The sequence below is a fragment of the Cupressus sempervirens genome, chromosome 3, assembly GCF_028749045.1.
Source record: "Cupressus sempervirens isolate cs-2001-9-10 chromosome 3, ASM2874904v1, whole genome shotgun sequence".
In the NCBI taxonomy this organism is placed as follows: Eukaryota; Viridiplantae; Streptophyta; class Pinopsida; order Cupressales; family Cupressaceae; genus Cupressus; species Cupressus sempervirens.
Genome location: NC_143120.1, coordinates 120,346,317 through 120,490,495, shown reverse-complemented (window position 1 = coordinate 120,490,495; position 144,179 = coordinate 120,346,317).

Genomic DNA, 144,179 nt, shown 5'->3' with positions numbered 1-144,179 from the left:
CATTTTATCAGTTTCTTATAGTCGTTCTTTGGAATCAGATATCTATATCTATTTTTTCCTACTTGGCTTCTGTTTTCTTTGACGTTATGTGTTCCTATATTGATCATGCATTAGTCAAAGAGGGGCAAATGTAATCACCTAAAAATGGTCAACTAGACTATTAGCTCCCTTCTCAGCATTTTGGCTAAATGAATTAAATCATTTACCTAGACCAAATTGCTAATAATAAATTACTTTGATTATAACCTATAGTTTGACTATGCTATCCTAAGTTCATTATTTGATTAAAATAACATGTTCCCTTTTAATTAAATAAAAGACCCCATTCTTCTAACCCACTTAAAGTGCACACATAAAGTCCTTTTTCTATTTTGTAATTAAAATAAAAGGCTTTGTGACTTTTGTCTTATATGACAAGTCAACTTATATTCTATTGGTTGACTTGTGTGTGCACATGGATCACTCCTCTTTTCAAATTCCACCATTGATCATCCACCATCTTCATCTTGATCTCTACCATCCGTATGACTTTAAAAGGGAGAGAGCTTTCCCCCTCAAAGTATCCATCTTTTTAGTACTGTTATGCTGCAGGTTTTCTAATAGGTTTCTTTAGAGCTTTGTGGAGAACTTTTCTTTCTTATCTACATTCTCTCATCCATGGAATTCTAGCTTAGCTTATCTTTCATTTTTACATGTAGCTTAAATCATATAGTCTAATAGTTGGTTTGTAACACTCTCATACATGCTTAGCATAGCTACACTTTGTATCTCATTCTAGCTTAATCTTCATTTGCATTACATCCTTGAAGAACTCCTTGGGACATTTTCATTCTTGCATCTTGTCTTTGGAACCTCCTATTGCATGGTTTACTAGCAAGAAGAGTATTTTGAAGGCTCAATTGAGAGCCCTTGAACTTGAAATACACTCTCTTGCACTCCGTGGATAGGGAGCTTTAAGCCAGCATCCAAGCATTCCAAACTCATGGAATCATTTGGATAGAAGGGCTTAGAGTGGGACACTTTCGAGTGTACACCTTGAAATACTTTCCCCTACATGAATTTCACTAATCAATTCTCTTTAATGTTTAGCCTTAATAATATTAAAAAAGTACCCCAAACCCTTATCCCCTTCATTAATCCAATTCATCCTTGCTCTAATTCTCTACCCTTGAATCTTTTACCTCTTGATACAACTCGATTGGTGTTTAAAATTAGCTAGTTGAATTTCCAATTCCTTATACTGCCCTTTACCTTGCTATTCTTTTTTTGCCCAAATCAATTTGCTCTGCCAATAGGATTCCTCTTTGTTCTTGTCCATGGCTAACTTTTTACCAATGACTTGAAGAAGATTTTTCCATGTATCCACCTTCAAGTTCCAAAGTTCAATAGGATCAATCAAAGGATTTCCCATTCTAAGAATCTTAGTTACCATAACAATGGCCTCAACATTATAAGGATCATCAAGGAGCACAGAGTTAAGCTTGAAATAGTTATGATTCCTCTTAGGGACTAGAATATTACCATTAACTTCTATCCTACAAAAAGTATGGATAGATGAATGATTAGAGAGAGAAGCTGGAACAACTTGAACCAGCTCATGGCTATCTTCCTATAAAAAGGAAATAGATGAACCATCTCCATAAACCCTATCGAATCTACAATACACCCTTTGCTTGCCTATTTGATTATTGCACCAAGTGAAACAAATGCCTTGGTACTTGCCATACATATCTTCCATAGGATCCACCAAATTGAATTTCCTTTTGAATTTAAACCAAAAATACATTTCATTTTCTTTCCAAGAATGGGATAAACCTCCCAATTTATCAACTCTGTGTTCCACCATGTTAAAGCCCCCCACAACTACCCATAGGATTTTAGGTAGATGAAAACAACACCACTCCCATAATTATGCTATTTCTATATAATTAGTTGAGGCATACTCATTACAAATACCAAAATCATCCTCTCCTTGTTTGATAATAACCCAAATTACCCTCTAACAAGCAGAACACCCATGACTTTCAATAAGGCTTTCCCATTTAGGGTGAATAAGAATAGCAACACTACCCTTTCCTCTCTCATGATTGGAGTGGAAACCTATAGACTTGTCCCAAGGGAAATTCAAAATTGAATATGCTTGAAACCCAACCACCTTAATTTCTTGCAAACAAATAAAATCCTTAACCTTCAACTTTTTACACCACCTTCTAACAAGGTATTTTCTATCTGACATCTCTAACCACCAAACATTCCAACTATGAATATGTAGCATCATAATAATTTAGGAGGGTTTTGGAGCTCTTATAAAGCTTATTAAAATAATCAAGAAGATTTCTCCTCCCTCTATTCTTGGAAGGACCAGAGCTTCTTTCTACAGTCTTCCTCTTCTTCCTCACAACCTTAGTAAACTGACCCTCCAAATTAGAAACTTCAAGAGCTAAAGATTTAGGTGAGGAGGAGGGAGCCAAAGTTAGAGAAAGAACCTCCTTATTCTCCTGATGAAGTTTAATTTCCCTCTCTTTAATGGTTATGAGGGCTAAATGTTGGGCATTCAAGGCTAGCTTAACACTATTATCTTTCTGGGGAATTTTAGACTAACCTCTTGACAGGGGGGAAGCTATGGACACATAAATAATATCCAACCACCAACCTTAGCTGGAACCACTTCAAATTCCTCTTCAAAAAGAGGGTTCAACAGTGATAAAAAATTGTTGCTCATAGGAATATCAATAGAATTATAAGTAAGTGGCTGGAGACTCAAATTAGCATCAAGGCCTACTGACTGAATATCACCTATATCCTTAGCTTGGTTAATAGTAACCATATCCTTTTTGGGGACTTCACTAGCATTATTTTTACTAGCGACTGGTATACTAGAGGACTCATTATTAATAACCACATTGAATTTCTCTTTATGAATATGCTGAAGAGCCAGGTAATCCTTTTTAGAATGCCCATTATGCCTATAGTGAAAGAAAGCATTTCAATTTCCTAACAGGGTAATCTCCCATCAAAATCTTTCTCCATCAAAATCTAAAAAAATATTATCAAGGAATTCCACTTCAGGAGCCAAAGCCAAAATAACCCTAGCATTAAGGTGTGGCAAGGGAACCTTAGATTACTCAACCTATAAAACAAAACCTAATGGTTTAAGAATTTGTGGAATGAATGGCCAGAATTCCACATCCAAGTTCTTAATTTCCACCCAATTTAGTGGAGCCCTAGCAACAACCTTTTCAAAATTTCCCTTTGGAGACCATGGGTAGACTCTAAACATTGACCTTCCAACATTTCAGAATTGTTTCTCCAAAACCCTTTCTTGCATGTTATGATTTTTCAAAAAAATAACAAAAAAACCCTTCTGAATCATTCTACAATATGTAACATAAATGCCAAGCTTCTTACCTCAGAATGATGCAATCCAACCGTTGAATATAATTTCCTAGTAGGAAAAGCCTCTTTATCTAGGAAAGCAAAGAAAATAGCAATACTTTTAAGCCTAGACCTTTCATTCAAAATAATAGACACCATGTTCTCATTGGTGGAAAGAGAAAGAACTTTAGGGCCGAGAGAAGGAGACTTACCATTCTCTCCTCCACTTCCACCAATGGAAATACTACTTCTGCCAAAGATTCCACTTCCATTGGCTACAACCCATCCTCCTTCTCCTCCTCCCTAGTTTGGTTCCACATTCTATCTATGAAAAACTCCCTTAAATACTACGTCTACCAAGCAAGTCAGAAAACTATCGGCCACCACTTGTTTATACGAAAATTTTCCTTCAGCCTTACCAACATTCCCATTTATAGGAATATTAATATCCTTCTTAGTTGTACCCTTAACAATTTCATCCTACAATGAACTGCCTTTCCCTCTGCTATGATTCAGCTCTCTAATGGCACGCACAAACTAGGCCAAGGAAAAATATCACAATACAAAGCAAGGATTCACATTGATGAAACAACAGGCCCAAAATAAAAAGGTCAAAAACAAATGCACCATATGAGGCCACCAACTTAATGGTACAAATGACATGAGGCACACCACATGACTAACTAACTCAAGAAAGATAGAAACCAAGGATGAAATCATCAATAATCATGGTGAATTGTAGAGCCATCATTCCACCAATTTTTGTCTCATCTTTCAATTAGACTTGGCAATGTATTAGGTTCATAATACACAAATCTTATGTAATCCTCAGGTTCTTTGTTTCTTTCTTGTTTACTCTTTTTTGCAAACTCATGAATTATTACATGTGCACTCTCTATGATTTTATGAGTTCATAAATTCAAACATTTATATGCTTTACTTCTGTAGAATATCCTAGGAAAATGCCTTCATCACCTTTGAGATCAAATTTGGCTTTCCTAGATTCCTTCAAGATATAACATTTTCTACCAAATACTTTCAAGTAACTTACATTAGGTTTGTAGCCATACCATAGTTCATAAGTTTTTTTATTTGAGTCTCTCTTCAACTGTAGTCTATTCAACATGTGCACTGCAGTACTCATTTCTTCTAATATTTGATTACAACACTCTTTTCTCATTAAAGTTCTTGCACAATCCATGATGGATCTATTCCTTCTTTTAGCTATACTATTTTGCTATGGTATACCAAGAGCTAATACTTGTCTCTTAATTCCTTTGTCAATGCTTAATTCATTGAACTAATTGGAAATGAATTCACCACCCCTATCTAATCTTAAACACTTCAGCTTCTTTCTAGTTTCTTTCTCTACTCTTTCCAGATACCATTAATTTTTTGAAATGCTTCATACTTTTCTTTTAGATACATTATAGTCATCATTCTATAATAATCATCAACAAAAAGAATAAAATACTTATCTCCACTGTAACTATCTATTCCAATAGGTCCACATAAGTTTGTATGAACTAACTCCAACACTTCTTTGGAATGATAGTCCTTGCTTTTGAAACTTGTCTTCCCATTTTTCTAATTTGACAATTTTTGCATAGGCCCATATTAGGTTTCCTTAGGCTAGGAATACCTCTTACTCTTTTCTTCTTTCTTATCTTGATTAGATTATCAAATTTCATATGACATAACCTTTTATGCCATAACCAACTTTCTTCTACTTGAGCAATAAAACATGGACTTCCACTAAGATCTATGTAGAATAGGTTACCTTTTGTTTGGTTTCCAAACCCAATCAGATTTTCTTTTCCATCTAGCAGCTTGGCATTCCCATTCATAAATTCTACCTTGAACCCAATTTTATTCAACTATGCCACACTTAGTAGATTATGCTTTAGTCCTTCAACCCAATAAGCATTTCCACAACTAGGTTCATTGGTTAGTGAGATACAACCTTTTCCTTTTATGCAACATGGTTCATTTTTTCCAAAAATCACACTTCTAGCATCATAATGTTCCATATCTTCAAACTTTGTTTTGTCACTAGTCATATGATGTGAGAAACCACTATCAATAATCCATGTATCATTTTTTCTAACATGAGAGGTAAGTCCCATTTTATCTCCTTCATCATTAGACTCATCTTTTACAATAATATAAACCATTTTATCTTCTTCACTATTATCTAAATCTTCAGCCATAAAACAAGATTTCTTAACTTTTCCCTTGTAGTCTTTGTAGTTTTTGAAATCCTTCTTGCCTTTGTATTTTCTATGCTTCTTTTCATCTTTGTCTTCTCTGTTTGGGCATCTTGCAACAATGTGTCCAACTTCTTCACAAGAGAAACATATTAAAGAAATTTTACCCTTGTATTTTCCTCTACTTTTGGAATATTTCCTTGCAAGTAAGACTTCAAAAACTTCAAGATCACTGTCAAAATTTTCTTCATCTTCTTCACTTTGTAATTGTTTGGCTTTTCATTTTCCACCTTTCTTCTTGAGTGATACCTTGGCTTCAAATGAATACTCAAGTTTTCTTGAACTAGGAGTATAATTATCATAGTTATCTAGTTCAAATGTATTCAATCTTCCAACTAGAGCATCCAAAGTTATGTTATTGTTTGGATCACAACGTATCTCTCAAATAATAAACACTCTGATTGCATAGATAGGAAGAAGGGTTCTAAGTACCTTTCTTACCACTGTCACAATTTCAATTGTTCCTCTAGAGGCTTTGATAACACTTTCACTAGCTTTGATTCTCTCAATAAATTTTGCAATGTTTCCATATTCTCTCATTTTTATCTGATTAAACTGACCTCTCAAGTTTTCTATCTTAGCTCTTTTCACATAATCATCACCTTCATAGATATCTTTTAGTTTGGTCCACATGTCATGAGAAATAGCATATCCTTTGACTTCATCAAATTTAGCATAGTTAAGGGTTGATGCAATGTCAATCATCATGATGTTATGATTTTTATTTTCACCAATTTTCTCCACAATAAATGTTCTAGTAGGAGCCTTTTAAGCATTTTCTAGATACTCCAAACTTGAATAATAGATGTTTGCTAGGTGCAACTTCATAAGTTCCTGCCATGCAAAAAAGTTATCTCTGTTCAGCTTGGGAATCTCTCTTCTGTAAGACATCCCGATCTTTAGCTTAGGTCCTTGAAACCTTCTCTACAAGCAGTAAGAATCTTTGATGCCAATTGTTGGAAATATAAGAGGAGTAATTGAGAGGGGAGGGGTGAATCAATTACTACAAAAATAAATCCTAGATCCCTTAGATGTCAATACAAATCAAAACATGAACTCTGATTAAACTATATTCTGTTGTTATGTGGAAGACACATAGCCACTTGGTTAACACTAGTAAATGTTGTAACTTGACAAAAACTAAGAACCAATTGTAACTTAGTAATAATTCAATATACTGATCTTAATGTGATCAACCTTAAATTTAACTTAGTTTCATACAAATAAAAAAAATAGCATGAACACAAGTGACACCAAGATTTAATGTGGAAACCCAATTTGGGAAAAACCACCAATTCAACTAGTTACTACTTTCACTCTTTTAAAGTGAGCCTTGTTAGGAGCCAACCCTATTAAAGGTTGCAAAATAAACTATTAGTTGTGACCCTTTTAGAGGATTTAATCACCCTATTAGGAGTGGCCTTGTTAGAGGTCTTTTAGACACTTTAGTCTAGAAATGCCACCTTGTTAGAGGATTTACAAATAGTTGTTAAGCCAACTTTGTTAAGAGATTTAGATCACTACTATAATGGTTATAGTGTAATAATGAGATGACCTAATTTTTAATGAAATTGAATTACTAATTATAGATCTCAATTTTGGCTTGAATACTTTATCCTTTTTGATTGAATGTATCTTTGCAGCTCAACAAGGATATTCTATTTATCCTTCTAATTCACTTCCTCTAAGCATCTTCTGATCTTCTATTCTTGCATACATTCAATTCATAAATTGACCTTATATTTATATCTTACACATTGTCAAGTAGGCTTGAATACAACTTAGATTACTTAATATTCATCTACTTAGTCAACTAGAACCAACACACAAATCAATTGAACTCAGTATGCCAAAATAAGAAAATCCTTTGTTAGCCGACCCTACTCAATATACACTAATGAAGATAGATTTTCCTATGTTAACCAAGTGAACTCAATTAACATTGCATATTCACAAAGTTCCTTTGGTAACCAAATGAGCTTGGTTAACACTAGTTCCATTCAATGTTTCCTTTATTAAGAGAGTGAGCTCAATTAACACTCAACTTCTATGATCTTCTCTTTATTGCCCAAGTGAACTCAGTAGACACTATCTTCTGAACTAGGAAAAATCCAAAATGCTTGGTAGACACTGGAAACTATCTTTATCACCTGAGTAAGTGTCACATACACTAACTTACAATGATATGAAATTTTATGTAACATCAAAGACAATACACAATTAACCACATGTTTTCAATAGATGCCTACAGGTACAAACAAGAAATGAGTGCAAGAAGATTACCTTGCAATGGTTACTATTAAAATTGTAATTCATATTGACATAAAGCTCAAGAATATAGGACATGAGTAAATGGTAGGATAATTGGAAGGAGATTCAATGGTTGCTACCACAAATGCAATTAGTATGGTAACAAGGCAATACATGTAAACCAAGATCAATAACAAATAAGAAGACTGAGTATTATCCAAAGGACAATGGAATTGGACTTATAAATTGTTATCAATGCCAAGGAAAGAGATATATAACTTCATAATGTAGATTAAGACTAATACACCTATGGAGATCACTAAAGATGTAATCTTATTTCTACTCACAATACAAATCCTTCACCTACAACTGCTAGTATCAGTGTAATGTTGAACGTAATCAAACTAGAAAAGGAAAAGAAATTATAGACAAAGAATAAGTAAGGAATGAAATTCAAACAATATGGGTAAGAAAAAGAGAGGAAACAACTAAAACTAAGGAACCCTTGTTCAATGACATAAGAACTTCATCTGTAAACTAACCAGGTAAGTGAATAGTTCGACACATAACTATGATTGTTTATTTATAAGGTCCCAAAAGAAAAATAAATAGTTATAGGTGTAGGTTAGTAATTGGTAAAAGGTAACATAAATTTTTTTTGAGCCATTGATAAAAAGACAATTAGTTATTGTTAGTTGGAACATAATACTTTGGGTACAATAACTGTTGAATATATATGTTATAAATAAAGGGAGCACTTCTCAAAGTTTTTGTATATGAGAAAAAGAAAGTGCACAAAAGAGAAAAATAACCAATTATCTTAGAAAATTAGGCAAGATTTCAATTAGAAAATTGAAAGTGAGCAATATGGATGACAGAAACATGTTGATTAAAATATATGATGAAGATGAGCTAGAGTATAGTGTATGTTTGCTGAAATTCAAAGACATAGCTAGAATAGGAGATTTATAAAAAATACTAGATGAAGTATTGTTAATAGAGGATGTCAGCATATATATTCAAAGAAAGAAAATTGAGTTTGGAAAATAGGAAATTGAACTAGCATACAAGGAACTATTCAAAATGAATGAACTGTAGAACAACTAGTTCAGATTGGCGTATATTGTTCATCTATCCATTAATCTTGACGGAGAATGGATAAAACCTTAGTTAGAAGAATGCATGGAGAATACCTATGATTGAAAAATAGAAATTTGAAAACTACAAAGGAAATAATAAGCATTGTTATAGGACTACCAAGAAAGAGTTGTAAGTAGGTGAAATAATTGGACCCCAAAATTTAGATTGATGGATTGATTAGGTATAGGAAAGACTAGAATATGTTTGATGCAAGAACAATCAGAGGTAAAAGGTGTAAGGTTTTCTTCTTTTTCAATTGTCTACAAGATATATTAGGTTGAGAAAATTTATAAGATGCCCAAAGAAGTCATACAAGTGGTTTACAGAACCATTTTTAAAGGCAAAAAGTTTGATCTGAGTCAAACATTGAGAGATCGACTGATGTTGAAACTATGAAAGATCAAGAAACAAGTATTAAGGTATGGACAATTATTGGTCTATTTATATTTTATATGTGCAAAATTATTTTCCCAAAATAGGAGATGTGAACTAGTTATTTGCTGAACCAATTGTACACCATATGAATAGATTTACTGGAATATTAGGGAGAAATTATAATAGCCTAATGTTGTTTCACTTTAAGAAAATACAAGAGTAAATGCACAAAATAAAATTGATTCCATCTCAAGTGGTGAATACTTACAAAAAGGATATATGTTTCTTAACAAGTATACATTCTTGTATAATGAAGGATGTAGAGCCTATAATGTTATGTCTAATACCATTTGGATATGAAGTGTTGAAAAGTGAGCTTGAATCAACAATTGAACAACTATTAGCAGAGGAAAAGGATGAAAGAGCTCAAATATTTGGAATGTATAAGGAAAACTACAAGAAATTTATCATGGAATAAAATAAGTCTAAAGGAGATGAAAGTAGCATGAAGAAGACCATAACTATGCCTAACGCATATGCAAAGATAAAGAAGCATAAATAGATTGCTTAACACAAGTAAAAGTGAAATAATTAATTGTGAGATAATTGATAAAGAAACCAAAAAGAACTATTGAAGAAATGAAGAAATATGGAAGCATTGGAAGCATATCAGACTACAAATTTACTAAATGGAGTGAAGAAGAAAAATTAGTTATAGAAGAAGCTATCATATATACTATGCATAAGTTTTCATATTTTCCAAGAAAACTAAATGACATAATTCCAACTAAGTTGTATGAAAAAATCCTAGTCAAATGGAACAATGTAGATCAATTGGAAAGAGAGAGTCAAGAAATAACTTTACATATGGAAAAACTAGATGTATTAGTTACATAGATAGACAAGTTATTGGATGCACATGAGGATATTTTTTCTATCAATTATAGGAAGGCCAAAATACTTGTTGGAATGATTGAAGATGTTGAAAATGATAATAAGAGGATGTCGAATATAATATTTCATATTAAAGATACTACTATAGAGGAAGCAATATCAATTGAAATTTTTTATGATCTGAATGAGAAATTGAGTGAACACATTGACCTTATACATGAAGAAAGCCCAATGGAATTGGGAAGTGAATATGAGATTATATCAAATACAAAATCAAAAGTAAAATCAGAAGAAGAAATTTGAGGAAATGAAGGATTAGGCAAAAGAAATAAAAGGAAGGAGAATCAAACATCTAAAGAGAAGAGTTCATAACAAAGAAATGAATCAATTATGTTGACCCTATGGAAAGAAATGTTGTCAATTACTAGCAAACCACACAAGTTATCCAAGAAACTTGGTTAATACTACAATCGAGCCTTCCATCAGCCATCAAGTTTTAGCGTGGCTAGAGAAGATCAAGGATATCTGTATGAATTTTCCTAAGGCAAGAATGAAATGCCATGATCTAGAAGCGTAAGAGATAGTAATAGAGAGATAAGATATGATCAAATGAGAATGGATTAATCAAATAATTGGATGAATACATCATAGAAGTGCCTTGTATATAAAGGTAACTGATATGTCTAAAAGTCATACAAGAGATAAGCATAACAACTAAGCACATGTCCACTAAGAGTGGATTATCATCCATTTGGCATGAATGTACATACAAAAATGAGAGGATACAAATGCAAAGGTGTATCTCATAAAGAGATGTAGTAGACAACATGTGCTCAATTGGAGTGCAAACTACTATGTTGTCTACATGGCAACTCATATGAATATGCAAACTCCTAGGTGTCTACATGACAAAAAATATGAATATGCATTAACCTAAGTAAACTTAGGTAAAGTGTAAATAGTAAACACTTATGTATGCCAACACCCCCCCAAGTGCAACTTAGGGAAATGTACTTAAGCTCACAAAAGATAGATAATAATGCAAGATGGGTCTTGAATACTAGGCCATGCTAAGTACCCATGTACAATATGCAAGTGCAAATGATATGCATTGCAATATATCATAAACCAGAGAAAGAGGGAAAACCACATGGAAAAACTTCCCCTCCAAAAAGAGAGATAAGTATAATAGAGAAGCATGAGAAGGAAAAAACCCCATAAGAGGAAAATGTCCCCCCACAAGAGAGAACAAGTAGAAGAAGAAGAAAGGAGAGAATGTAGTCCCCCCTCAATGTAGAATGCCCATCAGTGATAATTGCTCCAAAATGAATGTAGAAGCTGATCCATGACTACTAAATAATGTCCCTCCCCTTAGGAAGAAACAATGTCTTAGGTACATATGAGATGCTTCCCCAATGTGTAGAAAGAATCCTCAAGATGAATAGTATCTCTGAAAATTGCTCAATTGTCCCTGTGTTGATACTGACAGTCACCCCTTCCAACACTATTGAAAAGAAAAAGTTTGGATCTAGCAAGGATGGATGTAGAACATATCCCAAGGAACCAACCATCTCCTTGAATGCTAAAGAGACCTCCTGCAACTACTATACATAAGTACCCAAAATCATATCAACCTTGTAAGATTGATCATGTAGAGAATGGACAAGAGGGTTAGAGTGTTCCCTCACAATAACTAAAGAAGGATCTTCTTCATCAAAGAGAAGATGTATATCATCAATGATATCTCCCAAATATACTATGTATGACTCCAAAAACAAACCTAAAATGTCTGTCAAGTAGTCATGCCTTGATGCTAGAATCAGAAGATAAGGTGTACCCAACTGTACTAAATTACATGGACCTATCATTGTAGCAATGTATGCATGTGGAATTTTCTGATGTTGTGATCTCATTCTTCATCTGTCAAAAGGATCCCCCACAAGTGAGCCTATTGAATCACTATCACTATTGTCACTATTAGATTCCACAATGTATGAAGTATGGAGCTAGGTGAACTTTCCTCAAAGTGAACATTCCTCTCTATGAATATCTCATGAGTCTTAGGATCCATAGGTCTATATGACTTAACACTTTCTTCATATCCAATGAAAGTACAAGGCCTGGTTGGTGGTGCCTTGCATTCCCTTGAAGATATGCATGCCCATGCTAGACACCAAAAAACTCTGAAGTGTTTTATAACTGGTTTTCTTCCACACCATGCCTCAAAAGGAGTCATTCCATTAAGACATTATAAGGAGACCTATTAAGGATGTGATTGGCACTACTTATAGCTTCTACCTCAAGGGATGGATCAAGAGACTTAGCTTGAATCATACAACTTGCCATTGACTTAAGAGTTCTAATCCTCATTGCTGCAACACTTATCTTTTGTGGACTAAATGCTACAAGATTCAAAAGATGAATACTTTCAAGTTCACAAAAGTCTCTAATTATTGATTTCACATATCTACTTTCATTGTCCATACAAAGAACCTTGATGGCTTTACTTGATTGCTTCTCAACATGATCTTGAAGGCTAGAAACTTATCAAACACTTCATTCTTGTGATCAATAAAGTAGACCCATGTGTAGCATGAAAAGTCATCAATGAAAGTGAGGACATAGAGACCCTTTTTAACAAATGTCATTGAAAAAGGGCCTTCTAGAACCATGTGAACCAACTTAAGAACAACTGATTCTCTCCAAGACTTCCCTTTGTCAAACTTCTCTTCTAGATGCATATCCATTGAACAAGTTGAACATTCACCCTTAGAAAATTTGATTGTAGGTAGACCTTTGACCATATTTTTTGAGCTAATCTGATGAAGATAGTGGAAGGCAAGATGTCCATATCACTCATGCCATAATTTACTTTGTGATTGTGAATGTGTCAACAAGGCATGTGAACTAGACTTAGGCACAAAGTGGGAGAAAGAATAAAGCCTTGTGTCATGATTAACTTTACCCACTACAAACAATGAATCATCCTTAATATTTTGCACCATTATTGAATTAGGAAGGAACTCAACTTTATTTCTTCCTCCATAGTGAGTTATTTGGTAAATTGAAAGGAGATTAGTGCTAAGGTTAGGAAAATAAAGAACATCTTTGAACTCTCCATTTTCCATCTCAACTTGTCCTTTACCTTCAACTTTCACTTGTGTATCATTCCCTAAAATATGTGAGGTACCTTAGATTGCTCCAATGAAGAAAAGTGTCCTTTTCAAGAACCCATATGATGTGAGGTACCCATGTCAAGAACTCATTCCCCTGAAGAACTTGAACTTGCCATAAGTGCTTGCCCTTTTCCCTTTGAAGTGGATGGATTTGAATCCTTGGAAGCATTTGGAATATTGGTTTTTTTCTTCCTAAGTAAGTTTTTCAACTCATCGATTCTCTTAGTCTAATGATGCTCATCATGAATTAGTTTCTTGCAATATGTACAAAATTGTTTATCCTTCTTATCGTTGTTTCCCTTCTTGATGGAAGAATAATTGCCTTGTTGTGAGGAGGAAGATTGTTGTCATATTTCCATTTTAAGATATTATTTTAATAATAATTAGATAATACAATGTTATTAAATAAAAAATAATAATAAATTTATATTAAAACTAATATTAAAATATAATTCTAGAAAATAATAATTATTTAATCTATATTATTAATGAAATAATATTTAGTATGATATTTTAAATGATTAAAAAATAATAAAATTTCAATGAATAAATAAAGAAACTAAATTAAATACAAGAGACAATATTGTAGAAAGTATGTTAGCTTTTGAAATAGAATTTAATAATAAATAATAATAAGCATAAATAAGTAAGTAAATAAATAATATAACATAGAATTTAATATAAATTATCTAAATCTAATGAAAAGATAAGACATGCTTAACAAATAGACATGTCTCCTTAAAATTAAGATATAAAAAGGAGGAGAGATTATTTTAGAGAGGGAAAAAAAGGGAAGAGGAGAAGAGAGGAGTTCAAAAAGGAAAAATGGAAGAGGAAAGTAATATCATGAAGAAAATAAGGAAGTGACTTTTTGAAAAGGTATGAATGATATTGAAAGGATGTGAACCTTTGAAAGGGTCATAATTATGAATAGTTGCGACTCTTCAAAAATATTATGATTACAAAGTATTAGAATTTTTCCAAGGGATTTTAGTTATGAAGTGTTGTGACTTCTTAGAAGGATTTGTATTATGAAAGGGTGCATCTCTTGGAAAAGAAGGTAAGAAAGGTATATTTATGAAATATATTTGTTTAATTATGTTTATGAATTTATTTATAAACCATACTTGTGGATAATATTGTGTTAGCCCATGGGGTTAACACCATGAATATTAATGAGACTCGAAGCCTGAAGCATGTGAGATATTAAGATCTCCATTGTCTGCCATGGCCAAGAATCAATGTGAACTCAAAGCATGGAGCATGTGAGATATTAATATCTACATTGTCTTCCATGGTAAAGATTTGATATCAAAGCATGGAGCATGGAGATATTAATATCTCCATTATTTGCCATGACTGATAATCAATGTGCCAAAATATTTTGATGTTGTCAAACATATGCATATGTCATTGGCCTTGGATAGAGGATGCCTGTCCAAGAAGAATCTTAAGGGGTGCACTCTCGAGATGAAAGTGAGGTAGTTATGAGCTAAGAAGTCTGATCTGAAGACGTCCTTAAGATTGGGGTTAACTTAGAGGGTAGAATAGTATAGTTAGTTTTATTATTATTGTGATTCTAACATTTATTTTTCAGGTATTACTTGTTGCTAACTAACCCTATTAGTGGGGACATTATAGTGGTATGATAGCATGATCTTGCCATCCTGTATGGTTAAAGGAGATCTAGAAAAATAATTTATATGAAAAACTAATGCAGAAAGTTAATGACTATTAGGATACAAACATATCCATGATAGCAACCTAAGAATTTGGACTAAAAGAAATATATATATTTCAACTCAATAGAAAAAATTATCTAATTGCTTGAGGACAAGCAATTTGAGAAAGGGCGAACTTTCATATCCCCATTTTAAGATAGAATTTTAATAATAATTAGATAATACAATGTTATTAAATAAATAATGATAATAAAGTTATATTAAAACTAGTACTAAAATGTAATTCTAGAAAATAATAATTATTTAGTCTACATTATTAATAAAATAAAATTTAGTATGATATTTTAAATAATTAAAAAATAATAAAATTTTAATGAGTAAATAAAGAAACTAAATTAAATAAAAGAGAAAATATTGTAGAAAGCATGTTAACTTTCTAAATAGAATTTAATAATAAATAATAATAAACATAAACAAGTAAGTAAACAAATAATATAACATATAATTTAATATAAATTAACTAAATCTAATGAAAAGTCAAGAGATGCTTAACAAATAGACATGACTCCTTAAAATTAAGATATAAAAGGGATGATAGTTTATTTTAGAGAGGGAAAAAAAAGGAAGAGGAGAACATAGGAGTTCAAAAAGGAAAAGTGGACGAGGAAAGTAATATCATGAAGAGAATAAGGAAGTGACTTTTTGAAAATGTATGAATGATATTGAAAGGATGCGAACCTTTGAAAGGGTCATAATTATGAATAGTTGTGACTCTTCAAAAATATTATGATTATAAAGTATTGGGATTTTTCCAAAGGATTTTAGTTATAAAGTGTTGTGACTTTTGGAAAGGGTTATAACTATGAAGTATTGTGACTTTTCAAAGGATTTGTATTATGAAAGGTTGTGACTCTTGGAAAAGAAGAAATAAAATAGTATATCTTTTTTCCTTATAATTAGAAAATGAAGAGTTTTGGAAAGTAAATATAGAGTTCAGATAATGTAGAAGGAATAATTCATTGAAGGGCTGACTAAGGGTAGAGCCACATAGATCAAGAAAAGAAGAAGGTAAGAAAGGTATGTTTATAAATTATATTTATTTAGTTATATTTATGAATTTATTTATATTTATGAATATAAGTTAATTTATTATGTAGTACATATATTTCTTACAAAATTATTAAGAACCCATAGTGCTAGTATAAGGACATTGCTCACCTATATAAATGACTTTGTGGTAGTATAGAGTCAAGAGTCATCTTTATAAAAATGGCTAAGATGGAGATTGATAAAATCTTATAGTGCTAGTGCAAGAAGTGAGATCCTCATATAAATGACTATCTTGCCAGTGCAAGAGATGAGTAACCTTGTATAAATGGTTGGATGAGAATGAAATAATGGCCAAAACTATGGCAAGAATAATATATCTATAATTGTTAGTATTTAAACCTAACATTTATTTTGAAGGTATTAGTATTTTAAATCAATCGTAATAGTGGGGAAATTACAATTGTTGTGTCTCTGATTGTGATTTTGGCTTCCATTGCTTTTTCTTATTGTTGGTGAAACTTTTGCCACATTGATTTGTTTGGTTCTCATTACTAGCCACCAATGCCTTAGACTTTGATGACTTTAGATTTCCCATATCTATCAATTTGGATTGTTCCAACATCAACATTTCTACAAATGCATCAAATCAAAGCTTAGTGAAGGAACTTCCCATAGTCAACTTGTGAGTGTTCTAACTTGAAACAAAAGATGCATACTTTGAAGGTAGCCTCTTCAAGATGTGATGAATCAATCTATCATCCTTCATGGGATTACCACAATCCTTAAGTAGTGCTCTCAACTCATTGGCTTTGTTGACATAGTCTTGAATTGTGTTAAAATTCTTAGGATCCAAGAGAAGTATATCATCCTCAATTTGGAATCCTTTTCCTCATCCACCTTACCATACAACCCTTCAAGTTTGTCCTAGGCACCCTTGGTATCCTTAAAGTTGGAAATGTCAAAGAAGAGATCTCTATGAACACAAATCCTAATAATTCCCAAAGTATAGTTGTCTTTAAGTTTCAAATCAACTTGCACATCAAAATTAGTGGGTTTTACAATTGTACCATCAACATATAGATTTAAACCTTTTTCCATTAGTCTATTCCATATAATATCTTTCCATGTAGTATAAAAGTCGAGTTTCACATGAACCCATGATGCAAAAAATTAAAAGAGCACAAGAGAGAAAGAGAGAGACACAAGAACACAAGACACACATCCCCCCTTTTCACTCAATCAAAGAATCCCCACCCCAAAAAGGATGATTTGGCACTTTATATTTAGTGTGGGTACAATAACCACTTGCCAATTTTGGGCCAAAGTGGAACTTTGATTTTTGATATTTAAAACTGAAAATATGAAGCTATATATGACTCAACAAGATAAGATATAAGACCTCTCAAGGATCTAATTAATTACAAGTACCAAAATAGGCCAAAAATAATCAAATGTTGAAAGTACTATGTCCACTCAATATTACTCCAAACTGATACTAGATCTGGAAAGTAGATAAAAATTATGCACTTTAAAAAAAAAAAACACCTAAATATGTATCCATATGAGCCCGAACGAAGCCTTTGAAGTTGTAAAAATTGGAATTGGTAATTTTTAGAAAAATTCAAGAATAAATATCACAAACAACTTACACTAATATGTAGATCAACAATTTCTACCCCAAAAAAAAAAAAAAAATCACTCAAAAAAAGGAGTCCATATGAGGGAGATATCACTCTTTGAAAATCACCTCTGTAATTATTTTTCCTGAATTGTCACCGTCACACCTCCAAAAATCAAATGACTCTAGATTTCTTCTTAGATTTCCAATTTTGATGAAAGAAAAGTTGATTTGGGGGTTTTTTGACTTTCTAAATGTGATACCAACATCTGATTTGTACCAGCAAGCTCCAATCTTGACCTGCAAAAAAAATCTCTCCAATGGCTATGCAATGAAACTCCTATGGCTCTGATACCATGTAAGAATTTTCCTAAGGAAATAATAAAATTCCAAGACCTAGAAGCTAAAGAGATATCACAAGAGAAAAAAGATATGATCAAATGAGAATGGGTTAATTAGATAATTGGATGAATACATCATAGAAGTGCCTTGTATATAAAGGCAATTGATATGTCTAGGAGTCATTCAAGAGATAAGCATAACAACTAAGCACATATCCACCAAGAGTGGATTATCCTTCATTGTGCATGAACGTATGTACAACAATGAGGGGATAAGAATGCAAAGGTGTATCTCATAAAGAAATGTAGTAGAAAACATGTGCTCAATTGAAGTGAAAGCTATTGTGTTGTCTACATGACAACTCATATGAATATGCAAACTCCTAGGTGTCTACATGACAAAAAATATGAATATGCATTAACCTAAGTAAACTTAAGTAAAGTGTAAATAGTAAATACTTATTTACACCAAAAATATCCAATGCAAATTGAGCTTCACAATATAAGCTGAGTTATTTAATATTATCAACAAAAACCAAGTTCTTAATGTGAACCAAGTTCACAGTTCTTGCTGAGCTTCTTAGTATAAACCAAGCTATCAAGGTCAAGATTGTATGCTCCAAAACCACCTAAGTGATAAAGTGTTACCCAACAATCCAATGCTACCTGAGTACTAGAGTATCACCCAAGCTCACTCTATTGCCCAAGCATCGACATAACATCAAATTGCATGGTGTTCCCTGAGCATCAATATTTGGCCAACTTAAAGGTACATTTTGGTTATTATGAAAATATTTATGGTATGAGTTGACTTGGTAAGCAAGATAAAAAATAATATAAAGGACAAAGTAGATACTCATCCATCACAACTAGTTGATCATATTATTCAAAAGATCTATTTCAGCAAATAGAGTTGCAAAGAAAAGATTAACCTACTAAGTCATTCTAATAGGTGCATCAGTCAAATCCTCTAACTAGGTGGACCTAAAAATCCTTTATTGAATATCTTAACATATTACATACTTCAATGTATTGTAAAAATCCTTTTACAAGGTGGACCTAATTGTCCTTCATACTCCTAATAGAGTCGATCACTAGATGTAATCAATTGTAAGCTATAATAGGATAACTTTATTACTGTAGTACTGAAGCATTGTGGGTGTCATCCCCACCCCAGTTTTACCTTCTTCTTGGAGGGTTTCTAGTTTACCAAATATTGTGTCAAAGTGTAATTGTGTTAATTTGTTTATTGCTTTATGTCCATGCATAAAAGTAGATTAGATAATCTAATGTAGTAGAAGAAAAAGTATTCTAAGTGTGAAAAGTTTAAGTGGTTCCTGATTCTCCCCCTCTTAGTCACTTGCTTGTTATTAAATTTCCAACAATTGGTATCATAGCAAGGTTCTCCTATCATAGGCTTAACAACTTGAGAGTAAAGGTCTAAGGAAATGAAAGTGTACAAGTTAGATAAAGCTATTAAGAGTGAGATACCTGATCTACACATGGAAATGAAGAAAGTAAAGAAACTCAAAGAACTATTGGAACTATTTAGAATAACTGGGAGGGGGAGTGAATTAGTTATCCAAAGTCTAGATGTATAAATAAAACTTTTCATAGTTTAATGAACCCATAAAACATTCATACCCATGCATGCATCCATTAAGATTATGCAATCCTTAACACTTGTAGGTTACTATCAAATCAACTTGTAGAAATGTAAAGCATAGAACAAAATAGATTCATCAACACATTTGACAAAATGATTTATGTGGAAACCTAATTTGGGAAAAACCACCAATAACATGTTGCTCCTTTTCACTCTTCTAAAGTGATGTCCTGTGAAAGGCCAACCCTGTTAAAGGTTACAATACACACTGTTAAATGTGACCTAGTTAAGGGATTTCAATCACCCTATTAGAAGTGAGAATTGTTAGAGGACTTTAGGCCATTCACTTGGAATGCCACCTAGTTAAAGGATTTATAAATGATTGTTAGGTCAACCTTAATCCAAAGGATTTACCCTAGATTAATACAATTGTTAGAGAGTAATAATAAAGATTTGATTTGATACAACTTACAACTTCTCTTACAGGTTACAGATCTCTGTTCAATCCTCCATTTTTCTTGACCTTCATACTTTGCATTTATGACAACTTTTTTACCCTTCAAACATATATCTCCTTAAGCATTCTTGCTTAACATGCCATTGCAAACTCTTCTCTTGGGTCACTTCATGAAGCAAAACTCCTAATTTCTTCTCTTCCTCAAGTTCTCACACATAACCTCCTTTGCTTCATGACCAACCATTCCTATAAGTAGGAAATTAGGATATTTTCCCACTCATTTTCTATCTTCCAATTTAGGGTTTAGATGGATTAGGTAGGATACACTGTATCTATCTCGTATCTTGTCTCTTCTAGAAACTTCTCTTAGAATCCACTTGAATTTTCCTAAAAATGGTTCACATCAAATTTTGTGCCACTAGCTCATAATCCTTATCTTCCTCCTAGTTCACAAACTTCAAAAAAATAAACTTGTTAGCTTAGATTTGGCAAATCTTTGATCTTTAACATAATGCAATAGCTTGACATTACCATCCTTCTGATGCTTGACACACACTACATTGCTCAATAATAATTGTAAAATCACTCGGCATCAACTAAAGTTTAATAATACTCAACATCAACTAAACTTTACTCTGCATCAACTATCTTGCTCGACATCTACTCAAATTTTCTTTTACTTGGATCCAACTGACTTTCTGCTTGGCTTGCACTAACTTTTCTTGACACCTACTATCGACTTGGTCAAGCTTGGTAGACAAACTTTGTATAACTTGTTCTTCTAAACTTTCTAAGTGTAGCCAACATTTGTAACCTTAAGTAGATTATCAATGCATCATGTCATCATTGTCTTAACTAATCCTTGTACTTCATTACATAGTCATAAATCAACCTTTTCTCTAGGTGATTTTATTACATCTTGTTGATCAAATCCACCTCATCAATCAACTAAGTGATGATACTTAAATCTTATAAGCAATTGTCTTACTAATAAATAGCAGATTTTACAGTGACAAAAAAATGATTTTGAAAGATATAGTACTTTACAACAATCTCTCTCAACAATGATCTTTTCAATTAGATTTCAACAATCTCCCTCTTTGGCATTGACATAAAATCAAACTGATCAACTAAGTCAATCAAATGATGAACATCTTGTTCAATCAAATTGACTAAGTTAAAATAGTAAGACAATACCAAAAAGAAAAACTTGAATCAAAATTTCTCCCTCTATTAGAAACTTCCATCTTCTAATTAGGTTACAAAACTCTTTCTTATAACTCCCTCTGAGTTTCTTCCTATATCTCCCTCTCACTATTTAGATTAAGATTTATCCCTTTTTCTTTTGTACTAGATTGATCAATAGAGTATCTTCCTCTATGATTATACATTTTGGATCTCTGATTAATGACTCCCTCTTCATTTTGACTTGACTCTTAATATCTTTGTCTGATATACTTTCTCCTTTTCTAATCAAAAAATCTCTTTTTTTTTATGATGATAAATTTAATGTATTTTTTCCCTCTTTAACAACAATTCCAAAGACATATACTACAAAAATGTCATCTAAAAATATGCAGATATAAGCTTTTGTAGTTTCTTTAGTTTCTCTCTCTATCACCTTGCTTGTGACTGATTTGAAGTTTCATCTATGTGATTAATTTAGGAAAATCCTAAAGTAAGATTCTTTGCATCAATTTGTATTATATGAACATCAGCTTTTTTGATGTGGGGCACTTCTTTCTATTTCTTAGATAGCCTTTGATAAGGATATCACCCCTAGTTTCCTCTTTGATATTCATAAGCATCCTTAGGTAATGGTTTTGTGAAGATATCAAAAATTTTCTCCTTTGTGTTAACATATTCCATCTTCACCTCTTTATCTTGAACTAATTCTCTTAAGTAATGATACTTGATTGCAATGTGCTTAGTCTTTGTGTGCATCATTGGATTCTTTGATATATTGATAACACTTGTATTATCACAATAAAGTATCACTGGTTCTATGATTTCTTCCTTCATTCCTTTGAGTAGTTGTTTGATCCATACAATGTTTGTACAGTTTACAACAACAACAACATATTCAACTTCAATAGTAGATTATGAAGTACAACTCTATTTCTTGACCTCCAAATATGATATCATCAAAAAATATTTTAGATAACAAAATACCTTTTCCTTTCTTTGTATTCATGTATAGATTACTATTATCATTAGTCCTTTCAAATCCAACCTTCACAAGATAAGTATGAAGTATCTCATACTAGGCTCTTAGTGATTGTTTCAAACCATATAGAGCTCTGTGTAGTCTACATACCATGTTCTTATTGTTAGTATCAACAAAACCTTCTGGCTATTCTATATAAACTTCTTTCTCTAGTATGCCATTTAGAAATGCAGATTTAACATCTATCTAATAAACTTTGAAACCTTTGTATGTAGAATAAGCAAGCAGAGTTCTTACTCCTTCCATTCTTACAACATGGGAAAATGTTTCCCCATAGTCTATACCCTCCTCTTGTGCATATCCCTTACAAACTAACCTTACTTTTTTTTTTTTCTGACTTCACCATTCTCATCTAGCTTGTTTCTAAATACTCATTTGGTGCCAATCACATTCTTGTCTTCTGGTCTAGGAACTATACTCCATGTTTTATTCTTCTCTATTTGCTCAATCTCTTCTTTCATGGACTTATAATAGTCAATGTCTTCTAATGCATCTTTCACTATTTTAAGTTCCTTCATACTTAACAAGCATGATTCACTTCTCAATCTATTTCTTATCATTGGCCTAGCATCTTTATTTCCAATGATTTGATCAATAGGATGATGTCTTTTGACATATTTGGACAATCTTGGGTCAACTCTTATTTCTTCATTTGGTCTTCCAGACTTAGAATCATTGTGTATATCTTTGTCAGGTATCTTAGCATCTCCTTCATGTGTACTATCTTTAGAATCAAAATGTGTATCCACTTCATTCTATAACTCAACATATGAATGCATCTTGGTTCTTGAATGTAACTTGACACTCACAAGATGTGACTCGATAGTCACTAAAACTTGCTGTTGGTTTTCAACTTGATTTGCAACATATTCTTCAATAGGAATTCCTTCATAAAAGTATACAAATGATTTGTATTCTTTTGGTTCTTTCATAGGTTTAGTCTCATGTACTTCTGTATATTCATCAAAATTCACATTTGCACTTTCCACAATTTTGTTAGTGTTAGTATTGAAGCACTTGTAAGCTTTACTTCTTGTGGAGTAGCCAAGGAATATATCTTCTTCAATTTTTGCATCAAGCTTTCCATTCCTAACATCTTTAAGACTATAACATTTGGTTCCAAATACCTTAAAGTATTTTACATTGGTAGGATATCCATACCAAAGTTCAAAAGGTGTTGAATGAGTACCTTTCTTGATTTGCATGTGGTTCAAAGTATAGATAGTTGTACTTACAACTTCTCTCCAGTATTTCAATGAAACATTCTTCTCCATCATGAGTGTTCTAGCATAGTCCATTATAGACCTATTTATTCTTTTAGCTATTCCATTTTGTGAAGGGTTCCTAGGTGCAAATGTCTATCTTTTGATTCCTCTATCATTACAAAACATCTAAAATTCATTTGATGTGAATTCTCCTCCTTTGTCAGATCTCAAACATTTTATATTCTTACCTATACATTTCTCAACTCTTGCTAAGTACCACTGTAACATTTGAAAAGCATTAGATTTCTATTTCAAAAAAAACTCTTGCTAAGTACCACTTAAACATTTGAAAAGCATTAGATTTCTATTTCAGAAACATGATTGTCATCATCCTAGAATAATCATCAACAAATAGGATTATGTACTTATCTCCTCTGTTGCTTTGAACCTCAATTGGTCCACACAAGTTAGTATGAACAATATCTATTATCTCTTTAGAGGTATAATATTTACTCGTAAAGCTTTATTTTGTCATTTTTCCTAGCTGACATTGTTTTCACATTACATTTTCAGGTTTCTTCAACTTAGAAAAACCTCTTACTTTCTTCATGTTACTGATACTAACCAAGTTATCAAAATTAACATGATATAACCTTTCATGCCAAAGCCATACATAATCAAATCTTTCAACAAGACAAGTAGCATCCTCTATATCAAGATAGAATAGATTACTTCTAGTTTGATCACCTTTTCCAATCAATTCCCCATGTCTGTGATATATCTTAGTAATCTTATTTTCAAATTCAACCTTGCATCCCAAATTTTTTAATTGTGACACACTCAACAAGTTATAATTTAATCCTTCAACATAGTAGGCATTTTCACATGAAATCTTGTCTGTGAGCTTGATAGAACCTTTTCCTTGATAAAACATGGTGCATCATTACCAAATCTTACACTATTTACTTCATAAAAATTCAAAGAAATGAACTTACTTTTTCTTCTAGTCATGTGATGTGAGCATCCAATGTAAATGATCCATCTATAATTTTGGTTCACACACATCACAAGTGCAGTTGCCTCATCTGGATTAGATTCATCCTTCATTGCAACATACACCACTTCATCAGAATCATCCTTGATTTCCTCTTCAATAGTGTAGCATGACTTTTTGCCTTTATCTTTGTAATCTTTTCTATCATCTTCTCTTCTATTTTTGTACTTGTTTCCATCTCTATAGTTCTTCTTCTATGTACATTTTGCAACAATATGACCAACTTCATTGCAATTGAAATAAATGATGGGTAGCTTACCTTTGAACTTGCCTTTACCTCTATGAAATCTTCTTGCCTGTAGTGCTTCCAATTGTTCAACATCTTCCTCATCTGTATCACTATCACTAGACACATATTTTATCTTTCTCTTCTTCTTCTTCTTCTTCTTCTTCTAGTTCACTTCATCTGAGCCATTCAATAACAACTTAGCTTTGAAAGTAGATTCAAGACTCTTAGGTTTGTAATTATCAAAGTTAGATCGCTCAAAAGTAGTGAGTCTACCTACTAGACCTTCAAGGGTTAGATCATTTCCTAGAATATATCTTAGTTCTTGAATTGCATAAACTCTAATAGCATAAATAGGTAGTAGTGTTCTCAAGACTTTACTTCATCATCTATATGACTAGAAGCTCCTTTTATTGTACTAATAACTTCATTTATTCTAGCAACATATTGAGCAATATTCTCATCTTCTTCCATTCTCATATCATCAAACTTACCTCTAAGACTCTTAGATTTGGCTCTTTGGACATTTTTGTCTCTTCCGTAGATAGTGTGGAGAGCATCCCACATTTTCTCTGCAGTGTCATAACCTTTTATATCATCAAATTTGGCATAGGTTATAGCAGAGGCAATCTCCAAAATCACCTAATTGTGTTCTTTCTTCTTCTTCTTCATATCTTCAACAATGAGGTCTCCAACTGGATCAACATGTTCCATAGTAATGGTAGATTGTGCATGATCTCCAAGTCCTCCAAGGTGTAGCTTCATCAAAATTTTCCATGCAGGAAAGTTATCTACTAAGCTTGGGTACATCTCTTTTTGACATCTTGATCTTTGTGCTTCTAGTACCTTTAAACTAGTCCTCTTGGGCAAATGGCTCTAATACTAATTGTTGGAATTATTTAGAATAACTGGGGGGGGGTGTGGGGGTGGTGGAGGGTGAATCAGTTATCCAAGGTCTAGATGTATAAATAAAACTTTTCATAGTTTAGTGAACCCATAAAACATTTATACACATGCATGCATCCATTAAGATTATGTAATCCCTAAAACTTGTAGGCTACTGTCAAATCAACTTGCAAAACAATGAAAAAAAAAATGATTGAAACACATAGTATTCTTCAACAATCTCTCTCAACAATGATCTTTTCAATTAGATTTCAATAGGAACAACTCATTCACTCTCTAAAAGGAAGAAAAGAATTGGCTATATAGATGAATTAAAATCTATACATAGAAGAAACAATAGAATAGATATAAAAGGAAAGAATTTATGAAGAAGTAGATGCAGCCATAGAAGATATAATACCAAGCAATGCTACTCTACAAGAAGAAGTAAGAAAACTAAAAAGAGAATAGGAAAGTCACTTGGTCAGACTATGTGAAGTCATGGAAAAAAAAGAAACAAAGTAGTAAATGATAAAGAAATGGTAGATGAAGATAGAAGACTACTTGCTACAAGATTAGAAGAAAAAACCAATGAAGTCCAAAAACTATCTCAATATTAGTTAGACATGGTAGATCAACTAGATAATGCAAATCAAGGAATTACCAATTTGAGGGCATAATATGATAGACTCTAGAATGAACTAAGAGATGAAAAGAAACTAAATGAAAGAAGATTGAGGTAACAAGAAAGTGTGAATCAATTGTATGAGGAAACCCTAAATAGAGCCAATGGCACTACTATCTTAGGGTATACTAAATCACAACAAGGAGCACAAAAGAAAAAAAGGCCTACATGTAAAAACTATGGAAAGATAGGTCATACATCAAATGTTTGTTGGAGCTATACTATGCAACTCAAGTTCAAAGGTCATTGTTACAATTTAAACAAGTATGGTCACAAGGCTAATGAATGTAGAACCAACTAAAAGTTTGAAGGGAATTGTTTCACATGTCACAAGCATGATGAAAAATCTTCAGAGTGAAGATCAAATCAAAATAATCAACACAATGAAACCAAAAAAAGAGCATTTATTGGTTGGAATTACAACACATGGGGAAGATGTCATCATTGGGGAGAATATGGGCACATTGGAGTAAATTGTGTAAGAACTCACTTTAGGAAAATAAATGCTAATGTAAAATGTTATGTATGTAAGAAGATAGGTCATTTGGCAAGAAATCAAATGAATAAGGCCACATAAAATTCTAGTGAGGAAAACAAAGGGAAATCCAAAATTGAGGAGATCAAAACTTAGATGACTCATGAATGGGTAAGGAAATTAGAGGAAAAAAAAAGGAAAGACAATGAAGCTATTATCATACAATCTAATGAGTTGGGTGAAGCATCCATGTCCAACTAAGTAGTAAAGGAGATGACTAGAACTAAGCATTCAAGAAGATCTTCTATCGGTTCTAGATATGTAAGAAAGAGAAATCCAAATCAACATATTTAGATGCACTAGGTCAAGCAATGGAGATGTGTTTTAACTAAGTTAAAACTTATTTGTAACCAATCTATCTATTATACTTGAGTGAATATAAGTTAGAACCCAATTCTAATCGAGTTGGTTGATTATCAGTTCATGCTGAACTCATGACTTGAAGACATTGCCGAGCTATTCTACCTACCACTATATGATGCATTTAAGAGGATCAAAATTTTGAAAGTTTTCATAAAAGGCAAAATTGAGGGTTTATTTCTTACCTTGTATTCAAAATTTAGAGTGATTTTGAGCCCTTGAATGAGTAAGAGCAAACTTTTGAAGAGAAAAGTTACAGGAAAAGTTATCAGTTGTTGCAAATTCATCTCTCACCAAGAATTATGGAATCCAACTCCAATTCAAAGCAAAAGAAGGGATCCAAGATCTTGTTGAAGAACATAGTTTACAAAGAACCTACATTAAAAATCTACCCAACAATTGCAGAGCAGAAAGATCCATTAGGAGAAAACTTAGCTATCCCTCCCAAGGTACTATTAATCAACAATATCTATTCATTTTATTATTGCACAATTAGGGAACTAGGTTCATTTAATTTGAATGAGGCGTATAATGTACTATGCAAGAATGGAATGCTGAAGGCTAAGCATAAACATCTAGAGGTCAAGGGTTTGACACATGCTTTGCATATACCACATAATTTCCAAGTGAAGTGGATTAGATACATGCTCAATAGGGTTCATGACATGTACTTTTGGCTAGAGAAACTTGTGAAGATCATAAAGAAGTTGGTTTACTAAGTTATAGACTACCCAATGTTGGATAGACCCAAGAGAACTAAACCCCTACCTTGTGGTGATCTAACTAAGAAGGCCTTAGTAGAATGGGATGGTAGGGGAATAAAATTGAACAACATCACTTAAATGGAAATCAAATTTAGGATTCATGTATCTACAACTTGAGTAGTATAAATAGTGTTCCATGTGAGGTAGTCAATTCATTCAATTATAAAGTGGTCAAGAACAATCTATCCTTTGACCTTTTCAACTTGTAGCTAAGCCAACTAGGCAAAAAACATGGAGAGTATTTAAGCATCAAAGAAGAATGTGTTTAAGTTTGGCTCTCTCCTTTTTTGTTTATTTTTCTATGTGCAAAATTTATTTCCATCCAAGAGCAATGTGGTTTGGAGTAAGGATAGACCATTAATTTATCAGATTAATGAGTTCATAGATGAGTTGGGATAAATTTTTGATGGTATCATGGATGGATATTTTGAAAATTTCAAAGAAAATATGTAGAATAGGTATAGGATACCTCAAAAATTAGTTGAACAATATGCATAAGATATTTTTTTCCTAGTTGATTGTGATAATAGTTATATTCATGCAGTCATACCTAGGGTTACATGGGTAAAACCCTTGGGGTATGAGGTGAACATATATGATACCAGGGATATCATAGAGGCTCTTTTGAATTAGCTTGTTGACCCCAAAGCAACATATTTTGGAACATATGATAAAGCTAAGACCTAGATATCTCTAGAGATAGAGATCCCTCAAGTTTCAAAAAGAGGGAAGAAGAGGATGGAAACCATAAAGAAGAAATTTGAAAAGAAAGATGACCCTCTCATGCTCATCAAGGGAAAAGATGAAGATGAGGAAGAAGAAGAAGAGGAAGAATAACCTCCAAAGAAAAAGGGGAAGTGATAATAAGTGCACCAAAGGAAACTACACCTAAGAAGGTAGCTACTTGTGTTATCACTACAACATGAAAATCCAAAAGGAAACTGAAACTTTAGGATGATGATGATTGAGAGGAAAACACTCGTATCGTACAATTGAAGAAACCTCCACTAACCTTTGAGAAGAAATTAAAGATATTGAGGGAAGGAAGTGGTATGGAAGGATTCAATTACATAAAATATGAATCTAGAGGCAAAGAGGAACACTAAAAAATAGAAGATTCTATGGTGGAGAAAATGGTTAAGTTGAAATATGACCCTAATGAGATAAAGAGATAAACTCCTGATATATTATTAAAAGAAATTACATAGAGATGGACCAATGCTATGAAAATAGAGAGGGACATCAGAGAGAAAACCTTAAAGAGAATCATGCCTAACTTCTCAAATGAAGAAATCAAGGAGGCCATTGAAAAACATGAGAATAGGAAGACTCCAAGACTTAGGGCATCTCAAATTTTGTCAAATAATTTTAAAGAGGTTGGTTAGTCCACAAAAATGTTGTGGAAGACTATTTTTGAGGAAAATGGTAAAATAGTGAAAGATGAAGAGAAATATGTACAAACTATAGAAGAGCCTGATGTTAGAATATATAGTCCACTAATATAACTAAGGTGGGGGTGGGGGGGGTGGTTAAATCAATTATCTAACTATTATAACAATTATCAACCTTAAACAAACTTAACCATATGAGCAATATAAACTAAAAACACAACAAAATACTCATACACAATAACACCATATATGTTAACTAGGGAAACCCTTGATCAAAGAGAAAACCTTGGTGAGGAGGGTACCCACAAGATTATCTACTAATATAAATATTCCTTGTTAGAGGATAGACTCTATTAGGAGTCTATGAATACATTCAGTACATATTTGTCCCTATTAGGAGACTTTGAATCCATATTAGGAGATTCCAACCCTATTAGGAGTTGTCCCAACCCTGTTAAGAGTTGTGGAAGATAGTTGGACCCACTACCCAAACAACTTCAAGGGAAAGACCAATGAACCCACTGTCCTAATTATCTTTGTATTATTCTTTGTAGAATAATAGAAATGAAATGTACTTCCTTCCTCTTCCTCTATCCTGTCAACCAAACCTTTGTTCCTTTTGATCTTGTAACGAGCTCCTTTTGATCCTATAATGAGATCACAACACTCACATCTAATAATCTCTTGGATCACTTACTTGCATCCAGTAAGCACTTTTCTCCTTTTCACACTTCACACTTCAATATATTTCTAACACTTACAAACAAGGAAAACATCTTTCCTTTATATTATATCTTCATAATAATTCCTTGAGTTAGCCTTGAGACTTTCCCAATTAATTATAATAAGATAATTAATTAATTATAATTACAATAGCACTATCGGCTCATAGTCTATACAAAACTTCACACATGTAATACTAGGGCTTGCACACTCGCTAACATCATCAACACACTATACTCTATCACTTCCTAACTATGCATCTTCTTACTACATCTTAGATGTAATGTAGTAAAAAAACATTAGGAACTGCTTTCCCAATACTCTATCTCTGATCTTCTCTCTATAAATTAGGTACAACTTCCATATGTCTTTGACTTAGACTCTACACACTCAATCACTTTATGAGGACATTGTGTTGAACATGTCTATAATTGTGCATCACTAGACAATCAAACCATTATCAGTACCATTAAGATCTCTGTCTACTACTCATCTAGTTTTTATAAAAACCATGCTATGTTTACATCAATGTAAAACATAATCATGAATGTAACATGTCAATACTCTCCAATGCTTAGGATATTCCCCAAAGTAGTATCATCAATATTCATGCTAACAATATCCCCCTTTGGCATTGATATAAACATATATAAAAAACCATCTAAGTTCCAAGAATACAAAACAATGTTCTCCTACTACTACTAACTAGCATCAGTTGTCCACATGCTAAAAAAACTCTCAATATAATAGTTGCACAATAGGTGCATATTCATACTTCTTAGACATCAATTATTTACTTCACACTAAACAATTCATAATATATTAGGTGAAAATTCCTACTTCCTCATGAATCTTTCTAAATCTCTCTAAAGAGATATCCCTCCTTCATGCATATTCTCTCCCCATACTTAAGAGTTGTTCTATCCCCCATACCTTAGGAGATGTTTTTCATGCATACTCTCCCCCATTGAAATCAGTGTCAAAGGCCTCAATCTCAATGTTACAACATACCAATTGTTGAATACAATTCTTTAACCAACTTGAGTGTCCAAAGACACTATTCACAACCAAATACCAAGAGTCCTTAATAAATCTACTCATCATAGATACTCCCCCATACAAGAAGCATCAATATTTAGTCCAGGCTAACAATAGTGCTCTATACCATTGGACTAATGTACTCTCTACTTCATCTACTCAGAAGTAGGCAGGGGTATAACCCCAAGAATATCTTTCAAGTAATCAAATGTATCTTTGGGAAAAGGCTTCACAAATATATCTACAATATGATCTTTAGTACTCACATGCTCTAATATGATATCCTTTTCTACTACTTTCTCTCTTAGAACATGATACTTAATAGATATATGCTTAGTATTATAATGTAATATAGGATTCTTAGACATAATCATTGTACTTGTGTTATCACAGTAAATGATAATAGGTTCTTCAAACTCAATTCTAATATCCTTTAGCATTTGCTTCATCCACATAACTTCATTACAATTATTTGTTGTTGCAACATAGTCTGTCTTAACTGTACTACAAGAAATGCAAACTTACTTCTTGCTTATCCAATAAAATAGTATTCCTCCAAGAAAGGATGCTCCACCACTAGTGCTCTTTCTATCATCCATACTACCTACCTAATCTGCATCAGTATATGCACATAGAGTGAAATCACTTGATCTGTTATACCAAATTTCATAGTCAGACATTTCTTTCAAATATCTAAATATTCTCTTTACTACTGCAATATGATACTCCTTAGGATCAGCTTGAAATCTAGCTACAATCCTAACTGCATTTACTATATCTAGTTTGGTGTGAGTTAGATACTACAAACCTCCAATCATGGATCTGTACTTCTTTTATTCTACTGCAGGTGTCTCATCTTTGCTGGATAACTTGTTACCAATTATCATAGGTGTACCAATAGGTTTAAAACTTTCTAAACCAAACATTTTCAACAAGTCTTTCAAGTACTTATCTTGTGAAATGAAAATACCATCATTGTTTTGTACAATTTGCAATCCTAGGAAAAATTTCATTTCTCCTATCATGCTCATTTCAAACTCATTCTTCATATCTTCCAAAAACTTATCACTTGCTTCATCATTACCTCCAAAAATGTCATTGACAAGTATTACTATTATCAACAAAACATTTTCAACTTCTTTCAAATACAAGTTACTATCTATCGTACCTTTAGCAAATCCAAGCTTTGCCAAATAACTATCCAACCTTACATACTAGGTTTTGGGTGCTTGCTTCAATCCATATAGAGCTTTCTTTAGTTTTCATACCATGTATCTATCTTCTAATAAAGGAAAACCTTTAGGCTGCTTAATATATACCTCTTCTTCAAGTTCTCCATTTAAGAATGCTGATTTAACATCCATCTGATAAAAATTGAACTTATTATTTGCTCCATAAGCCCAAAACATCCTTACTACTTCCATTCTAGCTATAGATGCATATGTCTCCTCATCGTATATGCCTTCTTGTTATGAGTATCACTTGCACACAAGTTGAGCCTTTTTTTTCACAACTATGCCTTGCTCATTCATCTTATTTCTAAATACCCCTTTGGTTCTTATCACATTCTTGTCCTTAGGGCTAGGAACTAACTCCCATGTACCATTCTTCACAATCTAATCTAATTCTTCATTCATTGCTTGAATCCAATTGTAATCTTTACATGCTTCATCTGTGCTCTTTGGTTCAACTTGACATATCAAACATAACTCCTCATTTACTTTGTTTCATCCATATAACTTGATTATAGTTATTTTTTGTTGCAACATACTTTGCCTTAGCTATACTATGAGAAATAAAATCTCATTTCTTTGTCAACCAAGAAACCAATCTTCCTCAAAGAAATAATGCTCCACCACTAGTGCTCTTTTCTATCATCCATATTGCCTACCCAATCTGCATTAGCATATGTGCACAAAGTAAAATCAATTGATTTGTCATACCAAATTCCATATTTAGTACCCTCAAAATATCTGAATATCCTCTTTACTATTGCATAATGATACTCCTTAGGATCAAGTTGGAATCTTGCTACAATCCCAACTTAATTTTTTATATCTGGTCTAGTGTGAGTCAGATATTGTAATCCTCCAATCATAGATCTGTACTTTTTCTTCTCAATTGTAGGTGTTTCATCTTTACTAGATAACTTTTGACCAGTTATCATGGGTCTACCAAAAATTTTGCAACTTTCTAAACCAAATATTTTCAACATGTCTTTCAAATACTTGGTTTGTGAAAAAAATATCCCATCTCTTCTCTGCACAATCTACAATGCTAGCAAAAACTTCATTTCTCCTATTATGCTCATTTCAAATTCATTTTTCATTTCTTCAACAACTTTATCACTTTCTTTATCATTACCTCAAAATATTATGTCATCCAAAAATATTACAATGATGAACAAACCATCATCAACTTTCCTTAAATATAGATTACCATCTGTTGTACTTTTGATAAATCCAAGCTTAGACAAATACTTGTCCAACCTTGCATACTAGGTTCTAGGTGCTTGCTTCATACCATATAGTGCTTTCTTCAATCTACATACAAATTCTTTTTCTTCTATTAGAGGGAATCCATTAGGTTTCTCAATGTAGACTTCTTCATCAAGTTCTCCATTTAGAAAAGTTGGCTTGACACCCATCTGCTAAAAATTGAAATTCTTGCTTGTTGCATAAGCCAAGAACATCGTTACAGCTTCCATTCTTGCCACAAGCACATATGTCTTTTCATAATCTATGACTTCTTGCTATGAATAACCTTTATGAACAAGCCTGGCCTTGTTTCTTACAACTTCTCCTTGCTCATTCATCTTATTCCTAAGAACCCATTTAGTTCCTATCACATTCTTGTCTTTAGGTCTAGGAACTAATTCCCATGTTTCATTTTTCACAATCTAATCTAATTCTTCTTTCATTGCGTGTATCCAATGTTCATTCTTATATGCTTTATTTGTGCCCTTAGGTTCTACTTGAGAAATTAGACACAATTCCTCATTCACTCTATTCCTTGTCATCAAAACCTTATCCTTGGTCTCAATTATCTACTCTGGAGGGTGATTCTTTGTCATGTTTCTACTAGAATTAGAATTTGACATCTCAACTCTTATCTCTTCACTAGGTTTAGATATCTATTCTTCTCTATGCTCAATAGATACATCTTTCTACAAGTTTTTTTTAGTCTCAAAAAGAAATTCAACATTCTGTATAACAATCCCCAAATTATCCTCTTCTTTATTAGAATTATAATCTACTATCTTCTCTTTAGTACCAAACTTTTCATCAATCCTTACATTTTCACACTCAACCACTGTCTTAGTTCTATAGTTGAAACATCTATATGCTTTACTTTTCAATGAGTAACAAAGAAGCATGCCTTCATTGATTCTAGGATCAAACTTACCAACATCATCATCTCTCTTTATGTAACACTTACTTCCAAATATTCTAAAATACTTGACTGATGGTGAATGAGAAAACCATAACTCATAGGGTGTCTTGCTCATACCCTTTCTAATCTATACTCTAGCCAGAGTATATACTGTAGTGTTAACTTCTTCTCCCCAAAATGTCTTTGAGACATCATTCTCAAATAATGTCACTCTTGCTACTTCTATTACTGATTTGTTCCTTCTTCCAACAATCCCATTCTATTCAAGTGTTCTACGTGAAGATTACTATCTTTTGATTCCATTCTCTTCATAGAACATGATAAAATCTCTAGAGGTGAATTCTCCTCCTCTATCTAATCTAAACCATTTAATCTTGACACTAGATTCATTTTCAACTCTATTCTTAAATATCTTAAATTTCTCAAAAGCTTTAGACTTCACTTTAAGAAATGCTATGCACATCATCCTAGTGAAATCATCAACAAAAATCATAAACTACTTTTCACCATAGAATTCTCTTGTTCTTGTAGGACCACTCAGATCTGTGTGAACAATCTCTAATTTCTTTGCAGTCGAGAACTTCTTGCTAGGAAAAGATATTTTCCTTTGCTTAGCCAAAATTCATTCTTTGTAGATAACATTGGTAGGCTCAATAATTTTAGGCAGATCTCCCACTGCAAATGTACTGCTAACTTTCACAATATTATCAAAGTTTATATGATAGAACCTTCTATACCATAACCAACTATTGTCAACCTTTGCAACCAAACATGTTATTTCTGTTGGAAATATAGATGGAGTAACTGAGAGGGGGGGGGGGTGTGAATCAGTTACCACAAAAACAAATCCATAGATCCCTTAGATGTCTTATAAAACTAGTTACTGTTGTCACTCGGTAACTACACATAAAAATGTTATAACTTGGTAGATGTAGTGTATGTTATCTTTAATAGAACTTAAACATACATAGTTATCAACATACATGCATAAAAGAAATAACATGAACACAAGAGACACTAGATTTAATGTGGAAACCCAATATGAGAAAAACCACCAAGTAACTAGCTACTAATTTTCTCTCTTCTAAAGTGAGCCCTGTTAGGAGCCAACCCTATTAAAGGTTACAAAACACACTGTTAGGTGTGACCTTGTTAGAGGATTTAATCACCTTAGTAGGAGTGGCCTTGCTAAAGGACTTTAGAACAATTCAATAGAACTATCATCTTGTTAGAGGATTTAAAAATGGCTATTAAACCAACTCTATTAAGATATTTAGGAATCACTACTACAATGGTGAGAAAGTAATGATGACTTGACCTGAATGAGATGCAACTAAATTGCTGATATAGATCTCTTATTCTACTTCACTAGATCCTCTTTGATCAAATAAATCTTTCCTGCTCCTCAAGGATGTTTGACCATCCTTCAAAGTTTACTTGCACTTTCCTCTTCACACAATCAATACACTTGCATGCTCATTCATTACTCTTTTAGAATTCTCAACTTGACCTTTTATTTATACCTTACAAATTGTTAAGTCAGCTCATCTACAAGTTACAATTACCAATAATCATTATCTTTGTCAGCTACAATCATTACATAAAATAATTAAACTTTTATTTCCCAAAAAAATTAAAGTGTTAACACTATTCTAGAACTAATTTCCAGTGTTAACCAACTGAAGTTTGGTTAACATTGCAAACTCTACAAAATCCTTTGGAGACCAAGTGAACTTGGTAAACATTGACTTTCCTTTGCTAACCTTGTGAGCTCGGTTACCACTGAATTCTACCACAAGATCCTTCAATGCCTGAGTGAGCTCAGTAGACACAGTTTTCATAGAGTAATTTCCAAGAATGCTTGGTAGACTTTGAAATTTTCTTTGCTGACCAACTGAGCTTAGTAGACTCTATTTGCCAACTGATATGACATTTGAGTAACATCAAAAATAACACACAGTTGGACAATTGTATCCAGTAATCTCCCTCTTTGGCATTGATGGCAACACCATGTCTTAGCACAATGAAATTTGAAAGATAGAGCATTTCTCCCTCTTAGATTTTCTGCCACAAACTTCTCTAATGTAGTAATCTCCCTCTATGAGGAATTACATAGCTTCTTTCAAAACAACAAATTCTCCCTTAAACAAATTCAAATTTTAGAAAGATATGACAGTAAACTCTCCCTCTTTGAAAACATATGCCAAAGACAAGACATACCAAATGAGTAACAATTTACCTTAAGTACTAATTCATATGCAATGTTTTCATAGCTATGTTACATCAAATGATAGATCTTCAACTTGGTTCCTATTGATGCATCACTTAAAACTTTATTTTAGTGAGCTTTAGATAGAGGAATGACCCCTAACTTACCTCTTAGATACAAAAATGCATCCTTAGGTAATGGCTTGGTGAATATGTCAGAAATTTTCTCTTTTGTATGGACATATTCCAATTTTATCTTCTTATCCTACACCAATTTTATGACAAAGTGATACTTTATAGCAATGCGCTTAGTTTTGGAATGCATTACTGGATTTTTTGATATATTAATTGCACTTGTATTATCACAAAACATAACAACTGGTTCTATGATTTCAACCTTCATGACTTCCAACAACTATTTAAACCAAACAATATTGGAGTAGTTTACTACTACTACAACATTTTTTTTTACTTCTGTAGATTGGGATGTACAATTTTGCTTTTTACTTGTCGAAGAAACCAACCTCTATCAAAGAAAGAATGCTCCACCACTTGTACTCTTTTTCTCATCAATGTTTCCTACCCAATCAACATCAATAAACACTTTCAAGTCCAAATTTCCTCCAAATTTATACCACAATCCATAATCTTCAGTGCCTTTCAAGTATCTCAAGAACCTTTTGATTGCCATCATGTGATTTTCTTTGGGTTTTGCTGAAAATCTTGCCACTATACCAACTGCAAGAGCAATATCAAGCCTTGTATGAACCACATATTGCAATTTTCTAATCATTGATCTATATAAGGTCTAATCTACCTCTTTTGATTCACCATCCTAAGTAAGCTTTAGTCTAGTACACATGAGAGTTCCAACTAGTTTTGAATCTTCCATACCAAACTTATTGAGTTTCTCCTTGATGTATTTAGATTGAGTAATGTAGATACCATTCTTTCTCTACTGAATTTGAAGACCAACAAAAAATTTAATCTCACCAAACATAGACATCTCAAATTTCTTGTTCATTCGCTTTGAAAATTCTTTGCATAGATCATCATTCCTATAAACAATGTATCATCCACAAATATTTTGGTCAAAACAATCTTATTATCTAGTCTTTCCTTGATATACAAGCTATTGTTATCATCAGTTCTCTGAAAATCAATCTGAACAAGATAGTTATGCAATCTCTCATACCATGCTCTAGGGGCTTGTTTTAGACCATACAATACTTTTTGTAATTTGTAGACCATGTCCTTTCTATCTAGATCAATAAAACCTTCAGGTTGCTCAATGTAGACTTTTTCATCTAGAATACCATTGAGAAATGATGATTTGACATCCATCTAATATACCTTAAATCTTTTGTGTGCAACATATACAAGTAAGGTCCTGACAACTTCTAGTCTTGCAATAGGAGAAAAAGTCTCTCCATAGTCTATTCCTTCTTCTTGAGAGTATCCTTTACATACTAGTCTAGCTTTGTTTCTTGATACCTTACCATCTTTATTCAACTTATTCCTGAATACCCACTTAGTTCCAATCACATTTTTGTCTTTAGGCCTAGTACAAGAGTCCATGCTTTGTTCTTTACTATTTTCTCTATTTCCTCTATTTCTTCATTCATAGCCTCAATCCAAATTTCATTTTCCAATGCATCTTTGACATTTCTAGGTTCAAAATTAGTAAGTAAACAAGTACCTTTTAGCTTACTTCTTGTCATATTACCTTCAGATTTGTCTCCAATAATTTGATTTGGTGCATGATGTCTCCTAGCATACTTGTCCAATACAAGTTCCTTTCCTTTTAAATGAATTGCATTATGATCCTCTTGAACTTCAACTTCAGGTTTTGGCTACTCTAACTCAGTAGGAATTGGCTCGGTAGCATCTGAATGTGACTCAAGTTCTTGCAACTTGGTTTGAACTTCTTGAAACTTAGTGACTGATGAAGACTTGGGAGTAGAAGTTTCCTAAGTGACAGACATGTCTGGCACTATATTAGGTTTAATGAAAACAAATCTCATGTAATATTCTAGTTCCTTTTTACTTTCTTCTTCAGTCCTTTCTGAAAACTCATCAACTTTCACATGTGCATTTTCTATGATTTTGTGAGTAGACAAATTCAAACATCTATATGCCTTACTCTTGCAAGAATATCCCAAAAATATACCTTCATCACCCTTTACATCAAATTTTCCTTTTCTAGATTCTTTCAAGATGTAACATTTACTTCCAAATACTTTTAGGTAACTTACATTGGGTTTATAGCCATACCATAACTCATAGGGGGTTTTGAATGAGTCCTTCTTGAACTATACTCAGTTCAAGGTATGAACTACAATGCTGATAGCTTCCTTCCAGTATTTGATAGCAATGTTATTTTTAATCATTAGAGTTCTTGCACAATCCATGATAGATCTATTCCTCCTTTCATCTATTCCATTCTGCTCAGGAGTTCTAGGGGTTGATACCTATCTTTTGATTCTTTTTTCAATGCAAAAGTTATTGAGTTCATGCGAAATGAATTCACCACCTCTGTCTGATCTCAAACATTTCAATCTTTTCCCTATTTTCTTTTCTACTCTAGCCAAATACCATTTGAATTTCTCAAATGCTTTTGACTTTTCTCTCAAATACATGACAGTCATCATTCTAAAGTAGTCATCAACAAAAAGAATGAAGAACTTTTCTCCAATATAGCTCTCAATTCCAATAGTTCCAAACAAATCAATATGCACAATTTCTAAAAAAAATTCAGATTGATAGTTTTTACTTTTGAAGCTAGTCTTTCCCATCTTACCAATATAACAATTCTTGCATAGACCAACATTAGGTTTATTTATACTAGGAATGCCTCTTTCTTTCCTAAATTTTCTTATTTTCACCAGGTAATCAAAATTCACATGACACAACCTTCTGTGCCATAACCAACTTTCTTCAACTTGAGAAATAAAATATGAGCATTCACCAAGTTCAAAATAGAACAAGTTACCTTTTGTTTGTATGGCTGATCCAACTAGCTTTCCTTTGTCATCTAGCAATCTTGCCTTTCCATGCATGAATTCCATCTTGAATCCAATATTGATTAGTTGTGCCACACTCAACAGATTATGTTTTAATCCTTCAACCCAATAGGCATTACCACATACAAGCTCTTTGATAAGTGAGATTCTTCCTCTTCCTTTTATGCAACAAGGTTCATTATTACCAAAACTCACACTACCACCATCATAATCTTCAAATTGTTCAAACTTTGTTTTGTCACTAGTCATATGCTAAGAACAACTACTGTCTATGATCCATGTATCATTTATTCTTACATGAGAGATAAGTGTCATCTTATCTTCCTCATCATTATCAGATTCATCTTTCAAAACAATGTAAACAATTTCATCTTCACTATTACCAGAATCCTTAGAATCCTTAGCCTTGAAACATGTTTTCTTACCTTTTTCCTTGAATGATTTGAAGTCTTTCTTTCCATTAAACTTGTGACCTGTCTTCTCATCCTTGTTTTGCTTCTTTGGGCACCTTGTAGCAATATGACCAATTTCTTCACATGAAAAATAGATTAGAGAAACTTTATCTTTATATTTTCCTTGCAAGTAGAGCTTCAACCACCTTAATATCACTATTAGAACTCTCTTATGATTATTTTTCACTTTCTGACTAATAATCCTTTATCTTCTTTCCCTTTTCTTTGAGTGAAATCTTGGCTTCAAATGCTAATTAAATGTTCTTTGAAGCAAGAATATAGTTGTCATAGTTATCTAGCTCAAATGTAGTTAATCTTCCTAATATGGCCTCTAAATTTATCTTATGATTTGCTTCACATCTTCTTTCTTGAATTGTAGATACTCTAATTACATAAATGGGAAGCAATGTTCTAAGAACTTTACTTACAACTATTTCCTCTTTGATATCTCCTCTAGAAGCCTTGATTGCACTAATGCTTGCTTTGACTCTTTCAACATATTTGGCAATATTTTCATCCTCTCTCATCCTCATCTGATCAAATTGTCCTATTAGACTTTCTAATTTGGCTCTCCTTACATTGTCATCACCTCCATAGAAATATTTTAGCTTGTTCCACATAGAAAAGGTAGTTTTTTAGTCCTTGATATCATCAAATTCTTCATAGCTTAGGGCTGATGCAATGTCTATCATCATGGTGTTATGAATCTTCTTCTCAGCAATGTCATTGATAGATAATGTACCAAAAAGAGTTGTATATTCTTCATCATGATATTTCAATCCTGTATCTCCAATGGAATCTAGATGGAGTCTCATGAGACCTTGCCATGCTAAAAAGTTATCCTTGTTAAGCCTTGGAATTTTTCTCTTGTAAGACATCCCGATCTTTTGCTTAGTTGAAATCCTTCCTACAATCACCAAAAGCTCTTATACCAATTGTTGGAAATATAGATGGAATAACTAAGAGTGGAGGGGGGGGGGTTAATCAATTACCACAAAAACAAATCCATAGATCCCTTAGATGTCTTATAAAACTAGTTATTGCTATCAATCAGTAACCACATAGAAAAAATGTTGTAACTTGGTAGATGCAGTGTATGTTATCTTTAACAAAATTTAAACATTCATAGTTATTAACATCCATGCATAAAAGAAATAACATGAACTCAAGAGACACCATATTTAACATGGAAACTCAATATGGGAAAAAATACCAAGTAACTAGCTACTGATTTGCACTTTTCTGAAGTAAGCCCTGTTAGGAGCCAACCTTGTCAAAGGTTACAAAATACACTGTTAGGTGTGACCTTGTTAGAAGATTTAATCATCCTGTTAGGAGTGGCCTTGCTAGAGGAATTTACAATAATTCAATAAAACTGTCACCTTGTCAGAGGATTTACAAATGGCTGTTAAACCAACTCTGTTAAGAGATTTAGGAATCATTGCTACAATGGTGATAAAGTAACAATGACTTGACTTGAATGAGATGCAATTGAATTACTGATACAGATCTCTTATTCTGCTTCACTAGATCCTCTTTGAATGAATAAATCTTTGCTACTCCTCAAGGATATCTGACCATCCTTCAGAGTTTTCTCACATTTTCCTCTTCACACAATCAATACACTTGCATGCTCATTCATTACTCTTTTAGAAATCTCAACTTGACCTTTTGTTTATACCTTACAAATTGTTGAGTTAGCTCATCTACAAGTTACAATTAACCTCAGTCAGCTACAATCATTATATAAAATAATTAAACTTTTATTTTCCAAAATAATGAAATCCTTCATTGGCTAACCCTGCTCGGTAAACACTATTCTAGAACTGATTTCCAATGTTAACCAACTGAAACTTGGTTAACATTGCAAACTCTAAAAAATCCTTTGGAGACTGAGTGAACTCGATAAATATTGACTTTCCTTTGCTAACCTTGTGAGCTTGATTACCACTAACTTTTGCCACAAAATCCTTCAATGCCTAAGTGATCTTGATAGACACAATTTCCATAGAGTAATTTTTAGGAATGCTCAGTAGAGTCTAAAATTTTCTTTGCTAACCAACTGAGGTTGGTAGACTCTATCTACCAACTAATATGACATTTGAGTAACACCAATGACAACACACAATTAGACAATTGTATCCTACAATTTTAGTAATATTCAACTAAAATACATTACCTCTAGATCTAGTTCTAGTACTAATCAACTTACCATCTTTGTCTTTGACAATGCAAGTCATATCTGTGAACTAAAACATATATCCCTTGTCTACCAACTATCCAACACTTAACAAATTATGTTTCAAATCATCAAAAAAGTAAACATCATTAGTGTTAGTTTTACTGTAGTGCCTGCCCTAGTTCACATTTTGCTATTGTGGCCGAACTCTTTTAGGACAGTTTTATGATGATGATAATTAGTAGCATTATTTTGAGATTATCAGATATTGTTTTAGATTCAGTTTATTATATGATGAGATTATTTGGTATTCTATATTTCATGTATGGATGATGATTATTGCAGTGTTTGTAGTTATTAATGATGATTAGTTAGTTGATTTATTATCATATGTGTCTTCTTATGGATACTTACCCCATACTTGCATGTGTATGGTGTGCGTGTTTGTTTCCTTTTTGTATAGCATTTCTAATGTGGTTAAGGAAGGGAGTCATAGTCACCTGCTAGTTCGGATCTACACGATGCACCACTTCTTGCCATTACCTTTTTAGCTTAGTATATATTGTGCTTGTACATGTGTAGATTTTATGCATGTGGCAGGTACCAGGTATCGACTTCCTTGAATTGCCAGGATGAGCGTACCCTATCGCATTATCTCAATGGTAAGAGAGGGGAGATAAATTCTCAAGTCCAAATCCCAACCCTTTAAGCCATTTGTCCTAATTGAAACTTAGGACAAGTATCTGAGTTGAGTACCTTCTGAATGTATCAGATGATGTAATTCGTGATATTAACCCTTGGTTTGATTTTGTATGTGTTTTGCTAGGATGGGTTTTCGCATTTTATTTTATGAGTTTTTGGTGTATTTTTCTATTAATTAAGTCTAATTAAAAGATTTAATTAATGGTTTAATTTAATAGAAAATTAATATGATATTTTAATATTTATTTTATTTAATTAATTGTGAAATTAATTAAATAAAAGAATTAAATTTGAAGATAAAAGTTATAAGTTTAAATTTGGAACGTGATAATATTTATTTAATTTAATAATAATATATTTAGAGTTTATTTTTAAATAAATGCTAAATAATATTATTATTTAAGTTAGTAAATATTTTATAAATTAAGTTTCAAAAAAAATTTAAAAGTGGAAAAGATATTAAAATTATTAAAAGATTTTAGATTGCATGATGTGTGCATGTGATTAAAATATAAATATATTAAGATAGAACAAGTGGATTTATTAAAGTGAGTGCATGAGATATAAAAATTAATAAATTAATTGGAAAGAGTAAAGTGAATATTAAATTAATTAATGTGCATTATTTTAATTTTTTTTTACATAGGAGTATGCAAACTCTCGGGAGTTGTCATGTAGACCACACAAGAGTTTGCACTCTAATTATGCACATGTTGTCTACACTTAGGAGTTAGCACATTATTTGAGCACATGGTGTCTACAACATTCTAGAGACCTCATCATCTTTATCTTCTTATCATGGAAGTTATGTGCTTAGTTGTCATGCTTATCTCCTAGTTCTTTCTAGACACATCCTAGATGCATCTTAGAGGCCTTTATATAGAGGCTCTCCTAGTGTGTTTAGATAAGCTTACATGCATTTGAGAAGCTCATATGCTTCTACATGCTCATATGCTTCTACAAGCACTTCTAGTAATTTGGGTGTTTCGGTTGGTTTAATTCTTGGAGGAATGGTGAATGTTGAAGAAGGAAGGTATTTTTCTATGGACTTCTGAGGCATAGCAAATTAGCATCAGTATCCAGGTGCACTCGTGATTTTCACATATTCCATTTGTACTATTTCTCTTCCTGTCTTCATTGTGTCTGTTATATGTGTCTGAATATACTCCATGAATGAATCTTCAATCTTGAAATTGGAATCTAGATATGTATGTTAATTTTTATTTGGTTGCAAAGAAACATTAGGAAACCCTAGTTTTATTTATGAAGGAAATTCATCACAAACTGCCTTGTCACTGCCCCTTATGTAGACCCGAACTCAAAAATTCATAACTTTTTATCTAGATCAAATTTATTTGATCGCTCTAGGTAGAGTTGGCACAACTTGGCCCTCTCTAACATATTTCAAATTCGGCTCGATCCAACGGTTCATTAGGGAGATATGGCCCCTGTACTGGGGTTGTTTTATTCAATGACAATCATTCCTCCATTTTCCATAACCAGGAGTTCTTTGTGCTTAAACTTCACAAAAATAATCTATCAAAGCATGTAATGAATTAAAAACTAAACCAACATAGATCTAAGACATTTATAATCAAGATTTGGAAATTGATTCGGGTTTGGGTTCAAATAAAAGTAGAATCTTATTATTATGCATTAGTTTTGTATGATTTATTAATTAATCTAATTAAATTAAATTTAGTTAAGATTAGTTAATAGTAGAAGAAGTGTAATTAATTATTAGTCAATTTGAGTAAATGGATTTTTAAATGAGGAAAAATTAAAGGAAAAGAGATATTAATAAGTGGAAATAAATAATTGAATTTGATTTTACTTAAAATCAATGAGGATTATTTTAAATAAATGTTTGTCCTTGAAGTGTTTAAAGGAAATTGTAAACTAATTATTTGAAAGTTGATAAGTATTATTTTAATGTTTTGAATAATGTGAATGATTTTATCTAAAAGTCAATGGGAACTAGTTCAATGGTTTAAATAAGTAAATAATAATCTTCTGATTATTTTAGGAAATAATGGAGGGATAATTCTATGTTTTATTCAAAAAAATAAATGGGTTGAGTTGTAGATTAAATGAAGAATCTTATACACTTGAAATGTACTTGAAAATGAAAATCGAAACCTAATATTTGGCTTTACCATGTGATTGCAAAAGCAAACTAAAATATGTGTTTGTATCTTGTTCTTTATGCTATCCATGTTTGGGGTTTGGGTGGTCTTAGAGTGTTGACCAATTAGGATGTTTACCAGAGGCTTGGGAGTTATGCGAATGTGATGGCATGTTGATGTTATTTGATCTCGATCTTTCTAACCCAACCATGGTAATGTGATGGTATGCTCTATGAGATGTTTGTATTTACCAATTGTTATTTCTTTCCAATCTTCTTGTGTGAAGCTAAGATTTAAGTGTATGAGACACTTGACTTAACCATTTTTGAGTCATCAATCAGTTATACTTGGATTACTTTCCAGTCGCCTTGATCGGATTGAAGTGTTTATTTGATCTTGATGATGTCATGTTGTGACTTGACCATTTTGGATTCTTTAATCAATATTACTTTGAGAATACTTTTTGGTTGCTTGTTAAGAACCAATGACTATTGTGATTATCAGTGATACCTTCAATTGCCAATAGAGAACTATTGTATCAATGGATGCTTTTCAGCAGCTCATGGAGATTTGATGCTTTTATGGATTATCTTTTAGTATTTTTCTAGTCGCTTATATAGGACTATGGTAATTTTGTGATTTATGATTCCATGAGCTTAGGGTACGTTATCTACTTGTAGTGTTGAGAAGTGGCTTGCGATGGGGGTTGGGGCCCTAAGTGGCTGCCAGGGTAACGCATTGTAAGTTTTATTAATAAGTGATAACATTTACACTAAATGGGGATTAAATGAACCTAATAAGATAATTGTATGTTCTCACCAATGCCTCGAGTGCTAGTATAGACTAGGATGGGAGTAGAGAGAATTCTTGGTTGCAACCTTGCATTCCATAGTATGCCTCGTCAGTATGAGAGGATACTAGTAGCCACATAGGGATCACTAGGGGATCGGGGTCTATTGAGAGACTACTAGGGTAACTTTAGCGAGATTCGTGTGATGACACTTTCTCGTTTACATAGTAGGTTTCCTACATGTCATTGTTGTGCCTCTGGGAGCTACATGTCGGTCTGTGTGTTGGAACCTTTGAGTTAGCATACTTTTAAGATTCTTGGACTTAGAGATTTTTTGTGCTATATAATTTGATAGCCTATTTGGGACTTGAGATTATCTCCTCAGCATGGTGGGAGTGGGCCACTTAGGTTCCACACAATCGAGTGGTAGTGATTTTTCACTCTTACCATTTGAGATCTGTCTGAGACACCATGGCTGATGCATTCCTTTTTGGCATCTATCTTCATTCTGTTATTGGATTATGATAGTGGACATGTATCCTTATATTGATGATTAGCATATGATAGATGATATTATTTACTTATCTTATGCTTTATTTTGCATGTTAGATTTCTTTCTGCATATAATGTAGTATGTTTTAGGAGTGGCATTCCTACTATAATAATACTGATGATCTCTTTGGTGACTTGGGATGCTACGAGTGAAGGGATGAATAGGGCCCATGATGTTCTAATGATGCTATTGATGGTTGGGAGGAACCACACACTTAGATTAGTTGTGTTTTATGATGGATGGTTATCTTTTACGATGGTTGTTATATCTTTATTGATTAATGGATGTATCATGTATGTTATTTGTTTCATTTACTTTATTTCACTTGTATCATGGATTCGATGAGGATGATGTATCTTTATTTTTACATATGTATATTCTTTTAAGCCTTTCATACCTTGTGTCATGTACAACAGATGGTTGAGCATTTTGAATTTAATTGCCAAGAGGCATTCAGAACAAATGTGTATTATGGACATTGGACTTTCTATTTATTCTTTCATGTAGATGTGGTAGTTTTTAGACATATTATTATTTAGATTAAATGTGGCTCAACATCTTGGGATCCTTAAGGAATGTAACCTGTTATGTATGCTTACAGTTGATTGTACGTTATTGCTTCTGCTACTATGTGTTTGATATGAATGGTTCTTTCTTGTTTTAAAATAAATTGTTTGACAATCTTAGAGAAAATTTAGGTTAATTCTTTTGGATCCCTTGGCGGGATGTTACATTTACCATCAAGAGTAATAGATATAATCCCTACAATATGATAGGCTACATTGTTACCAACTCTAACAATACCCCCATCATGATTTCTGAACTTAACAAATTTGTTCATATCATCAATCATATGATGTGAACATCCACTATCAATTATCCAATCTAATTTCTTCTCAACTTGGGTAAATAGAGATCTTTCGTCTCTAATTTCTCTATCAAGATCATCTTCCTTGATAGACACAAATCTTAATTCATCACCACTTTCATTCTGATCTCTTTCATTAAATTCTTCATCCTCATTAGAATATAAACAATTTCTATCATTATCTCTTCTAGACTGAAATTTTCCTCTAAATTTTTTCTCTATTTTAGGAAATTTAGATGCATAATGACCATATTCATCACAAGACCAACATTTAAAATTTTTCTTACCATCTTTCTCTCTTCTTACTAGAAAGGCTATTCCTTCTCCAATCTTCTTAGCTTCTTTAGATCTACTACTATTGTAAAAGTCTCCTCTTGTGCTTACACTTCTTGATAGATTAGGTCGAATGTTTAAAGAACTGAAAGCTATCTCAACTCTAGCTGATTCTCCAAACTATCTCATTTCTACTTCTATAGATTCTAATCTTCCAAGCAATTTTTCCTGTGTGAAATCTTGTTGTAGGGCATAACTAGCCAAATCATCTAAGTGGTCTACTTGAATGGTGTTGTTAAACTTTTCAAGATCTTCCATTTAACCTCATCATCTTCTTTAGTTCCACCAAGAGACCAAAAACTTGCAACAATTTCTGATATTATTGCTACATAATTTCTTATAGATTCTTCTTCCATCATCTTAGCATCTTGAAATGTGTAAATCCAATTCTTTTTAAATGATCACCACCTTCAAAAGTAACTTCTACTGCTTTCCAAATTTCATGAGAAGTTTGAAATTTCTTTACCTAATTGTATTCATTCTTTGGAAGAGCTGACAATAGGACTTCTTTAGCTCTCATGTTGCACATGAACGTATCTCTTTCTTCCTCATTGCATTCCTCTAACTTTGATTCTTCAACAATTTCCTTCTTAGTTTTAGTTAAAAGCCAATATCCTAGACCCATGCATAATATATGCGTCTTCATCCTTTCCTTCCAGCTATCATAGTTGGCCCCATCAAATCTTGGACTATCCTTCCTAAACAAATTCACCATCAATCTCCTAAAACTATTAAACTATTAAGCCTTATCTTTAAGGACATGATGCTCTAATACTAATTGTTAGAATATATAGTCTACTAATATAACTGGGGGGGGTGGTGAATCAGTTATACAAGTATCATCACAATTATAAACCTTAAACAAACTTAAGCATGTGAGTAATATAAACTAAAACCACAACAAGATACTCATATATAATTAACACTAGATATGTTAACTAGTGAAACGCTTGATCAGAGGGAAAACCCCGATGGGGATGCTACCCATAAGATGATTTACTAATATAAATATTCTTTGTTAGAGGATAGACCATGTTAGGAGTCTATTACAACATTCAATACACATGAGTCCTTGTTAGGAGATTCCAACCCTGTTAGAAGTTGTGGAAGATAGCTAGACCCACTATCCAAGCAACTTCAAGGTTAAGATCAATGAACCCAATATTCAAATGATCTTTGTATTATTCTTTGTAGAATAATATAACTACAATGTATGTCCTTCCTTTGTCTTTGTCCTGTCAACTTGACTTCTTCTCCTCCAGATGTTGTAACCAGATCTCATATTGCCAATGATCCCTTGGATCACTTATATGCATTTAGTAAGCATTCTACTCCTTCTTATATTACGTATTAATACTTCACATCCCACTTGGTTCTCTCATCCAAGTTCTTTGCAAGTAAGGAAAAAAACTTTCCTTTATACCATATCTTCATAATAATTCCTTTAATTGGCCTAGAGGCTTTCCTAATTAATTAAAAATAAGATAATGAATTAATGCACAATTACAATAGCATCGTCAACTCACAATCTATACAAAACTTCATACATGTGAAACCACATATTACACACACACTAGCATCATCACATGACTATCTTCTATCACTATGTAACTATGCATCTCTTCATTACATCTTAGATGAAAGATAGCAATGGATCATTAGAACTCTATTTTCCAATGCTCTTTTTTTGTACTACTTCTAGTAAATCAAGTGTAACTTCTATACACCATTGAATCAAACTTAGTCCTCTTAACCACATTATTAGGACAACCTTAGGAACATGTCTTCCACTACACATCATCTAAAACTTCCTCAGCTTCAGTGCATCATAAGATCTCTGACTACTATTCTTCCAGTCTTTATAGAATTACTGCTATGTTGACACCAATGGAAAATGCAGTCATGAATGCAACATTTTAATACTCTTTAATTATTAGGATACTTTCCCAATGTAGTAACATCAAAATTCATGCTAACATTCTCCCCCTTTAACATTGATGGCAACATATATGAAAAATAGGTAAGTTCCAAGAATACTAAACACTACTCTATTGGTACTGCTATTGTTCTCATCTTATCAAATCCTCTTCATCAATCAAATCTAAAATCCTATGGAACAATGCTTTTTTTATCTTCTTTTTCTTTAGGATCGGCAACAATTGTTCACACTAAAAAAATCACAATACATCAGGTGCATATTCCTGCATCTTTACACGAATCTTTATAAATCTCCCTAAAGAGATATCTCTCCCTCATTGCTTAGGATTTCTTCTCATACATATTATCCCCCATGCCCTAGGATATTTTTTTCATGTGTATCTCTCCCCCATTGACATCAATGTCAAAGGTGTCAATCACAATCCCACTTTTTACATACCAATTCCTAATCAACTACTCAAGTCATCAACCAACTCAATTATCCAAAGACACTGTTCAATACCAAATACCAATTACCAATTACCAAGAATCCTTCATGACTCAGTACATACTAGATACTCCCCTATTTAGGAAGCATAGACATACAATCCGATCTAACTATAGTGCTCTGTAGCATTGGATTGATGCACTCCTTGCATCATCTACTATGAAGTAGGTAGGGGCATAACCCCCAACATACCTCTTAGGTACTCAAAGGTATGTTTAGGAAAAGGCTTCATAAATTTATTTGCAATTTGATCTTTAGTACTTACATACTCCAAACTTATTTCCTTTTCAATTGACTTTTCTCTAAAAACATGATACTTAATGGATATGTTCTTTGTCTTAGAATGCAATATTGGATTCTTAGACATACTTACTATACTTGTGTTATCATAGTAAATGATAATAGTCTTTGTAAACACATAAACCAAATATTCTAAAATACTTGACTAATGGTGAATGACCAAACCATAGTTCATACGATGTCTTGTCCATACCTTTTCTAATATGTACTTTGTTGAGAGTGTATACTGTTGTATTTACTACTTCTCTCCTAAATTTCTTAGAAATATCATTCTCAAACTATATTACTCGTGTTGCTTCTACTACTGACTTATTCCTTTTTTTAGCAATCCCATCCTATTCAAGTGTTCTAGGTAAAGATAGTTATTTTTTTTATTCCATTCTCTTCACAAAAAATTTTAAACTCTCTAGAGGTGAATTGTCCTCATCTATCAGATCTCAAACACTTTATCTTAACACCAGATTCATTCTCAACTCTATTCTTAAATATCTTAAACTTCTCAAAAGCTTCAGATTTCTCTTTAAGAAATGCTACACACATCATTTTAGTGAAATCATCAACACAAATCATAAAGTACCTTTCACCATAGAATCCTCTTGTTTTAGAAGGACCACTTAGATCTGTGTGAATGATCTCCAACTTTTCCATGGTAGTGAACTTCTTGCTAGAAAATAATACTTGAAGGATTTGAGCAATACACAATACAAATCCATAAAGCTTGATGAATACCTGCATGTAAAAACCTATCATAGAGAAGAAAAAGACAAGGGTTTTGCTTTGAAAATATGCAAATTGTATTCTTAGAAATGAAAAAGATGCATGATACTTACAAATGATCCATCCTTATAGAAGGAGATTGAAACTTGAAAAGAGTAACCTAAAAAGTAAATTCTATTTAATAATTACTAATTAATTATTAAATATGAATGTAAAAGGTGCATAAAGTGAAATCTTAAGAAGGGAGAAAAGCTAATTTAATTAATGAAATGAAATCAAACCTTTTCTCTAACACACCCCCTTAAGATGAGCAACAATGAAGCTACAAACAATGGAAGGAAACTACAATGCTGAAAAAAAACTTGGGTCTTGGCAACAAGGTCTGATGTGGTACCCAATCACAATCAAATCTCTATGAAATAAAGAAATAGAGAAAACCTAGTGGAGAAAACTTTGCTCCAAAAAGAGATAGAAAAATGATGCATAAATGAAACATCTTAAGAGAATCTCTCAAGACCATAAGTACAATGAATGCCTCCATGATAGAATCTCAAGACTCCATAGCCTCCCCAAAATGATAGAATTCATGTGTCAATGAACATACCAATATGGCTCCAATTCGAAGGAAACAAAGGCAATGGAAAAGGATGATAAAACCCATGTATGTACTGTGTAACTGGAAGTCCTAGTTGATGCTCAAAGGAGAAAGCATGAGAATCCTAAAATGGAATCTCTGATGGAGGTGGAATAAAAAGTGTACTATATCTATCATCTAAGAGGATATGAGTGTCCTCTAATATATCCTCAACAACTATAGTAGGTGGCTCAATGATTGGAGCTGCAATAGTAGACAATGCTAAAGAGTGATCCTATGCAAGAGATATAATCTAAACATGAGATAGAGGTGTAGAAGTCACACACATTGGTCTTAGGAACTATACATAAGTTCAAGCAACCTAACTTCACCTTAGTAGAGTCTCATGAAAAAAGAGAGTGCGTCTTTGATACTAGAGATGGTGGACCAAAATGTGAGAAGGAATATAGGTAGGAAGTATGATCAATAGTTGTTGTAACAATAATATTGCCTATCTCACTATGTTTGATGTACACTGAATCCTGTGCAAAATCAACTATCTTCCCTGTCCCACTATGTGTAATATGATAAATAGAGAGAAGTTTAGAGGAAAAAGATGGAACATAAAGTACATCATAAAATTTACCATCATCAATGTTAATATAACCTTTCCTACATATAGTTGTAATAGTGTTATTCCCCATGAAATGTGTGGAGTAAGAGAAGCCTCAAAAGAAGAGGAAAAATCATGAGAAGATGCCATATGGTGTGAAGCACCTAAATCTAGTAACCAACCAGAAGAATGAGGGAGAATAGTTGCACATAGTGCATGACCCTTTCACATATATTTACCATCTGACTAAAATAATGATGATGAAGAAGGTCTGTAAGAAGTAGAAGGAATCTGAAGGAGAGTTATCAAATTTGAAACCTATTTGGCATAGCCATCTAACTTCTCATAGCAATGTGCTTCATCATGATTAGGCATATTACAATAAGCTCACTTGGTCTTTCTAGCTTTGATTTACTCCCTTTAGGAGGAGGCAACCCTAATGAGCTATGGGTGCTAGAATCAATTTGAGACTTTGTAGAATGATATTTTTGAGTCTTCTCCTTCGTCCCTAAAGATGGCTAAGCTACCAATGCATGACTTTGTGAGCCTGTGAGAGAATCCAACTGAGAGAGCTTAGCTTGCTCTTGAGTCAATCAATAAAAAAAAACCTCAAAGGATGGCATGGTAAATCTATTACCCAAAGCATCTTTGGTGAAATAGAAAGTAGAAGAAAAAATCTGAAAGTTTCCATGAAGCTTTGAAAGAATTAGGTAGATACACTCAGTATCAATCTTCATTTTTCCACAACCCTACAATAAAGATCTCAGTTGCTTGAATTTCATCAAGAAGTCCTCAATGGAGGGAAAAGAATTTGGTATAAGTGAAGTAAATTATTCCTCAATCTAAAGTGCCATGAACACATTCACTGTACCAAGCAAGCCTTCAAGCTTGGTCCACATAGCTAGAGGAGTATTACACCCTTCTAGATGAAACTGTAGACTATATGAGACTTGTAAAGAAATCAATCCTATTGCCTCATCGATCTTGTTCCTATGTTGCATGACCTCAAAAGGCCTCTATAAAATTGGTTGCACTACATCTAAGCACAACCACAACCATTTTGACTGGAGAAGTTGTGTCATAAAGGTCTTCCATGTGTGATAATTATGAGGGCTTAGAAGTTCTAGACAAGAATTGGTCTTAGCCATTTTATTTAGAAGGTGCTGATTTTTTTTTGAATGTAGTTCTATTTTACATCAGTAAATAACATAAATAATATGACAAAACACCCCCCACAATGCAAAAACTAAACCCTAACTGCTAGAAAGATTGTGTAAATGAGTGAAGAGAAAAAAGCTTCAGATATTAATTAAAAAAACCTAGCACCAAATATTACTTAAATGAAAGAGAATCTATAAAATGCTTGAGAAGAGCTTTTTGATGCTTTTTTCAAAACAAAAAATGAAGCTATAATGAAGAAGTTATGCCCCCAAGAAGATAGAAGTCATCAACAAACTTCAAGCACCAAAATAGGTACCAAATGGGAAAACAATCCCAAAAAATACCTAATCCATCATCTCCATCTCAGAACCAACTTTCTGACACTTTTTTTGGATCGAAAATAGACCTTCGTATGCTCAAGATATCATGAAAAAATGATAGAGCCCCTAGAAATGCTTAAAAAATAATTTGTTTATTTAAAAAAAAAATTAAAAATATCACCAAAATCCCCAAGCAGAGTGGTGGTGGAGGGCCAGTGGGTGGAGGATAGTGGTTCCATTGGTAGGGGAGTCGTGATTGCACAAGGGCAGAGCAGTGATCAATGGTGGTGGGAGACACGTTTCTAATAATGATGGCTAGAGTGGAAGCAATGTGCTAGAAAATCCTTTCTGGGTTAAGAAAATTTGAATAGCACTAGAGAAAGTTAAATGGGACCAAAGTGGTGCTGTGAAATGGTAATAGTGCTATAAAAAATTTTGGGCAACTGTAAAATGACAGCAGTGCCCAAAAATGACATTGCAGTTGGTTTTTTAGATTATTTTACATTTTTTTAAAGATGCATTGTAATACATGTAGGAGGTTGTACAACCTTCTAGGCAATTTTTTTTCCTCTCAGATCAACATTGTCTAAAATGGATGAACTTTATATGAAAATGGGGGTTTTGACACCTTTTGAATCCAATTGTGAGGTTTGTTTGGCCTCAAAGTGCTCCAAAAATCAAAGACCCCCACATTTTCACAAAAAAAACTTGAAAAATACCAGATCTGATCTATCAAATCCTCATTCTCCTTTTTCTCCAAATACCAAACAAGCCACAATAGATCTGGCTCTAATACCATGAAGGATTTGAACACTATGCAATATAAATCCACAAGGCTTGACAAATACCTACATGTAAAAGCCTATCAAGAGAAGAAAAAGACAAGAGGAGGTAAGAGTTTTTCTCTGAAAATATACAAATTATATTCTCAAAAACAAAAAAGATATAAGATACTTAAAAAAATATTTATCCTTATAGAAGGAGATCGAAATCTAAAAAGGGTAACCTAAAAATTAAATTCTATTTAATAATTACTAATTAATTATTAAATATGAATGCAAAAGGTGCATAAATTGAAATCTTAAGAAGCAATAAAAGGTAATTTAATTAATGAAATTAAATTAACCTTTTTCTCTTACAATACTTTCTTTTGTTTTGCCAAAATACATTCTTTAGACACAATATTAGTAGGCTTTGTAATCTTAAGAAAGTCTCTAACTACAAATGTGCTACTAACCTTTACATTATTATCAATTTTTATGTGATAGAATATTCTATGCCACAACCATATTTCATCCACTTTAGCTACAAAATATGTCATTTCAGTAGGGTTCAACTAAAATACATTATCTCTAGATCTTGTGCCTATTCTAATCAACTTGCCATCTCTATCTTTGATGATGCAGTTCTTCTTAGTAAATTGTAACTGATAACCTTTTCCCACCAACTATCCAACACTCAACAAGTTATGTTTCAATCCATCGATAAAATAAACATCATCTGTGTTAGTTTAATCATCAAGAGTAATGGATGCAATTCTTGTTATATAATAGGCTTCATTGTTACCAACTCTAATAATACCTCCATCATCATTCTTGAACTTAACAAACTTATTCATATCACCAGTCATGTGATGTGAACAATCATTGTCTATTATCCAATTATATTTCTTTTCCACTTCGAAACTACAACTCTTTCTTCTCTAATTTCTCTATCAAGATAATCTTCCTTGATAGCGCAAATCCAAATTCATCATCACTTTCACCATGACCTTTCTCATCAGATTCTTCTTCATTTGCATACAGACAATCTCTATCTCTATCTCTTCTAGGCTTAAACTTCCCCTTATACTTTTTCTCTCTTTTGGGACTCTTAGATGTGTAATGACCAAATTTATCACAAGTCCAACATCTAAAGATTTTCTTACCACCTTTTTCTCTTCTCACAAGAAGGGCTATTCCTTCCTCAATCTTCTTGTCTTCATTAGATTTATTGCTACCAAAAAAATTTGCATGTGTACTTGTACTCCTTGTTAGATTAGGTTGAATCTTCAAGGCATTGAAAGCTATTTTGCCTCTAGCTAGATCTCTAGACTATCTCAGATCTACTTTTGTAGGTTCTAATCTTCCAAGAAACATTTCCTTTGTGAAATCCTTAGTGTAGGGCATTACTAGCTGAATCATCTGAGCTACTTGCTTGAATGGTGGTGTCAAACTTTTCAAGATCTTCCATATTACTTCATCTTCTTCCTTGGTTCCACCATGAGACCAAATTCCTACAACAATTTCTAATATTCTACCAATATAGCTTCTTATAAATTCATCTTCCATCATCTTAGCATCTTGAGACACACATATCCACTTCTACAATCTCATTCTCTTTGCATGTGTATCTCCTTCAAAATTAGATTCTAGTGCTTTCCAAATTTCATAAGATGTTTCAAGTCAATTTACTTGACTATATTCATTCTCTAGAAGAGATGATAGTAGAGATTCTCCTACTCTCATGTTACACATGAATAAATCTCTCTCAGCCTCACTACATCCTTCAAGCTTTTCTTCTTCAACAATTTTCTTCTTACTCTTTGTCAAGATCCAATATCTCAGACCTATGCATAAAAAATGAGTCTTCATCTTCTCCTTCCAAATTTCATAGCTAGCCCCATCAAATCTAGTACTATTCTTTCTAAAAATATTTTCCATCAATCTCCCAAACCTGTTAAGCTTATCCTTCAAGGACCTAATGCTCTAATACTAATTATTAGAATATAGTCCACTAATATAACTAAGAGGGGGGTGAATCAGTTATCCAACTATTATCACAATTATCAACCTTAAAAAAACTTAACCATATGATAAATATTAACTAAAACAACAACAAGATACTCATACATAGAAACAACATATATGTTAATTAGGGAAATCCTTGATCAGAGGGAAAATCCCAATGGGGATGGTACCCACAAGATGATGTACTAATATAAATATTCCTTGTTAGAGGATAAACTTTATTAGGATTCTATGAATACATTTAATACACATGAGTCACTGTTAGGAGACTTTGAATCCCTATTAGGAGATTCCAATCCTGTTAGGAGTTGTGCCAACCCTGTTAGGAGTTGTGTCAACCTTGTTAGGGGTTGTGGAAAACAACTAGACCCATTGCCCAAACAAATTCAAGGGCAAGACAAATGAACCCACTATCCAAATGATCTATGTATTATTACTTGCAAAATAATAGAAATGAAATGCACTTCCTTCCTCTTCCTCTATCTTGTCAACCAGACCGACCTCTTCTACTTTTGATCTTGTAACTAGATCACAACACTCACATCCAATAATCACTTGGATCACTTACTCACATTCAGTAAGAACTCTACTCCTTTTCACACTTCACACTTTAATAGATTTCTCACACTTACAAATAAGGAAAATACCTTTCCTTTTTACCATATCTTCATAATAATTCCTTGAGTTAGCCTTGAGGTTTTCTCAATTAATTATAATAAGATAATTAATTAATTATAACTACAATAGCAATGTCGGCTCACAATCTATATAAAAATTCACATGTGTATTACTAGGGCCTACACACTTGCTAACAACATCAACAAATTATCCTCCATCATTTCCTAACTACACATCTTCTTACTGCATCTCAGATGTAATGTAGCAAACAAACATCAGGAACTACTTTCCTAATACTCTATCTCTGAACTACTCTTTGTATAGTAGGTATAAATTCCGTACATCTTTGACTTAGACTCACATGTACACAATCACATCATTAGGAAACTGTGCCAAACATGTTTATAACTATGCATCACTAGAAAATCAAACCATTGTCCATACCATTAAGATCTCTATATGTTACTCAACTAGCCTTTATAGAAACCATGCTACATTGACACTAATGACAAACACAATCATGAATGTGACATGTCAATAATCTCCAATGCTCAAGATACTCTCCAAAGTAGTATCATCATCATTAATACTAGCATTTGATACATAAATAATGGGAGCTACTCTAATTTCCTCTCTACCCTCTACTCCAAGCCAGTCCATTGCTACATCAAATGTAGATAAATCAGAGAAGAAGAAACTAATTCCTCTATCCACCCAAGTAGTAACTGAGCAACAAACTCAATCTACCTATAAGATAGGCTTAACTAAGAATAAAATAGAAAAGGATGAGGAAAAGGTTGACAAAGAAAATAAAGAAGAATATAAGATTCAACCAAGTGGAGAAGAGAATAAGGATGAATATTTAAAGAAAAAGTAATCATAGTTTCTCCTAGAACCAAAGGAAAGGAAAAGGAAAAGATCTTTGATGAGATTGAACTTGAATACTATGATTGTGATTCCAAATTAGGATCAATCCACTATCATTTCTAATCAGATGGAAATTCTAAGTGATCTATGGGGGAAAATACCACAACAGATAAAGTTGAGAGAAGAAATGGATAGAGGAAAGCTTCTTGAAGAAATCAAGGACATTTTTTTGGATATAATGAAAATAGAGGTAAATAATAAGGCCCCTATTTTTGAAAAAACTAGTTGATATTGTACATAAATCCAATAAGGATATAGATAGCCAGGATAAACTTCTACAAAGGGTAGAGAGAAAATTTGAAAACAAACTAATGCTGAATGTAGCAAAGAAGATTGCTATTGATTAAGTGGAATTGTCCACTCTTATTGGTATATTAGAGGGAGATATAAATAATGTTGTTTCTTTATTCACAAAACTTTGTGATACTTCAATTTTCACTAAGGAAATAAAAGATAAACTAACAAAGATTGATGAAGACTTGAAGAATAGTGCTAGTCCATTAGCACTTGACTTGAGTTCCAGCTCCAATCATTTTGTAAAGGTTAGATTTTTGATACCTTTGTAGGTAGAATTGTTGAGGGAGGAAGCCAAAATGAGGGAAAATATATTAGATATTTAGAGTATGATACTTCCTCACATGGATGTCATGTAGAAACATCTTGTTCATGATAGCAAATTCTCAATTGCAGATCTCATGATGGAGTTATCAGCCGAACTTCAAATTGAACTGCACATCTTGAATGTATTGCAAGAAAATTGGGATAAAACTATGTCTTAAATTTTTTAAGTGCATAACAATTCCTCACACATTTTTGTATTACCTTGTAAGTATATGTTAAGGCATTTGTAACAAAATCAAGGGGGAAAGTATAATATGTAAACAAGGAGGAAATATATAGTAGAAATGTATATATAATGCAAATGATCAGATGTATAGAAAAAAAATAAAAATTGAAAAATCCAAAATCAGATTAGTTGTAACCAAGCCAAATAGTTTTCAATTCAAATCGAGTTACAACACTAAGCATAAGGAAATGCAGAGTCTAATAGAAAATTATGATTAAGAAATTTTTGATTGCTAATAGAACTACTCAAGATAAGTGTTTTTTTCACTAATGTTAAAGGGGGAGATTGTTGACCCTATGGCAAGACATATTGTCAATTAGTGATAAACAACTTAAATTATCTAGTAAGGTCACTTATACTACAATCGAGCCTTCCATTAGCTAAAAAGTTTCTTTTGCAACTCAAGTAGATTAAGGATATCCAGTGGAAACTGAGCTCCAAAATATAACCTGAGTTATTCAGTATTATCAGTGGAAACCAAATTCTTAGTGTGAACTAAGTTTGTAGTTCTCACCAAGCTTCTTAGTATAAATTGAGCTTTCAAGATCAAGATTGTATGCTCTAGTACCACCTAAGTGATAAAGTATTACCCAAGCATCTAGTGCTACCCAAGTACCAGAGTATCACCCAAGCTCACTATGTTTCCTGAGCATCAACTTAACATCAAATTGCACAATATTTCTCAAACATCAACATTTGGCCAACTCAAAGGTATATTTTGGTTATTATGAAGATATTTCTTGTATAAGCTGACTTGGCATGAAGTTATTGATTGATGGGTATATAAGGAAGGTGAATTCATTTGTCTAAGGTGTATAAGTGTAAGACATTAATATTTGAAGACAAGAAGTGAATATGGAGCACATTGAGTAAGTAGACTACGCAACAACATAAAGGGAAACACATAGACTCATCCATCACAACCAAGTGATCATATTATTCAAATGATATATTTCAAAAAATAGAGTTGCAAAGTAGATATCTGCCTACTAATTCATTATAATAGGTGCATCAGTCAAATCCTCTAACGAGATGGACCTAACAATCCTTTTCTGAATCTCTTAGTAGAGTACATACTTCATTGTATTATAAAATCCTTTTACAAGGTGGAACTAATAGTCCTTCATAATCCTAATGGAGTAGTTAACCATAAGTGATTAGTTGTAGGCCCTAACATGCCAACTTTACTACTGTAGTAGTGAAGCATTGTGGGTGTCATCCCTACCCCAATTTTACAATCCCCTTGGAGGGTTCCTAGGTTACCAAATCTTGTGTCAAAGTGTAATGGTGGTAATTTCTTTATTGCTTTATGTTCATGCATGAAAGTAGATTAGATAATCTAATGTAGTAGAAGAAGAAATATTCTAAGTGTGAAAAGTTTAAGTGGTTCTTGATCCCCCCTCTTAGTCACTTTCTTGTCATTACATTTCCAAAAAAAAAATGTAATTGAAATAGAAAGAACAAATATGGATAAGCCTACTATTATCAGAGATATGACTACTAAGAAGGAACAAGAAGGAAAAATGAAAGTTGTGCAAGATAAGAATGAATCTTTGGAAATGTAGGTTGCAAAAACATTGCAAGAAATGACTAAAGTTGTAGATTTCATAGGAAAGAGGAAAATAGAAGATGAAGAGGAAGAGGAAGAGATCAATAGTATAGCCAAATTTGAAATACTGAAAAGACCTTATGGAGAGTTGTATCATGAAGACAAGAAGCTATATGCAAAGAGATTGAAAGAAAGAGAAGATTTGTTGAGTAAGATGGAAGATACACAAAGAACAAGGGAAATCAAGAGAACATTGTGATGTAGGAGCTTTTAGTGTCTTTCTAAGTAGGGGCTTTTAGTAGTTTTTAAAATCTTTTAATATTTTTCTTAGTCTCTAGAAAGTTGGTTTTTATTAATAACCTCGAAATATTACTTCCAATTTTGAATTTTAGTTGGCAGTTCATCTTATCTTAATTTTAGGAAGCTTCGTGAAAAAATTGAGATAAAATGAACTGCCAACTAACACTCAAAATTGGAAGTAATATTTTGAGGTTATAAATAAAAACCAACTTTCTAAAACCTAAGAAAAATATTAAAAGCTTTAAAAAACTACTAAAAGATCCTATTTTGAAAGCCACTAAAAGCTCCTACACCAATTCTTTTATATCCAGAAGTATTTTCTTGGTATTGGCAACATTGTATGGGAGAAAAAGAAACTAGTGGTAAGACAAATCAATAAGTTTATTACTCAATTCGAAGAAAATTTTGAAAATGCAATGGATGCTTACTTTGATGAATTTAATAAAAGGATAAAAATGAGAATGAGTATTCCTAAAGAATTTGTGAATATTATAGTGGCATGTGTTTCCTTGTTGATACGGACAACATATTTGTGCAGGTAGTTAAGTCGAGGAAGGCTTGGTTACAAAATTTTGAATATGAGATAAATAGTGATGTTGTGAGTGTAAACATTGATGCACTATTGAAAGAAGAGATAAATGTTGAGGCTGAACCTTTTGGAAGATATGAGGAATGCAAAGCAAGAATGACTGTGAACATCAAGATAGCTTCCAAGGAGAAGAAAATGAAGAAGATGATTGAAGACCTAGAAGCTAGACTAGGCACCTTGGGCAAGGGAACATAACCATTGAAAATTAAACAAGGTCTTGGTGAAGATGTAGAACAAGATAGTGATGATAAGGAAGATGGAGAAGAAGAAGGTAATAAGGCAAAAGACCTATTTTTTTCCATGCCACCAAGAAAGAAGGCTCAAGGGACAAAGAAGAAATTGGAAATCACACCTCCACCACCAAAAAAGCCAAGGACCAAGGAAGATGCTAGTGTTGAGAAATCTATAAAGAAGTGAACAACTAAGACTACCAAGCCAAGTGCCCCTAGAACTAGAAAAAGGAGATTGGTTAGAGGACCACCTAAGAGGCAGGCTAAGACAATTGATGAGGTATGTGTAGACATAAGGAGTTCCTCGAGCTTATTTAGTTCCAAATTTTTCAAATATGATACACTAGATAATGATGCTAGAAATAAAATTAAAGAGGCTATGGTAGAAAATCTTTCAAACTTGAAACTAGCTCCTAGTGAAATAGAGAAATAGATACTTCAAGATTTGTGTAATAGGTTGAAATTAAGACGGGAATAGGTAGAGAAGAAAGAGAAAAAGATAAGGATTGACACATTAGTCAGAGTAATGCCTAATTTATCCTAGGAGCCAAAGGACACATTTTTGGAGTAGTATAGGAGCAGATTTGTTCCAAAGTATAGAACATTTTTTTATATTATTAAATAAAGAGGAAGTTGTAGAACAACAAAGTGAATTGTTGGGGAAGATCATTTTTGGGCTATCTAGAAAGAAATTAGGGACATATATTATAAGTATTGATGATGATTATAGTAGTGGATAAAGTTAGGGTGTGTTGAGTCCACAAGGAAGCATGTCCCCTATACATGCCAATGCCCATGAAATTCTAGAGGCTGGGCAGTCAAGGCTCATATATACAGAGGTAGATGGTGAAGACAAAGAAACAAGTGTAAATGTTAAGATTATTTTAGCACCTCATATCGAGGAAAGAAAATAATTAAATAAAATTGAACCGAGTGAAACTATTATTTTCTTGAGCACAGATGCACAAGTAAGATCAAGTGCTGACACCCCCTCACCAAATCCTAAGGCAATGTTAACCAACAAAATTCCTTCACCGAACAGAAAGATAAAAGCAATAAAATATGTTTCACTAGATATTGAGGTTAGTCTAGATGAAATCATTAAGATGCCACAACTTGATCTAGAAAATCTCACCTTGGAGAAAACAATATTTCTACAAGAAATTTTGGCAAAAAAAAAGAAACAAGAAGAGCTAAGGAGAGAGCACAACTAGAAACAAGTATTGCATGGTAAAGCATACTTTTGTTGATGCTTTTCATATTCAAAATTTGGATGAAGGGACACCAATCATAAATTAGCTTGTAAATATAGTTGATCAAGTGAATGCTAGAAATATAGAATCAAATGACAAGCTAATGGATTGGTCAACAAGAAGATTTGAAACCAAGGTTGTGGAAAAATTTTCCATAACTATTTTTGAACATAAAGTGTTATTACAAGATAAATTACAAGTGATGATTGAGCTTATATAGCATATACAACATTTGTATACAATTTTTTCAGATGTGCCAAGGTTCACCATTAATATTTAGGACAAACAAATAAAATTCATGCTAAGATGAAGATATCTAACAACATTATTTCAGAGCTAGTAGGATCAAGTATTGATCACTAAAATAATCTACTAAATTCTCAAGGATCGTTGGTCAAGCTTCATGTAGCTGACAATAATATGAGATATGAATTGATCTCTATTCAGGCAATGATGATACCTCATTTAAAGGTCATGTACAAAGAACTAGAAATAACCCATGATCTTATCATAGAATATCACAATTTATCAGTGGCTGAGAGTTTAATTGATATAGTTGTAAGACTATAGTTGCATAATCAAATTTTGGAGGTAGCAAGAACCACATTGGATCATGCACTAACCATGATTACCAGAGTTTATAAGGAATTCATTGAAAAATATGGATTACTTCCACCCAATTGTTGAAGAAAAGATTGTTTGAAGTGTGGAACCTATCATTAAAGAATCATTATTTTGTCATTGATGTCAAACCTACTACTTGCTAGTAAGCCAATGTCTTTTTGGTGTGAATGTTATCATTTGATTGATTGATGAAGAGGATTTGAAAAGAAAGAATAACAAGAGTACCTAGAAAAAGGTTGAGTTATATGGTGTATTAAAGGAACACTATCACCAAGTAAGAAATTGATGAGATGATGTATTATTGATCTACTCAAGGCTAAAGTGAATGGTTACTTAAGGTAAGAAAAGAAGAAGTGTTTTCATAAAATGTGTTTGCCAAGCCTGATTGTGCAAATAGTGTAAGCCAAGAAAATTTAGTTCAAGCCAAGCAAAAAGTTGGTATGTGCTAAGAAAAAGAAAGATTAGTAGGTGTTGAGTGTTAGTAAAATATAGTAAGTGTTGAGTGTTAGAGGAATAGAATTAGTGATTGAGAAAGGAAGGCTTAGTTCATGCTGAGCAACCTAGTGTTGGTCGAGCATCAGAAGACTATTATTTCTAAGTGAACAATATAGATACCAAGTGATAGTAAAAAGAGTTTAATCAAATATTTGACAAATTTGAGCCAATAAAGTTGATTTCTTGAATTGCGTGAAATGTGTTGAAGATAAGTATGATGAGTTGGTGGCAAAAAATTCAAGATAAACTCTTTTGAGGCAAATCTAAAGATGATTGTAAGAGAAGTTTCTAAAGGGACTAGAATGGAAAATAGGGAGGATTCAATGAATTTGACCTAACTCTAAAATGGATGATTGTGGTTAAGTAGTAAAAGATTAAAGTTCTCTATCTAAGGAGATACAATGCCAAAAGTAACTAGGTTGTTGAAAGTCTGGAGGTGTTGCTTCATATGATGGCTAAAGGAATGAATCTATGATTGGTATACTGAGCATGAAAGCTTAAGGAGATGAAGGCTTAAAGGGTAAATAAGTAATCAAAGGTGAAAAGTATGAATGCAAAGAAGAATGGAGGACTAAACTAGACATAGGTAATCTAAAAGTGGGTTGTGTTTTGTTATCAGATCAAGTTCTACTACTACTTAACAATTGTATCTATTTGGATATATCCTTTGGATTAAGGTTGACCTAATAGTCATCTATAAATCCTTTAACTAGGTGACATTCTAAAGTCTTCTAATAAGGATCACTCCTAATAGGTTTATTGAAATCCTTTAACCAGGTCACATTTAACTATGTGCATTTTAACCTTTAATAGGGTTGGCTCCTCACAGGGATCACTTCAAAAGAGTGAAAATTGGTAGCATTTTATTGGTGGTTTTTCCAAATTTGGATTTCCACATTAAATCCTTGTGTAAAAATGTATGAATGATTTTTCTATGTTTCATGTTTACATTTCTACCAAGTTCATTTGACCTAGGATATTAATCTACTAAGTTATGAAGTTATTGGATGATCTAATCAATGCATACACTTATATGTTTGGTGAGTACTGAAAAGTTTTATTTGTACATTTGGACCTTGGATAACTAATTCACCCCCCTCTTAGTTATTCTAAAAATTCCAACAATTGGTATCTGAGCTATTGGTGCTTGTGAGGAAATAGTTTGAATGTACTAGAAACTAAAGATCAAGATGTATAGAAAGGAGATACCCAAGTTAAACAAGAAAAAATTCCCATCATGGAAAATTTTGATAAAGCTGCATATAGGAGGACTTGGAGATTTCACAATGTCAACTATAACCAGCAAATTTGTGGAAGTGACTGGAGCTATGACTACACAACAATTGAAAGACAAGAAAGAACATAATTAGGAAATGTTGGAGATTGTATCTTCCCTAAGCTATATAAAGTTTGATGACATCAAAGAGTTTACTACTTCCAATTATATGTGGGATGCCCTAAACAAGATCTATAGAGGAAATAAGAATGTGCTAAGAGCCAAATCTGAAAGTCTAAGAGGAAAATTCAATGATATGAGAATGCAAGAAGGTGAGAATACAGTCTAGTATTGTGCAAGAGTTAAATGAGTTAATACCATAAGAGGATCAATTGGGAAGATTAAAGATTAGACTATGATCAAAAAAGTGTTGAGAACCCTACTACCTATCTATGTTATTAGAGTCTTTACTATACAAGAATTGAGATTTACTTAAGGTAACAATCTGACCCTTGAAGGATTGGTTTGTAGACTCACTACTCTTAAGTTTTCAAATTTTGATAATGTCAAGACTGAGAATGTTGAATCTCTTTTCAAAGCTAAACTATCACTGAAGGAGCCTAAGGAAAAGAGTAAGAAAAAGGTCAAACATGTTTCTAGTGATAACAATACAAATGAAAATGGTCTAGAAGAGCTTGAAGCATTGATGGCAAGGATATTTCATAGAGGCAAAGGAAAATACAAAGGTAAGTTACCCATCATATGTTTCAATTGTAATGAGGTTGGTCATATTGCAACAAGATGTCCTGACAATAGAAGTGGACACAAATATAGAAGTAAAAGAGATGAGAGTAGAAAAGCTTATAAAGAAAAAGGAAAGAAGGCTTTCTACATTATTGAAGATAAATCCAATGAAGAATCAGATTATCATAATGATGAAGTTGCATATGTGATGTAGGAGCATCCAAAGGTATAAGGGCAATCCTGTGTCACCCAAAAAAAAATGTACTTAGACTTAGTTTCTGTTTCATGTCTTTACATTTTTGGATACCCATTTGGCTCAAATAAAGGTTCCAACTCTCATAGTTCAACTATCAGTGCATTTGAAAATCCCAAAAAAATAGGAGCATGTATTTGGGCCATCATTTCAATAAACTAGAAGGTGTGAATTGGCTAGATGAATGTAATCACGATTTAGAGCATTCCATAAAAAGAATCAGGTCAATAGGCCCCACGGTTTGAAAGTTATTGCAATTTTTTGGGTTTTGGAGACCTCCTAAGAATGCTTCAAAGTCAGGTTTGGGGCATTAAATGACCTCAAAAAGGGTCAAAAAATGGGGGATGAGAAAAGTTGGTCCATAGGACTATAGAGCGCTTTGAGACCTTTCCAAAAATGTAAACGGTTCATCAATCAGAGCTACGGTTCAAAAGTTATGCCTCTCGAAAGTTTGGCTACCATTTCTGGATTCTTCTAGATTTGCACCGACTTCTAACGCAGCTTCCAGAACATTCTATTCCGTCGGTGGATGCCTACTAGCACTTTCTAGAATGTACTCCTAGTCCTTAACCCTCCGAGGTCTATTTAAGGAGATTTTTGGCATTGTAAAAGGCTGTTTGGATTAGACCTTGAGAGGAGGTGCTAAAAGGAAAAATATTCTTCAGATTTATGCTATTGTAAGCCCATAGGGCATGTTTTGAAGTTTATTTTCTCTGCACTATTTGTACTAGCTTATTTTCTTAGTTAATATAATTTCCCTTTTCTATTGTGTCCATTCTGTTGTTGGGTTGTGCCCCCATCAAGTGGTATCAGAGCGGGTTTTCCTGAGTGTGTAGACAGAGCGCCGACTGTGAGGCAGTTTGCACAAGGACTGTGTGGTTGTGGGTTCGAGTTAGAAGATGCCTCCACGAAGAGAGTGTGGTGGAAGGGCCAGAGCTATTGATCCTGAGGAGGTTAGAGCCCTCTAGAGATAGGTACAAGCATTGCAAGAGGAGCTTCGTAGAGGAGCAAATGTTGCCGCATATGACAATAGTGAGGATGACAATGAAGAGGAAGTAATGGAAGTTGACAGGGAAGTTCTAAATCCTATAGAGGAAAGGCTTTTTAGGGCCATTACTAGGTTTGGGAAAAGACCTACAATTGAAGTGGGTATATTTTCGGGAAATTTGAAACCAGATGAGTTGATCGATTGGATCAATGAACTGGAAGAATACTTTGAGTATGAGGATATAAGGGACCTAGATAGGGTTAAGTTTGCAAAGGCCAAACTGAAAGGCCATGCCAAAATCTAGTGGCAAGAGATTCAACTAGAAAGACTTAGAAGAGGAAAGGAGAAGATCACAAGATGGGATCGCATGGTGGACAAATTGAAGAAGCAGTTCATTCCTGTGGACTATGAGCTTGATCTGTTTAAGAAGATGCATGGGTTAAAGCAAGCAGGAAGATCAGTCCAAGAATATACAAAGGAGTTTTACCTACTCCTGATTAGAGCGGGGCATGCAGAAGCAAATAAAGAGAAGGTTGCTCGTTATATCAGTGGGTTGCGACCTAGCATCTAGGAGGAATTAAGTCTGGTAAGAATGACCAGCGTTGAAGATGCATACTAGTTTTCCCTATGATTTGAAGAGAAGCTGAATAAAAGGTTTGAAGGAAGACAAAGAGGAAACGGTCAAGGAGGAAGGGGAAGTGGTAGATAATCTAGAGGCTGCAATGAAACCCAAAAGAAAAATGAAGATGTGGGTACTAGCAGAAACCAGAGGAATGAGGGTTTCAATCGCTCCCATGATCAAGACTTTGGAAATCAAAGAGGAAGAGGTAGAGGACGTGGAAAAGGAAGAGGAGGCTTTCGTGGTACCTATTTCCATTACAATGAAGAAGGTCATCGTGCCTTTGAATGCCCTCAATGACAAGGAAGGATAGATAGGAGAGCTGAGGGCCAGGCTAGGGTTGCTCATGTGGATGAGGATGCACAATCATCACATTCAGAGGATGCAGAAAGAGGAGACACCTTGGTAAATGAAAGAGTCCTACTGAGTGGTGAGAATGAACCAGGACAACGGAGGAGTTTGTTCCGTACTAGATGAAAATGTGAGGATAAATGTTGTGATGTGATCATTGATGGTGGTAGCACTGATAACTTGGTATCATAAGAGATGGTCTCTAAGCTGAAGCTCAAGAGGGAGAAACATCCTGAGCCCTATCAGATTTCTTGGGTAAAAGATGATCATAAGGTCCTAGTAAGTGAACAATGTTTAGTAAAATTCAAAATTGGGAGTTACCATGATGAAGTTCTCTGTGATGTTATTTCGATGGATGTTTTCCATCTATTGTTGGGTAGACCATGGCAGTTTGATAGACATGCAATACATGATTGACATGCAAACACATACTCTCTGACAAAGGATGGAGTTCGCCACAAATTGAAGCCCATGAAAAAGGAAGGTGAAAAGGTATGTAGTAGTGCTAGGATTTGTCTTGTTGATGGAAGGAAGTTTTTAGATGGCATGAAACATCAACGTATGTGCTATGCTTTGATTCCTAGGAAAGATAAAGAAGGTAGTAGTGAAATACCATTTGAAGTTTCAGATTTACTAAGGGAATTTGGAGATATTATCGCTGATAATGTTCCAGATGGATTGCCACCAGTAACGCAAATCATTCATCAGATAGATCTGATTCCAGGAGCTAGTTTGCCTAACAAGGCTGCTCATAGGATGACTCCTACTGAAAAAGAGGAGCTAAATAAACAGGTTCAGGAGCTGTTGAGGAAGGGCTTGATTCGAGAGAGCCTGAGTCCATGTGTAGTACCTGCAGTACTTGCACCAAAGAAGGATGGAGAGTGGAGGATGTGTACAGATTCTCGAGCTATAAATAGGATAACCATCAAGTACCGGTTTCCTTTACCAAGGATGGATGATCTTATGGACTGCTTGAGTGGAGCTCAGTACTTCACAAAGATAGATCTGAAGAGTGGTTATCATCAGATATGGATTCGAGAAGGAGATGAGTGGAAAATAGCCTTCAAGACCAAGGAGGGTCTTTATGAGTGGTTAGTCATGCCCTTTGGATTGACGAACGCCCCAAGCACCTTCATGCGGCTCATGAATGAGGTACTTAAGAAGTTCTTGGGAAAATTTGTTATTATCTATTTGGATGATATTTTAATTTTCAGCAAGACTTTGGAAGAACATTTACTGCATATTCGTAGTGTCCTTGAAAGGCTAAGGGAAGAGAAACTATTAATTAATCTAAAGAAGTGTGTCTTTGCAAAAAGGGAGTTAGTCTATTTGGGATTTTTTATATCACCTGAAGGTCTCAAAATGGATCCAGAGAAGGTAAAAGCCATCTTGGAATGGCCCACTCCAAGGTCTGCTACTCAGGTAAGATCATTTCATGGTCTAGTTAGTTTTTACAGGAAGTTTATTAAGAATTTTAGTGGCATATGTGCACCTCTAACTGATACAATAAGAGGGGATAGAAAAGAGTTCAAATGGACTGCAGCAGCTGCGAGAAGTTTTGAATTGCTGAAGAAGAAGGTGACTGAACAGCCTGTGTTGGCACTTCCAGATTTTAGAAAAGTATTCCAGGTGGATTTTGATGCTAGTGGTAGCGCTATTGGGGCTGTATTAAGCCAAGAAGGTAAGCCTATTGCATATTTTAGTGAAAAATTGAATGATACAAAGAAGAAGTATTCTATTTATGATCAAGAGTTCTATGCAATAGTTCATGCCTTAAAGAAATGGAGGCATTATTTATTGCCAAAGGAATTTGTTTTGTATACTGATCATCAGGCATTACAGTACATAAATAGCCAAGGTAAATTAAATCACAGGCATATGAAGTGGGTAGAATTCTTGCAGAGTTATACATTTGTGTTGAAGCATAGAAGTGGAAAATCTAACAAGGTTGCAGATGCATTAAGTAGGAGACAGTTATTGCTTACAACAATGCAGGTTGAAGTAGTTGGGTTTGATGAACTCAAGAATTTGTACCCTGAGGATCTTGATTTTGCTGAAGCATGGAAAGCTTGTAAAGAACCTGTTGTTGTAGATAGAACCAAGTGGTTAGACTATTTGATTCAAGATGGCATGTTGTTCAAAGGTAGTCAATTGTGCATTCCAAGGAGTTCCATGATGGAGAATCTGATTAAGGAGAAACACAGTGGAGGGATGGCAGGACATTTTGGTCGGGATAAGACCATTGCCATTCTTAGAGAACATTATTTTTGGCCTCAAATTACACAGGTTGTGAAGAAGTTTGTACAGAGTTGCCAGGTTTGTCAAGTTGCCAAGGGGTTTAGTCAAAATACTGGCCTATATCAGCCATTGCCTGTTCCATCAAGGCCATGGGAGGACATAAGTATGGATTTTGTTCTTGGATTGCCAAGGACACAAAGGGGTAATGACTCAGTATTCGTGGTGGTTGATAGGTTCTCCAAAATGGCACATTTCATTCCATGCCACAAAACTCATGATGTTGTCCATATTGCAGACTTGTTTTTCAAAGAGGTGGTAAGACTACATGGTCTTCCAAGGAGTATAGTTTCTGATCGAGATACTAAATTTGTGGGGTATTTCTGGAGGACATTGTGGAAGAAGTTGAGAACAGACTTGAAGTTCAGTTCCACACATCACCCACAGACTGATGGCCAAACAGAAGTGGTAAATAGAAGTCTGGGCAATTTGCTGAGATGTTTAGTTGGAGATAATCCCAAGGGATGGGATTTGATTCTACCACAAGCAGAGTTTGCTTATAATAAATCTATAAATAGGAGTACTGGAAAATCACCATTTCAAATTGTATATGGGAATAGCCCAAGGACTGCACCAGAATTGAGGAAGATAGAACAAGGGGAGAGAACAAGTGCTGAAGCTGAGGAATTTGCTGAACACATCAAGCATCTACATGAGGAGATTCAAGCACACATTATCAAGATGAATCAAGAGTATAAAGCTAGGGCTAATCAAAGGAAAAGACATAAGGAATTCCAAGTAGGGGATCTAGTCATGGTGCACTTACGAAAAGAAAGATTTCCAGTTGGTACTTACAACAAGCTGAAAATGAAGAAATTTGGCCCCTGCAAAGTTTTGAAGAAACATAACTCAGGAAATGCATATGAGGTGGAGCTGCCAGATGGTATTCACATTTCTTCCATTTTCAACATTGCAGATTTAACAGAGTATCATGATGATGGTGCAGATGAGGAGCTAGTTTTAGAGCCATGTCCAATTCCTGCTTCTAAGAAGGAGGAGATAGAAGACATTCTAGATCATCATGTGGGTAGGAGTACCAAAAATAGGCAGTATGAAGAGTATTTGGTCAAATGGAAAGGATGGCTAATCGAGGACTCAACTTGGATTTCAGCAGCTGAGGTTTCCCATTTGGGATTTCCTCTACCATCCATAAAGTGACAGGGTCACTTTTCAATCTACCCTGGGTGTCTGATGCAGGAGCATCCAGAGGTATAAGGGCAATCCTGTGTCACCCAAAAAAAATGTACTTAGACTTAGTTTCTATTTCATGTCTTTACATTTTTGGATACCCATTTGGCTCAAATAAAGGTTCCAACTCTCATAGTTCAACTATCAGTGCATTTGAAAATCCCAAAAAAATAGGAGCATGTATTTGGGCCATCATTTCAGTAAACTAGAAGGTGTGAATTGGCTAGATGAATGTAATCATGATTTAGACCATTCTAGAAAAAGAATTAGGTCAATAGGCCCCATGGTTTGAAAGTTATTGCAGTTTTTCAAGTTTTGGAGACCTCCTAAGAATGCTTCAAAGTCAGGTTTGGGGCATTAAATGACCTCGAAAAGGGCTGAAAAATGGGGGACGAGAAAATCTTGTCCATAGGGCTATAGAGCACTTTGAGACCTTTTCAAAAATGTAAACGGTTCGTCAATTGGAGCTATGGCTCAAAATTTATGCCTCCCGGAAGTTCGGCTACCGTTTCTGGATTCTTCTAGATTTGCACCGACTTCTAATGCAGCTTTCGGAACCTTCTATTCCGTCGGTGGATGCCTACTAGCACTTTCTAGAATGTAATCCTAGTCCTTAACCCTCCGGGGTCTATTTAAGGAGATTTTTGGCATTGTAAAAGGCAGTTCAGATTGGAGCTTGAGAGGAGGTGCTAAAAGGAGAAATATTCTCCAAATTTATGCTATTGTAAGCCCGTAGGGCATGTTTTGAAGTTTATTTTCTCTGCACTGTTTGTACTAGCTTATTGTCTCAGTTAATATAATTTCCCTTTTCTATTGTGTCCATTATGTTGTTGGGTTGTGCCCCCATCAATATGTTCCTATGAAAGATGATTCTAATGAAGATGAGGCAACTGCATTAGTATCTTATGTGAAAAAAAAGTGACAGATGGATCATTGACAATGGTTGTTCTAATCACATGAGTGGAGACAATAGTAAGTTAAAATCCCTTCTGCATTATAATGGAAATAGTGTTATATTTGGCAATGACACACCATGTATGATAAAATGAAAAGGATCAACAAGACTGATAGAAAAAATCATGTGCAACATTGGTTACTATGTAGAAGGACTTAACTATAATTTTTTGAAAGTGACACAATTGAATAGTTCAAGATGTAAGGTTGAATTTGGAAATAGAAAAGCTAAGATTTATGGTATTGATGGTGAAGTCATTGGTAGTGTTGATCAGACTAGATATAATCTATTTTATCTTGACATGAGTGAAGCTACTTCTCATGTTGTACAATTTGATTATATGTGGCTACAGCACAAAAGATTATGTCATGTAAATTTTGACAACTTGGTTAGTATTAGTAAGATGAAGAGAGTCAGAGGTTTGCCAAAACTAAAGAAACCAAATAATGTGATTTGCAAACAATTTTAGTTAGGCAAGATGACAAAGTCTATTTTTAACAGTAAGACTCATACTTTAAATGCAATTTTATAATTATTTCATACTGATCTATGTGGACCAATTAATGTGAAAATTTACAAAGGTGGCAAGTATTTCATTTCATTTGCAAATGATTATTCTAGAATGATGGCAGTTATCTTTTTGAGAGAGAAATTTGATGTTTTTTAAATGTTCAAGTGTTACTTGGAAATAGTTGAAAAGGAAATTGGTAAAAGTCTAAAGTGTCTAAGATTTGATAGAGGTAGAGAATTTACATCAAATGAATTTGAAGTTTTCTACAATGATAGAGGAATCAAGAGACAAAATTTTGTACCTAGGACCCCTCCACAAAATAGGATAGCTGAAAGGAGGAACAAATCTATAATGGATTGTGCTAGGCCGTTGGTGATGGAGAAAAATGTTGCTTTGAAATACTGGAGAGAAGTCAATACTATTGTCTATACCTTGAACCATGTAAAAGTGAAGAAAGGTACCAATATCACACGTTTTGAATTATGGTATCGATACTCACCCAGTGTCAAACATTTTAAGCTATTTGGAAGTAAGTGTTATATTATGAAAGGCAATAGAAAAGGTAAACTTGATGCTAAAAGTGAAGAAGGTATATTCCTTGGTTATTCCACAAGAAGTAAAGATTATAAGTGTTTAAATACTAACGCTAACAAAATTATGGAAAGTTCCAATGTAAAAGTTGATGAATATACATAAATACATGAAGAAGAACAAAAAGAGGAACCTAAAGATTACAAAACATTTGTGTGCTACTATGAAGACATGACTACTAATTATTCTAAAATCCAAGTTATTAATAAAAAAGAATCAGTGACTACTACTTCACCTTCAATGGATGACAAGTTACATTTAGAAGTTGAGTTGCAGTCTAATGCTAAGATCATATTACCTAAGAGGAATGTCTAGTTGCCTGATATCGAGATACACAGTGAACTCGAGATTGAATTTCCTAAAATACCTATCATTAAAGAAAGAAGAATAGAGCCAATACTATCAAAGTATGTTAGAAGACATCATCCTTCTAAGAAAATCATTGAAGGAAGAGAAGATGGACCAATGACTAGAAATAGATTGAGAAATGATACATGATTGTTGAGAATACATGAACCTAGATCTGTGAAGGATGCATTAGAGAATGAATATTATATTAAAACTATGAATGAAGTAATTAAGCAGATTGAGAAGAATAAAACCTATAAATTAGTACCTAGACCAGAGGACAAGAATGTTATTGGAACCAAGTGTCTATACAAAAACAAATTGGATGAGAATGGTGAAGTGACAAGGAATAAGACAAGGCTAGTTTGTAAAGGATATGCTCAAGAAGAGGTAATTAAATATGAAGAGACATTTTCTTTTGTTGCAATATTGGAGGGAGTGAGAACTCTACTTTCTTACTCTACATACAAAGTATTAAAATTTTATCAAATGGATAGTAAGTTAGCATTTATGAATGGTATACTAGAAGAGGAGGTTTACATTAAACAACTTGAAGGATTTTGATCCTAACAATAAGAACATGGTATGTAGATTACACAAAGCTTTATATGGTTTAAAGAAAGCTCCCAAGGCATGATATGAAAGATTGCATTATTATCTTGTGTAGATTGGTTTAGAGAAGACTAATGACAATAGTAACCTATACTTGAAGATTGAAGCAAGTCAAATAATTTTATTGGCTGAAATATTTGTTGATTATATCATATTTAGAGGACAAAATGCATTGTATAAGACATTCCCAGATGAAATAATGAAAGAATTTGAGATGTATAGGTTTGGAGAGATTAAGTTATTTGTTGGTTTTCAAGTCAATCAAATGAAATATGGTATTTAAATCATTCAGTCTAAGTATGTAAAGGAAATCTTGAAGAATTTTGGTCTAGAAGATTCAAAACTAGTTAGCACTCCTATGCTGACAAGTCATAAACTATCAAAACCCAATGAATCTGCTAAGGTAACTCAAAAATTGTATAGGTCTATGAATGGGAAATTTTAATATGTAGTTCATATCAGACTTGATATTTCTCTAACTATTGGGATTGTTGCAATATTTTTTGCAAATCCTAAGGAGAATCACTTGATGGCTATAAAAAGGATAATGAGATATCTTAAAGATACAAAAGAATATGGTGTATACAACAAGAAAAATGAAAAATTTGAGTTGACAGCCTACAATAATGCTAATTGGGCTAGAAATATTGATGACAAAAAATGTACAAGTGGTGGAGCATTTTTCTTAGGAAAAGATTACATACCTAGACTAATAAGAAGCAAAATTGCATTTCACAATCTACTGTTGAAGTTGAATATGTGGTTGTAGACACCTAAAAACCTTTATAAAATAAAGTATTTTTATTTTCTGAAAAAGTCTTGATGACATCATCATTTATTAATTAATTAATTATTTAATTAATTAATTAATTTTTATGCCATTAAATCCCTTTATCTTAATTTAAAATATTTAATTAAGGAATCCCTCCCAAAAATGTTTAAATCTTATTTAAACATTATTTCCTTATTTATTAATTATTTAATTAATAAATTGACCAAAAAACCCAAAATAAATAAAAAATTTATTTTTTGCCCAAAACTTGGCCAATTTCCTTAAGACCACTAACCTCTTCCAAAATCTTCCAATCCTTCTTTAATTTTAATTAAAGGCTAACCCCATCATTTCCTACCTCTAATCCCAACTCAAAATATTTAATTAAGATTAAATATTAATCATCATGTTTATTAAAAAAGTTTTAATAAATATCTCCTCAACCCAAACCCTTGAAATAAATAAAACTTTATGTATTTCCTAAAAATCTAATTTATCCTCATCCTAAGAAGTTCTAGACTCTTCTAGAAAGTCTTCATCCTCATCCTAGAAAATTCTAGACTATTCTAGAAAGTCTTTATCCTCATCCAAAGTCTAGACTCTTCTAGAAGATGTCTTTAAACCTAATCCTAATCCCCTCCTAACCTTGTCACATTCCCTAAACATGGGTTAAGAATTACTAACCCAAGCCAAAGTTAACAAATATCTCCTCCTTCACCCACCCTCATTAAATGCCATCCACTTGCCTATCCCTAAGCTAATCCTAAACCATCCTAATCCATCCTCTAATCATTTGCACAAGCCTAAGCAAGCTTAAAACCCTCTTAATCAAGTTCAAGTTGAAATTTCTCTCATCACCCTCAAAATATCTCAACCATAAAACTTTATGAAGCCCACTAGGCCATAAATGACTCTTCCAAGCCCTTTTATTGCTCTTACAAGTCATTATGAGGGTCTTTATGAATATTTTATCCCTTGAGCCTCCTTTGTTGACTCATCCTTCCCCTTTCCTCCATCCTCTCACCATGTGACATGTGTCACTCCTTGATTGTCTATAAGGAAGCACAATCCATGTGCTCTCCTTTCATGCAATCTGAGCCCTCCATGAGCTTTTTCCCATCCTTGCATCTTAGCCCTCAATCCATCAAGCCTCTTGCCTATAAATTGGATCCTTCCACTTTGCAAAATAACACAATCCATGAAGTAAAGTCATAATGCCATTTTGAGAAGCCATTTTACATCAAAACCATACACTCACACCCAAATTCCAACTCCATTTGAAGCCCTTTTTGAAGCATAAGCTTGAGCATACATCCTATCTATTTAGACAAAGCTACTCAACAAGAGAGCTTCTCATTGAGAGAGCCCATTAATGGCTCATATTCTCAATTGAGAGTTCATCTTAGTCTATCTTGAAGTTTATGAATTTTGTTTAGTTTGTAGAAGCTTTATTTAAATTTGGTTTCTATTAGCATACTAACATTGCTCATATACATTTTGGCACGCCCGGCGGGACCCCGCATGGGTCATCTTCATTAGCTTTTTTAGTCAAGTTTTGTATGTCATTTGCTGATTTTGGCTAATTTTGCTTGTTTTTGTGATTGGTATGATTGTATAAATTGGTTTTGTAGGTCCACATGAGCATGAAGAAGACAAAGGAACTCATAGTATATCTCATAGCATTTGCAGATTTTTGAAGCTTATAGGTGGACAAAGAACTTGGAATTCTTCTTCCTCTTCTAGTCTATATTCTTCTTATTCCATCTACTTCTTCTTCTTCTTCTTGTGGGAGATCTTGGCCATTTTTTTTAAGGAAGAAAAATCATACACACTTCTTTTTAGTGCTTAAAATGAACCCCCAAATCATACTTAAATCCATTAAAAACTAAAAATTTGCCAAAAATAAAAAATAAATCTTTTAACAAGTGAAACTAAACCAATCCAATCATTTCCATCCTTGCAACATCAAGGTTTTAAATGCATTCATGCAAAGTTAGGAACACTTCATTTTTGGGAATTTAAAAAGAACTTCAAGTTTCCATTTCAAAAGGTTCAAAATCAACACTAAGTGCACACTAAAATCTAAATCAAACTCAAAGCATCAATCAACGATAAAATGAACCTCATTTGCAAATATTTTAAAGTTCTTTTAAAAATCTTATGAAAACTAAGAGTCCTAAATGGTTGCCAAATTGTCCTAAAAAGCTTTGTTATTTGTTCCAAAAAAATATCTTGTTGCAAAATCTTGAATGTTTCTTAGGTTTTTCATGCATCAAAACAATCTAGGAATATCATTTTTGGGGCTTAAAATATGCAAACTATAACACAAAATCTTGAATGAAAACCAAAGTCCAAAGAGTCATTTTCACTTTTGAGTCCAAAACAATCTTGAATAATCTAAGGTTAAAACAAAGCACTTCAAAGTTCTTAAAACAACACACAAAATCTCAATCTTGAATGCTCAAAGGAAAAAACTTGAATGTTTAACCACTTGTCTTTGAATGCATGTTGCTAAAATCACTCTTGAATGCCATGGATTAAAATTAAATTTTCCTTGAATGCATGATTAAAACAAAAAATCCAATCTTGAATGCCAAGGATCAATTAACCATTGCAATATCAAACACTTCATTTGGAGCTTCTAAAAATTGAACAAAACAAATCTATTTTCCACATGCAATCTAGGTAAAGTTTGATTTTTGGACATTTAAGAAACTTTGTTAAGTTAAAATACAAATTTGCAAAAATCAATTTGAGTAGTTCTTTGGACTCACCTCTTTTCTAATCACCCATAAAATATTAACCATTGGTTGCAATCTCAGCACCATTTATGGGGATGGGTCTACTTGAAAAAGGTGTTAAATGTTCCACAATCTAACTCACTCACTTGGTCTTTGAATGTTTGCTTTAACTTTATCAAAATTCTTAAATGATCAAAACTCTAGATTAAATCAATCACACTTCAAGTTTGGGCACTAAAATTGAACAACAACTGACGTGGAGAGCCTCCGGGCACGCGCTTGAAATCGAATCTCACACACTTTTGTTTTGGGCTTAAAACAAACTCACACTTAATCTTGAATGTCTTAAATAAAATTAATCGATACTTGACGTGGAGGGCCTCTGGGTGTGCGAGTTTTCTTTTGTTGACCCTAACTCTTCTTATTATTTGCATTCTTCGATCGATTTACTTTTGTTGGCGCTTCAAGTTGGAATTGAACATTATCTCTTAAACATGAGTGCTTGCAAAGTCTAGATTAGCACACATAAGAGTCAGTTGGTAAAAGAACAAGCGTGTTTTTTAGCCCAAGGTCATCCAAGTCTTCTCTCCCCTTATCGTCTTTCGAGGCCATCTTGGGTGCATAAGATTAGGATCCAAAACCTTGTTTCTTTTTAGGAGGCCTTCTTGGAGATTTCAACACCCCTTGGACGACCTCAACTCCAGCGTTCTGGTGGAGTATAAGAATCGGGAGGTGAATCGAAAGACACCTCTCTTGGGATCAAGATTTTGTCACTCGGGCTAAGCCTCAAGGAACTTTATACCCTTGAGAAGTGAAAGAGGAGAAGTGGGTTACCACTCCTCTCAGCTGTGTGACATCTTTTTGGTCTCATCTACGGATTTGGGCCTCACGTACCTTGGGTATATTGAGGACTCCTTAGCTAAACCAATTTTCAGCCTTGTAGACAACCATCTAAGATGTTAATGTGTTTGAGGTGACTGATCAAAACATTTGTAGAACATACACCCTCCTTGGCACAAGTATCACTTTTTGAGAATCAAAAACTTCTATCTGGTTGTTTCTATCTATTGCTTGATCTTTTATTTGTTGAATGAATGTTTGCCAAACTTGGTCAATCCTAGCTTAGGGCATACTTAGCGTAGTCACTGCCTATTCCAGAAGTTGAACGAGTTGAAGAAAAATAACCAAGATCTCTCAAAGCCAAGCAGATTCAGGAATTGATGTCAAAGCAACCCAAACCCAAACAGAAGTTCCACAAAGTTAAACTCAAACCATATCTAGCATACCAAGAACTTTCAACCAAGAGAAAAGAAATAACACCAAGCCCATGAATTGCCAAACTCCACAAAGCAGAGGACAAAGCTACCAATGAAGCACTTCAAGAGGCCTGGTTAGAGTGCAACATCAAATTTAGCCAACATCCATGAGTTAATTCTGCTTATGCCTTACCAACTAGGCATGATTTCTATGATTAGACACCCTTGTTTCTCCACATCTTCTTGGATAAGCTTCACTTTAGAGTCATCTTTGTAGAAAAGCTAGCCATCTTAGGTTATCCCCTTAAGAATTATTAGCTCATCCATCTCATTTAGAATCAAACCATCTAGCCAGCAATCAAAACCTCACATCCAAGCCTTCAAAATTGTTGTCACTTTTGCCAAAAGTTTGCCACTCCTAAAATCTTCCAAATCCATCAATCTCACCAAGGTTATCCCTTTGACAGAGCTTTGTCTAGGGTAATTCAGCTTTGTCACTTGTTATCCCTCATCACCTTGAGCTAAAGGTTGGGATCCACAAGTGGGCAATCTCGTGTTCTTCCTAAAGGATCATCAGTCTATCCTTAAGTTGACACAATCACCACCAAGCTTGCACATAGGAAAGCAAACCTTTCGTGCTTTGGCAACATATCTTTGAAGTTAGAATCTCCAACCCAATCCTCCTTAGCTTTTGTCATATAGCTTTTCCTTAACCTAGGAAATCATTTGCATAGAGAAGCCTTCCCCCTTTTGCATCCATTAGCATTATTGCATCTCATCCCTAGGAGCATTTTTTAAGCCACCTGTCACTCGCTTAGCCAAGAAGAAAGAAACAATGGAGCCCTATCATTTGGATCGAACAGCCTCACCCCCCTTGAGCACTCAGCCATCCTTCAGGCCAGAGAAAGCTATGCCATCATCTACTAACATTGAAGCTTTCATGAACCAACCAGGAAATGCAGTATTGGTAAATGCCATTATAGAAAAGAACAAAGAGACAATTATGGCTAATTTTTGAAGGGACAATGTAGGAAGCTTTGACTTTGGAAGACCCCCTCCATTATCAGATCCATCTCACCCGTTGTTTGGGCAGCTACCACCACCCATAGGCTCTTATGATCCAAATTATCCTCAATATATGCCAAAAGAAGAGCCTCCAGCCAATCCATATGATCCAACAGACCGAAACATACCATCATCCACCCAAGTTGAAATCTCCATGCCGCAAGCCAACCCAGCCACCACCACTCCATCCTTGGTTCATACCTCTCCGCTCCAAACCCCCTTCACCCAAAACACCTCACCATTCACCCCCTTCACTATTGCTGCTGCTGCTCCCCAACCTAGCCTTCCAAATCCACCCATCTCCCAAATCAGTGCTAGCATCTTTGGCCAACCTCAACAATATACAATAGGGATGCCACCCATGGAGCCAAGTAATCAACCTTTCATCACCCCAATCTTTTTCACTACAACCCAAAGCACAATCCCATCATTTCCATTAGGTCTTGGGAGCTCAGTGCCATCAGCCACAAATCCACAAGCTACTACCCTCACTCCACAAAGCTATCAAACCCCACAAGCTACTACCAATTTTCTACCAAGCTCTCAAGTAACCCTAGCTCCCCCCACCACTCTACCAAGCTTTCAAATCCAGCCACCAAGCTATCAAACCCCATCAATTCCATTCCCAAGCTTTCAATTCCCACCACCTCCACCACCAACTAATCCATTACCTCCTATTACCAACTACTTTTCAATGCCACTTCTAGGAGGTAATCCACCAATCCAGCCAACCACCAATTATTTGCAAGTACCATCCCAAATGGGGGCACAACCCACATACTTTGGTCAAACCCCACAAGCCCCCCGATCCTTTCCCCAAGCTTCACAGCCATCTTATACCTTACCTCCACAAAGTCATTCATTTATCCCACAGCCAGCTTATGTTCCTTAATCCCAACTTCAAATCCCATATCAACAGCAAACCTCGCAGCACATGCAGCAATATGCGCCACCTCCCCCTCAACAACCCGTCATCCACCATGCAGCTGCCCAAACAATGTACAATCCCTATCAAAAAATCCCTCACAGCCATCAATATTCAATGGCCCCATATAGCACATACCTACCTCAAGGCACTCCTACGTTGGGGGCACCCCAGCCATCACCTATCAATTCAGAATGGGAGCAAATGAAGATAGCTCTGAAAGCCATCCAAGAAGGGAATGATCCGAAGACATTCAAGTTTGAGAATGTGTGTCCTTACCCATTTGATAGAGCCATTACCATGACACCATTTCCCGAACACTTTGAGGTACCCAAATTTGACAAATTTAGAGGAAAAGGAGACCCTGTCACACATATCAAAGAATTTTACATGCACTGCCAGGACGTAGCATACAATGATATCTTTCTCTTGCGCCTTTTTTCCCAAAAGCTTGGCTGGACCAGATCTTAAATGGTTTTATAGAATCCCCTATGGCACAATTAAAAACTTTGCTGAATTATCTGAGGCATTCATAGCCCAATATGCCCATCTTGTTGAAATAGAGCTATCAATAGTTGACCTTGTCCACACTAAGAAAAAAGGTGGAGAAAGCCTTACTGAATACCTGCAAAGATGGAAAACCCTTACCACCCACATATCCTGCACCTTGCCAGAGCGCCATGTGGTGAAAATGTTTATTGATAATGCCCATCCTAGCTTGGCTCACCACATGACCATGAACTATTTGCAGACCTACAAAGATATCAAAGAGAAAGGAATGATCCTTGAGCAAGGACTCATTAAAGATGGTGTGTTCAAGATTTACAAGGAAGCCAACCAAAATCAATCACATTCCAATGACAAGTCTAGGTATTGGAACAAAAACAAGCATGTTGCAACAGATGGCGTCACTAACACCAGACATGTGAATATTGTTGGTCCTTCTCAAAACATGTCCAACCCACCATATCAACCAAACAATCAACAAGCTATCAATTACCAATAGCATAATCACCAAAGCTATCAAAACCACAATCCAAGACCCAACTTTCAATGGTCTAGCAATCAAGCTAATGCCATCAATGTAGCTGCAGGACAAAAGCCCAGATTCCAACCTACACCTAGAAACTATACACCCCTTGGTGAGCCATTGGATGTCATTTTTGAGAAATTAGTCAAGGAAAACCTCATCAAATTTCCTCCTACCCAGCAAATTGACCCAAGCCAATCCAAAGCTGCATGGTACAAAGATAATGAGTACTGCAAATTTCATAGGGTAAAAGGTCACACTACCCTCAGATGCATGAAACTGAAAGACTATGTGCAGGACCTCATTGATCGGAAGGAAATCACTGTTGGTGCCCAAACCTCTCCCAATGCAGGCTTACAGATCTATCAAAATGATTTTCCTCCACACCACAACCAAAATCCTAGAAAAGCACCTATCCAAACCAAAAACAACACCAACAACAGTCAGCCAAACCAACAACATGGGAAGAACAATGACCACACTTCATCCTATATAGACTATGGTAGCCTTATAGGTTGTATATCCGAGAAAGATCCTTCTGTCAATGTTATCAATATCCAAGGACCAAACAATGAGTGTGTAGTCACCACTCGAAGAGCGCAATTTAACATCGCAGGCCCACCCATTCCACCAGCACCATCAACTCCATCAAAAAGCTAGTACAATATCTTGGAACACCTTGGGAACATGCCAGCCCAAATCTCAATTTTAGACCTTCTTCACACTAGTCCTGTGTACAAGAACATCCTTGATAGTGCTCTCATAGAATCTTGTGTCCCTTTAGATATCAATGCTACTAATTTTCATAATCTTGTTGGACACCTATCCTCCTTATGTGCCCTATCTTTCAAGCCCACCGACATACCCGTGGTCAAGCCAGATCACACCCTTCCGCTTCGCATAGCCATCATGGTATCCAGTTTTTCCGTGAAAAGAGTAATGATAGATAATGGATCAGCCTTGAATATTTGCACCCTAAAATTCATAAAACAAGCTGGGTATACTGAGGTAGATATCATCAGTGAGGTTATCACCATCAAAGCTTATGACAACTTGGAAAGAACCACAGAAGGGACTATTTTGCTGCCAATCAAGGTTGGGCCATTCATCCAAGAAACACTTTGCCATGTTATTGATCTAAACCTACCATTCAACATCCTCCTCGGTCGCCCATGGATTCATGCCATGAAAGCCGTTCCATCCACTTACCATCAGTGCGTCAAATTTCTGCATCAAGGTACTGAGGTAACCATCCATGCCAATCCAAAACCCTTTTCTTACTACAATGCAATTAAAGCTTCATATACAAACCATTGCCCTGGAATTGATATCGAGACATCCATCACCATCTCATCTCACACTTGTAATGACCCAAAAACCATCCTCGCCTCTACCCTGTCTACTATGAAGATCAATAACAAGGGTTGTGGAGAGTATAGTTTGTCGGATGCATTTGTTGTCGGGGCACTCCCACTTGATCCACATGCCCATGGATGACTGACATATCACAAAGCAAAGGAGATTCCACCTCCTCAATACAAACAGTTTGGCCCAACAACCTTTGTATCCTCGAAAATCCCTCTTCATGAGGAGCTCACTCTAGATATCAACAAATGGTTACATAAGGATCCACCTCAAAGAAATCAAGCACGCCTTGATCAATTTAGCCAAAAGTATCCCCAAGAACATAATCTCATCACTGACAAATAGAACTATCAAGGTGGTGGTCTAGGACCAGAAGAAAGAGGCATGCAGTGCCCCATCGACGCACACAAGTGGGAATCAAAGTTAGGTCTTGGCTTTGGCATACCCACAACTGAGGGCACCAATACGAACGGTCACGCTTTTTTGAACATTCACCACAACCTTGTCAAAATTGAAGAAATTCCTGAGGAAGTTGAAAAGAGAGTCTACAATGATATCCTAGACCAAATCTCCCTGGGAGACTCTATTCTCCAAGAACTATCGATCCACCTCATTGACCTACCACTCACCCATCCACAACTCATAGATTGGGACCAACCAAGTGTCATACACATTGATGAGTTCACATCAGAGGAGGCACTTCTAAGATTCATGGGAGTTGAAACTCCTCACAAGAAAACAAAGCCAGATTCTACCTATATCTACAAGCTAGATCCCAAGGGGTATTTTGGAGAAAATCCCCAACCTAGTTCCGATACACCCAAAACTGGAACTAAGGTGAATCTGAGACTAGCTAAGGCAATGAAGAGAACCCCTCAGCAAGAAAATCCAAAGCCACAAGAAGAACATGAGGATTTAGCATTGCCTCCTCAAGATAATCAACCAGAGGTGTCTTCTATTCTAATTGAGGATACTCGAGAAGTCAACATTGGTTCTTCAGAGATCCCCAAACTTGTTCACATTGTTGCATCCCTATCACAAGACCAAGCTGATCTCCTCTTTGAATTCTTAAGAGAAAACATTGGTCGATTTGCATGGTCATATCAGGACATGCCAGGGCTTGATCCAAAGCTTGTAGTTCATCAGCTTGCAGTCAATCCAAAGATCAAGCCCGTCAGACAAAAGTTTAGAAAAATGCACCCCAAGGTGGCATTATTGGTCAAAGCTGAATTAGAAAGAATGTTAGTTGCTAAGGTTATCTGACCTATCAACTATTCAGAGTGGATCTCCAACATGGTCCCCGTCACTAAGCCTTCTGGTGACATCAAAATATGCACTGATTTCAGAGATCTTAACAAAGCTTGTCCAAAAGATGATTTTCCCTTGCCCAACATAGATATGATTGTAGATCTTACAGCTGGACATGAAATTTTGTCCCTCATGGATGGATTTTTTGGGTATAATCAAATCAAGATTGCAGAAGAGGATCAACATAAGACAGCATTCACTACCCCTTAGGGAACCTTTTGCTACAACATGATGCCTTTTGGCCTAAAGAATGTTGGGGCTACCTATCAAAGAGCTATGACAGCCATTTTTCATGATCTCATCCATAGCATTTTGGAGGATTATGTGGATGATATCTTGGTCAAGTCTCATACCTTCATGGATCATCTTGCTGACCTAAAGAAAGTCTTTGATAGGTTAGCCAAATATCATCTCATGCTGAATCCCAAGAAATGTCTTTGGGGTCACATCTGGCAAGCTTCTAGGCTTCATAGTTTCTAAACGAGGTATAGAGATCGACCCCAAGAAGGTCAAGGCTATCTTAGACATGCCTCCTCCCCAGACACTGTGACAGCTTCACTCTCTTCAAGGAAAGCTCCAATCTATTCAGCGCTTCATCTCCCAGCTTGCAGATAAGTGTACACCATTTTCACATTTACTGAAGAAGGATGAGAACTTCAAGTGGGATCCTTTATGTCAGTGCAGCTTCGACCATCTCAAGCAGTATCTCATCAATCCCCCTATCTTGGTTCCACCAGTTCTTGGTCGTCCCCTAATTTTGTACATATTAGCAACACCTACTGCTCTAGGGGCACTTCTAGCATAGCTTGATGACTACGGCAGAGAAAGAGCCATCTACTACATCAGTAGAACCCTAGTTGGTTATGAACTCAATTACACTCCTATGGAAAAAGCTTGTTTGGCAATTGTTTTCTCAACTCAAAAGCTTCGCCATTACATGCTAAGTCGTACCATCCAACTAGTCTCCAAGATTGACCCTCTCAAGTATATGCTCTCTAGAATAGCACTTACAGGCCGTTTGGCCAAATGGGTTATGCTCCTTAGTGAATTTGACATCCAGTATGTGGATAGAAAGGCAATCAAAGGGCAAGCTATAGCAGATCACCTAGCTGATGCACCTCTAATAGATGCTTATCCATTGATCACAAAATTTCCAGATGAGCATATCTGTCTAATTGACGAACAACCCCCATGGAAACTTTATTTTGATGGCTCATACACATCTCATGGATCAGGGGCAGGAATATTGTTGGTCACACCTCAAGGAGATTACATTCCAAAAGCCTTCACGCTACAATTCCCTAGCACCAACAATATAGCTGAATATGAGGCCCTCATAGTAGGATTAAAGATAGCTACAGAATGAAACATTGCTGATCTACAAATCTTTGGTGATTCTCAACTCATCATCAAGCAAGCTCTAAATGTATATCAAACCAAAGATGAAAAGCTATTACCCTACAAAGAGCTAGTTGATCAGCTAACCCAACATTTTACAAAGCTTCAGTTTACACAAGTGCCTCGAATACAGAACAAAGTAGCAGATGCTATGGCTACTATAGGCTCGCTCTTGGAAATTCCCCAAGCAGCTACATAGTATGAGTTTTTAGTGGAGCAGATCCTCACACTCGCCTATGCAAATGAGGATTCAAACCATGTTTGTATCTTGGTTGGTCCCCAATCCCCTTGGTACCATGAGATTCACGCTTACCTTAACGATGGTATCATATCCCCTCACCTCACACGTACCCAACGCAAGAACCTCATCCAAAAATCATCCCGCTATGTTATCATAGCCAATACCCTATATCGTTGGGCTTATCACAATACTCTCTCTCGATGTTTAGACCAAAATGAGGCCATGATGGTGTTAAAGGAAGTACACTCTGGACTTTGCGGTGCCCACATGAGTGGTATTGTCCTAGCGTGACAAATCCTTAGAGTAGGCTACTATTGGCCTACCATTGAAGAAGATTCCTATGACTTTGTCAGAAAGTGTCTCCCATATCAGTAGCATGGAAATCTTGTGCACGCTCCAGCACAATTTCTATAGCCTATTGCACCACCTTGGCCTTTCGCTTGTTGGGGCCTTGATCTAGTTGGAACTATCACACCCCTCTCATCTGATAGACATAAATGGATAATAACAGCTATAGACTGTATATGAGCAATGTTAGTATGCTAATAGAAACCAAATTTAAATAAAGCTTCTAGAAACTAAACAAAATTCATAAACTTCAAGATAGACTAAGATGAACTCTCAATTGAGAATGTGAGCCATTAATGGACTCTCTCAATAAGAAGCTCTCTTGTTGAGTGGCTTTATCTAAATGGATCGGATGTATGCTCAATATGCTTCCAAAGGCTTCAATGGATGATTGTGGATTTTTGGTGTGGATAGATGGCTTTAGTATGGATTTGGCTCTCAAAATAGCATTATAACCTTACTTCATGGATTGTGTTATTTTGCAAAGGGGAAGGATCCAATTTATAGGCAAGAGGCTTGAGGGATTGAGGGCTAAGATGCAAGGATGGGAAAAAGCTCATAGAAGGCTCAGATTGCATGAGAGGAGACCACATGGATTGTGCTTCCTTACAAGCAATCAGGGAGTGACACATGTCACATGGTGAGAGGATGGAGGAAAGGGGAAGGATGAGTCAACAAAGGAGGCTCAAGGGATAAAATCTTCATAAAGACCCTCATAATGACTTGTAAGAGCAATAAAAGGGCTTGGAAGAGTCATTTATGGCCTAGTGGACTTCATAAAGTTTTATGGTTGAGATATTTTGAAGGTGATGAGAGAAATTTTGACTTGGACTTGATTAGGAGGGTTTTAAGCTTGCTTAGGCTTGTGAAAATGATTAGAGGATGGATTAGGATGGTTTAGGATTAGCTTAGGGATAGGCAAGTGGATGGCATTTAATGAGGGTGGGTGAAGGAGGAGATATTTGTTAACTTTTGGCTTGGGTTAGTAAGTCTTAACCCATGTTTAGGGAATGTGACAAGGTTAGGAGGGGATTAGGATTAGGTTTAAAGACATCTTCTAGAAGAGTCTAGACTTTGGATGAGGATAAAGACTTACTAGAATAGTCTAGAATTTCCTAGGATGAGGATGAAGACTTTCTAAAAGAGTCTAGAACTTCTTAGGATGAGGATAAATTAGATTTTTAGAAAATAAATAAAGTTTTATTTATTTCAAGGGTTTGGGTTGAGGAGATATTTATTAAAACTTTTTTAATAAACATGAGGATTAATATTTAATCTTAATTAAATATTTTGAGTTGGGATTAGGGGTAGGAAATGATGGGATTAGCCTTTAATCAAAATTAAAGAAGGATTAGAAGATTTTGGAAGAGGTTATTGGTCATAAGGAAATTGGCCAAGTTTTGGGCAAAAAATAAATTTTTTATTTATTTTAGGATTTTTGGTTAATTTATTAATTAAATAATTAATAAATAAGGAAATAATGTTTAAATAAGTAAACATTTTTGGGAGGGATTCCTTAATTAAATATTTTAAATTAAGATAAAGGGATTTAATGGCATAAAAATTAATTAATTAATTAATTAATTAATAAATGGTGATGTCATCAGGACTTTTTCAGAAAATAAAAATACTTTATTTTCTAAAGGTTTTTAGGTGTCTACACAGACTATTTCACTAAATGGGTGGAAGCAATCCCCCTAGTCTCAGCTACAGGAGTTCAGGTCTCCAAGTTCATCTTGTACCACATTGTTTGCCGCTTCAGCATCCCATCCACCATCTTCACCGACCACAGAGGTAACTTTGAAAATCTCAACATGGAAGAATTATGCACTTCCCTCCACATCCATCACCACTTTTTTAGCCCATATTTCCCACAAGGTAATGGCTAGGCAGAAGCAACTAACAAAACCCTCCTCAAAATCCTAAAGAAAGTTGTCAATGATTTCGGTTGTGATTGGCACCTACAAATAAATCTAGCCCTATGGGCCTATCGAACTTCCTTCCGTACATCCACAGGCACAACTCCATACTCCCTAGTCTATGGTGTCGAAGTGGTACTACCTATAGAGGTTGAACTTCCCTCCTTGCGCATATCTTTGCAAGGGCAAATATTAGATGAAGAATATAGAGTAGCTCGGCTCACCCAGCTAGATCTCTTAGACGAGAAGTGACAACAAGCCTATGATCATCTCACAGTCTATCAAACTCATCTCAAAAGGAATTTCAACAAGAAGGTGCTTCCACAACACTTTCATCCAAGTGACATGGTCCTTAAAAGAAAACATGAAAGTCCAAGCAGATCGAGAAAAGAAAGGCAAGTTTGAACCTACATGGCTTGGTCCTTATGTTGTCACTGCTTCCTTTGGCTCTGAAGCCTATCAGCTATCTATATTGGAAGGAGAACTCTTGAATGATCCTACTAACATCATTCATCTCAAGAAGTTCTATGCTTGAAGATCCTTGGTATACCTAGCTTTTAAAAAATACAAAAAAAAATAGTAAAGAGAAATAAGCGTCCAATGGTGAAAACTTGGCAATTCAAGCGCCTTGGATAGGTACCTTGGTGAAAACCTGGTAATTCTGGCACCTTGTGTACTAAAGACTAATCCATTATCTATCACTATCCTATCCCTCATCCATTCACCCACCATCCCATAAGACACACTTTCTAGTTCCCTTGGTGTTCCAACCAAATATCCAAAATTTGATGAAGCTTGTAAATACCTCCTGTACAGCTTGTAAATCTTGTACCAAAGCTTGTATTATACCTTGTAAATCGTTTACCATACCTTGTCTATCCGAATCTTGTCCAAGGTTTGTACCATATTCCAGCCTGTAAATAATCTTGTATACTATCACATGCACGCACAAAACCCCATTTTCACTTAAGCTTTTTGCAAACCATCTACCTATCCACCTATCACCTATTATAGACATCCCATCCTTCACAAAAATTTCCATCTCACAAAAATCAAAACATGAACAAACTTGTACATTTGTAACATATGTTGGTCCATCATCTTGTACATCCTCTTTGGCTTAGTACCATTGTATCTATCCAGCGTTCGTGTCAGTTCATCCTTGATCAGCATCTTGCACCCATCACACCTCTTGGTTAGCTATTCCAACGCATCCTTCAGCTAGATTTCTTATTACCAAAGTGTTATCTTTCTTAGTTCAGCTTGCCAGATGCATCACTCATCCAAATCCACCAGCTTCGGTGCTCTCTGATAGGTCCTTGTAGGATATAGCTTTCCTCATGTCTGATCTTGGTCTGTTAGTACCTTGTCCTACCCATCTCGTTGGCAAATGACTCTCTTTTGGATTTTCACTTTCTTTTGATTCGGGATCTTCCCTTTTGGGTCTTGAAGTATCTTTTCCAACAAATCTCCTTGTTCCCTCCTCAAGGTTGCCACGATCTTCCATATCATGGTATGCTACGAATGGGGCAATTAGAGCGTAAGGTCTTGATCAGGTCTTTCGTTTGTTTTTCTTTTCTGCTTGTGGGTTTTCCAGTGTCGTTTCCACGTTGCTTCCTCTAGGATTCATGTGTGATGCTGGGGCAATCCTTGCGTGTTTATTTTGAGTTAGTTTGTCAGTCCTTTGAACGGTTGGTGAAAAGGCCTTGATGTTCTTGGTAACCTTGGCAATTAACCAATAGTCCTATAGCAAATCTAGTGCTCAACTACATGGTGATACTTCTCTTTGAAGTATCCTCCCGCTCAAAAAGCTTCAATGGTTTTCCTTCATCTCCATTATCCCCCATCCATATCCAGCATCCGTCTCTCCTACACCAGCTTATGCATCAGTATCTCTTTGAATCACTCATCACTCTTAGCTTTAGGGATCCACCAATCCAAATCAATCCACCAAGCCTCATCTTTCGAGATCCACAATCCTAATCGTAGGGATCTCCAAAACCCATCTTCCACCAATCTGACTCTTTGAAATCCTGTTGCATCAGCTTTATAATCCCCTCATCCATCTCCCTATCCTAGATTCCTTTTTATAGCGCTCTGCTCCTTCATCCTCCACCTTCCCTAAAGTCTTAAGCTTGCTTCCTCTTCTGCATCTGATTCTCCTTTCTCATTCTCCCATAGTGAGAGTTTGAGCTAATTCAGCCCCTTCTCTTTGCCAATCTAAGTTTCCTTTCTCATCCGAGATTCTTTTACTTTTCAAGAATCCATGGAGCCTCGCTTTCTCTCCTCGCTACCTTCTTGAGGGAGCATCTCACAGTCCATTCTCTCCTCTTCTGCTCTAGCCTTGGGCATCTTATTTTCTTATCTTTGATGCCATGCCACTTGCGGCATCACATCAAAGAGGGGCAAAATGTAGACACCTAAAAACCTTTAGAAAATAAAGTATTTTTATTTTCTGAAAAAGTTCTGATGACATCATCATTTATTAATTAATTATTTATTTAATTAATTAATTAATTTTTATGCCATTAAATCCCTTTATCTTAATTAAAAATATTTAATTAAGGAATCCCTCCCAAAAATGTTTAAATCTTATTTAAACATTATTTCTTTATTTATTAATTATTTAATTAATAAATTGACCAAAAAACCCAAAATAAATAAAAAATTTATTTTTTGCCCAAAACTTGGCCAATTTCCTTAAGACCACTAACCTCTTCCAAAATCTTCTAATCCTTCTTTAATTTTAATTAAAGGCTAATCCCATCATTTCCTACCCCTAATCCCAACTCAAAATATTTAATTAAGATTAAATATTAATCCTCATGTTTATTAAAAAAGTTTTAATAAATATCTCCTCAACCTAGACCCTTGAAATAAATAAAACTTTATTTATTTCCTAAAAATCTAATTTATCCTCATCCTAAGAAGTTCTAGACTCTTCTAGAAAGTCTTCATCCTCATCCTAGAAAATTCTAAACTATTCTAGAAAGTCTTTATCCTCATCCAAAGTCTAGACTCTTCTAGAAGATGTCTTTAAACCTAATCCTAATCCCCTCCTAACCTTGTCACATTCCCTAAACATGGGTTAAGAATTACTAACCCAAGCCAAAGTTAACAAATATCTCCTCCTTCACCCACCCTCATTAAATGCCATCCACTTGCCTATCCCTAAGCTAATCCTAAACCATCCTAATCTATCCTCTAATCATTTGCACAAGCCTAAGCAAGCTTAAAACCCTCTTAATCAAGTCCAAGTCGAAATTGTTCTCATCACCCTCAAAATATCTCAACCATAAAACTTTATGAAGCCCACTAGGCCATAAATGACTCTTCCAAGCCCTTTTATTGCTCTTACAAGTCATTATGAGGGTCTTTATGAAGATTTTATCTCTTGAGCCTCTTTTGTTGACTCATCCTTCCCCTTTCCTCCATCCTCTCATCATGTGACATGTGTCACTCCTTGATTGGCTATAAGGAAGCACAATCCATGTGCTCTCCTCTCATGCAATCTGAGCCCTCCATGAGCTTTTTCCCATCCTTGCATCTTAGCCCTCAATCCCTCAAGCCTCTTGCCTATAAATTGGATCCTTCCCCTTTGCAAAATAACACAATCCATGAAGTAAAGTCATAATGCCATTTTGAGAAGCCATTTTACATCAAAACCATACACTCACACCCAAATTCCAACTCCATTTGAAGCCCTTTTTGAAGCATAAGCTTGAGCATACATCCTATCTATTTAGACAAAGCTACTCAACAAGAGAGCTTCTCATTGAGAGAGCCCATTAATGGCTCATATTCTCAATTGAGATTTCATCTTAGTCTATCTTGAAGTTTATGAATTTTGTTTAGTTTGTAGAAGCTTTATTTAAATTTGGTTTCTATTAGCATACTAACATTTCTCATATACAGTGGCTACTACAGTGAATTATACAAATGTGGTATGGATTAAATAGTTACTCAAAGGTATGAAGGAGGAAATCACTAAACCTATGATAATATACGGTGACAATACAACTATTATAAACATTTCTAAAAATCCTATGATGCATACAAAGACAAAGAACATTGCAATCAAATATCATTATTTGAGAGAATTGGTTTAGGATAAAGAAGTGAGAATGGAATATGTGAATACAATGGAACAAATACCTGATATTTTTGTGAAGGTTTTACCTAAGGATGTACATGAAAATCTAAGAGGTAAGCTAGTGGTAATACCCCTATCTCAAGCTACATATGAAGTAAGAGTAGCACCCTACATCAACTAAATTGAATGTCATATTTTATAGCTTGATGTAGTGAATCTTACATTAGGAAATGTCTAAAGTAATGAAGGATCTGAAATAGAAAGTTATAATCACAAGAAAGGTGACAAAGGTAGAGCCTAAATTGATAATATTTGCATGAATGGATGACAATTATTTGGAATTGTTATCAAAGAGGGAGAAATTGTATGAGTTTTTTGGGGAGAATATGCTAGTAGAGATACATTGAACATCTTAAGAATTTAGTCTGAGGGAGAAATTTTTGAAAAAGAGTTTACATTACCCTATATAGAGGAAGAGTTTACATACGAATAGAGGGAGAGTTTCAAAGGTATTAAGTTTTTTTTTTGGTATTGGTTTTTCATCAATGCCAAAGAGGGAGATTGTTGAAAAGAAGATTGTTCTAAGTGTGGAACCTATCATGGAAAAATCATTATTTGTCACTAATGTTAAACCTACTACTTCTTGGTAAGAAAATTTATTTTTAGTATGAATGCTATTATTTGATTGATTGATGAAGAGGATTTGAAAAGAAAGGATAACAAGAGTACCTAGAGAAAGGTTGAGTTATATGGTGTATTAAAAGATCACTAATACCACATAAGACATTGATGATATGATGTATTGTTGATCTAATTAAGGCTAAAGTAAATGGTTACTTAAGGTAAGACAAGAAGAATTATTTTCATAAAATGTATCTATCAAGTTGACCAAGCAAACAATGTAAGTTGAGAAAATTTAGTTCAGGCCAAGCAAAAAGTTGGTATGCACTAAGAAAAGAAAGATTAGTAGGTGTTGAGCATCATTAAAATATAGTAAGTTTTGAGTATAAGAGGAATAATAATAGTGATCAAGCAAGGGAGACTTAGTTCATGTTGAGCAACCCAGTGTTGGCTGAGCATCAAAAGATTGCCATTTTTGAGTGAATAATATAGATGGTGAGTGACAAAAAAAAAGATTTTAATTGAAGATTTGATAATTATAAGACAAAAAAGTTGATTTCTTGAATTGTGTGAAGTGTGTTGAAGATAAGTATGATGAGTTAGTAACACAGAATTCAAAATAAATTATTTTGAGGTGAATCTAAAGAGGATTGTAAGAAAAGTTTCTAGAGGAACTAAAATGGAAAAGAGGGAGGATTCAATGAATTTAACGTAACCCTAAAATGGATGATTGTGGTTAAGCAAGAAAAGATCAAAAATATCTATATAAAGAGATACAAGGCCAAAAGTAACTAGATTGTTGAAAGTTTGGAGGTATTGCTTCATATGGTGGTTGAAGGAATGAATCTGCAATTGGCATACTGAGAGTAAAAGCTTAAGGATATGAAGGCTTGAAGGGCAAAAAATAATCATAGGTGAAAAGTATGAATGCCAAGCAGAATGGAGGAGTAAACCAAAGATCTGTAATCTACAAGTGAGTTGTGTTTTCTTATCAGATCAAGTCCTACCGCTACTTTCTAACATTTGTATCAGTCTAGATAAATCCTTTGGATTAAGGTTGACCTAATAGTCATTTGTAAATCCTTTAACAAGGTGACATTCTACTGGAATGTTTTAAAGTTATCTACCAAGGCTCACTCCCAATAGGGTGATTGAAATCCTTTAACTAAGTCATATTTAACAATCTATATTATAACCTTTAACAGGGTTGGCTCCTCACAGAGCTCACTTCAGAAGAGTGAAAATTGGTAGCATGTTGCTGGTGATTTTTCTGAAATTGGGTTTCCACATTAAATCCTTGTGTCAAAATGTGTGAATGATTTTTCTATGTTTCATGTTTACATTTCTATAAATTTTATTTGACCTAGGACAATAATCTACTAAGTTTTGGAGTTATTGGGTAATCTAATCAATGCATACACTTGTATGTTTGGTGAGTACTAAAGAGTTTTATTTTGTAGATTTGGACCTTGGATAAGTGATTCACCCCCCACCTCTCAATTATTCTAAATAGTCCAACACCATTCAACCCTAACAATAGTGACATATAGTGCTCAAAAACAAGGGGGAAAGTGTTTTGAAGGGTGAAAGAGTTTTGAATTGGGAAAGAGTACTAAATTAAGAAACATAAATTTGAATAAAGATGAAATGGATTTGTTATTAATTTTTGCATTGTTTATTCATTATTCATTGGATAATTCACAAGACATAGGGGGAGAGATCATTTATCATATTGTATTATATAGATCTAAATATGACAAAGTGATGTAAATATGACAGTGTTTTTTCTACTAATGTCAAAGGGGGAGATTGTTGGTATCTCTAACCATTGTTGTCTATTAATGTCAACCACTTAGTCATTTATAAGGTAGAGTTAGATAGTCAACACTGTGACCAAGTTACTCTATATAGGCTAAGTCATGTACATAAGAGAGTATGTACCAAGCTCTATAGGAGCCAAGTAAGTTTTTGGTCACAAAGTATTTTCTATAAAAGCTGAGCTCGTGAATGAATGATAAAATTCCATGTATAAAAGTGCTAAGTTATAGTGTGTGTCAAGCACAATACATGCCAAGCATCAAAAGGATAATGTAGGCCAAACAACAATAATATTGAGAAACAATAATGCCAAGCATCAGAAATAGTAAGGACCGAGCAATGTAGAGTTCACATAAAAATCAAGAATGAAAAAAAGTTTGAGAAAAAATGATTATTAGGCCAACTTGGAAGGTATATTTAAGTTTTGAAGAGGTTGTTATAGAACATTTGATACTTGAAGAGGTTGTTATAGAACATTTGATACTTGAAGAGGTTGTTATAGAACATTTACATGGTGTGGATCACAGATCCTTATGTTTTGTGTTTAATGTTCAAGATGAAGAGCCTAAACATAGAACCATCTAGAAAATCTTTAAATAGTGATGATCTTAACCTAGATTGTGTGGCTAGAGAGAGTGAAATAAAGTACCAACAGAGAGGGAGAAAATAAGAGTATATGTGCAAACATGGAGCATTATACAATGAAGGATTGAGAATAGATCAAAAGTCACTGAAGGGTTCTATTATCATTTAACAGAGAAAGTGACCTATTCATAAGATGTGAAGTGAAAGGGAAAGCAAAGTAATATCATATTAGAGGAGAGGATTAGTTAACAATGAGGAGACTCAAAATCATCTTATAGAAAAATAGAAAGTTAGATGCTAAATCAATTTTAATTGACTTGAATCAAGGTAAATATCTTAATAGAGCAGTCTTAACAGATATTTATAAATATCCTAATAGAGTTCTTACTTTTTTGTAAGTGTTAAATCCTCTAACAAGGTGAGACCTAATATTCTCTTAAACCTTTAGTAGGGTAGACTCTTGACATAGTGCAAGGCAAGAGAATCCCCAAAGGAAATGTCTTAGTCCTTAGAAAATAACCACATAGTGGAAACACAACACAAGATACATGGTCTAATACCAAACACAACTTTTTATTCATAAAATAATCAATTTCATGCAATGTGTCAAGTTGTAAGGCCTTCCCAATTATAGTCAAATTTAGAGCAAGTAATAGTTTTGCAAGATGCCTTGAGATCCAACCCAACGACTAGCTAGTCAAGTTTCACACTCTAGTAGAAACCTCCAACGAAGTTCTAAACTTGTGCTCGCAAGCCTGCCAAGCAATCTCCTTGTTTCTCAACTCTTAGCTACTAGCTCTTCTCAAATTTTGTTCCTCTTCTCCAAGCTGGATGATTCATAAATAAAGACTCCACAAGACCCCCTACTTATACCCGGCTAAGCCACAAGTCAGCCTAGTAAGCTACAAATAAACTAAAACCTTACATTAAATAAATTTTGAGCCACAAGTTGACCTCCAACAGATATTAAATACCAAATTCCTTAAAAGGATTACAATACTTATTAAATATATCAAGAACAATTAACCAAGACCAAAATAGGTCTACATAAACTCCAATGATTGATCCACATCATGATCTCAATCCTCATGCAATAAATGCACCAAATCATCTAAAGAAATCCATGAGAACTCCATCCCACAAGCCACATTGTCAAGTATCAACAAAACCACAAGAATCACTAAGTTCTCACAAGAATTTTTGAGAAATAGTATAGGCTGAGAATCTTTAGTGATCAGGCACATTGGCCAACACTACACCCAATAACAATCGAGCACCACACCTTTGGTGACCATGTCCTCAAATTCAAAGCCAAAATCCCTCCAACATGGAGGATTTATAACAAGCCTAGAATGCTCATGCATCATACACCCGAGGTTTGAAAAGATGTTCTAAGTAGCTAGAAGAACATCTTCTGAGATTCAACACATAAATCTCAAACTGGTTCTTCATATATATGTCCTCTAAATCCTCAAATTGTACACTCTTTCCCTTGTTCCACTTCTACTTCTTCACATCCATCCTTGATATTCCACATATTTTCTTTCCACGTTGATCTCTGACCCTCTCATAATCCTTTAGCCCAACTCACTTGCCAATACTCAGGTTCCTCCTACCGAGATTTTCATTTTGAAAAGGAATAAGAGAATGCTTCCTGCCACCCTTCATAATTTTAATCACATTCTTGACACAATCATGCACACTTCTATAATCATGCTACCAAGGTCTACCAAACAATAAATGACAACTATTCATGTCTATAATATCACAAAATACTTGATCCTTATACTGTCCAATCTATAAATCAACAAGGCACATCTCCCTTACTTCCAAAGAATGTCCACCTTGCAACTAGCCAATCCTATAAGGCTAAGGATGTCTCGCTCTCTTCAAACCAAGTTTTTGAACCATCTCCTTAGAAACAAGGTTATTAATACTACCACCATCCACAATCACATTGTAGACTTTACCACCAAACTTACAACAAGTTTTGAATAAATTACTTCTCTAACAAGATTCCAGTGTATTTTGACCAATCAACTTTTGCCAATCTAGAAAACTCTCTCCATTCTTAGGTTTACTAGTAGTAGCCTCATTCACAACAATAAGTCTCCTATCACCAACCTTCTATGAACATTCATAAGATCTATGTTTTACTTCACCACATCTATAGAAAGTACCCTTAAACTTACCTCTACCTATCCTTCTTCATTGATCAATAGGTTTTGGTTCATGTTCAACACGTAGTTTATCTTTTACCAAGCTATCCTGCTTCTCCTTCCCTTTGAAATTACCTTGAATTTTCCTCTTCAACTTATCATCTACCTTCAAGGCATACTAATAAGAATCCTCAAACCAATAAATCTCCAACATAGTAACCTCATCTTGTATATTGAATCTTAAACCATTAATGTACCAAGTTACCTTCTCCTTTGACAATTCTCTATGCCTAGATTGAATAGTCAACTTGTAGAACTCCTCGATATAATCTTTGATAGTCATATCTTTCTATTTCAGATTCTAAAACCTCTTGAACAACTCAAGTTCATAATTAGTAGGATTGAAGTTAGCCTTCAACTTAGTTACCATCAACCTCCATCTAATGATATTCATTTCACATTCTTTCTCTCTATCTCTTTGCAGTTCTTTCCACCAAAGAGCATCATGTCCTTTCAACTTATTTTGTGCCAACCTTACTATGAGTGAATCCTTAATATCCTCAAGATCAAAGTATTTTTCCAATTCACCAATCCAATCAATTAGGTCTTCAAGATTCAAATTATATAAGAAATTATAAACCTCCATCTTATGCTTCAACTTCAACTCAGATCCAAGTCTAGAAAATTGACCAACCCTATTTCCCATAGGTCTCTCCACATGATCAAATCTGTCCTCACCACTCAATCTAACAACTTCCTTAGAACCATCTTTAGTATCCACATGGCAAGTTACACCACCTAAATCACTTATGAGTTTAGCAATTATATCACTCTTCATCAATGTCATCTTCTCTGAGAGCCTTTCTTCCAAAACATCATAGAGATCATCAATTACCCTAGGGTCTAATCTTCTTGGATGAATCTTCCAAGATCCTTTGTAAACCCAAAGAAATTAATCCACAAATCTAGAAGATCAATCATCTCCACAAGATCAACATTCTCTTCCAACCTTCACCCAAGTCCTACTACAAACTGCCTCTGCTTCAACGATCTATCTACATGCTCATGAACAACTATGCTCTGATACCACCTAACATAGTGCAAGGAACAAGAGTCACCAAAGGAGATGTTCTAGCCCCCATGAAATAACCATACAATGGAAACAGAACATGAGAAACATGATTTGATATGAAACGCAACTCTTTATACATAAAATAACTGATAACATGCAATGTATTAGGCTATAAGGCCTTCCTAGTTATGGCCAAATATAGAAAAAGTAATATTTTTACAAGATCCCTCAAGCTCCAACCCAAACACTAGCTATTCTAGGTCCACACACTAGTAGAAACCTCCAAGGAATATCTAAACTTGGGCTCGCAAACCCACCAAGAAATATCCTTTTTTCAGAAGCCTCGGCTACTAGCTCTTATCAAAGTTCACTCCTCTGCCACATTCTCTTGTCCAAGCTAGATGATTCACAACTAAATACTCCACAAGACCCCCTACTTATAGCCAACTAAACCACAAGTCAGCCTAGTAAGCTACAAATAAAATAAACCCTTACATTAAATAAATGTTGAGCCACAAGTTGACATCCAATAGATATTAAATACCAAATGGCTTTAAAGGCTTACAAAACTTACTAAATATATCAAGAGCAATTAACCACTTGAGAAAAAAATATGTCCTCACAAAATTTGTTGATAGATCCACATCATAATCCCAATCCTCATGCAATAAATGCACCAAATCATTTGAACAAATCCATGAGATCTCCATCTTGTAAGCCACATTGTAGAGCATCAGCAAAACCACAAGCACCGTCAAGCTCTCACAAGAATTGTGATGCAGGAGAAACAACACAAGAAAAGGTCCTCATGGAAGATGAAAGGTGGATTAAAGGAAAAGAAAACCATGAACCAATAAAGTGGCATTTTCTAGAGCCTATCATGGCCTTAGGAGGTTTCCAAAATGACAAAGTTGTAATGAATCCTAAAGGACCTGTTAAGGACCTTAGGATCTCAAATGTTGAATTAAGGGTATAAAAGAAAAATAAATTCAATTAGAGGAATTAGGAGTCCTAGTTTTGTTAAAATTTGTCTAGAGGACCTAATAGGAAATTTTTCAAGGTTAAATAGTTGGTTTATTCAATAATTTGTAAGCTGGAGAATTGAAATATATGAATCCCAATGGTTTAGTGCATTTTGGAGGGAAAGTAATTTTAGGGATTTTTTTGCATAACCAAGTTTGGAAATCAATTCCAATCCATTAGAGTAGTTTCTAGGAAGGTTTTTATGATCCTTTGGAGGAATTGTACAAAAGGAAACATTGTAGAGCATCCATTTGTACAAACTGTGCTTGAAAATCAATAGAAAACTCCATTTTGTTGATAAAATCTTGAGGTTCTTCTATTTTTCTTTGTGAGCCAATGATGTTTTGACAATTTTTGGATATTATACCTTGTGTGAATCCATTGTAAATATTTTGAACTCGCTTGTTGATCCCTGGTTTTGCATTTGAGTGCAAACAATGTTAGGAATAATGCTCTTTATTGTTGATTTTGTTAAAAGTTGATATTTGGATGATCATTACATGAATGACTTGTTAATTCTCATGGAATGAACCATACATAACTTGTATAATGATGCACTTGTTTGGAAATATGAGGTAGGCACAGTTACTAAGAGGGAAGGGGCAAATCAAGAACCAATAAAACTTAATCTTATTTCACCAATAAATCTTTCATATAATATTCTGATCTAACTGGATGCATGAAATAATGGAAGAAAATAAACATTCATATTAATTTGACACAAGATATGGTGACCCAAAAAACTTCCAAATAGAAAGTAAAACTGGGGTGGGGATAATACCTAGAAGCTTTAGTACTGCAATATAAAGTTGGCTTGTTAAGGCTTACAATTGATCACTTCTAATGATCTACCTTGTTAGGAGTAATAAGGACTATGAGGTCCACCTTTTTAAATGATTTATAAACATACAATGAAGTATGCACTCAGTAAAGAGATTTATCAAAGACTATAAGTCTACTTTGTTAAAGGATTTGACCTATACATCTGTGAGGATGAAGTAGTGGTTGATCTCTTATTTGTAACTCTAATTTGTTGGATGAGATTATTTGAATTGTAATGATCACCTTGTTGTGATAGATAATACTTTTTTGTCCTTGATACTTCTTGTAGCCTTCTTTAATTCACACTTCTACTCATCATATTCTTACTCTTCTTATTTGAATATGATACAATACATTACATATATACCGATCTAAATCACAACTTTCTGGAGTTGGCTACAATACAAGTTTCACCAAAATTGGTCCAACTTGGTGATGTTCTAATATTCAACAACCACTATTAACACTCAAAATCTTCTAGCACTTAGTTGGTGAAGAGGCTTGATTCATACTAATCACTTTCAAGTATCTTGAACTTGCTCAAAACTGTGTGACTTAGTGAACATTATGAAACTTGACATATACTAAATCACTTGGTTAACACTCCATGGCTCAATCAACACTAGATTCAATTCACTAATAATGCTGGTCAATAGACAATATGAAACTTGATTAACACTATGGAACTTGGTTAACACTAGAGTTTCCATCAGTTGTACTAAACAACTCACTAAACACTGCTACACTCAGTATAGGCTATACATAAGTTCTGAAGCTTGGTAGTAACTGAGTAACTTAGTAGCAACTATATATTGACTAAGTGTGAATCACTAATAGATGAATTGACTTTAAAGTCAAAAATCTCCCCCTTTCACATTTGTAATGCCTCGCCAAGGGATCCAAAGAATTAACCTAGAATTTCACTAAATTTGGTAACATTTTTATTTATTTTTTTTAATTACATGAAAGTAAATACCACATATAACTTATTCACAATAACGGAAGCAATAGCAATGTCCATCTAAAAATAAACATAACATACTTAACAGATTACATTCTTTAAGATCCCTTAACGTGAATTACATACATGTTTCCATCTAATACAAAATCCACATGAAATAATAATGATAGGTCCATTGTACAAATGTCCTTTCTAAATTACATTCCAGAATGCACAATCATCCACTGTACATGTCGCAGGGTATGAAGGCTTAAAAGAATATACATATGTGAAATATAGTACATCACTCTATTCTAATCCATGATATATCAAAGTAAAGATAATCACATGATACATCCATCATAAGATCAAACATTATGAACTAAGTGCACGATTCCTCCCAATCGTTAATAGCATCATTAGACCATCGTGGATCCTAGCCATCCCTCCATGCGTAACATCCCAAATCATCGAAGAGATCATCGGCATTAACATAGTAGGAATGTCACTCCTAATAAATACAATATCATATGTAGAAGTAATCTAACATGCAAATATAAGCATAAGATAACATCATCAAACATATGCTAATCATCAATGAAAGGATACATATCCACCATCACGAAGAACGCTTCAGCCATGATGTCTCAATGAATCTCAAATGATAAGAGTGGAAAATACACTACCACCCGACTGCGTGGTACCTAAGTGGTCCACTCCCACCGTGCTGAGGAGATAATCTCAAGTCCCAAACAGGCTATCAAAATCACATAGCACAAGTCTCTAAAGTCCAGGAATCTTAAAAGTATACTAACTCAAGGGTTCGAATCACAAAATAGACATCTACTTTCTAGAGGCACACAATGACATGTAGGAACCTACTATGCAAGTGAGAAAGTGTCATCGCATTTATCTCGTACAAGTTACCCTGGCAGTTAGCTAAACTCCATGGGTCCATACAGATCTCATGCGGCCATTAGTATCCTCTCATACTGATAAGGCATACTATGGAATGCAAGGTCGCAACCCTGTGTTCTCACTACTCCCATCCTAGCCTATACAAGCACTCAAGGCATCGGCGAGAACCAAAACTCTTATCTTTTTAGGTTCATTCAGTTAGTATTAAGTGTGAATGTTATCACTTATTAATCCAACTTACAATGAGTTACCCTAGCAGCCTCTTAGGGCCCCAGCCCCCATTGCAAGCCACTTCCCGACACTACATGCAGATATCCTACCCTAATGCTCATGGTATCATAAATCATCAAAATCACCAAAGAAAATCCATAATAAAATCATCAAATATGCATAAAAGCATCAAATCTCCATGAGCAACATCCATAGAAAATCATGACCACAACAGCTCTCTATTGGCAACTGAAGTATCACTGATAATAAAAGTATCCATTGGTTCTCAATAACCAAAATATGTCTTAATCATACTAATCGAAGACTCCAAAAATGGTTGAGTTGAACATGTCACAACATGACATCATCAAGAATAAATCCACATTTCAGTCCCATCATGGTGACTAGAAAACAACCAAGGATAACTGATCGATGACCAAAAATAATGGTTAAGTCAAGGGTCTCAAACATAAGAATCTCAACTTTAACAATCAGTAATCACAACCAACACATAGAGCATTCCATCACATAATCATGGTTGGGTTTATAAAGATCGAGAATAAAACATCATCATGACATCACAATCACATAACCCCCAAGCCTCTGGTAGACATCCTATACTGGTCAACACTAGTCAACCCAAAACCCAAAACATTAGCATAAGGAATTCACAATGTAAACACATGTTTTGGTTTTGCTAAGTTTTCAAATTTGAATTCAAATGCAAAAGTCTCGATTTACATTTCCAAGTTTAGAGGAAGAATTAGAGGAACATTTTCCTACGTTTTTCCATGTATTGTTTTCTTTTTTTTGTGGATGGATAAAAGTTTTCCTCTATAAGTCTAAAATCCAATTTCCAATTATAACATTTTATTGAAATCGTTCCCCACCAAACTATCAATTAAATTCATATATATATATAATAATCTAAAATTATTAATTAAATCTTAATAGTTAAATTATAAAATTATAAGATTATTCATCATTATAAAAGATGAACCCTTAACTCTTTTATCAAACAATTTTAAAATTCATTAATAACATATTTACATATTACATATATACATACATACATATATATATATATATATATATATATATATATATACATTTTTAAATATATATATATACGTACATATATAAATACATAAATATTTATTACATTTTATAAAATTGAATTAATAAATTTTGATTGAAACATCATATCATATGAAAACCGATTGTAATGAAATTCGATTTCATTTAAATAAAAAACAAAACACATATATAAAAACATGTACCGCTCGATGGTATGCAGGTCCCTGCGGTCGCAGGGCCTGTGACGTCGGTGGTACTACATACCACTACCGTCACAAGGCCTGTGACATCGGTGGTACTACATACCACTGCCGTCACAAGGCCTGCGACATCAGTGGTACTACGTACCACTACCATCGCAGTACCTGTGACGGGGTACACTGCAACTGCAGAGGGGGTGCGAGTCTTGTCCCCCCCCCGACTCAATGCATATTATATATTTTTTTTTTTATAAATCGCTTACGCCATTCTCATTCGGACTGTGTGATATGTTTAAAACGTTTTCAAAATGCTTCCACTGCGTGATGTGATTCGGATTTTTGATTAAAATTTAACATTTTTTCAAAAACATTTTTCGATTAATGATATTCGGTTTTTAAACAAATACATACATATTATATACATACATATGTATGTATACATATATATAAAGGCTTATATATATACAGAATTAAAAATATTACAATATATGAACATATATACATATATATATATAATTACATATATATATATATGTATGTATGTATGTATAAGAAGATTTACGAATACAATTTCCAATTTTCAGAATTTCTCTATGAAACTTGATTTTCAAAATTTCTAATAATTAACCGAATGGGTTTAACTATGAATTTTCAACCCTAGCCTAGTGTCATTTTCAGATCTAAGCATATAGAATCCTCAAATAAATTTTAATTGCCCAAATTGAAAATGCATAATGAAATATGAGATTCCTCAGAAGACATATGGAAGACACGAAGAAGATAGGGAAAGCAAGATGTGGAAATAGCATAAGTGAAATCACAAGAATCTACCCGGATTCTAATGCTATATCGCTCTTCCTCAAAAAACCTGCAGAACAAGCTCCCTTCTTCAGAATTCTTTAGTCCTCCAATGCTCCAATTGTTCTCCACGCTCTCTCCAAGCTTCTAGGAATGTCTGAATATAAAGAGCTCTCAGGAAACCTCTAGAATGCTTCTAGAAATAGCTGGAAGGTGTCACCAACTAAGCATGGGTCTTTTCCAACCTTTTTGATGAGCCATAGGGTTGTAGACACCATGTGCTTAATTGATGCACTAACCCCCGTGTTGTTGACACATGAGAAATAGAGAAATGCATTAATTCCCATGCAAGCTTATAACTCCAATTTACTTTTTAAATAATTTCCATTTAAATATTTATAACTTCCATTTTAATCTTTATAACTTTTATTTTAATTTTTATAACTTTTATTATTATTATTTTTTTATTAATTTATTAGTATTTTATAATTATTATTTATTTTAATTTCTAAAATTCTTTTATTTAATTATTTTCTCTTAATTAATTCTCTTTTAATTAATTATAATCAAAATATCAAAGATCATGATATTTAATTTTCTCAAATAATTAATTTATTAATTAAATCTATTTGTTGAGACTTAATTAATAGAAAATTCACCATAGACCTCCAAGATAAAATATGAAAACCCATCATAGGACAATTCATACAAAATCAGTCTAAAAGATTAAAAATCATGAAATATGTCATCCAACACATTCGGTGGGTACTCAACTCTGATACTTGTCCTAACTCAGTAGGACAAATGGTTCTAGGGTTTGGGATTTGGACTTGAGAATTTATCTCCCCTCTCTTATCATCGAGATAGTATAATAGGGTACGCTCATCCTGGCAATTCAGGAAAGTCGATACCTGGTACCTGCAACCAGCAGAAAAACCATGCATGTACATACAATATATAGTGCTAAACTAAACAACCAATGGAAGGAAGTGGTGCATCGTGTAGATCCCGACTAAGCAGGTGACTACGACTCCCTTCCTTAACCACATCAGAAATGCCATACAATAAGAGAACACACACACCATACACATGCAAGTATGGGGTAAGTATTCATAATAAAACACATGAGATAATAAACCATCTAACTAATCATCAAAAATAGCTGAAAAAAATATAATGATCATCATACATACATGAAATGTAAAGTCTAAATGATCTCATCATATAACAACTGAATCCATAACATAATGTCTGATAGTGTCAAAACAATACCACTAATCCATTAACATAAAGCTAGTCTATCATAGTCTGATAATAATAGCAATAATATGTCCAGAAAAGATGTGAACGAGGGTAGGCACTACAACATTACTGACAAAGATACTTATCATCCAAAAACTAAATACTCAAAGTTATGAGTCAAAACATTCTTTTATCTCCATTCTATGTCTACAACTTGGTAACATACTCTATTTTTAAAAAAAAATTCTAAAATTTAAGAGATGCTTTCTACTTATTTTTACTTTTCCCATATTGTATACATGGAGTACTTCTCCCCCATACATGTATCCTTTACATATATTTACATATACTTCTCCCTCTTTATACATATATACATTTATCTATATTTCTCCCCCTTTTTGACATAGATGCCAAAGGTGTATGTTATATATTAATACCAAAATGTGATAAGAATTTAGAGTGTACCTTCAGTATTAATGCCATTGACTTGTCCCAATTTTCTTGTAACACCTTGCTTACATGTAATGCAATCTAAAATTTTGCTAATAGCTCCATCATGTGATCAGCTATGGAGAAGTTATTGTCATGGATGAGTGTCTTAGGATGTGCAATGTGTGTTTGCAATGCATCCATGTTTGGAAGAATCATGCCTTGGATTTCTACAAGCGTGGCCCTAATCCTGGCTTCTTGCTTCAATAATTCTTCTTGTAAGTTTTTCAAAAATATGATCTTTGAATAGTGAGCTAAACTATAGCTTGGGTCAAGTAACAACTGGGGTACATTTACCTTCATGTCATCATCTATCTTTGAGAGTTTATCTTTTAATGTCTTGTTTGAAGATATATGTATCACACAATTTAACAAATAATGAAGTTACATTATTTATAGATGTCTCGAATGAAACAAGAGTAGTAGACAATTCTACTTGGTTTATTGTAATTTTCTGTAGCACTTGTTCCAAAACCTTGTTTTCAAATTTTATTTTTTCTATTTGTAGCAACTTATCTTATCCATTCAAGTCTTCATTGAATTTCTAGACAACTTTTGCTAACTAATCCAAAATAGGTTGTGTACTTTCAACCTCAATACTTAATGCACTTACAAATATGACCTTTACATCTTCAATCACTTGAGTTTTCTTTTTGTTCTCTTCTCTAAGATTCTGTTCCTTAGATCTCTTTTGCAATAATTTTCCCTTGATGTTCATTTGATCAAGATTGAGAGTAGAGATATCCCAATTTGGAATAACTATATCCTCATCAAGATTAATATCTTCTTCTTTATCTTTACCCTTATTTGAAACTTCATTACTCAGTTGAAACATGTTCTCAATTGTCATTGTCCTAGATATATGTGGAATGGAAACAATAATTGAAACAAAGGGGCTAGCAAAAAATGTAGATATGGCACTGATAGTAGAAATACCTTGTTTTTATATGATAAAACTTGATAAATGAAGTTTTGGCCACTTCAATTAGTGTAATATTTAGCTAAATAGGTCTTGAGCTTGGTTGGATGCATGATGTTACAGTGGTAGTCACAACCAACTTGGTAGAATCTTTCTCAGAGCTCGATTACATTGAGGCTTTGCTTAGAGAATGAGGAAATGAAGTCATTGTTGCTGCTACAATCTTTTTTTTGTCAATTTCCTCAATTCTTTGAATCTTTGGAAGACTTCCTCTAGTAACTTCATTTTCTTCCTCCTCATCATCCAAATTTATATCATTGACTACACCATCTTTTGTTTCTACATCCTCTTCCTCATCATCATCATCATCATCTTTGTCATTAACATGAACAACAAAATTACTAGGCTAATGCAAGTTGAAAATGTTTTTCCATGAATTTGTGGGTGCCTTCAGTATATGTTCAATGTCTTTTATCAATATCATACATGTGTTGAATTTAAGTGTGAGTTTTTCTTCATTTTTCTTCAAATATTCTTTCACCTTTTTTTCATTGAGACTTGACATGAGTTGCCTCAGAAACTATTCAGATATATCTTTTGTACTCTTCTTTGCATGCTCCCATCTAGGCTTGATTACTTGCATTAGTTCATCAAGTATTTGTTGTACAAGTTGATCATGTGAGTACTTATATTTTCCCATTTTTTTCATCAACATGTCCTCAATATACTTTTTCTTAGCTGCATTTTTGGTTTCATATCTGAGATTTTTCAAATTTTTCATTCCAACTCCTCCTTCTAATTCCTTTAACTTTTCTTGAAGTGTAGGTTGAGGCTTTTTGAAGATAATCTTCTTGACATCCTCCTCACCTAGCTTCAATTTCTTCTTGGATATTGGTGCCCTTCTTGTGAATACAACAGTGGATGACTTATCTTATAGGCTCTTCTTCCTTAGATTTGGATTCCTCATCTTCATCCTCTACATTTTCTTCTTCCACATCGTCACCTTTTCCTTTTGTTAATAAGAGAGTAGAACCTTCTTGTTTCAATCTTGCTATCCTCTTTTTCCCTTTGATAATTGTTTGAGGAAGCTTGATTTGAAGCTCTATTCTTGCCTTGTTTTCCTCATAAGTCCCAAAATATGGTGCCTTAGAGTCCACAAGATCATTTAGTAGACCCTTGATGCATGATGCTCCTTGTAATGAATTTCAAGTATTAATGGAAGTTTTATGAAGCATTTTTGTCATCTCTTTGTCTCCATCTTGTTGCATTTTTTTTTGTGAGTTGGTACAGGCAGAGTGTACCTACATCAACCCTCAATGATATCTCTAGTCTCATATATGTTAACCTCATACTCCATAGGTTTAACCCATGCTATTCTAGGCCTAACTACCTGAATATATACCTTGTCACAATCTACAAGCTTCACAGGTATCCTATATATATATATATATATATATATATATATATATATATATATATATATATATATATATATATATATATATATATATATATATATATATATATATATATATATATATATATATATATATATATATATATATATATATATATATATATATATATATATATATATATATATATATATATATATTCATCTTCTCTTTGAATGTTTCAAAGTAGTTGGCCATGATGCTATCAAAGTTTTCACCCATTTATGATATATACTTATTTAATTGATATAAAAAAAGAACATCTTTTCTCCATACTAATGATCCTTTAGAAGGGAAGAATTTTCACACAAAGAAAAAAAAACAATTCAAGAGTGAACCAAACTTACACAGATTGTTCTTGGAACCTCTAATGCTCTCCATGTTCTTATTGAACTAATTCAATAACAACTTAGCAAGGTCAAATGACATGTTATTCTTGACTACTTTAAGAGCTAGATCAATTGCTTCACATGACACACAACTAAGATGACTGGAGTTATATATCTTGTAAACAATGATATGGATGCCAAATTTTATTTCCATGTCAGTGAGATTGCTAATCTTCATTCCTCTTCCATCCCACTCAGCAAGAGCTTTCTTTTCTAGTTGCACCCAACCTAAGGTTTTGGTTGCTTTAGCTTTGTCCAACATTAGAAGATCAATAATTCTATGAATCATTTTCCTTGTGATCAGAATGGGTTGGTCTAACCACAACTTTCTATTGTGAACTTAGCTCAGGTTAAATCTTATCCATTTAGACTAAAAGGTCCTTCGCATATGTGAAATATGCATTAAGCCCTTAGCTTCCAAATGTTGATGCTCAGGTTTTAGAACACCATTCACACTTAACTTGTTCAATGCTTCATTCATTTCATGAGTGCCTAGATCTTGAATAGAACATTTATAATATGAACAAATATTGTGTATGAGTAATACCTCAGGTGGAATTTATGATTGTGCACTAGTTTGGTCAAGAAATTCTGCAATTGCTAGACTCAATTTGAAATTTGGTGCCTTGTAATCAATAACATGAACGAACATTTCAAACCCCCTTTTGATTTTTCTACTAGAAGATGCCATGCTTGTTATGGTTTTGAAAAGCTCAAAATTTATTCAATAGAAAACACAAAAATAATTCTAAAGCTCTAAAATTTCTCTTCTCAAATATCTCTAGAAATTCACTATGAAACAATGCATTCACTTGATTCCTTTTAATGAATTTTCTCTTTATAATAATCATTAATGCTTGGTATGTTTCATTTCTTAGTGACATGCTATCTTTTACTCAATTTAGCTTTTAATGCTTGGTAGACATTCATAGCTTGACAAAATGATTATCACTTATTATCCACATACAATACTTCAATGTCTCCTAACCTTTCTTAGTAGGGTCTTGAGACTCAACCTAGCTCAGTAAGGTCTATGATTTTCATAACCACTAGGTGATCCTTGTGCATCCTAAATGTTGATATGGATCTCTTCTTCTTGCTAGGTAGAACTGACAAGAGATGTTTATTTTAGAGTTTTAGTTCTAGTTATTCCCATAGGGATTCAAGTTGAGATGCTTGAGTCACCCAAATCTTGAGTGATATCTACTTCATGACTTAGACTTGCATTCTCAGGAGATTTTGGTATTCATTGTTGCTTCATCCACTTTTTGATATTGTCAGCTTTGGATTTCTTTTCATCTTAAATTCTTCTTGTGCTCATATAGTTCTTGGCAAGATTTCCAAGTCTTGTACAAATAAAGTATCTTTTAGTGGTGTCCCTTTTCCTCATATGATGTTTTACACAGTTTTCTCCAATGTGCCCAAATTCACCATAGTAGTGACATCTACACCACGTGTTGTAGTCTCATCAAAATATTTATTTCACAATTTTTTCTAGTGGATACAATATCTTGGTTTTTCATTCAAAATATTTGTGTCCTTGTTTCTTGCAATTGTCACATTTACCTTCAAACTTAGGTTTTTCCTTACATTCACTTGCTATATGACCATGCTTATTGTAGCTATAAAACTTTCCACTAAATTTTTCTTTACAATTACTCCAACATTTGTTTTATGTATGATCTATCTTACCACAATGATTGCAAGTAGGGCTTTGATTCTTTTGAGCTCCTTTCTTGGATTATTCACCTTCTTCAATGTATCCTATTCCAGCTTTTCTTTTGTGACTGAATTGACTTAGTTCATTCAGTTGATTCAAGCTTTCTTGATATTTCATTATACTTTCATTGGTTTTCTTTTTAGTGTTTAGATCATTCTGCAACTTTTCATTTTCTAACCTAAGATTCATGAGTTCTTCATTTTCATTAATGAGTTGATTATGAAGCCTATTTACTGAAGGGATAGATGTTGAATTTCATTGTTAATTCTTCTATCTCTTCTTTGGCTTTGTCTTTTTCTTCCATTACTTTACATTATCTTACTGACTAGGTTTCTTGTTCTCTTTTTAGCCTTCTAACTTCTTCTTGAAGATTGGAATTTTTTTCTAATAGGTCTTTGATTGCTTCATCAACTTCATTTGAGTTTCTTTCTAGAAAAAAATTCTTTCTTCAATGTAGAGATTGTCATTCATTTGTACTATAAGATCTTTTCTTCTTTTTAATGATTAAGAGAGTTGCTCCTTTTATTTCTTTAGTTTCCAAACAGCTAATTCAAGATCCAACTTTTTATTGTCAATAGCCTTCTCTACTTGCATACCTCCATTGCCTCTGATATTTTCTCAAGCTGTTAAACTTCTTCTCTAAAAACCACAAAGCTCTGATACTAATTGTTGGAAATATGAGGTAAGAAAGTTTACTAAGAGGGGAGGGGTGAATTAGGAACCAATAAAAAATAATCTTACTTCACCAATTAATCCTTCATATAATATTCTAATCTAATTGCATGCATGAAAGAATGAAAGGAAATAAACATTCTTAGCAATTTGACACAAGATATAGTCTATTGGAAATATAAGAGGAGTAACTGAGAGGGGAGGGGTGAATCAATTACTCCAAAAATAAATCCCAAATCCCTTAGACATTAGTACAAAATAAATTCTAAAAACTGAATATTGTTGATGCTCAGTAAACATTCATAAAATGTTGTAACTCAATAAGTACTAATTATACTCAGTAAATGCTTAACATGCAAACTTTAGATGTTATCTATGATTACCATTACTTTAACTTAGTAGAAAACACATAAAATAAAATAGAATGAACACATGTGATGTCAAGATTTAACATGGAAACCCAATTCGAAAAAAACCACCAATTGCAACTAGTTACTATTTTCACTCTTCTAAAGTGAGCCCTATTAGGAGCAAACCCCATTAAAGGTTACAAAACACACTGTTAGGTGTGACCCTATTAAAGGATTTATTCACCTTGTTAGGAGTGGAATTGTTAAAGGTCTTAAGACAATTAAATATAACTACCACCTTGTTAGAGGATTTACATATAGTTTTTAAGCCAACTCTATTAAGAGATTTAGATCATTGCTACAATGGCTAGAGAGTAACAATGAGATGACCTGATTTGAATGAAACTAAATTTCTGATTATAGATCTCTATTCTGGCATGTTCTTGATCCTTCCTAATCAAATATAGCTTTTCTACTCCACAAGGATATTCTTCTTATCCTTCAAATTTTCTTCCTCTCTTCATCATTAAATACTCAACACGTCTTACTACATGCACATTCATAACTTGACCTTATACTTATATCTTTCATATTGTCAAGTTGGCTCAAATACAACTTAGAATAACTAATATTCATCACATCAAGAATTTAGAACCAATAGATAAATCAATTGAGCTTAATATGCCAAAATAATAAAATCCTTCGTTAGCCCACCCAACTTAGTAGACAATAACTCAGAAGTAATTTCTTGTATTAACCAACGAAAGCTCGGTTAACACTGCAAACTTGCAAAGATCCTTTGACAACCAAGTGAGCTTAGTTAACACTAGTTCCATCCAACTTTTCTTCATTAAATGAGTGAGCTTGGTTAACACTCATCTTTAGCAGACTTTCCTATGATGCCCAAATGAACTTGGTAGACATTGCCTTCTAAACTAAGCAACCATAGGAATGCTTGGGAGACATAGAAAATTGTCTTTACTGCCTGAGTGAGCTTAGAATGCACTAACTGATAATGATATGAAATTTGTGTAACATCAAAGACAATACATAATTAATCAATTATATCCAACAATCTCTCTCTTTGGAATTGATGGAAACAAAATATGTCATAACATAATGAAATTATGGAACAGAATAAAGTAAGGAACATATCCTTAGTTTCATTCATGAGAACTCCCTTTGTTAGTATGAGCTCTTCCTTTCACTAGATTCTCCCTCTGTCTACAAAAACTACTACCAAGTTCATTCACAAAACTTTCTCCCTCTTTCAACAAACTTCTCTTTCTTTGGAATTTTTTTTTCTTAGAGATATGACAGTAAACTTCTCCCTATTTAAAAACACATGCCAAAGACAACAACTCTGTTAGTATCAATGTAGCTTAAGTATTGATTCATTCACAATATGCCCCTATCAATTCTACCCCAACTGATTAATCTTCAATTAGCTCTTGTTGATGCATCACTAAACTTTATTTAGTGAGCTTTAGATAGGGGAATGACCCCTAGCTTACCTCTTAGATACAAAAATGCATCCTTAGGTAATGACTTGGTGAATATGTTTGCAATCTATTCTTTTGTATTCACATATTCCAATCTAACTTCTTTATCTTGTATCAACTCTCTTAAGAAGTGTTATTTTATAGAAATGTCCTTTTTTTGGTATGCATCACTGGGTTCTTTGACATATTGATTGTACTGGTGTTATCACAGTAGATGAGTATAGGATCCTTGATCTCTATCTTCATTCCTTCCAAAAATTGTTTGAACCAAACAATGTTAGAACAATTGACTGCTGTTACCACATATTTTTCCTTTGTTGTGGATTGAGAGATGCAATTTTGTTTCTTGCTTATCCAAGACACTAGTCTTTTACTAAGAAAGAATGCTCCACCACTAGTGCCTTTTTCTGTCATCAAGAGTTCCTACCCAACCAGCATCACTAAATACCTTCAAGTCCAAATTGCCTCCAAGTTTATACCATAAGCCATAGTCTTCAGTACCTCTCATATATCTCATGATTCTCTTGATTGCTATCATGTAATTTTCTTTAGGATTTGTTGAGAATCTTGCCACCATTCCAACTCCTAATGCAATATTAGGCCTAATATTTAGTACACACTACAATTTTCCAATCATTGATCTGTATGTGGCCTGATCTACTTCTTTGGAACCATCATTTTTGAAAAGCTTATGTCTAGTAGACATAGGGGTTCCAACTGGTCTTGAATCTTCCATTCCAAACTTCTTTTGTCTCTCCTTGATATACTTAGATTAAGTGATGTAGAGACCATTTTTGTTCTACTGTATCTACAACCCAAAAAAGAATTTTATCTCACCAAACATGGACATCTTAAATTATTTACTCATTTCTTTTGAAAATTCTTTGCACAAGTCATTATTTCCTATGAATAAAGTATTATCAACAAATATTTCTGCCAACACAATCTTTTTGTCTAATCCTTATTTGATATATAGACTACTGGTATCATTTGTTCTTTGAAAGCCAATTTGTACTAAGTAATTATGAAGTCTTTCACACCAAGCTCTAGGAGCTTTCTTGAGACCATATAATGCTTTGTGTAACTTGTAGACCATTTCTCTTTTGCTAGGATTTAAAAAACCTTTTATTTGTTCAATGTAGACTTCCTCATCAAGAATTCCATTCAAGAATGTAGACTTAATATCCATTTGATACACTTTATATCCTCTATGTCCTGCATATGCTAGTAAAGTTTGAACACCTTCTAATCTTGCTATAGGAGCAAAAGTCTCACCATAATCAATACCTTCTTCTTGAGAATAACCTTTACATTCCAATCTTGCCTTGTTTTTCGAAACTTTTCCATCTTCATTCAGCTTATTTCTGAATACCCACTTTGTGCCAATTATATTTTTATCCTTGGGTCTAGGAACAAGAGTCCAAGTTTTTTTCTTTTCTATCTGTTCTATCTCTTCATTCATTACTTCAATCCAACTTTCATTATCTAGAGAATCTTTAAAGTTTCTAGGTTCAAATTCAGCAAGTAAACATGTACCTTTTAATTTTCTTCTTGAAATTGTTCCATCAGATTTGTCTCCAATGATCTGATCAAGTGCATAATGCCTTCTCACATATCTTGCTAACACTATTTCTTTAGATTTTGAATGAGTTCCACTGTCTTCATTATGAACTTTAGTTTCAAGCTGGAGTCCTTCTATTTGTGACTTAGGTCCATTAGACTCAGTTTGAACTAGCTCGGTAGCTTCTAACTATGACTCAGGTCCTTCATATTGTGACTCAAGTTACATTGTCTACAACTTGGTAATTGTTGGAGATTTTGGGGACTTGGGAGATGAAGCTTCCTTTTTTTTAGATGGGTTTGGTAGGGTATTAAGTTCATAGTAAACAAATCTTCTATAATCCTTTGGCTCCTTGTTGCTTTCTTCTTCACTCTTTCTCCAAACTCATCAATTCTAACATATGCACTTTCTATGGTTTTATGAGTAGACAAATTCAAACATTTGTATGCTTTACTTCTGTAGGAGTATCCTAGAAATATGCCTTCATCACATTTTATATCAAATTTTCCTTTTCTAGATTCTTTCAAGATATAACATTTTCTGCCAAATAATTTCAAGTAACTTACATTAGGTTTGTAGCCATACCATAGCTGATAAGGAGTTTTCTTTGAATCTTTCTTCAACTGTACTCTGTTCAAGGTAGATAGCTCCCTTCTAGTATTTGAGAGCAACATTCTTTTCTATCATCAAGGTTCTTTCACAATCCATGATGGATCTATTTCTTCTTTCATCTATACCATTCTATTGTGGTGCACCAAGGGCTAATACTTGTCTTTTAATTCCTTTTTCAATGCAAAAATTATTGAATTCATTGGATATGAATTCACCGCCTCTGTGTGATCTTAAAAATTTCAACCTCTTTCTAGTTTCTTTTTCTACTCTTGCTAGATACCACTTGAACCTTCGAAAGGCTTCTGATTTTTCTTTTAGATACATTACAGTCATCATTCTAGAATAGTCATCAATAAAAAGAATGAAAAACTTTGCTTCACTATAACTCTATATTCCAATAGGTCCACATAAGTCTATATGAACAATTTCTAAGACTTATTCTAACTGATAGTTTTTTCTTTTGAAACTAGTCTTTCCCATCTTACCAATTTAGCAATTCTTGCATAAACCTATATCAAGCTTCTTCAAACTAGGAATACCTATTACTCTTTTATGTTTTCTTATGTTAACTACATTATCAAAGTTTACATGAAATAGTCTTTTGTGCCATAAAGATATTTCTTCTACTTGAGCAATAAAGCATAAGCAATCACTAAGATCAAGATAAAATATGTTACCTTTTGTTTGCTTGCCGGATCCAACCAAATTTCTCTTTTCATCCAGTAGTTTGGCCTATCCATTCATGAATTCTACATTGAATCCAATGTTATTCAATTGTGCCACACTCAATAGATTATGCTTTAGTCCTTCCACCCAATAAGCATTGTCACACACAAGTTCTTTAGTCAATGAAATACATCCTTTTCCTTTTATGTTACAAGGTTCATTATTTCCAAATCTCACACTACCTCCATTATAATATTCCATGTGCTCAAATTTTGTTTTATCATATGATGTGAACATTGACTATCAATAATCCATATATTATTTTTTCTCACATGAGAGATAAGTGCCATTTTATCTCCTTCATCATTAGATTCATCTTTTACAACAATATATACCATTTCATCTTCACTATTATCAGAATCTTTAACTATAAAACAAGATTTCTTACCTTTTTCCTTATAGTTCTTGTAGTTCTTGGAATCCTTCTTTCCTTTGTGCTTATTGCTTTTCTTTTCATATTTGACTTCTTTGTTTGGATACCTTTCAACAATGTGACCAACTTCTTCACAAGAAAAGAAAATCAGAGGAACTTTACCTTTGTACTTTCCTCTACCTTTGGAATACTTTCTTGCAAGTAGGGCTTCAAAAACTTCAAGATCACTGTCTAAACTTTCCTCTATTTCTTCTTCTTCACTTCCTAATTGACTAGAATTTGATTTCTTAATCTTTTCTTTGAGTGAGAATTTAGCTTTAAAAGTAGACTTAATAACCTTTGAACTAGGAACATAGTTATCAAAGTTATCTAACTCAAAAGTTGTCAATCTTCCAATTAGAGCATCTAAAGATATTTTATTATTTGGATCACATCTCACCTCTTGAATAGAAGACACTCTAATTGCATAAATAGGAAGAAGATTTCTAAGTACCTTGCTTACAACTATTTTCTCTTCAATGTCTCCTCTAGATGCTTTGATTGCACTTACACTTGATTTGATTCTTTCCACATATTTTGCAATGTTCTCATCTTCTCTCATTTTCATCTGATCAAAATGACCTCTAAGACTTTTAGTATTATCCCTTCATACATTGTTGTCTCCTCTATATATGTCTTTTAGTTTGATCCACATCTCATGAGCTATTTTTCAATCTTTGACTTCATCAAATTGAGCATAACTAAAAGAAGATGCAATATCAATCATCATGATGTTATGATTCTTCTTTTCAGTAATATCTTTAATAGTGTTAGTGTAGTTTTTTATTTTTTCCTATTTTGCTAGGTTTTTCCTACACTTTTAATAATCTCGCTTAGGTTAATAAAGCATGTCTTATTAGGTGAATGGTTGTGAGGTGTCACCTTCCTACATGTGAGCATCCATTAGCTATCTTGGGAAGATACTTTGCTATCTTTAGTCCGATAGATGGTTGCTCCTCATTGGTTGGTGTTGCCACCTCCTCTCTCTTCCTTGCCTATATAAGCATGCTACCTGGCTTGTATTTGTATCTCTTGTTTTTGCATCCTCTTAATGCTATTTTGCTTCCAGCATTTGCATTACTCTCTTGGAGACTAACTCTATGATGCTATTTTGATTTTGTATCATTTGCATTCATAGTTTAGATATTTACTCTTTGCACTAGTTTTCTGGATTATTAATCTTTTCAGATTCTAACATGGTATCAGAGCTTTTCTATGTGCAAGAGTAGATTTTAGTTTCCTTATTTGAGAGATTTGGGAGGGCAAATAAACTTTATTGTAGTTTTTTGAAAAATGAAGTATGCTCTTCTCTTGCATCTTTGGATGATCCTGAGAATCAGAAAAGTTTTGACAAAAATAGTTTTTCTCTGGGGTTTCAATCTCAAATCTGACAACCAACTTGCATATTTGGAGTTTTCAATCAGTTTTGCAGGTTCCAGCATGCCATTGATGGACTTAAGAAGCTGATCCAGCATTTGCATGTCATATTTTGGATGCTGGGGCCGTTTTCTGATTTTTGGAGCCATTTTTTACTGTTAAAGGCGTCTGATTTATACTACAGCAACATTTTTTGTTCATTAGCAAGAAAAATGCTTTCTGGGTTTTGTTCGCAGCCCCGAAAAACTATTTGGGTATCTTTTAGATTTTGCATGCAAGCTGTATATTTTTTAAAATCAAGCATGCAAAGCTACAGCCATACCCCTCTCCGTTGGCAGCCGCAGATTTGAATGCAGTTTTCAAATATCTCATTCTTGCTCATACGGACTCCGATTTTGATGATTCTTGTTATAAACTTGGCTATTTTTTTGTGCTCTATCCACTAGTGGAGTTATTTTTTGATTTTCATGCATGAATTCTTCAGAAATTGTAGATTCTCAGCCATGACTGTGCACAATTCTCATTTTGAAAACTTCGGAGGATCATAACTTTCTCATACGACCTCGTATCGAGGCGATTCTTTTTTTGAAAGTGCATGATTTTTCAAGTAGATCGTAGTGGTACTATATGTTTCCTTGATTATTGTGCTCAAGTCTCACTTTTAGCATATGCTCTTCATGAGGAGGCCCTGTCAATTTTTCTTCCGTAACTTGAGCATACGGACATATTTTTTTGATCCAAAAAATGCATCAAAAAGCTAGTTTTGAGACGGAGGTAATGGTACAGGTGTTTTTGATTTATGATGTAGTTTGGTTGCCTATTATGGCAGTCGAAGCTGGATGTTCTATTTTGCACTCCGGGAGGCGTATCTTGAGCTTCTGATCTCCAATTTTGGACTTCTTTATATCGTTGGAAAGCTCTTTCTGTGATCTTTCCAGTGATGCTAGCTGTTGTTCCAGATTCTATTCCAAACACATCCTATTCAGTCTTTTGCATTTTAGCATTCTGGTGGATATTCTGTTTATTTCAGCTCCGGAGATCGATTTTGTTGCTTCAGTTGCTTCGTTTTGGGCTTTACCTTCTGTTTTTTCAGGCTTATGTTTTTTCTGATCATTGTTGATATTCACTGTAAGCATCTTTATGCAACGCACTGAGATAAAGTGCCACTCTTGCATTTTGGGATCCTTTTCATCATTGTGATTCGTTGTACTTGCACTATTATATAAAGTGCCATGGGGGGGATAGTTGTTTGCCGCTTATAGGCTCTCTTTCTCTAATTCCTCATGCAGTGTCAATGACACATGCCTTTATTTGTGTTTGTACCTCACTCTCGATGAGTTTGGCTCCTGTGTTGTAGGAGATTTTTGGCCCATCTTTTCAGCTGCCTATCACCTCACCTACCTTAAGGGGAGGTTATATTGTTGTTCTATGCTTCTTTGGTTGATGGTTTGTGCCTTCTATTTCCATGGGGGTTCTACAGATCAGCATTTTGACAGAGTTTTGCAGTTCTTCATGCTTCAGTGATATTGCTTCTTCATGATCACTCCTTGTTCCTATTTTAGGGGACAATTTCCCTAGCGGGAGACTTCTTCAGTTCTTCACTAGGTTCTTACCTCTTTTTGGGGGAGGGTTTTTCCCTTGTGGTTTTCTCTCTTTCCCCACTTTCAGAGGTTGCATCTTCTTGCATTGTACTTGGGTACCTAACATGGCCTCGTTGTCGGGACCCATTTCTACATCCACCTAAGCTTTTCTTATGGGGGGGTGTTAGTGTAGTTTTTTATTTTTTCCTATTTTGCTAGGTTTTTCCTACACTTTTAATAATCTCGCTTAGGTTAATAAAGCATGTCTTATTAGGTGAATGGTTGTGAGGTGTCACCTTCCTACATGTGAGCATCCATTAGCTATCTTGGGAAGATACTTTTCTATCTTTAGTCCGATAGATGGTTGCTCCTCATTGGTTGGTGTTGCCACCTCCTCTCTCTTCCTTGCCTATATAAGCATGCTACCTGGCTTGTATTTGTATCTCTTGTTTTTGCATCCTCTTAATGCTATTTTGCTTCCAGCATTTGCATTACTCTCTTGGAGACTAACTCTATGATGCTATTTTGATTTTGTATCATTTGCATTCATAGTTTAGATATTTACTCTTTGCACTAGTTTTCTGGGTTATTAATCTTTTCAGATTCTAACAAATAGATAATGTTCTAGTGGGAGTCTTGTATTCAATATCAAGATATTGGAAGCCTTGTATTTAGTATCAAGATATTTACATCTTGAGTCATTGATAGTAGCCAAATGTAACCTCATAAGTCCTTGCCATGCTACAAAATTGTCTCTGTTCAGCTTGGGAATCTCTCATTTGTAAGGCATCTTGATCTTTAGCTTATGTCCTTGAAACTTTTATTGTGAGCACCAAAATCTTTGATACCAATTGTTGGAAATATAAGAGGAGTAACTGAGAGGGGAGGGGTGAATCAATTACTACAAAAGTAAATCCTAGATCCCTTAGATATTAGTACAAAATAAATTCTAAAAATTGAGTACTGTTGATGCTTGGTAAACATTCATAAAATGTTGTAACTTGGTAAGTACTTATTATACTCAGTAAATTCATAACATGTAAAATTTAGATTTTATCTATGATTACCATTACTTAAATTTAGTTGCAAACACATAAAATAAAATATCATGAACACATTTGACACAAGGATTTAATGTGGAAACCCAATTGGAAAAAACCACCAATTGTAACTAGTTACTATTTTCACTCTTATGAAGTGATCCTTGTTAGGAACCAACCTTGTTAAAGGTAAAAAAACACACTATTAGGTGTGACCCTATTAAATGATTTATTTACCCTATTAGGAGTGGCATTGTTAGAGGTCTTAAGATAATTCAATAGAACTACCACCTTGTAAGAGGATTTCCATATAGTTGTTAAGCCAACTCTGTTAAGAGATTTAGATTACTACTACAATGGTTAGAGAGTAATAATGAGATGACCCAATTTGAATGCAATTGAATTGTTGATTGTAGATCTCGGTTCTAGCTTGTTCTTGATCCTTCTTGATTGAATATATCTTTTTTACTCCACAAGGATATTCTTCTTATCCTTCAAATTTTCTTCCTTTCTTCATCATTAAATCTTCAACACATTCAACACATCTTACTATATACACATTCATAACTTGACCTTATACTTATATCTTTCATATTGTCAAGTCAGCTCAAATACAACTTAGAATAACTAATATTCATCACCTCATTCAGCTATAACCAATAGATAAATCAATTGAGCTTAATAGGCAAAAATAAGAAAATCCTTCATTAGCTAACCCAACTTAGTAGACACTAACTCAGAAGTGATTTCCTGTGTTAACCAATAGAATCTCTGTTAATACTACAAACTTGCAAAGATCCTTTGGCAACTAAGTGAGCTTGGTTAACATTGGTTCCATCGAACTTTTCTTCATTAACTAAATGAGCTTGGTTAGCACTCATCTTTAGTAGAATTTCCTTCGATGCTTGAATGAACTCGGTAGACACTGCCTTCTAAACTAGGCAACCATAGGAATGCTCGATAGACACAAAAAACTATCTTCACTACCTGAGTGAGCTTGGCATGCATTGACTAATAATGATATGATATTTGTATAACATTAAAGACAATACACAATTAATCAATTGTATCCAACAATGGTCACCAAGAAACCTTCCAAATAGAAAGTAAAATTGAGTGGGGATAATACACACAAGCTTTAGTACTACAATATAAAGTTGGTATGTTAAGGGTTATAATTGATCACCTTTGATGATTTTCCTTGTTAGGAGCAATAAAGACTATGAGGTCCACCTCATTAAAGGATTTAAAAATATACAATGAAGTATGCACTCATTAAAGAGATTTATAAAAGAATGTTAAGTCTACCCTATTTAAGGATTTGACTAATACACCTATTAGGATGAACCAGTGGCTAATCTCTAATTCATTGGATAAGATTCTTTGAATTGTGATGATCACCTTTTTGTGATGGATAATATTTTTTTGTCCCTTATACTTCTTGTATCCTTATTTAATTCACACTTTTGATCATAATATTCTTACTTTTCTTATTTGGATATGATATAATACATTACTTATATACCAATCCAAATCATAACTTTTTGGAGTCAGCTACAATACAAGTTTCACCAATATTCATGAAGTCGGCCCAACTACTGTAACTTAGATTTTGGAGGCAAACTTGGTGATGTTCAGATACTTGGAAACCGCTATCAACACTTGGCATCACCTAACACTCAATTGATGAAGAGGCTTAGTTCATAGTGATCACTTCCAAGTAGCTTGAACTCAGTCAACACTATGTGACTCGGTGAACACCATGAAACTTGGCATATACTAAATCACTTGGTTGACACTCCATGGCTCGATAAAAATTAGATTCACTTCACTATTACTACTTGTTTAGTAGATACTATGAAACTTAGTTAACACTATGGAACTCAGTTAACACTATGGAACTTGTTTAACATTGGATTTTCCATCACTTGCACTAAACAACTCGTCAAAGACTACTACACTCAATATAAATTATACATAGCTTCTAAAGCTTGGTAACAACTAGGTAACTTGGTAGAAATTGTATATTAACTAAGTGTGAGTCACTAATAGACAAATTGACCTTACTATCAATAGTACTGACCTTGACATGTGCAGATGAGAGTTTGTTGACGATGATCACCTAAGAAGGAAGTGTGAATGGTGAATCAAAGTGTAGGTATGGAGTAGCAGTTGGAGTTTTAGCCACTGGAGGCTATTATTTAATGATGGAAATTGTTTGAGTATGTTGAGTACATAGTGAACCCACCCTTTTTTGATCCCATAAGTGTGGGGATAACATTGAATTAGAAAGCCCTAGTTTTGAAGGGTTTAGGGAAGCAATTTGGGGTTTTTGGTGTTGTAGACACGTTGAGTCTAATTCCTCTTGGATTTATGACATTGAAGACCTAAAAAGAGACTATCTAAAGTTGGGATATTTTAAAGTAAAAAAAAATCATAGTTACTTTATTAAATTACTCACTTTTTATGCATTTTAGAGCCACCATATAGTGACAGTAGGGTTTGGTAAAAAAGAATGCTAGGTTGAGTTAGGGCTTTAGGAAATTTGGGAGAAAATTAGGTATCTTTATTGCTATGGGTATAATATGGGAAACTAAGCCTAAAAGGAAAATTGAAGAGATTAGAAGGGTTGGAGAGTTGAGAACTATTTGAAACCTCAAGAATTCTTAAATCCAAGCTATTACCATCAAAATATATCAACCATAGCACTTGGAACCTAGGTGAGGAATTCTTATTAGTTTTGAAGATATTGGAGCACTTAAGGCCTTAGGAAACACTGGGTAACTTTCTCAAATTGATGAACTAGTAGTTGGGCCATCCATACATCACCCTTACCTCTACATAACATTGTCTAACAATAGTATAAGTTGAACACCTTCAATGATTGAGCCCCTTCAATAATCGAGCACCTCGACCAACACTACACCTAATAAAGACTGAGTACCACTCCTTTGGTGACCAAGTCCTCAACTCCAAAGCCAAAATCCATCCAACATGCAAGATTTCTAACAATCCTATGATGCTCCTTCATCAACTCTTCATAGGGTAGATCATATCTTATGATTAAACATTGTAACCTAAACTAGTTAACTTTATTACTCCAACAGTGAATATTTGTGGGTATCATCCCCACCCTAGTTTTACTTTCACTTTGGAGGGTTTCTGGGTAACAAATATTGTGTTATGTGTTTTACTTTCATGCATATTATTGATCATATTTTCATGTTACAACAAGTTTATGTTACAAGTTTTAGATGCACACACTAGTATGTTTCCCCTTGTTTTTTGACCAAAGGCCATATTGGCCTATGATTTTTTTGTTTTTTTTGTTTTTATACTCAATTTGGTGAAAATTTTGACCAAATCATGTTTAATGAAAAAAAAAAAAAAATCATGATTCCATCATTTGTATTTGGCATTTTTTGGCGGTAGTCTAAATGTAGGAGCCATTTTAGGTTAATGTCGATGGCTCAGCTGATGGTTTTGACTCAATTAATCTTTTATTGTGTATATTCAATAGTAGACATGTCTTACCATTCAATATAATTCTCAATAGATTATTTTGAATTGCCAACAAAACCATTATTTTTGTAGCATTGACTAATGTGTACCATTTTTTAGTGATATCCCTTGTTAGGGCATTGGGTTTGCAAAAAAATTTATACTAGTGTTTGAGATCAAGACATGGCATATGAGAATTTTTTTGGCATTATCAGAGTAGCTAAGTAGCTAGTTGTGGGAGTAGGTGGCCAAGGGCACCAATTCCTATTCAAATTAGGATTGAGAAAATCCATTGAAAAATTTGGGGATAGTAGGGCCATATGCATATTTGGTTCTAGGTGCCTATAGAAATAATGAGCCATATCCAATAGTTTTATTACTAGCAATTGAAGCTATTGATTCAGTTGACCGAGAACAAGACCTAGCACCAGTTTCATAAAGGTTGTTAGGATTTTCATAAAGGTGGATTTTATCTCATACAATTATTTCTATACCTTCTATTCTCAAATTTGATTAGATTTTGATCTGTCTAAAGGTTGACCTTAGGAGATATATTTGAAGGAAATAGTGTTCTTCATATATGATTGGTCTACAATGAGGGCTATTTTTTTTAGGATTTTCTTTTTTCTACATAGAAGTTAGCTCTATCTTTTCCTTGCACATCTTTTAATGCATTTTCCTCAATTAATATCAAATATGTTCTTCATGAAAGTATCATTATTTACCTTACTAATAAATGACAATTATACTAATTCAAATACTTCTCCTCTATCGCCTTTGTCTCCTAAACCTCAAATTAAATTTTTTTCTTCTCCCTTTAGACTTTGGTGATCCTATGCCTAATAATCCCCACAATCTCAATTGGTTGTCCATATTTCTCATTCATCATCTTAATCATCTCTACACCTCCTTTCACTTTGACTTGTGGATAATTTGTATTCTCTAAGTTCTTCCACTCTACCTATAAATATACTTGATTTTTTTATGGCTATCCATAGACAATTGTAGCACTATTAATGCCTAGCTTTACTCACATTTTTAAATGATATATTTGTACTTTTGAAAATTATTTTAAATACAAGAAAAGGTCAACTAGCAACAACTACATAATGAAATTATGTAGAAGATTTGAAAAATAATATAGCATACAATGTTATAACATGTTTGAATTTGATGGGCATCAATATGCTATTTCCAATATTATGTTAAGGTTCTAATTGGCCTAGACTTTGATTTTTTGTGAAGTTTGTATCATTTTAACACTTGATCATGCTTGATACAAAGATTTTCTAATATTAACCTCATCATGATTATATGAAGAATATATGTCAAGCAAGTAGTTAATGCTGTCATGACTCTAACTCTTATAATTCTAATTGTGAAGCTTCTTAAATTGAATTGTGTTTGAGACTCTTTCAATTGAAGAGTAGTTGAATACTTAGAATTATATCATTTTCATAGTGATGCAGGAAGTAGAGAGATGAATGAGAAGTATGGGAGAGTGTTTGCATTATCTTCTAAGCATGTATGGATACATATAAGAAATTATGTAAATATTGTAATTTGTATAGTATCTTATTGCTTGGTTCTCATTTCAACAATGAAAGGACTATGGAAGACTATATTTATTTGTAGGTTTGTGCTTATGTTTGAGGCTTTAAATGTTGCTACTCTTTTCCATTATTATTACATTCTTTGAATAATTTAGCCAAGGTTTCAATTCAAGTACTTAGCTTAGATCAAAAGCAACACCTATTACTTGGAGCATGAGATACTCTATTCAATTTTACTTCTTAGCCTACTTTCTAGTAAGGTTGTCCTAGAGTGTCATGTCTTATTTTCTTCTCACCTTGTCTTATCATTTTATGTCAATTCTTGTTTAAGATCTACATTTTAGAGTGAGAAGTATCATTTGTGCTATGCAACAAACCCTTGCACTCTCCAATTGAAGTAGTGTTAATCAATAGCTTAGATTATTTTTCAATACATAGCATATTGATGGACACACAACCCAAAAATAGAATGGACACAATAGAATAGGGGAAAATTATATTAACTTAGAAAATAAGCTAGTACAAATAGTACAGAGAAAATAAACTTCAAAACATGCCCTAAGGGCTTACAATAGCATAAATCTGGAGATAATTTCTCCTTTTAGTACCTCCTCTCAAACTCCACTCCGAACTGCCTTTTACAATGCCAAAAATCTCCTTAAATAGACCTTGGAGGGTTAAGGACTAGGAGTACATTCTATAAATTGCTAGTAGGCATCCACCGACCAAATAGAAGGTTCTAGAAGCTGCATTAGAAGTTGGTGCAAATCTGGAAGAATCCGGAAATGGTAACCGAACTTTTGGGAGGCATAACTTTTGAACCGTAGCTCTGATTGACAAACTGTTTACATTTCTGGAAAGCTCATGAAGCACTCTATAGCCCTATGGACCAGCTTCACTTGTCCCCCATTTTTCGACCCTTTTAAAGGTCATTTAATGCCCCTAACTTGACTTTGAAGCATTCTTAGGAGGTCTCCAAAACTCGAAAAACTATAATAACTTTCAAACCATGGGGCCTATTGACCTGATTCTTTTTTTGGAATGCTCTAAATCATGATTACATTCATTTGGCCAATTCACACCTTCTAGTTTACCAAAATGATGGCCCAATTACATGCTCCTATTTTTTTGGGATTTTCAAACACACTGATAGTGGAACTATGAGAGTTGGAACCTTTATTTGACCCAAATGGGTATCCAAAAATGAAAACACATGAAACAGAAACTAAGTCTAAGTATATTTTTTTGGGTGACACAGGATTGCCCTTATACCTCTGGGTGCTCCTGCATTAGACACCCAGGGTAGATTGAAAAGTGACCCTGTCACTTTATGAATGGTAGAGGAAATCCCAAATGGGAAACCTCAGCTGCTAAAATCCAAGTTGAGTCCTCGATCAGTCATCCTTTCCATTTGACCAAATACTCTTCATACTGCCTGTTTCTGGTACTCCTACCCACTTGATGATCTAGAATGTCTTCTATCTCCACCTTCTTAGAAGTAGGAATTGGACATGGCTCTAACACCAGCTCCTCATCTGCACCATCATCATGATACCCTGATAAATCTACAATGTTGAAAATGGGAGAAATGTGAATACCATCTGGCAGCTCCACTTCATATGCATTTCTTGAGTTATGTTTCTTCAAAATTTTGCAGGGGCCAAATTTCTTCATTTTTAGCTTGTTGTAGGTACCAGATGGAAATCTTTCTTTTCGTAAGTGCACCATGACTAGATCCCCTACTTGGAATTCCTTATGTCTTCTCCTTTGATCAGCCCTAGCTTTATACTCTTGATTCATCTTGATAATGTGTGCATGAACCTCCTCATGTAGACGCTTGATATGTTCAAAAAATTCTTCTGCTTTAGCACTTGTCCTCTCCCCTTATTCTATCTTTCTCAACACTGGTGCAGTCCTTCGGCTACTCCCATATACAATTTGGAATGGTGATTTTCCAGTACTCCTATTTATAGAGTTATTGTAAGAAAACTCTACTTGTGGTAGAATCAAATCCCATCCCTTAGGCTTATCCCCAACTAAAGATCTCAAAAAATTGCCCAGACTCTTGTTTACCACTTCTGTTTGGCCATCAGTTAGTGGGTGATGCATGGAACTGAATTTCAAGTCTGTTCTCAACTTTTTCCACAATGTCCTTCAGAAATACCCCACAAATTTAGTAGCTTTGTCAGAAACTATGCTCCTTGGAAGACCATGTAGTCTTACCACCTCTTTGAAAAACAAGTCTGCAATATGGACAGCATCATGATTTTTGTGGCATGGAATGAAATGTGCCATTTTGGAGAACCTATCAACCACCACAAAAACTGAGTCATTACCCCTTTGTGTCCTTGGCAATCCAAGAACAAAATCCATACTTATGTCCTCCCATGGCCTTGATGGAATAGGCAATGGCTGATATAGGCCAGTATTGTGACTAAACCCCTTGGCAACTTGACAAACTTGGCAACTTTGTACAAACTTCTTCACATCCTATGAAATTTGAGGCCAAAAATAATGTTTTCTAAGAATGGCAATGGTCTTATCTCGACCAAAATGTCCTACCATCCCTCCACTGTGTTTCTCCTTAATCAGATTTTCCCTCATGGAACTCCTTGGAATGCATAATTGACTACCTTTGAACAACATGCCATCCTGAATCAAATAGTCTAACCACTTGGTTCTATCTACAGCAACAGGTTCTTAACAAGCTTTCCATGCTTCAGCAAAATTAGGATCCTTGGGGTACAAATTCTTGAGTTCATCAAACCCAACTACTTCAACCTGCATTACTGTGAGCAACAACTGTCTCCTACTTAGTGCATCTGTAACCCTATTAGATTTTCCACTTCTATGCTTCAACACAAATGTATAACTCTGCAAGAACTCTACCCACTTCATATGCCTCTGATTCAATTTACCTTGGCTATTTAGGTACTGTAATGCCTGATGATCAGTATACAAAAAAAATTCCTTTGGCAATAAATAATGCGTCCATTTCTTTAAGGCCTGAACTATTGCATAGAACTCTTGATCATAAACAAAATACTTCTTCTTTGCATCATTCAATTTTTCACTAAAATATGCAATAGGCTTACCTTCTTGGCTTAATACAGCCCCAATAGCACTACCACTGGCATCACAATCTACCTGGAAAACCTTTCTAAAATCTAGAAGTGCCAACACAGGCTGTTCTGTTACCTTCTTCTTCAATAATTCAAAACTTCTCGCAGCTGCTATAGTCCATTTGAACTATTTTATATCCCCTCTTATTGTATTAGTTAGGGGTGCACATATGCCACTAAAATTCTTAATAAACTTCTTGTAAAAACTAACCAGACCATTAAATGATCTTACTTGAGTAGCAGACCTTGGAGTAGGCCATTCCAAGATGGATTTTACCTTCTCTAGATCCATTTTGAGACCTTTGGGTGATATAACAAACCCCAAATAGACTAATTCCCTTTTTGCAAAGATACACTTCTTCAAATTAATTAGCAGTTTCTCTTCCCTTAGCCTTTCAAGTACACTACGAATATGTAGCAAATGTTCTTCCAAAGTCTTGCTGAAAATTAAAATATCATCCAAATAGACAGTAAAAAATTTTCCCAAGAACTTCTTAAGTACCTCATTCATGAGCCGCATGAAGGTGCTTGGGGCGTTCGTCAATCCAAAGGGCATGACTAACCACTCATAAAGACCCTCCTTGGTCTTGAAGGTTGTTTTCCACTCATCTCCTTCTCGAATTTGTATCTGGTGATAACTACTCTTCAGATCTATCTTTGTGAAGTATTGAGCTCCACACAAGCAGTCCATAAGATCATCCATCCTTGGCAAAGGAAATTAGTACTTGGTGGTTATCCTATTTATAGCTCAAGAATCTATACACATCCTCTACTCTCCATCCTTCTTTGGTGCGATTACTATAGGTACTGCACATGGACTTAGGCTCTTTCGAATCAAGCCCTTCCTCAATAGCTCTTGAACCTATCTATTTAGCTCCTCTATTTCAGTAGGAGTCATCCTGTGAGTAGCCTTGTTGGGAAAACTAGCTCCTGGAATCAGATCTATCTAATGACTGATTTGCCTTACTGGTGGCAATCCATCTGAAACATTATCAAAGATAATATCTCCAAACTCCCCTAGTAAATCTGAAACTTCAAGTGGTATTTCACTACTACCTTCTTTATCTTTCCTAGGAATCAAAGCATAGCATATATGCTGATGTTTCATGCCATCTAAAAACTTTCTTTCATCAACAAGACAAATCCTAGCACTGCTACATACCTTTTCACCTTCCTTTTTCATGGGCTTCAATTTATGGTGAACTCCATCCTTTGTCAGAGAGTATGTGTTTGCATGTCCATCATGTACTGCATGTCTATCAAATTACCATGGTCTACCCAACAATAGATGGAAAACATCCATCAAAATAACATCATAGAGAACTTCATCATGGTAACTCCCAATTTTGAAATTTACTAAACATTTTTCACTTACCAGGACCTTATGATCATCTTTTACCCAAGCAATCCGATAGAGCTGGGGATGTTTCTCCCTCTTGAGCTTCAGCTTAGAGACCATCTCTTCTGATACCAAGTTATCAGTGCTACCACCATCAATGATCACGTCACAACATTTATCCTCAGACTTGCATCTGGTACAGAACAAACTGTCCTGGTTCAATCTCACCACTTAGTAGGACTCTTTCATTTACTAAGGCCTCTCCTCTTTCTACATCCTCTGAATGTGATGATTGTGCATCCTCATCCACATGTGCAACCCTAGCTTGGCCCTCAGCTCTCCTATCTGTCCTTCCTTGTCATTGAGGGCATTCAAAGGCATGATGACCTTCTTCATTGCAATGGAAATAGGCCCTATGGAAGCCTCCTCTTCCTTGTCCACATCCTCTACCTCTTCCTCTCTGATTTCCAAAGTCTTGTTCACGGGAGCAGTTGAAACCCTCATTCCTCTGGTTCCTGCTAGTACCCTCATCTTCATTTTTCTTTTGGGTTTCATTGCGGCCTCCAGATGACCTACTTCTTCCCCTTCCTTCTTGACCGTGCCCTCTTTATCTTCCTTCAAACCTTTTATTTAGCTTCTCTTCAACTCGTAGGGAAAACTGGTATGCCTCTTCAACATTGGTCATTCTTACTAGACTTAATTCCTCTTGGATGCTAGGTCACAACCCACTGATATAACGAGAAACCTTCTCCTTATTTGCTTCTGCATGCCCTACTCTAATCAAGAGTTGGTAAAATTCCTCTGTATATTCTTGGACTGATCTTCCTGCTTTCTTTAACCCATGCATCTTCTTAAACAAATCAAGCTCATAGTCCATAGGAATGAACTGCTTCTTCAATTTATCCACCATGCGATCCCATCTTGTGATCTTCTCCTTTCCTCTTCTATTTCTTTCCAATTCAACCTCTTGCCACCAGATTTTTGCATGGCCTTTTAGTTTGGCCTTTGCAAACTTAACCCTATCTGGGTCCCTGATATCCTCATACTCAAAGTATTCTTCTAGTTCATTGATCCAATCGATCAACTCATCTGGTTTCAGATTTCCTAAAAAATACACCCACTTCAATTGTAGGTCTTTTCCCAAACTTAGTAATGGCCCAAAAAAGCCTTTCCTCTGCATGATTCAAAAATTCCTTGTCAAATTCCCCTTCTAGTTCCATTACTTCTTCTTCATTTTCATCCTCACTGTTGTCACCTGCGGCAACATTTGCTCCTCTATGGAGCTCCTCTTGCAATGCCTACACCTACCTTTGGAGGGGTCTAACCTGCTTAGGATTAATAGCTCTAGCTCTTCCGCCACACTCTCTTCATGGAGGCATCTTCTAACTCGATCCCACAACCACACAGTCCTGGTGCAAACTACCTCACAGTCGGCGCTCTATCTACACACTCAGGAAAACCAGGCTCTGATACCACTTGATGGAGACACAACCCAAGAAAAGAATGGACACAATAGAAAAGGGGAAAATTATATTAACTGAGAAAATAAGATAGTACAAATAGTATAGAGAAAATAAACTTCAAAACATGCCCTAAGGGCTTACAATAGCATAAATCTGGAGATAATTTCTCCTTTCAGTACCTCCTCTCAAACTCCACTCCGAACTGCCTTTTACAATGCCAAAAATCTCCTTAAATAAACCTTGAAGGGTTAAGGACTAGGATTACATTCTAGAAAGTGCTATTAGGCATCCACCGACCAAATAGAAGGTTCTAGAAGCTGCGTTAGAAGTCAGTGCAAATCTAGAAGAATCCAAAAACAGTAACCAAACTTTTGGGAGGCATAACTTTTGAACCGTAGCTCCGATTGATGAACCGTTTACATTTCTGGAAAGCTCTCGAAGTGCTCTATAGCCTTATGGACCAGATTCACTTGTCCCCCATTTTTTAGCCCTTTTCAAGGTCATTTAATGCCCCTAACCTAACTTTGAAGCATTCTTAGGAGGTCTCCAAAACTTGAAAAACTGCAATAACTTTCAAATTGTGGGGCCTACTGACTTGATTCTTTTTTTGGAATGCTCTAAATCATGATTAGATTCATCTGGCCAATTCACACCTTCTAGTTTACCAAAATGATGGCCCAATTACATGCTCCTATTTTTTTTAGGATTTTCAAACACATTGATAGTGGAACTGTGAGAGTTGGAACCTTTATTTGACCCAAATGGGTATCCAAAAATGAAAACACATGAAACAGAAACTAAGTCTAAGTATATTTTTTTGGGTGACACAAGATTTCCCTTATACCTCTGGATGCTCCTGCATCACATATATAGACATCATACCTCCTACTTCACTGCTCTAAATGTTCACTTTGAGGTTGTTGAATAGTTATAGAAAAAGAGAGCTTGGGATCAAATACAACTAATTTGAGGTTGTTGAGTAGTTTTGGAAAAAGAGAGCTTGGGATCAAATACAACTACTTTGAGAGCAAGCCAAAAAAGCAATCTTGCTAATAGACAATAATCTCTAAGGCTCATCTTCTTAATAGAAGCTTAGAAAGAACCAAACATAAAATTTCAAAAATTATTATACACAAGATGATATATGTTACTCTCTCTCTCTCTCTCTCTCTCTCTCTCTCTCTCTCTCTCTCTCTCTCTCTCTCTCACACACACACACACACACACACACACATTTTCTTCAACATATTTATATTTTATCTAGATCCTATCTTAAAGGGAAAAACTCTCTAAATATGAATTGTTTTGACAACTCTTACTATAGTCCAAACTATAATTACTTCCAATTATAAGATTTTCTAGATTTTATTTTATAGGGAACAACTCTCCAAATATGAGTTGTTTTAATAACTCTTACTATAATCCAAACTATAATTACTTCCAAACTTAGCTTAACTATTTTCTATTTTGTATAAAAAAAACTTCTATTCTATATAATTTTCTTACATTAATGCATAAATTAATATTAATATTTATGCAATATTAATTGGATTTGAAACAAAAATCACTACACTACATAGTATCTTCTTTTATTGATTAGAAATCAGATTGGGGCTTGCTAGAACTAGCTCTATCGGGTGCATAAAACTGATCTATTAGTTTAGTTACCTCCTATAGACCAAGAATGAATTGTTCCATCTAGAAAATCTGACCCACAATCTTCCCTTATTGATTACTTGCTCAAAAAATGCATTCTAAGCCTAAATACATAGTCATATTTAGCCTAGGGCATCAAGTTTGAAGTGGCTAATGGGATTTTCCTATCTAGAGCCTTTGAAGTCTCAAAATTCATCCTACCTACTTTCATTTCACCAAAGAACATCAATTTCCAACACTGAAATTGCAAGTTATGGTCATTTATTGGCTTCAAACCCTTGAAATGAGGGTTTCAGACTTGCAGTCAATTTTTTTTCTATAACTACCTCAAAAATTAATAAAATTCAACCAAACCAATTGAAAATTATTGGTAACATAGGAATCCAAATTCACATGTGCATCATCTATCTGTACCAATCCATGTAGATCCATACAAAACAAATTTGCTCCAAAAAATAGGTTTTTCCCTTTAGAAAATATTGATTCTTCCGTACAACTTGATGATCAGTTATGAAATGGACACAATGACTCTTAAATACCTTCATCCGATTGGTTCAAACCAACTTTTGATGGTTATGAATGTTGGGAGGCCAAAAAGACATTTTTGACAACTTTTCCAAAATTGTATTTTTGCATATTTGCAATTTCTTGTGAAATATGATCACTTTTTGCATTTTTTATCCTAATAGACACCAACTAATACCAAACCTTTAGTAATGGTAATAAATGCATGTCTAAGGTGAAACACACATGTTTTTAATGATTGAACACCAAAACACTCAAAAACCAAGAATTAAGTATTTTAACAATGAAGTTTAGAAACTAGTGAAATAAAAAATATTTAAGAATTTATATCTTCAAGAAGAATTAAGAATGAAGTGATAGAAAGGAGGATATTAACAAAGAGAATTTTAAGAATACAACTTTTCATTGATTATAATATGGGTGAATTCGAGCAAAGTGAGCAAATTTTTCTTTCAAAACTATATGTACAGATATAAACATTGAGTACAACATGTTCAATATTTTTGTAGATATACACATTAATTAGAAAAAAAAATTCTTTCAAAACCATATGTGCACATATATAAATTAAGTAAAACATGTCCTATATTTTTTTCGATATACACAATAATTACACCAAATTTTTCTTTCAAAACCATATGTGCAGATATAAACATTAAGTGCAACATGTTCAATAATTTAGTACATATATTTTTCTATAAAGAAAGACCACACCTCACAATATGAATCCAAAAAAAATAATGAGACAATTTCTAGATTGTGGTCTTAGTTCTAAAGAAAAGTTGATAAATGTAATTGTACTTGCAAAAAGTGTAAGGGCTTAAAGAATCAAAGAATTCTAATCACAACATCTTAGAATCATTGTAGGCAACATGGTCACATTGAATGGGGGTAGGATTTTTATTAATTAGTGAATGTGGATTTCCAACTGGAGGAACATGGAAGTGTGAATATCCAAGCTAAGGATAATGCTCCCATGGAAGAAGATGATAAAGTGCCAGAGGACATGATTGAAGAAGAATCTAGTATTGGTGTAGCTGATGAAGATGATTAGGATGATGGTATTAGCACATCTAATAATGATGATGAAGATTGTCTTGATATACCTATACTTGAGAAGGCATACAAACCTCTATACCAAGGCTCCCAAACAAGTGTTCTCTCTGCTATAGTATTGTTGGTAGACTTGAAGGTTATGAATGATTTATCCAATGTAGTAATGTAGTGTATGCTAAGGTATGTCATTGTTATCATCTTTAATGTTAGCAGACCATGACTATTTATTATATTAAAAATTTATATTTTTTGTTATAGGTTGATAGGTGAGTTTTTATTATCACCATCAAACATTCTACTTTGTTCTTACCGAGAATCATCTACCATTATAAATCAAATTGGAATGAAGTATCAGACAATACATGCATGTCCCAATGATCACATTCTATATCATAAACAACATAAATTTTCAATAGAATGCCTTTATTATCATATTAGTAGATATCAATCATATTAAATAACAAAAAAGGTGCCTCAAAAGGTTCTTCGGTACATTCCCATTATTCCACATCTAGAATGATTATTTAGGTACACCAGCTTGACACAATTTATAGATTACCATGCATAAAATAGAAATCAAGATGACATTATGTGAATATCTATGGATGGTTTTGCATTTAAAGATATAAAAAACATGACCACACTTTAAAGAAGAACCTCATAATCTTAAGCTTTCATTGGCATCAGATAGTGTCAATCCACTTGGAGATATGAGATCTGTTTACTTAGTGTGGCCTATTTTTATTATTAACAATAACATTCCTCCTTGGATGTCCATAAAGAGGGGGAACATAATGTTGTAAATGGTTTTACTAGGTATTTTTCATTCAATAGTTATCTAAATTAATTTATAAATGATGCATCAAAATGGTCATAATATTTATGTAATGTTAATGTTAATTCATGATGCAGGAGAAAATAGAAAAATGAACATAAAGAATACATATCTCATTAATGTTTGTTCTAAAATGTCAAGATAATTTTTGTCAATATATTTGAGTCAACATGTAAGGCTAAGTTAAGCCTTGAAATCAATTTGTAAAATGTTGTCAATGTTGTTCATTTAAGTTCATATGGTCAGGTTTGATAAAAGTAAGTAAATATCATACAGTATGATATGAATAATGTGTTTATGTTTTATTTATAATATTTTTATAGTTTTAGAAGTCTTAGAGTCATATATGAGAAAATGCAAAAATTTTCAAATATGTAATAAAATATTATCACAAAAATTTGACAATATGAAAAGTTGATGTAAAGAGAAAGGTCAAGAGTCACAGGAGGTATGCAATAGTTAGAGGAATTGAAAATACATTAAAATTTCATTCAACGGTCATGATTTAAAGATTTTCATGGTTGGAAATATTTTTGAGAAGAATAGAAATGAATGAAGTTTTGGTTTTGCAAGTTTTATGTTAATTTTCTATATAATTCTCCAGAATGACTATTGTTTTCATTGCTATAAACTCATATGAAATGATACAAACCTGAAACTTATATTTTTGGAAAGGAATTTGATTTATATTTTTTTTTACTTTTAATTTGGTCTAATTTTATTAAGTTGTGTAGAAGTTGTGGCCATTTTAGTGACTATAGGTCTAAATCTATCTTGGTTTGTTAACTCAGTAATAAGTTTACAAAATGTGCAATATTGTTGTGATAAGTTTAAAGTTGTGATTATGTAATTTTTGAGTCCTTGTAAAATTGCATAAAATTGGTATTAGAGCCTAAAAATTTTGGGCAAAGGAAATTGTGTGGGTTTGGTGTTTCCATTTTGCAAGTTGAAGAGAGAACTTGGATGCCAAGAAACTAGGTAGTGGAAAAGAGAGGAAAACCTAGGTGAGGCAAGAAAAGATGGGGCAAGAAGATAAAATCTTACTTGGAGGGTTGAAATTTTTTAGGAAGTATATGTAGGGTAAGGATTCACAAAAGGATAAGAAAGAAGATGAAAATAAAAGGAAAGAAGAAGAAGAAAAGAAGAGGAAAAATGAAGAGATAAGGAAGAGAAAAGAAGAAGAGATGAAGGAGATAAAGGAATAATTAATTAACTTGAGGGTAAAGTTAAAGAATATGGAAGAGAAAACTCAAGCCTTGGGAGAAATGATTGCACCTCAAGAGGAAGAGATAAATCATGAACCTATTGTCTAAACTACGAAAGAAGATGAATAAACTTCTTTACTAATTGTGGAACCTAGACAAGAAAATGCTAGTGGTGATAATATGGTTGTGGTTGAAGACCAAAAGGATGGTACCATTTTTTATGAATCTCATGATGAGATTTCTATTGGAAAAGAATAAATAAAGTTTTTGGATGAACAAAGAGTAGAGAGTGATCGAATGTATGTTGAAAGTGAAGACAAATGTGAAGAGTTCCCAAAAAGACTTGAGAGAAAAGATGCATTATTTATGATCGAATTTGATACTAATCCCATTAATTTTATCCATGGATTTTTCATTATGTTATTTTTAATGTAGGTGATAGAGAAATTAGATTGTGAAGGGCATAAATATTTTCATGACAAGTTCATATTCTTAAGAAAAAGGATTGAGAAACCAAAAGTGAAGATGAAGATAAGCTTTCTTTTTACTCCTTTCCATTGGACTTGGAAAGATTTGAAAGTTGGGAGTATGGTGCAAGAGAACCTAGAAAAATGAACATAAAGAATACATATCTCATTAATATTTTTTCTAAAATTTCAAGTTAATGTTTGTCAATATATTTGAGTCAACATGTAAGGCTAAGTTAAGCCTTGAAATCAATTTATAAAATGTTGTCAATGTTGTCCATTTAAGTTCATATGGTCAAGTTTGATAAAAGTAAGTAAATATCATAGAGTATGATAGAAATATTTTTTTCATATTTTATTTACCATATTTTTATAGTTTTAGAAGTCTTGGAGGTCATTCATGATAAAATGTAAAAAATTTCAAATATGTAATAAAATATTGACACAAAAATTTGGCAATATGGAAAATTGATGTAAAGAGAAAGGTCAAGAGTCATAGGAGGTATGCAATAGTTATAAGAATTGAAAAGAAATTAAAATATCATGTAATGGTCATGATTTACATATTTTAATTGTTGGAATTATTTTTTAGAAGAATATAAATGAATGGAGTTTTGGTTTTGCAAGTTTTATGCTAATTTTTTGTATAATTTTCTAGAAACCTAACTATTGTTTCTATTGGTATATATTCATATGAAATGATACAGACCTGAAACTTATATTTTTGGAAAGGTATTTGAGTTATCATTTTTTGGTTTTGGTTTGGTAGAATTTCATTAAGTTGTGCAAAAGTTATGGCCATTTTGGTGACTACAAGTCTAAATCTATCCTAGTTTGTTGATTCAATAACAAGTTTGCAAAATAAGCAATATTGTCATGATAAGTTTGAAGTTGTGATTATGTAATTTATGAGTCCTTGTATCTTTGCATCAATTCAATTACTAGGTTGTTGATATTTAGGTCAATTTTTTAATTAATAACTCACACTTAGTCAATTGGTTAAGCTACTACTGAGCCAAGTAGTCTATATACAGTTACTATAGAGTAATATAGTTGTTACCAAGTTCTATAGTTGCTACTAAGTTTTAGAATATACTTTAAATTAATGTCAAGTAGTATCTACTAAGTTGGTCAGTGACAGTGCTAACTGAGCTTTAAAGTATTAACCAAGTTGCATAGTGTCAACCATGTTCTCCAGTGTCTACCAAGCTCGTAGTGTCAATGATATGAATCTAGTGTTGATCAAGCCAAGGAGGGTCAACCAACTGATTCAATTTATATTGAGCTCTTAGTATTAGTGTTGACCAAGCCATGGAGTCTCAACCAATTGATTCAATTTATATTCAAAGTTTCACACTATTCATTGAGTCACACAAATGCTAACCTAGTTTAAGCTACTCAAAAGTGATTAGTAAAAACCAAGCTTCTACATCTACTGAGTGCATGAAAATGCCAAGTGTTAAAAAATATTTCCAAATATTAGAACCTCATCGAGTTTTTCTTTAAAACTTGAGTGCCAATAGTTGGTCGACTTTGTGACTTTGATGGGAATCTATATCGTAGCTAACTTTGATGAATTATGATTTGGATTGATATACAAGTAGTGAATTGTATCATATCCAAATAAGAATGTATGAAGAAAATATAAAGAGTAGACATGTGAATTGAGAAGGCTATAAGAAGTATAAGGGAAAAAAAAAATTATCTACCACAACAAGGTGATCTTCATATTTCAAAGGAATCTCAACTAGAAAATCAAAGTTCTAGATCAAAGATCAACTAATGGTTCATCCTAATAGGTGTATCAGCTAAATCCTTTAATAGGGTAGAATGAAGAGTCTTTTTCAAATCTCTTTACCAAGTGCATAATTCATTCTATGTTTTGTAAATCCTTTAAAAAGGTGGACTTAGTGGTCCTTATTGCTCCTAATAGGGAAGATCATCAAAAGTGATCAATTGTAAGCCTTAATTGAGTAAATTTATACTACAATACTAAAGCTTGTGGGTATCATCCTCACCCTAATTTAATTTCTATTTGGAAGGTTTTTGGGTCACCATATCTTGTGTCAAATTACTGTAAATATTTATTTTCTTACATTCTTTCATGCATTCAATTATATCATAATATTAATCAAGGACTAATTGGTGAAATAAATAAAAAATTTATTGGTTCTTGATTCACCCCTCCCCTCTTAGTAACCTCGACTACCTAATATTTCCAACAATTGCTATAAGATCTTTGTGGTTCTTAGAGCAGAATTTTAGCAACTTGAGCAAATATTAGAGGTAATGGAGATATACACACTAGATAAGGCTATTAATAATAAAAATTTGGATATTGAACTAGCTATTGGGCAACTAAAGAAAGCAAAGGAGACACTCTCTTAATCATTGAAAAGAAGAAAAGATCTTGTAGTACAAATGAATGACAATCTTTGCACTGAAGAAAGAAATGAAGATATTTTTCTAAAAAGAAATTAAAATGAAGCTAATGAAGTAATCAAAGGCCTATTAGAAAAGAATTCCAATATTCAAGAAGAATTTAGAAAGCTAAAAATAGAACAATAAATCTAGTTAGTAAGATTATGTGAAGTCATGGAAGAAAAAGACAAAGCCAAAGAAGAGATAGCAGAAAAGAACAATGAAATTCAGCATCTATCCCTTCAACAAGAAGACTTTATTGATCAGCTCACCAATGCAAATGAAGAACTCATGAATCTAAGATCAAAAAGTAAAAGACTACAAAATTATCTAAATACTGAAAAAAAGCCAATGAAAGAATGTTGAAATCTCAAGAAGACATGAATCATTGAATGAGAAAAGTCATTATAGGAACAAAGGAAAAGTAGGAATAGGATACACAGAAGAAGGAGAATCATCCAAGCAAGGATCTCAAAAGAATCAAAGGCCTACTTGCAATCATTATGGTAGGTTAGGTCATACATCAAAAAATGTTGGAGTAATGGTAAAACAAAATTCAATGAAAAATGTTACAACTACAATAAGCATGGTCATAGAGTAAGTGAATGCAAGGAGAAACCTAAGTTTGATGGTAAATGTCACAAGTGCAAGAAATAAGGACACAAATCTTCTAAATGCAAAACCAAGATATTGAATCCAGTAATTTTTTTTGTAAAAGTTATATTTGGATGGGACTACAACACATGGTGTAGATGCCACTACTATGGAGAATTTGGGCACATTGGAGAAAATTGTGTGACACATCACACGAGGAAAAGAGACACCACTAGAAGATGTCTCATTTTTACAAAACTTGGACACCTTGACAAGAATTGTATAAACACTGGAAGAATTAAAGATAAAAAGAAATCCAAAGATGACAATATCAGAAAACAAATAAAGAAAAAATGGGTGCCAAAATCTTCTAAGAATGCAAGTTCAAGTCTTGAAGCACATGTCACTCAAGAGTTGGGTGACTCAAGCATCTCAACTTGAACTCCAATAGGGATAACTGGAACTAAGATTCTGAAGCAAGCATCTCACATTAGTTCCATCCAATGAGAAGAATGGATCCATATTAGCATCTGTGATGTAAAGGGACCATTGAGTGTTGCAGAAATTCAAGACCTTACGAAGCTAAGTTGGGTCGCAAGACCCTACCGAGCAAGGTTAGGATACATTGAAAGTTTATGTGGAAAATGAGTAATTATGAGACCACTAAGCTATGAATGACTCTATCAAGCATTAATTTTGAACTAATTAGAAGATAGTCTATCACCAAATGAGTGAATGTACCAAGCATTTATGGCATTTGAGAAGTGAAAATTTATCAAAAGGAAGAAAATTGAATTCATTTTCATCATGAATTTTCTAGAGCTATTTACAAGGGGTGATTTCTATACTTCCAAGAAATTTGTGTCTTTTTTGTTGAAAATTTTCATGTTTTCATAAACCCTACTAACCATGGTGTCTTCTAGTAACAAAATTAGGAAAGGATCTAAGATGTTGATTCAAGGAATCGATTGGAAGGAAACATACTTCAAGTTGAGTCTGACAATAGAAGTGCTTGACCCAATTAGAGCTCAATGATAGATTCCACCCAAGGTATTAGTCATTCATGATATCCATTCATATTTTCACTATTCAATACAAGAACTTGGAACCCTAGAGATGGATCAGACTTTGGAGAAGTTATGTGTAAATGATGTGTTGAAACCTGAGCATCAACATTTGGATACCAAGAGTTTAACATACATTCCACATATGCCCAAAGACTTTCAAATAAAATAGATAAGATTTATCCTCAACCATGTACAAAATGGGTAGTTATGGTTGGAGTAGCCTATTCAAATCACAAAGAAAATGATTCATAGAATCACAAGGCTCCCAATGTTGAACAAAGCCAAGACTACTAAAACCCAAAGTCAAGTAGAACTAGAAAATAAGACTCTTGCCAAGAGGGATGAAAGAGGAATGGAGATTAGCAATGTAACTAACATGAAACACTTGTAAGATCTACATCTCCAGTCATCTCAATAGTGTGTCATGTGAGCTTGCTGAGTTAATGTTGAATTAGTTCAGCAAGAACATGGGGAGCATCAGAACTTACAAAAAATTTGTGTAAGTTTGGTTCACTCTTAACTTTTTTATTCTTCTATATGTGAAATTTTTTCCCTTCTAAAGGCTCAGTCAAATGAAGAAAAGATGTACCAATTTTATATCAGATTAATGAATATATAGCAGAGATAGGTGAAAACTTTGTTAGTATCATAGACAACTATTTTGATTCATTCAAGGAAAAGATGAATAATATATACATAATATCAAAGAAACTTGTAGAAGACTACAAGGATGATTTGTGTTTCATGGTAGACTATGACAAAGTGTACATTCGAGCAATTAGACCTAGAGTGGTGTGGGTTAAGACTCTAAACTATGAGGTTAACATTGATAACACCAAGGATATCATTGAGGCACTGCTGAATGAACCTATAGATACCAAGGCCACATATTTTGGTACTTATGAAGAAGCCAAGGTGAGGATAGAACTTGAAATTAAGCTTCCTCAAGTAGTCAATAGAGGAAAGAAGAGGATAGAAAAACTAAGGCAAACAAGTTCTACTCTCTTGTTGACTGAAGGAAAAGGAGATGATGTAGAAGAAGATGAAGTAGAGGATGAAGTAGAAGAAACCAAGTTTGAGGATGAAGAGCCTATAAGAAAGAAAGGTAAGGTTATCATAACCAAACTTCCTAAGTCATCCAAAACTATATTCACAACAAGGACATCAAGATCAAGGAAGAAATTGAAGTTAGGTGAGGAGGATGCTGGGGAAATTATTTTCAAAAAGCCTTCACCTAAATTTCAAGAAAATTTAAAGGAAATAGAAGGAGGAGCTAGAATGGAAAACTTCAAATCTCTCAAATATTAAACCAAGAATGCAAATTAGAAAAAGAAGGTTGAAGACACAATGATGACAAAATTGGATAAATGGAAATACTCTCCTGATCAACTTGTACAACAAATTCCTAATGAGCTTATGCAACCAATCAAGCCTAGATGGGAGCATGCTAAGAAGACTACAAAAGAAATATTTGAATAGAATCTAAGGTAACTCATGTTGAGTCTTAGTGAGAAAGAGGTGAAATAATCCATGAAGAAAAATGAAGAAAAGCTCACTCTTAAATTCAACACATGAATGATACTGATAAATGACATTGAACATGTGGTAAATACAACTACAAGTACATGGAAAAATATTTACAAACTTCATCAACCGAGTGATATTTTTGTTCA